Here is a 124,635-nt window from a genome sequence, read left to right on the forward strand (position 1 = left end):
CTAAGTTTATAAATTCCAACAACTTCTATAGTAAACCAGCTAGGGACCTAAAAAATAAGCACTCAATCTATTACTTCTCTATAAACTTCATTATTATTATTTTACATAGTAGATTTAAAAATTAGTTATTTATATAATAGTACACGGTTAATTGTAAAAAAAAAATTGCGCTCATAATGTATACAAATTAAATTCATTACTTGTATGCTATGATTTCATAGCTCTTTGATTAATTTTTGAAGAGAACTCTACTTAAAAGGGTAACTGAAATGTAATTATGTCATATCACAGTAATAAGAAGCAAAATATTGTTTAATGCTGTGAAACTTGCAGTTAGGGTTGGAAGTGAGTTAAGTCAGCTCATGAGCTAGCTTGAACTCGATTCGTTAATAGTTCGATAAGCTGAGCTCGTGAGCTAGTGAGTCAAGTTTGAGTTTGGAATTGAGCTCATAAATTAAATGAGCCGAGCTTGAGCTTGGATAAACTCAGCTCATTAGCTCGTGAGCTGACTCGATTATATATATACACATATTCTATATGCATTTAATCTATATTTTTAATATTATATATATACATATGGAATAGTAATATATAATTATATATATATTAATGATTTTAAGTATTTAAAATTTTATATTTATTTTTTACATATAATTTTGATGTAGGACATAAATAAAAAATTTATAATTTATTGATAGATAGAAATATATAAAATTGATCTTTTTAAATATTTTTTAAAATATATAAGTTATAATTTATTGATATAGAATTATAAATTACGTATTTATGTTTCTATAATTTGAGCCAGCTCGTGAGCTTTCGGTGAGCCGAGCCATGAGCCAAGCTTAATTTTTGTGAGCCGAACTTGAGCTTGGTCTAACTCGACTCAACTCGGCTCACTTCCAGCCCAACTTGCAGTAGAATATTAGATTTTTTTTTGTTGGACGGGAGAATATTGGAATTTACACGGTATAAGATTTTTTTTTTTTGGGACTTGGTATAAGATCTTAAATTATAAGAATATTTGCAAGTCGGGCTGAGGCCCATTAAGTCCATTATACAATATTCATCTAATCCATATTTCTATGATCGTTAGGTCCACGTAGTTGGATTTCTACTGATAAAGGAAAACAGCTTAGCAATACCCAAAAGAAAAAAGAAAGCAGGTTTATTGAGTAAAAGGGGTTTAAAGGCCCCAATTCCAAAAAGAGAAAAACCACATATTAGGTAAATAAAAATGATAACCAGAAACCAACTTGGTTGGTCGAGTAGTCAGCTCACTCGTCCACTTAAACAAGTGTCGGGGGTTCAAATCAGTTGTATTTGTATATAAATATATGTGTTATTTAATTTGTTTTCAATCTAATCAATCATATTGGATATACATCAAAATTAATATTGGTATAAAATACGGCGAAAGCTAGTGCACTCTAGGCAAAGTAGGGAGTGCAGTACTCTTTAAAAGTTAACCTGCTATTAAAAGTAATTAGATAAATTAAATTTATTTATTATTGTTATTTTTTTTGTCATGGGCTGAACAAACAAACCGGCACTAACAAAAAAAAACTAATTCGCTCGTTTAAACACAGGACTATCTTTACACCAGAAAAGTACTAAAAAAAATTGATCGACTTCCTCCGTTATTCTGTTATTGTTGATGTGATGTCTTCAAGCATTTTCACTGTTTTGTTTGCTAGCAGGTGCTTCCACTATTGTTCTGTCTAGCCACATATTTTGACGCTCTTGAACCCACCACATTCCACATCTACCATAAATGGACCTTCAAAGCCCGAAAAATTGCTGCCATAGAAAAGGAAGACGCTGTCTGTCGCCGCTGCTGGTTGGCTAACTCCAAACGTAAAACTGATTCTGTAGAAGAACCGGTCTCCATGAAGGCGCCATGATTCTCAGATGACAACGCAATCAAAGCACAAAATACATAACAGTTACAACAAGTCCATTATCTTTTATTTCAAATTATCCTCAACATGTACGTAATAGAATGAAAAATTAAAATACAATTATATTTAAACAATTATTTGTATTATTTTTATTAATTTATTCAAAAAATAATTAAATTTTGAAGCTAATTGGTATAAAATATTATATATATAAAACTAAGAAAAATTTTTATTTGTATAAGAATGAGCCTAATAAATAATTATTTTATTTAATATATAATTAAGAGTATTTCTTTCTTTGCCAACGAGTTATAGTTCAAATAACATAATCTCTATATTCACCTCAGAATTGGTAAAAAAAAGAATACTTTTTTTATTAACTTTTTTAAACATTAATTATTTATTTTACATACAATATAGAAATAAATGAATATAATATTTATTGAGTAGACGCAGTTACGTAAAAAAAATTTATTGTCATAGTATTTGAACCAAAGAAAAAAAAAAGTATTATTTTAAGAAAAACTAATAATATATTTTTAATAATATTCTTAATACAAAATAATAAATTTTAAATATTTTTTAAATAATATATATTAACTAAAATAATATAATTATCCCAAATAATATATTATAAATATAGTAAAATGACATATTTCAATAAAAAAATTGTTAATAAAAACTTATATGAATTTTTGTTTCGCACAAAATAAAATTATTATATGTTTATTTGCTTTTTACATTGTATATATTTTTTTTAATTAAATTAGTATAATACAAAATCTTTTATCATTCTGTTAATATTTAATGTTTTAATTTTGTTTCTCATAAAATAAAATTATATATATATAACACAAAATTTTTTATTATTGTGTTTATATTTAATATTATAATTTTATTTCACATAAAATAAAATTTATTTAAATTTTAATATTATATATATATATATAACACAAAATTTTTTAGCATTGTGTTTATATTTAATATTATAATTTTATTTCACACAAAACAAAATTTATTTAAATTTTAATATTATATACATAATATATATTTAATATTATTTTTTTTTAAGATTCTAATATATCTTTTTTTCTAGATTTAGTACATGAATTTTTAACTTATTTTTTATGTATTATTTATTTTAATTCTAAAGTCCAATAATTTTTTTTTATAGACATGTTATTTTTAATATTTATATACTATTTTTTTTATTTTGAACTTCAGCCCAATACCTGAGACTTACAAAAAAAATCTAAAACTTATCAAAAATTGATTAACCTGATTAACAGGTTACCTTTTTAAATCTAGACCATTCAAATAAAATATAATAAATGAAAAGTTCAGATTTACGAATTCACACAAGTGTGCAGCAGCAAGGAGCGTTTAAGGATGAGCCATAAAATACATATGTATTAATATATAAATACATATTAACTAATTTAATTATTAATTTTCTGTTTCACCATAACATTTTTTAATACCAAAATGGCAAAATCCATCCCTCGGTGTCACACAAATCCAAACAAACTGTGATAAGTTTGAGAAGTAGGAAGTAGCCAACATTCAGGCGATGGGATTAACCACAATGCATAGAGGTTCATAGATTTTCAGCTTTATAATTTCCTGTTTACATACATAACCTTTCAATCTTTTAATTAATCAAATTTTAAATATATGAGATGAAAACCTATCATATCAACTATTCTAACCCTGCACATCTTCGTGACTAAACTTAGGAGTGAATAAATTCTAACTGATTTGCATCGTTTATATACTGAGAAAGAAAGAAGAAGCGTGATATCAAATGCATTCCTGTTATTCAATCACCCCAAGATATCATAGGGGTAAAGGGTTTTCCAATTTTTGCCTTGATTGGATCGTTCTTATTTTCTAGGAAATGGACAACGAAAAAGACATGGAGGATGTTCAAATTGCATCAACCACCAAGTGGGTCTTTCAATTCCGAATATCAAACATGATTCATGATTATGTATTAATGTTCATATTAACGTGTGGCTATTAGGCCTTATACTTCAAGTTGCAACAAAATGTAAACGTCTTCTAATAAAAAAAGAGTAGGACAAGTAGAAGGAACAAAAACTGAATGAAATGTATTCTATGATATCCCATTAATTAAATAATAAATATAGATAGGAGATAATTACAAACAAATGATAATGGAGTCAACGAAACAGATAATCCTCCGAACTACTCATGAATATTTATTCATAAATACAAAGAAAAAATAACAAAGCAATCAAAGTAGTAACGCAAGTTTCTAAGCCACCAAAATCCACGCTACCGTGGAAAAGAACAAGTGACCTACAAAAAAAAATGCCTAATAATAATAAATAATAATAATACTCCACACAAATCTAAATCTAATAATCTTAACCTAATAATCCAACTCCATTCTTCGTCTTCAGTATCCAGTGGGGAATTCACACTTCCCAAATCCTGCAACACATTCAAAACAAACACATTTTCAATAAACCATGCACTATGAACAAATTCAGTTATTTTCTAACTAGAACACGTGAAAAATGAAGAAGCAAGTACATGCATGCCGTAACAAAGATCATGGTAATTTAGCACTTACTAGGAGGTTGGGTAACAACATAACCAGCACCGCCAAAATTGCACGTGCCAGAGGCACGTGACATCTTCTGATAGTAACTGTTAAAAGCATACGAAGCGTGCGCCTCCAACGTGTTAGGATCGTAACACGTGGCACCCTTCTGAATCGGAGCGCAATCAGCACCACCCTCTCCACAAGCATAATCAAGCGCCGCCTGAAGCTTCTCCGCCCCAGCACCACCGTTCGCCACACACCACGTGCCTCCCTTCGTCGGCACCTGGCTCTTCCCGACCTCAGACGATGGCGCCGCCGCCACCTCCGCCACGGTAAGAGGAATATCATAAACCTTCTGCTCGGTTGGATAAAAAAGCCCGTAATTCCTTTCGGAAGTGGGCCCGGGCTTCTGGTTCTCGTTAAAAAGCGCGAATAGAAAAACGTTAAGTGGGTCATTGGGCCTTAAGGGGGTCCCACTCCCATTTAAAACACGCTTAACGAGATTTCCGTTATACGACGCCGCATTGGCCTCACTCGCTCCAATCTCATTGGAATCCCCTTTGGAAGGCCAACCCGTTTCCGAAACGACAATCTTTATGTCGCCGTATTGGAGTGCTGACGTGGCAGCATTCACCGCATCGACTTGCGCGTCGAACAAACTGTTATACTTGAAACCGTTACCGGAATCAACCACCCCTGGATTGTTCTCGAAGAGCGCGTAACTGAGATTGATTTTATCGCTGTTAGCAGCGTACGCGAAGAAAGGGTACGCGTTCACCATTAAGTAGGATCCGGTTTTTCTGAGAAACTCGAGCATTGGTTTGATGACCGGTTCGACCAGGTCTGATTTGAACGAACCGGAGGAGGTAGGGTATGAGGAGGAGAGAGCGGAGAGTGCGATCGGGGACGAGATTTTGATGTCGTTATGGAGGTTGAGTTTCTTGAGGGAGTTGTAGACGTTGTTCATGGCGGGAACGAGGTAGTTGGTGGTGTTGTTAGGGTCCACGAAGACTTCGTTTCCGACGGCAATGGCTTCGATTTGTGTGGCGGGGTGGTAGGCTGAGATGTTGGCCTTCACCCAGTTATCGGCGAAGGACTGGTCTCCGGCGGCGGAGGAGAGAAGCTCGTTAGGCATGGCTACAACAACCTTGATTCCGGTGTTGGAAAGTGCGGAGAGGACGGTGGCGTCGGTGTCGTAGAGCTTGACATGTGTTATTCCCTGTGACTTGAGAAGCTGCACGACCTTGGAAGGCGGTGGTAGATCATTAGCCACCCTGCCATAGTTGATTCCGATGGAAGGTGCAGCTTCCGAAGTGATTGAAAGAATGAAGATTAATAATGAAAAAAACAATGCAAGAGAATGAGCCATTGTAATTTGTAACTAACAAAAAAGAAGAGTGTGAGAGTAGCGGAAGTTATTATTTCGTAATGTGAGAGAAGCGTGTGTGAATTTATAGAGAGAGAGAGGGGAGGAGAAAAAAGACATTTCACTTTACGCAATGAGGGACACGTGGAGCGTCTTTTACGGGGCACTAGTCTCATCGTGGCTCATACGTCGCTCTTCATGGAGGAACTTCGTGGAGACGCAGACACTAGATCACACCAGTTGAGAGCGCTAAAATATATGTTAAGATCTTATACATTCATATAGTATTTAAGTTTATTTTGTATTTATTTTATCATGATATTTTTCAATACGATTATTTTATATGACAAATTAAAAATATGAATATGAATAGTAATAAAGAAATACTGGTATGTTGGTTGGCTTGACAAAGAAACAATGATGATATTGTAGACCCAATTGGGGCTGTGGTTTCAACAATAATTGTACTCATCACCAAATCTGAACGCTAGACTTTCTTTGTTAATAAAATAAAATAAAATGAAAAATGATTATTTTCTTGAAAACCAATATATATAGTCGGCACCACCATATATGTTGTTGTTTTTTTGTCAAATGACAGTTACTTTAGGCTGGATTTGTTTCCGAGAATAAGATAAGATAAAATATTAGGAATAGAATAACATAAGACACTGAAAGATAGAGACACAAATTTTTGTGTTTTTGTATTTTATTTGGTAAAAAACTAAAATAAATTATAAAAATTCAACTTATTCTCATTTTTTTTTAAGTTTGAGATTAAAAATATAATAATAAAAAATATAATCATAAAAAATTAATAAAAATAATAAAAAAAAATAAAAAATAAGTTGTATCTCTTGTTAGTATTTCTATATTCTTTCTGTTAAGATGAATATAAAATACAGTATTTCTAAACCATTGTCTCTGTCCATATTTCTTATGTCAAACACGATTATGTGTTTCTGTAGGCAGCCTTAGGATTTAGACCTTCGTTCATGAATGTGTTTGCCTATAATCGAATTAGTTCATCAACTGTTTAATTTGTTGAACAAGTTAGAAACCAAAGTACATATTAGCTTGCCAATAAATAACATGCTTAATTAATTAGTATATGTTTGTATGTCCCTTTAATTTGTTATTTCTCTAAGTTTTTAAATTCAATTTCTCTTGTGTTAGAGAAAATAGAAAGCCATGTACGTAACTAAGAAACATTTATCATTTATTATTAAAAGTTTGCTGTGTTACTTCATACATATATACACACATTACTTGATCAGATCAAAACATACATGTGTTCCATATCTGAAAAAGCAAATAGCCCTTAAGAAAAATCAAGCTTGCTGCCCATTTCATTCTTTAATATATAAATCCTAAATTCTAGCATTATTAGGTAGCCTAAAGTGCAACCACTTACTTAATTAACCAATTTTTTGTTCTTCATCGATCAAATGTCTTAAGAACTCTTTGAAATAAATAAAGTTAAATTAGCTTAATGTTTATCACGTATTTCTTTTTCTTTTCACTCAATTTTTTTTGAAAAATTTCTACTCTCTTTTTTGAGAAATGTTAAAATGACACTTCTCTCATTTCTATTTGTAAAATGTACATTCTCCTCCCTTATAACTTATAAAAAACCTCCTCTTTAATCTATTTTAAGTTTTTTGTATTAATTAATGTTAATTTTATCCATTTTTTAAGAAAAAATAAATTATTTTTTACAAAAATACTCTTTAACAAATTTTTTTTTGTCATTAAATTTTATTTACCAAAGTACCCTTTAATAAATTATTTTTTTATTGATTAAATTGTATTTTTACCAAAATATTTTTTAAAAAATTAATAATTAAATTATTTTTTTAAGATACTCTTCAATAATTTTTAATTATTAAATTATAATTTTATCAAAATTTTTGTTAACAATTATTTTTATATTTTATTATTAATTTTTTGATATCAATATATATTATTTTAACATTAAATAAAAAATCTTACCATTATATATTGATATTGGAAAATAATCTTAGTAAGATTTTTTATTTAATGTTAAAATAATATATATTGATATCGAAAAATTAATAGTAAAATATAAAAAATTTGTTAACGAAAATTTTGGTAAAATTATAATTTAATAATTAAAAAATTATTAAAGGGTATCTTAGAAAAAAATAATTTATTAAAGGACATTTTGGTAAGAAAAATTTAATGATAAAAAATAAAATTTTTGCTAAAAAATATTTTTGTAAAAAATAATTTATTTTTTCTTGAAAAATGCATAAAGTTAATGTTAGTTAACACAAAAAATTTTAAATTGATTAAAAAAGAGGTTTTTTAAAAATTATAAAAGATGAAAATATACATTTTATAAATAGAGAAGAGGAGAGTGTTATTTTAGCATCTTACAAAAAAAGAAAATAATTTTTTTTTGGGCAAGTTACTTAAATAAATAAATTGGAGAAAATATTTACCTGAATGTGCAAAACTGTTTCTTGTTACCTGCATGTGCAAAATGCCATTTCTATGTAAACCGTGGCAACCCACTACGATTTCTAAACGTACATAAACCGTGGAGACCCATAGCGGATTAGGGTTTAAAAAAATTGAGTGTAAACCGTGGTAGGTCACCACGGTTTACTAAGGAAAATTTGCATGCATAAACCGTGGAGGGTCACCACGGTTTATGAAGGAATCCTTTTGCACGTAAAATCCTGTGGGTCACCACGGTTTACGTGTGTGTGGCTATATAAGTAATCCGTGGAAGGTTAGGACGGATCATTTGGTAAGGAACAAAAAAAAAAGGAAGTTGTTGTGTTGAGAGGATTTGGCAAAACTTTGGAGGTTTGAAGGAGAAGTGGGTGGTGGAGCCAATGGAGGGTGAGGATCGCTTGTACCGACTAAATGGCGTCGCTCACGTGGCAGGATATATCGACGAAGAGGTTAGTTACTGTTTCTGTCGTTATTATTGTTATTAAAATTCATACTAATGTAGCAATTGATATTATTAGGGATATTGTTAGTAAAAATATTTTATTATGTTTATTTGTATTGTTATTCTGATTAATGTTATTTACATAAATATTGATATTATTATGGTTACTGTCAATCCAAATGTGAGGCATTTATTAATATTGTCTACTGAATAATGCATATTTTATTATGCTTATTTATCTTGTAAGTCTGGTTAATAGTATTTCTCTAAAATATTTTGTTATAAATGTAAATATTTTATTGAATAATATTTTTTTTCTGTATTTATATTGTTATAATGAGTGCATAGTATTCGTAGCTTCACGGTGTATTACACACTAAGAGAATCAATGAATTTAATGTGACGAGTCTAATAATTTTTACGAAAATTATGTTTGGTGTTGTTTGTAATTGTTTTATGTTAAGGGATTTTGTTACCCACGTTTTGCAGCCTAGTAGGGTTATTAGCGCCGTTAGGATGTAGCAGAATATGCCCTTACATGACCGGATTATACCGTATCTGGAGACTGCCGGCTTGTATCATCTGGCTAGGCTAAACAGTCAGTGGTTCTGGGTTGATGAGTCTCTCCTTAACGCATTTATTGAGCAGTGGCGTCCGGAGACCCACACGTTCCATATGCCGTTTGGTGAGTGCACCATTACTTTACAGGATGTTGCGTATCAGCTGGGTTTGTCGATTGATGGTGTGCCCGTTAGTGGGTGCTTGAATGAGTTTGAGAATCTGATGGAACACGGTAGACCGGCATGGGTGTGGTTTCGAGAGTTGTTCGGGGAGTTACCTCCACAGAGTAAAATCAAGCAGATGACAGTGTACTACACATGGTTCCACGAGAGGTTCCGGGTTCTCCCTGCAGATGCTACTGATGAGACCGTGCGTGTATACGCACGCGCTTATATCCTGATGTTGTTGTCGTCTCAGCTGTTTGCGGACAAGAACGCAAACAGGGTTCACCTTCGCTGGTTGCCTTATTTGGCCTCGTTGGACGAGTTGGGCAGATATAGCTGGGGCTCCGCTGCACTGGCCTGGTTGTATAGGTGTCTTTGTCGTGGAACAAACAGGAACGTCGTTAACTTGGCTGGACCGCTACAGCTACTACAGTCTTGGATTTTCTGGAGGTTTCCCACTCTGAGGCCCACTGGTTTTGACCGGTTCGGGTTTCCTCTTGCTTCCAGGTAGGGTTTAGTATTATCCGTTAATAAATATTAAATACATCATGTGTTATGGTTTGTTTTGACATCATTTCAGGACCGTGATTGTTCCAGGCATTGTCGCCTGGATCCCAAGAATCCAACGTGGCAACTCCGCATAAGACTCTTCCCAATCTCCATATATTTCTGCCACTGCCTTCTGCTTAGCCATCCAAACCTTCCTATAACTAGGCCTGAAACCGTAATCAGCTTCTGTCGCTTGTTGAAGTACCTTTACCGTAACCGCAGCATCTGCCCTAACCATAGGAAGAATCCTCGCACAGATAACGTGGTAATCCAGCTGATGGTGATCACTTGAAATAGAAGTTGCGAGGCATGTGTGTGGCCCGTTGTACCTCCTAACCTCCCAAGTCCCCTTTCGTGCACGAAGCGCTACACGAATCAACCAAGTACAACCCTTGCCGAATTCCTTGCATTTTCCATGATACTTCAAATTATCCGATTCGACGACTCTGTACTCAACACCTCGCCAGATGCTATAGTCTTTTACACTCAGCACAGCTTCATCTTTACTCTGGAATGATTGCCCAATCTGAAATTCTGCAGAAGATCCCCCCACTCTATTACCACTGTCTTCCTGTTGACCAAGAGCTTCCAAGTTTAGTGTCGAGAAGTGTGGAGGGTAGTGATGAGAACCAGAACTTGCTGGCCTATGCTGCGCATGTGGATCGCCTCGTCTGTCATCGTCGCTATCACCATCGATATCAACAGGCTCCTGGTCAGACTCTTCGTCACGCATTGCATTCTCTACTTGATCAGGTCCACCAAAGTCTTCGATATAAGGTACGAGGCCACCACCGGTGCCCACAACGTGCGGAGGCTCAATGATTGCTGCATTCTCCAAAGGTATAGAACCAACAACCTCTGTTCGGTCTAAATCAGCCGCAAACGAAGGTGATTGAACCGGCGGAACATACGGTTTGACCGCAGGCATCGAACTAGATGCACCACCCGCGGCAGCTGGGCAGGGAACTGGCGCGGATGCCCCAGAACTATCGACACCAACCTCCAACTTCGTGAACAACTCATGGATTCTGATCTCCGGAAAACTCCGTACACAGTAGAACAGAACCCTAATATCTTCATCAGCCTTAACCGCAAAGGTTTCATACTGAACACCGGTCGATACAACCGCCATGGGAATCTTGTAGAATAGTTTCTTCACCCACTTGCTACCCAACACGCCAACCTTCTCCAAGATGCTGTTCTTCAGATCTGACAAAGTCATCGACGACCTGATAAAAACACTTAGTGGTTCTCTGTCGGTAAACTTCACACCTTTGCTTTTGCTTTTTTTTTATTTTCCCAGAGCAATGCACTAAGGCAAGAAAACTCTCTTCCTCACTAGCCATTGTGAAAATGATCTCTTATGGAGCTTGATTCACCAACATATATATAGACTTCCTGTCAACGTAAACCGTGGTGACCCACAGGGTTTTACGTGCAAAAGGATTCCTTCATAAACCGTGGTGACCCTCCACGGTTTATGCATGCAAATTTTCCTTACTAAACCGTGGTGACCTACCACGGTTTACACTCAATTTTTTTAAACCCTAATCCGCTATGGGTCTTCACGGTTTATGTACGTTTAGAAACCGTGGTGGGTTGCCACGATTTACATAGAAATGGCATTTTGCACATGCAGGTAACAAGAAACAGTTTTGCACATTCAGGTAAATATTTTCTCCAATTTATTTATTTAAGTAACTTGCCCTTTTTTTTTGTACTCTCCTAAAATTATATAATGATTTGGCGAGCATGGTAAATATACCTTACTATAATTGGACTTGATTATTATTATTATTATTATTATTATTATTATTATTATTATTATTATTTGAAGGTTGTTGAGTGATTTGAGGAAGGGATTGAATTAAAGAAATACAAGTAATAGTCAGTTAATCACTTTTTATACTTTATGCAATAAAACTGATAAATCAATATATTATTTTGATCTCTTTTTTCTATCGAGTATCGAAAATGTAGTACAAAGATAAAAGATAAGGTAAGATAAATGATACAGTAAAATATATTTTTATTAATATGATGTGATTTACGTATATTTACTCTCTACCACAAAATTATAGTAGGATTTTTACTATAATACAAATTGATTACAAATAACAATTCTAATAGATTCACTTTTTTTTTTTTTTTTTTTATTCTGTTTTCCAAACTGTTGCAATAATAGTGATGTGACGGTTCGCTATCACTGGAAAAATCCACATCTTGATTTACTTTTCTTGATTTATATTATTTTATTTGATCTCTTGGAATTTTTTTTATTGTCTTCTTATTTTGATAAGAATATATCACATACAATAAATACTTATTTATTTGATATTTATTTACTGAAAATCGGAATATATATATCAAAGCTTTTCTGCAACACTTAGAATATAAAATTAATGCACTCAATCAATTATATTTTAATCAAATATTTTACCATTATTAAGATTGTTCGATATTCTCTTAACTGAATATTATTATTATTATTATTATTATTATTATTATTATTATTATTATTATTATTATTATTATTATTATTATTATTATTATTATTATACGATATAAAAAAATTTAAACGGATATGAAAGCTACTAGCTATCTATAAGTCTTAAGAAAGGGAAATTCAATGATATAGGATCTCTCCTACAAATGTTCTTGCATTATTATCCAGAAATAATTATAAATTAATAAACGAGGAAAAGAATTTAAGTACGTTTCCTTAGCTTTTATGAATTATTATTGGATGGTCCATAAGTCAAATATGAAATGAACCTTAATAATCTGAAACCAAAGGTAGCCGCATAAGACTTATATTAGTAGCTTATAGTTTTATCAATTGGCTGATTAGTTAAACCATGATGAAGACGTGGGAGTGAGGGATGCATATGCAAGATGATATATATATATATATATATATATATATATATATATATATATATATATGTGATGTTGATGCACTAGATTTTTAAGGTGGGTTGGTTCAATTTTCGTTTTTCTCCTCTTGTTTTTTCATATATATGTGTTAAGAAGTATAAAGAACATTAATATTAATTATTTTTTTATTGTAAAATTATTTTAATTTTTTAATCCTATTTTTTGAAAAATTCAGAGTTTAGGGTTAGAACATAGGAGTTTAACTTTAATGTTAAATTTAAAATTTAAACTTTTAAAATTCTAATTATTGTTAGTTTTTTTTTTTTTTTAACCAAAGATAGGAGATTCGAACCCGCAACCTCTTAATTAAGTATGGAGAGATTATGCCATTTGAGCTATAACTCATTGGTTTCTAATTATTGTTAGTTAAAAAAAGAAAGTTTATTAATTGAATTAGGGCAAGGTAAAAGTTATGCATATTGTCTATATAAGAAGAAAATGATCACTACTTTAGACTAATATATCTAAGTTAGATAAAATGAAACTATTTACATTAGTTAGGTTTTTCCAAACGTGGTGAAACAAAGCATGGTGAAAATCACTTTTTCTCTCGTGATCATGGTGGTAATTCCCCTTCCTTACACCAAATTATTTGATCCTATCCAAAAAATTAGGCTAATCTTTATTTAGATAATGGGTAATTCATCATCTAGAAGCAAAGCAATAAAGAAATCACGATATATAATGGTTTACTTCGAAATTGTTTATATATTAAACTTTGCACATTAGAGAAGAACTATTTTATTTATTATTTATCGCTCAAGTTGAAAATTATTCAATGATGGGGAGATTTAATTTTTCCACTATAAGAGACGTATGTCTTATTACACATGATGATATAAGACTGAAAACCCAAGTTGGTCCTATTTGTGTTTCTAAATTATTTCTTTTTGTTCTTTTTCTTTTAATATCAATATATCGTGTAAAGGTTCACATCAGCCAAGCAGATTAAATTAGGGTTAAATATTATCTGATTTAGTCACTATAATTATTCAGTTTCAATTGAAGATCAATTCGAATAAAATTGACTTTATTTAATGATATTATTATTACAGATTAGCGACGGTTTTATAGTTCAAATATTATTGTAAATAATTTAAGGACGAGCTTGTCAGCAGCCGTCTAAAATCGTCACTAAATTTACTGATGACGTTCAAATAATCAGCAACACTTTTTTAATTGCCGTAAAAAAATGTCGCTAAACAGTAAAAATAACCATATCAAAAATGTTGTTTTATTGTAGTGTAAAATATTTACTTAAATTAATTTTGCAGACATTACATTCTATATTATTGATTGCCAAAATATACCTTATTCACAAAAAATATAGCAGGTCTAATTACGACCGAATGAGTTATATGATGAACAACACATAACCACAGAAGAACATTATCATTGTAGCGAAAGAAGCTTGTGCGAGTATTACAAGTTTATGTAGTGTTTAATTAGATATTGTTACGGATTCAGCTCCCGGGTCCCACTCGGTACGGCCTCCCGACCCGGATGTCCGGGGTAGGCTTCCTTCTGATGGCCCAAAACCGGTCCTACAATTTTTAACCACCTCCCTATGTTAACCAAATAAGATAAGATAATTACACCAAACTATATAAAGGAGAGTCAAAGGCCCTCTCAAGTACGTCACTCATTCATTTTATCACCTTGTACCTCTCAGATCCATTCTGACTTGAACGTCGGAATGTCTTTACAGGTATCATCTCCCACTGCTCTAAGAGGACGATCCGATAACCGCCCCAACTTGCAAGTCTTCGATCTATCTCACTACCCGTACCGGAGACTTTTAGTCCAGATACTATTATTTTTAAGAACACATTAATAAAAATGGATCTTATTAATTTTACTTAAGATATATAAATCTGTTTAATAATTTATAACTTTCACAAACTTTATTTCATGTGATTATTTTAAAAAATATGTTGATCTTGGTTACACACACAAAATTATTTTTCCTGTGGTGGACATAATAAAAATTAAATGTTACACTTCCTGCATGCTCCACAAAAAGTAAAACTAAGTAGGCCTCACATCATGACAAAGTGCATGACATTCTTGTATGCCACACAAAGTGATGAAATTAAAATCTTACTTGAAATACAACCAACCAACATTATTACCACTAACAATGCAATCATGCATGTGCATGAGAAAGAGTACTTATACTAGTTTATTTATTTATTAAATAGAAGGGGGGTCCTTTGGCTAATTAAAAATACTTGAGGATGAAGATAGTAATTAATTGTTTATATAAAAATGTACTACTTTTACTACTTGTCTTTTGAAGCCTGTCAAATTTCAAGATATTTAATCTAAGTGTATTGTGAAAGAAAACAACACAATGTAACCAATGGGTTTGAATTAAGTAAAGAAGTGGGTTGGTTGGGAATCATTTTCTTTGGTTTTATTTGTTTGGACTTCATCTGATTTCAATTTCAACGCCACAAATAATGAAAATCTCAATGCATTGGTCGGCAAAGTTTTTATCACCAAACACGTACTACCATTTCAATAGATTTGTTATTGTTAAAGCTGCGCTTATTGAGTAGTGTTGGACAACTATTATTATAGTAGGAATTTGATTTTTTAGAATAAATAATAGACAAAAATACACATAAAAGATTTAAAATAAATAAAATTATATTTTAAAAGTTATAAATATTAAAATATATTTTAAAAATTATTTCTTTTAATAAAAATACATCTCAGATTTTACATATTTACTATTAATATGATATTTTTGTCTATTAAAATTAATTTTTAAATTATATTTTTAGTATTTATAAATTTTAATGTGTATTTTTATTTATAACAAACTTGTTTTACGTGTATTTTTGTCTATTTATTCATCTAAGTTTAATAAGCAGGAGCAGAACTATAGAAGTGAGCTAGAGAGCTAGACTTACTCCAATTAGGTAATATCAATGTTATGTGTGATAATTTATTATTTTCTACTAATATTTAGTACATTTTAAATTATAAATTCTAATAATATAAAATTAAGATGTTAATTTAAAATCTTAATTAATATTAATAAAAATATTAATCCTCTAACGTTTCTGAATGTTAAAATTTGATTTACAAAAATTGAATTTGATTCAGTAGTGAAGTTTACTATTTAATTTATTAATAATTAAATTTAATTGTAAAATTAATTTGACTCATTAACAAAAAAAAAAATTCGAGTAGTGTTAGATTAGTAGTGGTGATTAATTTTCTAGGCTTAATAGATATGTAATAAGACCGCTAAAAGTAATAAGTAGAACTAAAATATTAAATAGATACATATTTTTTGTTTTTTTATATAATAAAAATTTACTTTTCTTTATACAATAAGGTAAACATAAAGAAGTGTACACCCATATTTTTTTCAAAAACATAACAGACTTTCCTTAAGAATATTTTTTAAACACTTTTAATTTATTTAATAATATGTAACAACATATTAAGTATATACTAAAATTAACTATTAAAATTAGCTACTAATATAAAATATATGTTATAAAATATAAAAATATATATTAAAAATAAATTAAATAATACATATATTTATATATAAATACATGATAATCGATTTTAGTTGTTGATTTTAATGCACAAATAATATTTTTGAATATTTAGATATAAAAATTTGGTGGAAACTCGGGTGCAGTCAACTTCATGTGAAGTTTATAACTGAGAGACGTTAGATAATTTGACTTATTTGACTTATTTGACTAAATTTTCACCTAACGACTCTCAACTATCAACTTCACGTGAAGTCGACTGCACCTGAGTTTTCACCTAAAAACTTACTACACTATTTGTGAAACTATTTTAACAACTATATTTTCCAAATTTTAATTAGACCCGTGAAGTCATTGATATTGGGGAACCAAAGCACAATTAAGTTTGATGATAATAATAATAATAGTGCGTTTGGTATCATAGGATGATAGGAACACGCTACCGTGTTTTTGTTAAACGGTGAATACTGAATACTGGTAGGATTTTGATAGAAAATCATCTACTCCTAACGTTATTTGTCACCTAAATATTTCAACTTTTGTTTTGATAGAATTAACTTCGATATAACGTTATTAGAGTATTGACTTTTTTCTTTTTCAAGGCTATTTCCGAACAAATATCAACCTCACCATAGAAAGTTGTAAAGTTCAAAGCATCTTCAAGTGAATAAAAGGTTCTTGCAAATTACAAATCTATCATCACATGTAGGTTCTCGTACATCACAATGCAAACATTTTACTTTAAATCTTTGTAGTTGTAGTTGAAGTGGAAAATGTGGCTCAAGTTTGTTTCTTTATTTTTAGTATTAATTTGGGTCATAGAGTGCCAATTGGGTAGGTCTATCTAGCTATATATACCTCTCAAAATTATATAAAAAAAATCAGTCATTAAATTATTTATCATATATATTTATGTATATTTAATATATATTTAGTATTTTAATATATTTGATAAGAATAACTTATTTAATTACTGATTTTTTAAACAAAAATAACATAATATAGTTGATGCATTTCTGAAGTTGATCGAATGATTAGTTCACTCATCTGTTTAAACTAGCTAGTGTTTTGGGGTTCGAATTCCACGTTGTGCATGCAGCAATTCATTAACTACTGACACACCCTTAAATAGAGTTTAGATAGATCTGCGACGAATTGGTCTTTAGCCTGTTAGACTCGAAAAACCGTAGAAAAAAAAACTTGATGCATCCCTGTTTTTCCAAAGATTTTGACAAAGGAGTATATCTTATTTTGGATATATGATATATCTCTAGTGCCCAAATTGGATGGAAGTGATTATAGCAAGTTGACGTGTTATATTTCATTTTCTCTCTTCTTCCAACTAAGCTTATAGGCTTGTAGTTCGTTATATCTGCAATAATGCCAAACTACAAGCTCAACATAAATGTGGAAACATAACAAGAATGAAACTAACACCACAAGGTTGTTTCTTAAAGAATGAAATCACAACATATTGTTCACCTATATATGTCAAATTAGAAGGAGAATACACAATCTTATAAATATACTAAAACAAGAACATCATATGTGGTAGTTATATGCTTTAGAATAAATTAAACCCTACTAAAGTAACGTTACCTGAGAAGTAAGGATAACAGAGTTAACCTTATAGAGCCTATATGTGCTTAATTAATTGCTATGCCACAAAAATGTGTAAAAATATGTTTGTTATTTTTTGTGTTTTTGGGTTAGGATTGGAGAGAGGCAAAACTGGAAGGGAAAAAAATGGACTAATCATTAACTAACTAAGAATTAACGATTGGGTTAGAATTGGAATGTTTTTAAAATATTAGAGAAAAAATTAAAATAAATTAAAGTATTAAACATTAAGATGTTTCTAAAACTTTTAAAATATTAGAGATAAAAAAAATATTTTATATTTACATTCTTTTTATTTTCGTTAGTTTATTTGTTTATTTTTTGCTTTGATTGAACTTTGATATTCTGGTTCTATTATTAAAAATTTAAAATAACTATATCAGATATATATTAAAACCAGTCATATATTTATAAACAAATTTATGATAACTGATTTTGATATATACATTGTATAAGAATTGTTTCTATTATATAGAATTAGATGTTTGCCTACATTATTTTTGGTCAAGCTAGTTATGGATTGGAACAATCTAAGGTTGGCCAAACAGTTATTGGGCTTATAGGCCCAATATAACAAAGACCTTTCAAAGCAAGAACGAGAAAGTGGTTGAGCTGGCCCAATTAAGCCATAACACTAAAAAAGGTGACGTATTACAAATACAAAATCCATTAACAAAAAAAAAAAAAGAGTTCAAGTATGACCAGGAAATAGAGAAAGATAGAGAGATATTTTGGTCCGTCAGATCCAAGTGGACCAATCGAAATCAGAACCGTCCATTTTCTTCTCTCTTGTGACTCTGACGCCACTTTATTATAACACTATTTATATTTACTTCCACTTTACAATAGTTTTTGGCTCTTATTCTCTGTTTCCATTCACAGTCGCACACGGTGGTTTTGAGTGGTAGTTCACGGCGGAGAAAAATTCAAAAGAGTGAGTTTCTGTTTTCGGTTCGAGAAATTGAGAAGAAGATGTCGGGCGTGACGAACGAGGAAGACAAGAAGCCAACGGAGCAAGGTGGAGCTCACATCAACCTCAAGGTCAAGGGTCAGGTTCGTAATTTTCATTCTCCTCTTCGATTCCAGATCCATTTGTTGTTGTTGCTGTTGCTTTTTCTTTTGCATTATTTCAAAGTTTAGTTTCGGAATTTTTTTTTTGTTGAAACATTGTTTTAGGGTTTTGTGCTCATGGTTTAATTTTAAATTTGTTTAAATTTTCTGGATTTGTTTTGTTGTGAAGTTTATGGCGGCTGATGAGCTGATACGTGATCAAATTTGTGCTGATGTTTTGTTTTATTGTTGTAAATTTGAGATTTTTTAACATGCAAGTGAAAGTAGAGTGAAAGTAGAAGCTGATGAATTTAAAATTTAAAAATTCGTAGACAATGTTTATGAACTGATCAGGTTTTAAATTTAAGTTTTTTATTTTTAAATAGAAGATGTTTGAATTTGTGTGCTTTTTGTGCAACTTCAACTAAATAGTTGTTTCTATGGGTGGTTAACTTTTCTAAGTAACTGCATGTTTGAATTTCTGTGTAGAAAAGCTCTGGATCGTGGTTGTGGCCAAAGCTTTTCTCTATTGCTTTTGCCCAAACCCTATTTTTGGAGTTGCAAACAGAAAATCCAAACATGTTAAGGTAGATAATGGAAAGTTACAGATAGTTAAGATAAGAATTCTCAAATGGAAACTTTGCTAAGCTGCATCAAGGGCTAGGGTTGTTAATAACATTGTTTTAACTTTGAAAAAGATTCATTTAAACCTCTTTGTCTGGTGCAAATTGTGAATATCACAGTTTGGATCTTGTGTACTTCTTTTCGTATGCTTTTGTTGTGGTCTTCAGAATCTAGGTGCTCGATTGCCAAATTGTATAATCATGGCTCATAAGTTTTATCTATATCCAGATTCTGATATCTTATTCTTTGTTATCTATCTTGGCTTGTCGAAATGTTTTCACTATGTGATGACATAATAGAATTAGAGATATGAAACAACTTGAATAACATTGAGATGTTCTTGGATGTTGTAGGATGGGAATGAAGTGTTCTTCAGGATCAAGAGAAGCACTCAACTGAAAAAGCTGATGAACGCATACTGTGACAGACAGTCAGTGGATTTCAACTCCATTGCTTTCCTGTTCGATGGCCGTCGCCTCCGAGCTGATCAGACTCCAGACGAGGTATGTATTTGCTATTATATGTTATATGAATTCAGCTTAGGTTCTGATATGTGTTTAATTGGATCAATCACTTATGGCTCTACATGAATGTTTCTACTGCAGCTCGAAATGGAGGATGGGGACGAAATAGATGCCATGCTTCATCAGACAGGAGGTGCAGCTGTCTGAATGATGCAGCGTGCATGGCAGTCGTGTTTTCGACATCATCGGGAGTAGAATTAGGTTAATTAACTAGTAGTGATGCCTGAGAAGCATCTTCTATATCAGCTACTTATTATACTGCAGTTTCTGGCTGACTTGATATGCTAATCGTTTGCTTTTGTTCAGAAGAGTGAGTATTGCCCTTTACTTATTAAGAAAGCTTATAACCAATATACGAGTGTTTTAAATTCACTATCTTAAATAATCTATGATACCATGTATTATTTTATGATATTGTGGCTGGTTTGCTTGCTTCCCATATCCTCAAGAAAGTGATCTCAAAGGGAACCCAGATGGATATGTGAATGACTTAATGGCCATGTCAATGATAGTGTGATTAAAATAAAAAAAATTAGGGGATGACAACTTCTTACATGACAATATTCAGCGTAGACCTAGAAATGCCCTGTGCGCCACCCGCCGGTATTCAGCTTAGACCTAGAAATGCCCTGTGCCGCCACCTGCCGATATACAGCTTGGACCTAGAAATGCCTTGCGCCGCAGGCGACTGGTGTTGGGGAATAAAGACGGAGGAAAGCCAAGTTCTGCTGCCATGACCTTAGCAGCATCACTTTCTCTGATCCCCATGACATGGCATGGATCACAACTACCTTCCATTTCACACTCCGTGTGTTCGATCAAAAGTTGAAAGAGGAGGTTTCTTTAACTGGGGAGGAATCTGTATCTTTGATTGTGAGTGTGAGCGTAAGGCTGAGAGAAGAAAACAACGTGGATGGGGGCTCTTATGAAAATGGATTAATTTATGTAGTTTTGAAATGGTATGCTTTGCTTTGGATTGTGTATGAAAAATAAAAATTACTTAGAAAGATGAGTAATTCTTTCATTTTAAACAGAGGATATTGATAATTAGTATAGATTATTTGCACATTGGGCTAGTTTTTTTTCCCGCTTTGAACTATATAAGGGCTTTCTTATCTAAAACATGTAGCTTACAAGCATGTTGGTTCTCTGATAGCATTAATACAGTACTTTTTGAAGACCATTATGGACGAATATTAAAAACTCAACATGGTATCCTGTTAAAAAAACTTGACTCGTGAAGGTTCAGAGTCTACAAGCGAGCACTCAATAATATACAAATTTTCTCATATTATATTTTAGAAAAAATTATATTCGGTCCCCTAAATATTCAGATATTGCAAAATAATCTCTCAACTCTCTCGAAATGTATAAAGGGTTAGATTAATACACTATGTTTTTTAGTTTAGCTTTAATGTATTAACTTTATAAAATATTTTATCAAATTGTCTAATCATATCCATTTTTAACCATGTAGTCAAAATAAAGAGTGATTATTTTTGCTAATGCGACACTATATAATTGGATGCAAGTATAAAATTATTTTATAAATTATATCACAGTGCATCAAAATAATTTTTTTTTATATATGCAATGGCAATAATGTTAAGAAAAAATTTCTTCTCCCACAAATCACAACATCCCCATGACCCCTCAACCTTCTTCAAATTCTCTCCCCAATAAATACATAAAATTTACTTAAGACTTTACCGTTTACAATCGCCCATACCAAACACACCGTATATATCCCATATAAAAGAGTAGTAACACAAAACAGGGAGATACATAGAGAGTTAGAGACAGAGAAAAGAAGAAGAAAAAAACATGAAGAAAAAAACATGCTGTCTAAGAAAAGAATGCATTGCTTCGTTCCTAATAATATTAATGAAGACAACATTCTTCTTCCCTTGTGAGGCATTCAACTATGGCGAAGCCTTGTCAAAGAGCCTTCTCTACTTCGAGTCACAGCGTTCAGGTCGCTTACCTTACAATCAAAGGGTCACTTGGCGCCACCATTCTGGTCTCACCGATGGTCTTGAACAAGGGGTATGCATATTAAACATCACATTCAATTCTCATTCTCCGACATGTTCTTATGTTTTTGATTTTGTAGGTGGACTTAGTTGGAGGATACTATGATGCTGGGGACAATGTTAAATTTGGGTTACCCATGGCTTTCACCGTGACAATGCTCTCATGGGGTGCCATGGAATACGGCGAACAGCTCGCCGGTGCCGGCGAGTATGTTCACGCGCTTGAAGCCATCAAGTGGGGGACTGATTATTTCATCAAGGCTCATACTCACCCAAATGTCCTCTGGGTTGAGGTAATATGAATCTTCATCAATCTCAATTCACATGATTCCATTGAAATTAAGGGTGCTTTTAGTTTATATCTTCCAATTTTCATTTTCAGCGTTTTCTAATTTTTTAATTTGGTGAATAACAGTAACCAAAAAAAAAAAAAAAGATTTTATCGTTTGGGAATGTTTCATAAAGACGCGTAAAACGTCTTTTTGTAAAAGACGCCTTATATAAATCGATTATTTTTAAATTTCTTAATAAATTAGAATAAAATCGATTTTTTTATAATAATAACAATAAACTCAATTTTTTTAAGGATTTAATTATATTTTTAAATTTTTAGGGCTTTAAAAATTTGTTTTTTTATTAAAAAATTTAAAGATATTTAATTTAGATTGTGTAATTCGATCGAATTAAACTGGGTCTAATAATTATAATACAGACAATTAAGTTTATTATAGTCCGATTTTGGTCTGATTTATTAAAAAATAAATTATTAATCAGTTTAATAAAGATGTCTAATAATAATATGACACACATAAACATCTTTAAAAATATACATTTTTAGTGTCTTTGTTAAATCGGTCTCCTTATCATTTTTATCGTTTTTATTTTTTTTATAAAATTCAAAAAATAAAAAATTACTGCAAATAAAAACAGAAAATAATAGCGCACTCTAATTTTATCTATTGTAATAAAAATTGGTCATCACACGCGCCGCCGTTGAGAGTGGGATAATTCTTCCAAGTTCACAGTGGGAAATAGATTCAAATATCGGAAGAATCAACGGCTTCATCATGAGCTTGTCTGCAGTGTATTCCTACTCGCCTTGACTGGCGCGTGTCATTAAATTGCTTTCCTTTTTCTATTTTTTTTTCCTTCATTAATATTAATATGATAATAACCGCCGTTAATTTTGAGTTTCATGTAGCTAAGGTGTGAAGCTATATTTAATTGCTGCTGTGAATTATATAAAGTTTCAATTTTTCAGGTGGGTGATGGAGACACCGATCACTATTGTTGGCAGCGGCCGGAGGACATGACAACATCACGGCGAGCTTATAAGGTTGATGCAAACAACCCCGGCTCGGATGTTGCTGGCGAAACGGCGGCGGCATTGGCGGCGGCTTCCATTGTGTTTAGGAGAACAAACCCACACTATTCTCAACTACTTTTGCATCATGCAAAACAGGTATGTTAGTTAGCTATACCAAGTTACAATTATTACATAGTACTACTATTCAAATCCCATAGTAGGATTAGCTAATAGAAAAGTTATTTTAAAAATCTAATCATGGTTAGTTGGTTTTAACATGTCACACACACATTATTATGATGAATAATGATAAATATATTCATTAAGATACATCAATGTATATAAAATAGGAAAAGTATAGGTGGATAATGAAAATACTAAACAATATAAATAATGGATATATTTTATGTTCAATTCACTAGGTATACGGATGATTATCCTAATATTAAGATTTATGTGAGTAATTTGAGGGTGTAGTGTATTTTTACTTTATTAGGCTAATTTTAGAGTCATTGTTCACATTGTTCACAAAAATTATTGTCTACTTAACAAAGTCCAAATAAAATAACAGTTTAAGTTTAATTTTAATACACTACGTATATAATATTATAATTTTACACCATCATCCAACTAAATTTATACATTTAGATGACTTTGTTTTATTAGAAAGAGTAGAGTGACAAATAAACTTCATGAGAACTGTACAGAGTAGTAGTTTAAATTAGGTTTAATTACTCTGTTTGTCTCTATAGTTTCATGAAATTTTCAATTAGGTCCCTATACTTTTTTTTTTTTTAATTGAGTCCCTGTACTAATTTTTTTTTCAATTAAGTCACTCTTAGTAGTAATTGGCTTAATTTTATAGGGACCCAACTAAAAAAAAGATTTGGTATAGGGACCTAAATAAAAGAAAAAAAAGTGTAGAGACCCAATTAAAAAAAATTGTGCAAGGACTCAAATAAAAATAAAAAAAGTATAGGGACCTAATTAAAAATTTTGCGAAATTATAAGGACCAACAGAATAATTAAACCTTTAAATTAAGAGCTTTCACTCTAATTATATGGACTAATTTAAAGATAAAGTGTCTACATTTACTATTTTAAATAATTTTATTATTTAATTTTTTTTTAAGACTAATCTGTCCAACGTGTAAATTCTCATAAATTTATTTGTCACTTTATTCTATTAGAAATATAGGATTGATTGTGTGCAAATAATTAAAATGAAATTCATAAAATAAAATGTAAACTTATCCAAAATGAAAATCAAAGAGTAAGTACAAAAAGTTAGTGAAAGAAATATTTTTGTACTTATATTGAATGGATTGTGTTTTGCAGTTGTTTGAGTTTGGTGAGAAGTACAAGGGGAAATATGATGAGAGTGTTGGAGTGGCAAAAGGGTATTATGCTTCAGTTAGTGGGTACATGGATGAGTTGCTTTGGGCAGCAATTTGGCTATATAGCGCCACACAAAAGGAACAATATTTCATGTATTTCTTGGACAATGCCAAACACTTTGGTGGGACCACTTGGTTCATCACTGAATTCAGCTGGGATGTAAAGTATGCTGGTCTTCAAGCCATTGCTTCCATGGTAACTGCTAACTAACAAACATCTCTTAAAATTTTGAGTTTAATAAAGGTTTAATTACTGTATTGGTTTCTATAGTTTTGCGAAATTTTCAATTAGGTCCCTATACTTTTTTTCCTTTTAATTGAGTCTTTGCACCAATTTTTTTTAATTGGGTCCCTACACTTTTTTTCCTTTTATTTAGGTTTCTATACCAATTCTTTTTTTTTAGTTGGGTCCCTATAAAATTAAGCCAATTACTACTAAGAAAGACTTAATTGAAAAAAAAATTAGTGTAGGGCCTCAATTGAAAAGAAAAAAAGTATAGGAACCTAATTGAAAATTTCACGAAACTATAGGGACCAACAGAATAATTAAACCTTAATAAAACAAGCCACTTGCTATCTTAAATAAGATAGAAACTCAGGTGAAGTCGACTTCACGTGAAGTTGATAGTTGAAAGCTGTTAGATGATTTGACTGATTTGACTAATTTTTCATCTAACAACTCTCAACTACCAACTTCACGTGAAGTCGACTGCACCCGAATTTCCATCCTTAAATAATTGTATTTTTTAATAAAATTTTAAAATAAACTAAACGTACTCTTAGTATTTATTTTTTTTCCTTTATCATACTAACATTTTTTTTTAACAAATTTGGCAGCTCTTAATGGAAGAAAAGCATAAGAAACATGAATTGATACTCGAAGAGTATCGATCAAAGGTAGAGCACTACCTTTGTGCATGTCTTGGCCTCAACCAAGACAACAACACTAACGTAGACCGCACCCCGGGCGGTCTACTATACATCCGCCAATGGAACAACATGCAATACGTATCGACGGCCACATTTCTTCTAACAGTTTACTCTGATCATCTTCTAGCCGTAGATCAAAAGCTGACGTGTCCAAAAGGAGTAGTGGGTCCCAACAATCTCTTAACATTTGCAAAATCACAAGTTGATTACATCTTGGGTTCGAATCCAACGGGTATGAGCTACTTGGTAGGGTACGGTACAAGTTTTCCAGTGAGGGTGCACCATAGGGGTGCATCCATTGAATCATATAGAGGGAACAAGGGTTTTATAGGGTGCACTCAAGGGTATGATAATTGGTATGGAAGGCATGATCCTAACCCTAACATTCTTGTTGGGGCCCTTGTTGGGGGCCCAGATATCAAAGACAATTTCAAAGATGAGAGATCCAATTACATGCAAACTGAGGCATGTACCTATAACACTGCACCACTAGTAGGGGTTTTTGCAAGGTTGCATGGATCACAAACTCATTTTCATCACAATTACAATGATACCTTTCTGGTAGCATCTAGTTAAAATTAGTTATCGTTATATACTCATTTTGTATCGTATACTAGATCGACTTATTCTACCAAATGAGTCTACAAATACGGGTGAAAGTGTAAATTTTTACATTATACTTAGTTTGGCAATTAAAAAATGTTGCTCAAGAATGAGAGTATTTTATACTTAAATTTTTTATGAGTTTAATCTTGATGTACTATCAGTTTAAAATATTCTACAATTATAATTGTTCTTTTGGATGATTATTCAGGTAATCAATATAAAAGGTAGTTAATTTTATTAATGTGATCGTTATGTAATTAAATGCACGTGTAAAATAATTTTACACTAACAGTATATCAAAATTAAATTCATTTTTTAGTTTTCCTTTCTTTGTTCATATTTTAAAAGTTTATACAATGTTCTAAACCACCAATATCATAAACTAATTTTTTTTTAAAAAGTTAAGAGATTTGTAAAGTAATAAAATAAGAATTAATTATTATTAAATTTGTAATTTTTATTATATATAAACATCACTAATTTATTAATATTTTTTTTTAGTTTAGAAAATTTTGATTCATGCTATTAATATGTCAATAATATTTGTTTGAACTCAAAAAATTGGCTCATTTTTTTTGTTATTGGAGGCATGTATGTGATGTGCTGTTTTATGGGGCATAGTGGTGCTAGACCAATTTGTGGGGTAGCCTTTCCTGACTTGTGCTATAGACAAGTCGGACCATACGAGTTATGTTTAAAAGAAAATATCATGGACAAATCGGATAGTCCGATTTGCAGAGGGGAAATTTTGAAATTTGGAAAAAGCAAATCGAACTGTCCGTATTGTATAAAAATTTTTTTTAATAAAACAAAATTCAAATCGGATGGTCCGAATTGATTATTATTATTTTTTTTAAACTGGACCATCTGATTTGTTTGAGAGCACTCGCACTGTCCAATTAATAACTCTTTAACATCATAGGCTTATAAAGTACGCTGCTGCTCCATATCGCTGTCCTACACCATTACCTTCTCTATAATAAAATTAAAAAGCGCAGAAATTTTAGAGTATTTATTTAGACATTCACTTTTGGCGTGGACAAATATTATCAATTACTAATAAATTAATAAAAATGTTGCAACCAATGTGAATGCAATAATTAAAATGGAAGTTCTAATCAAATCAATAGGAAAAGTGACACCTACCAAGACAAAAAGGTGAGTCTGATTTGCAACACTTGGAGAAAGTAAGAATTGAAGATGGAAGATCATATAATGTTTCACGGGATTCATGGGTTTGTCTCCACAATGCTGGTGATTATATGATCCATTTCTTGGTCCCTTTAATTGCGGTTGCAACATAATGAAAAAACAAAAAAGGGTTCAAACCTCAAAGGGCCTAAAAAGCAATCTATTTTTATTTTTCTTTTTAGTGTGTAACTAAATTAGCGGGGGTTAATGGGGAATGGCCTTGAATTGAATGGAATAAGGAAGCAGAACGAAAATCAAGCAAAATTTAGTGGAAGCATGCTTTGCTCGTTTTGTGTCCTAAAAATTCAAGCATTGGTCACAATCACAATTCACAAACAATGTTCAGAGTTGAATTAACTCTGCACGTCAGACCAATGCCATGTTACCTTTTTTTCTTATACTACTTTGAAGGAACTCGCGTTGATGGCGCGTGGCAGTGCTAAATAGGTTAAGTGTGTAACCAATTTAGGTTGATTGAGTAGTTAGTTCATTCGTTCGCTTAAACAAATGTCAGGAGTTCGAATTTCGATTTGTGCATGGAACAATCTATTGACCAGTAATAGACTTTTAAATAAAATTTAGATATGCAACAGAATTATAGATATTCATGTTGCTAGAAGTAAAGTTGAAATGATAAATAACTAGTAACGAAATAGACAATAATGCATTAGGATACTACAACAAGTCTAATTTGCTTATTATTAGTGTACCAAAACAAAACAAAACAAAAATCAATAGGGAATTTATGGTTTGAGTTTTGAGAAATGTTGATGCATTTTTTCTCTAGCTACTATTTAATAACCAATAAAAAGAAAAAATAACAAAAAAAAAAAGATATAACATTGTTAAGGGTAGAAACAGGCTAAGTCATGCCAGATTTTGCTCTTAACAGGTTTGGTCTGTCATGTAGTTAATTGGCCTACAGTCGGCTATAGACTCTTTATAAAGTATTAGGCATGACCTATTATTTAGTCTAGCCTAGCCTGAAACCTGCTAAAAGGCTTGATATTTTTTTCTTATAAAAATAAAAATATTATTTAAAAAAATTATTTTTTAATAAAAATATTTATATATAATATATCATATTTAATATTTATAAGAATTTTATATACAAAAATATTTATAATAAATAATATTATAAATTTAAAATAGTTTATAATTTTGTTAATAATAAAAAATTATTTATATATTTAATTATGTTTTAATAGGTTCAGATAGACCTGACAGACCAATAAAACTAATTAGTGAGTATGGACCTAATCTATTAACATATTAAGACTTTTAAAAGAGCTTAAGTCCGTACCTTTTTTATAACAAGTCAGATCAGATTAGGTCAAACACAGATCAGGCTGCAAACCCTGACAGACGGTCTGGCCTTTTTCTATCCCTAAACATAGTTCAACAAATGGGGTATGTGCTTTCTCATGGTACAAGGGAGTGACTCTTAAATATTGTATTGAATGAAGCAAAATAAATGATCCCGCAAGAAAGTCATGACACTCAAGAAATTCTAAAAAACATGTTATCAAAACCACAGAACTCAAGTACTAATGTACTATATAGTATAAGGCAGTGTGTGTGACAGAACTCAAAAGGTAAATTCAGCTAGAAACAAGGGACTAGGTTAGAGACAATAGTGAAATTGGTAAAATAATTACTCAATGCACCAAACTAGCATTAAAATAACAGTCAAAACTAGAGGGGAGAGGGGAAAAGGTGTAAAATAATAATAAACCAATGTAAGTTTTGTGATTGAAAATCATAAAAAGGGTGAATAAAGTCAATAAACCAATCAGAATAAACCTGTCTTTTTTTTTTTTGAGAGAAACCTTCATACAAGTTTTGGTAAAAATTTTGGTGAGCCCAAGCCCAATGATCAATTCTTTTATCTACCCAAAATAAATGAAAAAGATCCTTCCTAAGTTTCTGATGAAAAAGAGAAAACTAAATCCAACTGTTTTGGGCTCGTACTCAACAGTAGTTAAGATGGATCAATTTACGTAAATGATCTTTCAAAGTGTCTCAAGATAAAAGACAACACATTAAACTGTTTTTTCGGGCCTGAGACCCTGTTCCCAAAAAAAAAGGTTAGTTTGGTAACTAATACAGACTGCTCACTCGTCCGCTTAAACAAGTGTCGGAAATTCGAACACCGTCTTGTGTATGCAGCAACTCATTAGCCAGCGGCAGACCCTTAAATAGAGCTCAGATCTGTAACGGATTAGTCCTTAACCTGTCGGGTTGGGAGATACGGTTTAGGTAAAAAAAAAAATAGACTGCTCTAGTGGTTAGTTTACTAGTTCACTTAGGTATTAGATATTCGAATCTTGTTTTATACACAGAGCAACTCATTGACCAGTGACAAACCCTTAAATAAAGTTCAAATCTGTGACGGATTAGTCTTTAGTCTGCCGAATTAGAGATACCATAGGAAACAAAAAAATATTTAGTTTAGTTAGTTGAGTGGTTAACTTACTTGTTTGTTTAAGCAAGTGTCACATATTCAAATTTTACCTTTTGTATAAAGCAACTAATTAATCAACGACAAATCATTAAATAGAATTTCGATCTACAACGAATAAGACCTACTGTAATGGAAAAAAAGATTCATCAATTGGCATGTGGCACTTGATGATTTGTGCATTTTATGACACATGTAGCATCAAAATACTGGGGAGGCTTTTTAAGCTTTTGGAAATGAACAACTATGGAAGCAAGGAGTGTTGTTGCATTGCTAAATATTGCATAGTATTACTCACTAACTTCCATGGAAGCTTTATTCCTCCCATCAGCTATATTAAACTTATATCCAAGGTTTTGGAAAATTAGATCAATAGTAAAATTTAAATAAGATATAATAAAATAATATATTCATATATAAAATGTGATTTTATTTTATTTTAATTAGTTTTTCTTTTTTTTTGTAAAAATTAATGCCGGTTCAATTGGTTCATCGGTTTTTGACCGGTTCAATGATCAAAAATCAATTTTCTTAGTTCTATACTTCTATGTTGATAACTAAGAAATTTGTTAGTTGCTCCATCATCTATCAAAGCACACACACCACACAAAATAGTAGTGAAGTACAAAATCCTCCATTAAATTCACATTATATTATTTTCATTATTTTCACCTACCATTTTTGCAATCTATATCCTCCTACCAAACTTTCTTATATATAACCAATTATTTCCTTTTCTAGTAATGAAATATTCAAATATTATAGCTTTATTCCCCCCTTTGAATTTGAGTGCTCAAATGTCTGGCTGGCTTCTTGGTCCACTTCTTTATTGTTTGTGTTGCAAAACATCCTCAAAAGGTAGAATCAATAGGAATTGCTCAAAACATTATCTTATTAATTATTATTATTGTTTTCTAATAAAGAGAATATATGTATGTATATGAATATAATGTCTTAATTAATAAATTGAAGTAGTACTTAGTAAACCCTAAACACAAGTTCTAAGGGTCATATCAATCAATTTCAAAATAGATGCTACCTCCCAACTACAAAGGAGTTGGATAAGAACAAATCTTTCATTGGATGGAGGGACCCTTTCACACCCAAATTTCCTTCATAGGAAAAAGCTTTGTGGATGAGGAAGAATTGCTTAAATGGCCACAAATTCTCCTCCCTTTGCATTCAATTAGATTTATGTATTTAGATAATATTTGAAAGAATAAATTTGAAAATTGATTACTTTTGTTCTAAAATCATATTTTTATTTTATTCTGTATTGGATAGGATTTGATACCTATTTCATATAGATTTTCTATGTCCAAAATATTTCTTGTTGCAAATTTATTCTTTCTCATGTGTGATTGTTGTTTTTGGGTGAAAACTCTGGTGCAGTTAACTTCACGTGAAATTGATATCTGAGTGCCGTTAGATAAAAATTTAGTCAAATCAGTCAAATCATCTAACGGCTCTCAAATACCAACTTCACGTGAAGTCGAAGTCGACTGTACCCGAATTTCTACCTTATTTAATGTCTACCAACAATACAACATGAGCACAAGAAGTTTATGAAAAGAAGAGTCTGAAATCTCAATACTCCACTTCTTACATATTCCCCTGTTTTTTTAATATACTATTTGGATTGTTTTTAACACATTGAATCAATATATGTATCAACCAACATCAATGTGGAGTTTAAAATTAGTTGCATATGCATAGACCAAGATAATCATATTATTGATAACAAAGACTTAAGAAGCTTTCAAATGTTAACAATGAAGCCAATGAAAAACAAGACAACCTTATTCTGGCTTCATATACAACAGAAACATATCTGAGAATTGACAAAGCATGTTCCTAAGAACCCCATGTGCTGCAACCTTTGTGACACAGAATCTAGCACTCTTTGTACCTTTTCTTAGAGGAATCAACCTTAGAGTCATCACCATTTGTGGCATGTTTTGCACCACCATTATTATCACCATCATTTCTAGCTCCACCTTCATGGATTTTCTTGCTCTTCTCTTCAGCAACTCTCTCGAATTCTTCAGCTGTTGATGGTGCCCTTTCTTCCGTCAATCGGCCGCGGTTAGCACTGCTTGTTTGTCCATAATTCTGAAACATGCATGACCCAATTCATTCATTCATATGATAAATCAAAATCAAAGAAAAAGTTTATATCTTGGTGGAAACTCAGTAACCCAGTTAACCTCGTGTGAAGTTGATAGTTGAGCTGTTAAATAATAATTTAGTCAAATTTATCAAATTATTTAAAGACTCTTTAACTATCAACCTCACTGCACATAAATTTTCACCTTATATCTTACATTGGTTACTCCAATTTCATTTTTCTTCTAGGATCATTCTTACCCATTAATGAAAAAATAACACAAAATTATTCAAAGCTATAGTAGGTCATGTAAATTACCAAGCAGGCAAGTAATTCAACAACAAAATATCTAGGTACAAAAATTAAATTAAAGGTGAAATTTACAAAATAAAAGGTATACCTTAGTGGAATTGTTGAAGATTGGCCTAGTAGTATTAGGCTTAACCAAGGAGGATCTTGAAGTGGAATTGAGAATGGTAAGGAAATGAGAACCAGCCATGGATGATGATGATGCTTTGAGTTTGATGGAGACTATTTGGTAATTTTATAATTGTAATGAAGAATAAGGTGGAGACTCTAAAGTGATGTGGTGTTGGGTGCTGTATAAATATGCCACTTCATGCAAACCCAAAAAGCAAAAGGACAAAATTGCACATTACCTCCATACACATATCCATGCTTTGCCATTTGTTCCCTCTTCTTTTATATGCTAATCCACTTCTAATTGACTCATCATCTATTTAACTATCAGATATATATTCTATCCGATTTTATAGAGAAACTAAAAAAAAAAATCATTACAAAAATTGTTTTAATAATATATACTACCCTTTTTTTTATTATGTATGTTTAAATATTCTATGGTGATAAATTCATAAATCAATACAATAAATAATTACCTTTTTTAGTTTTCCCTTATCTCAAAGAAAAATTATATTTTTAAAGGTGTTTACGTTACACTAATGGAATCACAATCATTCTACGTATATGTTAAAATTCAATCATCAATTAATTATTAAACATATAAATATATATTTAATATTTTATAAATATTTTTATTTTATTGTTATAAATAAATTTGATTATTTATTTACTATATATTTAATTATTTATTATAATATATTTAATTATTTTAATAATTAATTATTTAACTAAAAAATATATAAATATAAAAAATACATAATAACTAATTTTTTTAGTGTATATATAATATTTTTAATGAGATTAAACCACAAATAGAAAAAAACTTTTGTGGGTTTAGTGTAGGATCACATTAACATTCTAAGATAATATACATATTAAAAATTCAAATTAAATACTAAAATTGAAAAAACAACAAAACAGGTATCAACACCATACACTAATAAAGATGTTAAAGAAATATTTTGCTTTTCTTTGTAGGAATGTAATTGACATCTACTTTGCTTACACCTTTAGCCGTTGAAATAAATGAAGGGTTTATTAAAATTAACAAATGGAATAACACCGATTTATCAAATCTGATGATTTATTCTCACTCCAAACAATTCCTTACTTATATAAAAAAGATTTTAAACAAGTTTTGAATATGATGAGTACTTTTTTATTGATTTTTAAACATCTTATTAGTAGAGAAGACAATTAATTTTTTATTGATTTCTAGGTTAGTTTAAATATAATTTAATTTCTTTTTATATTATAAATCTATTTATAATCAAACCGAGGATTATTCTGTGACAGGACATGTGATTAAGGGTAGATAAACAGTTGATTAATAATTTCTATTTCTAGAACGTGTCATGAGATGAACTAATGGTGTATGCAAATTATTAAAAAGTTTTAGATATTCATAAAAAAATGTAAAAGTAAGTGTAACATATATTTCAGAATTGAAAGTGATGTACTTATCTCAATTAAGTCATTTTATAATATTAATTTATCATATAAGGCGGCATAAGGAAAAAAACAAGTTGAATACTTGATAGATATAATCACTATTTTGAAAAGAATGATTTTTGACTTTTCCTTTCTCTAGATAAAGCTTGACTATCAAATGCTAAAATATAATTAAAAAAGGAAAAATGATTGAGAGATGCGTTCTTTATTCCAATATATCTCTCAAGTTAAATTCATATATTTTGTTAAATTAAATTAAGTTAAATGTTAATTTTCTTCAGATATATATTTATTAGTATTTTAAATTTTATGAATAAAAATATTAATTAATTTATTTATTTATTAGATACAAGATTAATTTTGTTTATTATAAATTTTTTAACATCGTAATCTCTTAAAGGTAGTTAGTTTATTCATTTATTGGTTATTATCTATTATAGGATTAGGGGTGCGCATGGTCCAATTCTTAATCTCTGTTGTTTTAAAATAAGTTAAGTGGGAGTACCTTAGTAGAATAAGCTAAGTGGGAGTACTTTAGTCTCAGTTGTTTTAAAGTAAATTAAGTGGGAATACCCTATTTTGGTTTTATATTATTGTGCTGTTCAAAGTTGGACCAATTTTATTTGTTGTTTAATCTTCTAATTAATAATATTATATTCTATCTTTGAAAAAAAAAAAAATCAGTTCCATGTGCACTCTAAGATCTCAAAAAATAGACTCGATTTTTATTTTCGAGTCGAGTTCGGATCTAAGTCAATTCTATGTGCACTCTAAGAAAACTAATATATACATATATATATATGTATTTTTTTAAATTAATTTTAGTATTATGTTATATTAATTATAAGCTTATTGTTTTATTTTTAATCAAATTAAAAAATAGATCAAAGAAGCATTAAATTAGAATTTATGGATAAATTTAAATTCAAATATGAATATCAATTTTTTTATAACAATTTTTTTTTTATAAATGAGTACATTATAAATAAATTTTTTTATAAATTATTGTTAAAACTTTAATAAACTCATATATATTTAGAGTCAAATTTGAATCAGGATAAATCCAATTTTTACTCCAACCATAAACACCCCTCTCTATAATGCATCAAATTTCCACACAGATACATCACATATATATATATATATATATTAATTTGTAAAATACATGACATATCTATAAAATATAAAAAAAATGAATTAAGTGATAATAATATATCAATATTTTATCCATATTAATGTACAAATTAAGATCTCTAATATTTTCCATTATGTAAATCATTTTTAAGAACTTTTACATTAATATTAATGACGCATATTATTTTAAATTTATTTAAAAAATATATATTAAAAATAAGATTGAATTTATTGACCCATAATTGTATTTGTATATAATAACTTAACCAAGTGAGTGACATAATTTAATATTTAAAAAAAAAAAGAAAACCCTAATTATTAGTTGGGTTTAGGGTTTTGAGCGATTAAGCAGAAAGAACCCTGAATTGAAGGTCACCTGAGTCTTGAAATGTCGTCGGAGACGCAGGAAGCAGAGGCCTCTCGGATTCGGCGGCAGATCAATGAGCTCAAGCAAGAAAGGGACACAATCGACGCCAAAATATCTGAGCTTCAATCTCAGCTGAACCATCTTCATCTCAAAAACGGTGTCGTATCCAATGGTGGTTCTTCGTCGCACTCATCAAACGCTTTGGAGCCTCACATGATCTACAGATACAGTCGTCACCTTCTGCTTCCTTCCTTTGGTGTTCAAGGTCCTCAAAGTTCTCATTTTTCTCACTTTCACTTTCACTTACATATATATTTGATTTTATCATCATCATCATCATCATCATCATCATCATCATCATCATCATCATCATATTACAATTGAGTTGTATTGCAGGTCAGGCAAATCTGTTGAATGCATCAATTTTGGTTGTGGGAGCTGGAGGATTGGGTTCCCCTGCATTGCTATACCTTGCAGCTTGTGGTGTTGGTAAGTTCTTGTGATCATGCTTCAATAAGTGTTACCTTATAGTTTTTGTTTTAGTTCATTTTATACTTCAAAGTTCAAGCTTTTTCCAATAATATGTAGGATTGTGTATATACTCTTTTGAGAGCTTATGTTTCAAAAATTATTCTCAGGTCGGTTGGGTATTGTAGATCATGATGTGGTTGAGCTGAATAATATGCATAGGCAGGTACATGTTTGCACTTTTGCCAGAACAAACTGTTAATGTGTATAGTGTGTTCTTTTGTGTTCCAAGTTCATTTACTGAATTTGTTTATAACCCTGCTGCTATTGGTGAATTTGGCTTGTTCATGCTGTATTTCAGATTATTCACACAGAAGCATATATTGGCCAGCCGAAAGTGAAATCTGCTGCTGCTGCTTGTCGCTCGTATGATACTCTCTTACCTAAAATTCATTGCATTGATTTTCAAGGAGAGACTGAGACGAAATCCCCATATCAAGTTTACTCGAATTGCTTGTAATAGTTGCATCGCTGTTCTTAGAACTGATTTATTTGTTTATTTATTTTTTGTATGGAATATCAGTATCAATTCCACTATTCAGATTGTGGAGCATCAAGAAGCTTTGCGGACCTCCAATGCTTTGGAAATACTAAGCCAGTATCCTTGCTGTAATGGGATTAGTTTTTTCCTTGCTTGGGGATTCTCATCCCTCTGTGATTACCTTTCATTTCATTTGAATATTTTCTTTTAATTTTTTATGTCGGTGAATCCTGGTGGTTTCCATGACTCTCAGCATTTTGTTAGATATGATATAATAGTAGATGCTACAGATAATGCTCCTAGCCGGTACATGATCAATGATTGCTGTGTGGTACTAGGAAAGGTAAATCCTAATGGTTTGTACTGAGTGACTTCATTTGAATTTGGTGTTATCTGTGCTTTTGTGTTGATACTTTAAATTTTTGTATTTCCCCCAACAAATGTCCATTGCATGTCCATATGGTTATTGTTGTTTGGTTTGTTACTTTGTGCAATTACCTGTGTCAATTCAGCAAAGAAGTCGTGTTCAAACTTCAAAATGTGAACTTTCATATTTATCCACGAACAATATTTAGAGTTTGAGTTGGATTATTTATGCTATAGATTATGGGGAATTTCTAAACCTTTTCAAGAAGTATATATGATATTATGAGTTGTTGCCTTTGAAATCTGTGATTTATCTCACTGGGCTTTAAAATTTTAGAACTCATTATAAAATGATACGACATTTAAATATTTTGATGAGTTCTACATGTTTTAAGGTTTCACATATTCATGTGCTTTGGGTGCATACATATATAAATGGTTTAAAGGAAAGCCTATGTTTCTTCAACTTACTTTTTTGTATTTATTGCTTTTGTGTGTTACATGCAGCCTCTTGTATCTGGTGCTGCACTGGGATTGGAAGGGCAGGTATATGTCTTTATTAGCATTTTTTAGTATTTCGAGGAGTATCACACCAAAGTTTTTGATAAATTTCAGAGTTGGTTAATGAAAACTTGTGCTGCAGCTCACTGTTTACAATTATAATGGTGGTCCTTGCTATCGATGTCTCTTTCCAACTCCACCACCTACAACAGCGTGCCAAAGATGTGCTGATAGTGGAGTTCTAGGAGTAGGTAAATTTACCCGTGTATTCATGAGCCAAATCAGTTTTAGTACTCTTTCATTTATGATAGCAAAAAGTTGAATCTACTTTAGTTTAGTCGTTCCATTATTTTCTGACAATCTTTTATTTTATTATTTTTTTTTTATTTTTTCAGTTCCTGGTATAATTGGTTGTCTCCAAGCTCTTGAAGCAATCAAGATTGCAGCATCTGTTGGTGAAACTCTCTCAGGAAGGATGCTTCTCTTTGATGCATTGTCTGCAAGGATTCGAATAGTATGTTAAATAACTCCACCACTCTGCTTATTGTGCACATATTTACTATCTCCTGCAAGATGGAACCTATATAGGCCATAAATAATAAATCATTTTTTTTTTGGGTAACTTTTTGGTTGACATGATACTTCAACAAGAGCTTTTATGGTTACTGATTATGGTTATTTAACAGGTCAAAATTAGAGGAAGATCCATGCAATGCGAAGCTTGCGCAGAAAACACAACCTTTAAGCAACAGCAATTCCAAGAATTTGACTATGAGAATTTCACTCAAACTCCCTTGTCTGTGGTATGACTTCGTTGATGCTCAGCTTATGCTTCCAAATCCTTTATATTTACATTATATCTTTTCCAACTTAGTTGTGTATATACCCAGGGTCCTTTGAGGCTAAACCTACTTGCCACTGAATCAAGGATCAGCAGCAAGGAGTACAGCGACATAGTCCTTAACAAGGAACCGCACGTGCTACTCGACGTTAGACCAGGTCACCATTTCAAGATTGTATCACTCCCCAAATCTCTCAACATTCCTCTGTCAACTCTAGAGACTAGGTTGCCTGAAATATCAACAGCTCTGAAGAAAGAGGAAGAGAAAGGTGTAGCTTCTGGCTCAAGTGCACAATTGTATGTTATATGCAGAAGGGGAAATGATTCTCAAAGGGCTGTTCAGTATCTTCAGAAAATGGGTTACACTTCTGCCAAAGATATTGTTGGGGGATTAGAGTCTTGGGCCCATAATGTGGATCCAAGCTTCCCTACATATTAGCTTACCCTTATGGGCAATGTATACTTTCATCAAAATTACACTTTTGATCCAGATAGCCTTCTCTGTAGGCAGTTATGTACTCTTTTCTATTAAGGATGCCCTTTTAATTTTTCTTTGGCTTATAGTGTATGCATGTTACTTCTTTTGTAGAGTTTGTTTAAATTTGGGTGGTTTTTGAGTATTGGTTGAAATGAGCCCTTCATAATTTCTCTTGCTATTGGAAGTGCTTTTTCTTTTCTGGCTAGGAAAAAGATGGGTTGCATTTCACAAGTTATTTTACTAATGTCTACCAAAACTAGTATTTTATATTTTTATTACTACTACTATAAATATTCCCATGAAGGGAGACAACAGCATAAAATGTACCAATTACACCCAAAACAACTTGAGGTTGGAACATCATTTGGAAAGTAAATGCAACATTTTACCAACCAAGAAGCAAAACCTTTAAAAGGGCCATCCTAATATATAGACCATTCTTTGCTTGCCTAAAGTAAGCAGCTCTTGGATCATCATCAACATCCACAGTAATCTGCATTGAATTTACAGGATCAATTTAGTTCATATAGTATTGAGAAAGGTGACTACTCTCGTGAAGATGATAATTAAGATGTTAAGTAGTTTAGTTAAACATGTCAAACTATCTAATGATTTGTAACTATCATTTTCACATGAAATTTTTCCGTCGGTAGTCACCTAAAAAGAAATTGTTTGGTATACAACTCTAAGCAGTGCAAAACTCTTTCAATGTCAGGCATATATCAATTCAACTCTAAGCTTATGTTCATAAACAAAGTACAATGCATATAAATATGCTTACCTCATCAAGTCTAGGAAGAGGATGCATAACCACAGCATGTTTTTGCATCACATTCAGAACATCTTGATTCACAATGTACTTGCCTCTTGCTTCTTCATAAAGGTCAAATCTCTCTCCAAATCTCTCTTTCTGAATGCGAGTTTGGTAAACCACATCACACTTTGAAGCCACTTCCATCAAGTCACCACTTTCCTCCCACTCCACACCCTTTGATGTCAAATAATATTTTATGTCATCCTATAAAAGAAACACCATAACTCATCATTTTAACTATGGACAACACTATGATACACCAAATTGAACCGGGTGCATTATGCACTATATTTGAACCATTGAATTATCTTAGTGCATGATGTACTGAGTTTAATTAAGTGCCTTTAAGATATTGCTTCTAATGCTGTAACTCATCATTTCAACCATGAGGGAGTAGCACCATGATGCACCAAGTTCAATCTAGTGCATTTAAAAGAAGAATGCCATATCCACCATTTGCAACAGTTACCTTCATTTTAACCACCTCAGGAGAGACAAAATAAATTTTCACATCCTTATACTTGGCAAGTAAGTATGCTAGTGACCGAACCGTCCTTCCATTAGCAAGGTCTCCGACGAGTCCAACTTTAATGCCATCAAGTTTTCCAATCTCTCTTTCAATGGTATAAACATCCAGCAGTGCCTAATCAAGGACCAGGTTTTGAAAATCAAAATTGTAACGAATGCAAAATGGTATATATCATTCTTCTATCATTCAAATTGTTAGAGAATATCGTAAAAGAAAAAAAGTTTGGCTAACTTTTTCTGCTAAAATCCCATTGTCAACAAAATAGTTATCTAAATGTTTATGTGGCAAAAGTAACATATTCAAGTGATTTTGTTCATCAAGAAATTTGATTTCCACCAAACAAAGTCTGGCCAATAATAAACTTGTTCATTGAATCTCATTGTTGTGCTTTCACATAATTTCTCAGCAGCAAAAGCTTATCTATTATATAGAAATACTTTTTCATGGATTAAACAAACATAAATTGTAAAACACATGCCATAAATGAAGATGAATTTATATGGTGAAGCCAGAGACTAGGATCTTGGAACAATGTATCATCTTCCTATCTAACAAACAATGCATCATAGCATGTTGCTGAAGAGTCCATATCTATATAATATACCTGTGTGGGATGCTCTCCTGGTCCATCCCCGGCATTGATCACAGGAATGCCAGCAGTTACTGCTGCTCTTTTGGCAGCTCCGCTTTCAAAATGGCGCATCACGATTATATCAGAGTAACCTTCAACTGTTCTTATGGTATCTGTTCAAGATGTAGAGTGACATTAAAAATAAAAATTTAGATAGAATGATGAACACATAAAGCAACTCTACATTGTTAATTTAAAGGCAGACTCGCCTTCAAGCGTCTCTCCCTTAGCCGCGGAGGAAAACTCCCTTGCATTTTCAGTTGTGAGAACTTCCCCACCTAACCTTTTCATTGCAGATTCAAATGAAAGCCTAGTTCTTGTTGATGGCTCATAGAACAAGGTAGCCATGAGATATCCCTTTAGAATTTGGCTCTTTTCAATATTCTCCATGTTCCTTGCAACTTCAAATATGGCACCAAGTGTATCTCTATCAAATTGCTGAGCTTCAATCACATCATCAAGCTGAAACTTTTGCCCCACAGAGAAGGAAGGCACTCTTTCAACCTGAGCAACCCGGCACAGGAACTCATCACCTTTGTGCAAAAGTTTTAATTTTTCCGATGATTCCGGACCCCCAAATGACCTTAACTTCAGATGATCAAATGGCTGAGCGCTCAAATAATTTGCAGCCATTTTGGGAGGAACCATTCCCATATGCATGCAGCACGAGGATAACAATGAAGTAGCAGCCATTTTTGCTCTATAGAAAGTTTCTTCAATGAACTATAGATCTCTATACAATCAGAACACAAAGACAAAGACAATAACACAAAACAATTAATAGAACACGAAAAAGTTTCCAAATTCCTTATTGTATTCTTGTTAAGTATAGCTAGAAAAAAAGGGTCATGAAAGCAACATGAAGTTCATTAAAAAAAACAGAAGCAAAAGCAAAAGTGAACAAAAGAACCTTTTTTTAATGCAAAAAGTGAGATAAAAGAGGAATCACCTTAGTGTAATAAAGGTATATGCTTACAAACTACGCTTTTGTGGAGACGGCAGAATACAGAACCGAAAGATTACTGAATACTAGAAGCTGAAAACAAAAACAGAGGAAGTGTGGTCAATTAAACATAGATATTGGGGAGATAACAAGAAAAAGCATTGAGAATGAAACAAAGGAGTAAGAGTAGATACTTAGAACTTAGAAGTTGGTTTGAGTGTTAGGACTTAGGAAGGAAGATAACGGCTACGAAGAGCAGCAGTGTTTGCATCTTCCATGAAATGTAGTGTGTAAATATATGTGTATATATATAGTGGGCACTTACACAAAAAGAAACTTTATTAATGGGCCAAAATTTGTTATGTCTTTTCTCTTTCTTTTGGGCCATTCTTCAAATTGTTTTTATAATTGTGATTAGAGTTTCACCGTTCGTTTAAATAAAAATCTAAGATTTAACTAACTTGGGTTGGTCGAGTGATCAGCTCACTCGTCCGCTTAAACAAGTGTCGAGAGTTCGAATCCCGCCTTGTACATGCAGTAACCCATTGGTCAGCGACAGACCCTTAAATAGAACTCAGATCCGCGACGAATTAGTCTTTGACTTATCAGGTTAGGGGATACCGTGGACAAAAAAAAAAAATCTAAGATTTAAATATTATTTTTTATATACAATCATTTAATTTATTGGTAAGTGACAAAATTTTAAATAAAATTAATATTTACCATGGATTAATATTTAATTTATCGGCTTAAAAAATACGTAAAAAACATAAAAATAATTTAATTTTAAAAGATTACTCACATAAAGATATTTTTATATAAAATTAATAATTATTAATTATTAAATAATATAAAATATTTGACTAAATTTATTGATATTATGATATACTAAGTATCCACATCTTAATTATCTTATATCTTCATGTGAGTAGAAACCTTTGTCACTGTCACTACCAACACACACAAATGTTCTTAGGTTTTTTCTTTTGGTGACTTAATATTCGTTATTGTTGATATTATTCATAAGTATATTATTAATAACATTAACTATTACTCCTTTTTTCTTAAAGAGACTCGAATTTGCGACTTTTAGTTGAATATAGAGAGACTATGTCATTTGAGTTATAACTCGTTGACAAATGTTCTTAAGTTTAATATTACGTAATATAAGAGAAAAAATATTTTAAATACAATAATAAGTTGAAAAAGAGAATGCATTTAATATATGCTTATTTTGTGGATTCTACAACTATGACTGGTCATGCTAACTCATCACTAGTCACTAACCTTAATAAGCTTATTACCAAAAAAATAATATGGATTGATACTACATACTACTACTACTACTCACTACTAATGACTCATCAATTTTATGAACTTCACTAATTAATTAAATTTGTCTCTACCTATCTAGAATTTGATGATGTGATGAGCCTAGCTAGCTAGCTATAATAATAACATTAAATTAATTAAATGAAACACTAACAAAATTGAATTAACTTTGTGATGATGATGATCTTCTCAATGTCATCTCATGCATCATTATTGTTACTGCTTTGATGATGATGTGTTGAATTTCCAATGATGGAAGATATGGCAGCAACAAGAGCTGAAGTGAAATTAGGATCAGCAGTGATAGCAGCAGTTGCAGCATTTATTGTATCAGCAAAAGATGAACCTGTTGTTGTTGTGTCAATTGATCCTTGTAATCCTGAAATAATCTTGCTTTGATCACCATTAAGAACATGTCCAAACATGTTTGGAGCTGACATAAATTTCTGAGCCAAAAGGGGTGTTAAGAGACTAAGTTGTTGGCTTTGATTATTAGGCAAATCCCTTAAAGAATTTGGGTTAAAGTTGTTGTTGTTATTATTGTTATTATTATTTGTGGCGGTTTGTGTTAGGTCCAAAGTTATGGTTGGAAATGGAGCTGAAGCTGAGAGTGTAGCCATGTTTTGAGAGCAAGGAAGGGTGGCGCTTTCGAGTATGGTGGGGTTGATTAGGCCGTCGGCGCTTGGCATCGAACCGGAGAGGAGCATGGAGGCGGCGGCAGAGGTGGTTGAGGCCATTGCCTTGGCAGTTGGAGGGAGTGGATGGTTGTGTTGGCCTTCATATGTTGTTATCAACACACTTCTATCTTCAGCACACCTTTGTACCTATCATCAAATCATACTTAGGCTTAGTTTGATAAAGCTTTTACTTTTCAAAAGTAACTTATAAAAGCTAACTTTTAAAAGATAATTTTTTAAAAGTTGTAGTATTTATGTTTGATAAATCAAATTAAAAATTGCTTTTAATAAATACAAGCAACAATAATTGCATTTAGTAAAATAGTTTTTAAAATTTAAAAATACTATAATAGACATAAATGAAAGTATTAAATTTGAAAATTAGTTAATATGTGAGATTATATTAGACTTTTAAATTTTGAAAAGCACAAGCCAACTTTAAAAAGCTCTATCTTAGGTGCTTTCAAAAGTATCCCAATCTTTTAAAAGCTGCAAACACAAGCACATGATTTTTTTATTTACCAAACACAAAATGAGGTGCTTGAACTTTTAAAAAGCACAAGCACCCCTTCAAAAAGCTTTACCAAACCAAACCTTAATTTCTACTATAGTTAATATTTTAAGCAACACTACTTTTGATTATGTATCTCTAGTTTTTATCACGGATAACGTATACTTTTTGTTTCTAACGTTTTATAAAAGTTTTAAAAATATCTTTAAATTTTATTTTATTACAATTTTATCTTAAAATTTTTTTATTTGTATCAAATATACCTATGACAATTAACTTTTTAAAAAATTTAGAACCAATTCAACAACAATTACATAAAAACAACTTTTAACACAAGTAAATCAAATATAATTATCATGTATTATTGTTGAATTGGTCTTAAATATTTTTAAAATTTAGTTATCGGGAATATATTTGTTACAAATTAAAAATTTGTGGAATAAAAACTGAAACAAAATAAAACTTAAAAATATTTTTAAAACTTTTATCAAACTTTAAAAATAAAAAATATACTTTACTTCTTTATTATTTTCTATTTTTTTCATAAAATTTTAAAAGTATGAAAAATAAAAATAAAAATAAAAACCAATTCTAAATATAACTTTTAATTTGTGTTTTTATTTTCTATTTCCATTTTTCGGATTTTGTTAAGAAAGAAACGAAAATAGGGAAGCGAAAAGAGGAAACAATCTTAATATTCTCTTTCACAAAATCTAAAAGTAAAAAACATTGAAAATGATAAAAAAAAAAAATCAAACTAAAAATAGAAGACTTTTGAGATATTTGACCACATTATAAATAAGGAAGTCGGTATATCAGTAATTTTTAACCGTTAATCTTAATTATATATATATATATATTTTATAATTAAAATCAACGATTAAAAATCACTGAAACATTGGTAAAACGGCACACTTGAAATTTTTTTTATAAATAATATATTAATATTTAATATAATAATTGAAAAGAAAGTGTATAGTACTTGTTTGCGAACAGGACAACCAGTACTCATGGTGCAACGATAATAAGCTCGCGGACATGGATTTCCTTTTGCCATTTTCTGTCCATACTTTCGCCATTGGCATCCGTCTGCAATCTGCATCAACAAACAATTAATGTAAATACATAATTAATTAAGAACACTTTGGATTTTGATGGAAACTCATGTGTGGTTATCAATTAATTTCATGTAAAGTCGATAATTGATAGCCGTTAGATAATAATTTAATCAAACGTGTTAGATAATAATTTAATCAAAAGTGTCAAATTATTTAATGATGTGTAGAGGAATAGTGTTATTAAGTATTTATTAAAATAGTATCGATTTCAAGATATGCAAAATAAAATATTAAATCTAAGAATGATTATATATGGTTGGTTATTACCATGGAAGATTCTGATCTTGCTCTCACTGATACACGTGCTTTCTTGATCATAGACATGGTTTCAGAAGCTTGATCAACATCCCTGAAAGAATTCAACCTCGTTGAAACCTTGTTAGAGAGCCAACCTGATAATCCTTCATCAGTAACCATTGTTGTGTTTCTCTCTCTGTTTCCACCATCAACTTTATTATTATTATTGTCTTTCTCCAAAACAATATTATTATTATTATTATCAACCATGCTTTTGCTTTCTCCTCCTGCTCCAAGTTTGATATCTGAAGATTGTTGAGAAGGATCATTATCCTTTTCACCAAAACCAGCAACACCCATGTCTAGGAATGTTCTTCCCACCATATCTTCCTTCTTACTTTTCTCCTCTATGTCTTGCTTCATCTATAACACAATCAAATAAAAACCACATGTTTTAGTTTTTTCTTTTTTCTCAATTAATTTTCTTTCCTATGTTAAAACTTCCAACTACTTTAAAATTCATGTGCAGTTCTCTTTACTTCACTAAAATTACAAGTTTAAATTTAAAAAATAATATTTTTTTCTTTTTATAAATAAATTGCTTAAACATAAAAACATTCATTGAAAAAGTATTAATCAACAATTATATTACATTACAAAAAAAAAAACTACCAAATGAGTTATCTACACAAAATATATTTAAATATAAATTAAAAATAAATTATATAATACATGAGTTTATATATAAATATATAGTAATTGATTTCGTAGCTAATTTTTAGTATGTACATAGTACTTTTATAAAACAATTATTAAAAAAAAAATTAATGTTTGACTTTATATATCATTCGTTAAATAAAATCTGTGAGAGTTTAATGGATTATGCTACGTGTCAGCTACAAAGTCAGTCACTGATATAAAATACATGTTTGAATACAAATACACATTAAAAATAAATTAAATCATACATGTATTTATAGTGGCTGATTTTAGTGTACAAATAGCATTTTTCGAGTTTAATTATTTATGCACTAGTTGTGGCACTTTCATTTTGTGCTTGATAATATACTAATTGCACTACTATATATTGATATTTCTTTTTATTTGATTTTGGATTAAGTAAAAACTAAAAAGTATTAGAGAAATTACAAATTAGTAATTACCGCATGATTTTGATCCCTTTGCTGCATGAGGTTGATAAGTTGCATGTGTAAGGTGTTATAGTTATTGTTAAGTTCTTCAATAAGCTCTCTCAATCTTTGATTTTCAGCATTCACGTGTTGCAATTCTGCTAGCAATCCCAACTACAAGAAAATAACAATAAATTAAATTAGTCTTAAAAATTAGGATAAAGTATCAAATTGGTTCCTTATATTTGAGTGTAATTTTATTTTGGTCCTTAAGGTTTAAAGTGTTCTATTTGAATAAAAAAAAATTTCATTTAGTTTCAATTTAGTCCCACCTGTGGTCAAAGATAAATAATTAACAAAATGTCCTATAGTCACCAAAAAAAACAAAATGTCCTATATGACAGCAGTATAAGAACAAGATCGATAATCTAGAGAATAAGTATAAGCCCCAGAGGCACAAAATCAACCGTTGATGCATCAATACATTTATTTATCATTTTTCTTATAATTAAAATGAAATATTTTCTATAAAACTAAAAAAAAAAATTTAAATACATGTATTGAATACATGCATCCACAGTTGATTTTGTGTCTTTGGAGTTTGTACCTATTCTCTAAATTATCGACCTTATTCTTATACTGCTGTCATGTAGGACATTTCGTTAATTATTTATCTTTGACCTCACGGTGGGACTAAATTGAAGTTAAATAAAACTTTTTTGGATTCAAATAAAAGACCAAAACAAGATTACACCTAAACGTAGGGACTAATTCAGTATTTTACCCTAAAAATGATGTTATTAATTAATATATAATTAAAATTAATAATTAAGAACACACACAAATAACTAATAAACGTACATCATTACTCTTCTTGTCATCCATAGTTTCTGATGGTTCCATTGATGAGCTATTGCCATCTGTGTTCTTCATACGAAGATCTAAGCTAGTCTACACAATTATATATATATATAACAAGAAAAATTAAAACAATATATGGATGATTAATGGAGGAAAAAAAAATTAATTTTCTTACATCTACATGAAGCTCCATAGAACTGTGCACCATTTCATCATGATCATGATCATTATTATCATGATCATCTTGGATATTATCATGGATGTTGTTGTTATCATTTTTGTTCTTGTTCTCAGCGAAGAAATCCATCTCATCAATGACCTGATGATGGTGATGATGATGATGTAGGTCAGTGAAGGAAGAATGTGGATGATCATGATCATGATGATGATGATAATGATGATGATGACTAGACTTATCCATCATGTCAATGCCATCATCATTATCATTATTCCATGCGGTTTCCATGTTGATCATATAAATAGGCTTAGACCCTTTTATTGAATTTTGATGAATCAATAATAATCTATGTGTAAAAGAAGATCATAGAAGAGATGAAATTAAAGAAGAGAGATATGGTGTCAAATGATTTTGAGTATGGTTTTGTGGACAAAGACAGTGGTTGGATGAGTATCAAAGAAGAGTCATGTAGTTGGTTTGTTTTTGTTTTTGTTTTTTTCTAACAAAAGAAGAGAGAATGGAGAAACATTAGAGAGAGAAGGGTGTGATAAGTACAAGTCAGAGACAGAGAGTTTTGCAATGGACTCGGCAACAAAAAGGGTTTTGACTAAGACCAATTTGTTATTTGATCTAAACTTAATTGTATTACTTTTTTTTTTTTTTTCAGATTTGAGAAGTTGAGGTAAGATCGTGCGTAAGTGTCCAAATGGCACTTTTCTATAGGCTTACAAAGGGAAAATAATAATGATAATGATGAATTAATAATAAAACTAATAATGTGTGTAATAATTAGAAAATTGAAGACAGTTGTTTGAGGAAGTCAAATAAGATTACTAGATTAGTATCCACCACACATTCACACACAATAAGGTTTGAAGAAATTTCCCTCATTTTTCTTCTTTTTCACATATTTTATAAGATTTTATTCTATCTTTTATAATTTTATAATGGGTGTGTTGAATTGACTAATCTGAGATTGATAGATCCATGTCCACCATTAGGAAAACAGTATGCATACATCATGGACTACAAACAATACTTGAATTTCTTGGCTTAGTTTTTTGTTGGCTTTGCAGATCATATATGATCCCATTAATTATTTGATGTCCAACCAAGAATGTGATGGTATCTTCACATAAATCTGCTCAACCAAGAATTCCTTATTTACATTATATTGGACGTTTTTTAAGGTTCACAATTGTCACGATTCTATTAAATGAACAACGAGCCACGAAAACAATTATCCTAAGCGCAACTTAGATGTTCAATAATTCACAACTTACTACTAACAACGGAATGATTAAAAAGTAAAAACGAATGATTTCAGCATGAAACAACACAAATATGATGGGCTGATTGTTAAGTATGAATAATATGATACAATATAAATCGTTAAGAGGCGAATTTTACAAGTTGGCCATCAACATGGCTCTTATTTTGGCTCTAAGCTCATCAGAGACCTCAGTTGTTTCTGGAGATTGGGATGGTACCCTTGCAACAGAAGCCTCCCTGCTATCACTTCCAACCTCTTTGGCTTTTGACTTGTCTGATTTCGCTACTATCTCCCCTTCCTCAAGGTCCCTTTCCTTTTCTGCATGATATCTGCTCCTGTGCTTTACATTTCTGCTTCTATGCCTTTGCTCATCATCGTCTGATGAACTGTAATGCTTATTCCGATGCCGAGAACGTCTATGTTCGTTGTCTGACGTGTTATTCTCTTTGTGCCGTTGCCGGGAGGAACGATACTTATCATCATCGGAGCTATCTTTTTTATGATGATGCCTCGAGTGGTGATCCTCTTCGTCGGAGGAGCTGTCATCCTTATGCCTTTTGTGAGAATACCTGTCTTTGGAGGAGGAATGTTTTCTCTTGTGCTTGTGCTTATGCCTGTCGTGGCTGCTGTGTGAAGATCGATGAGATCGGTGTTTTTTTCTCGATTGTTTGTGATCCCTTTTGTCTTCTGTGTTTTCTTCCTCCTCCTCCTCCTCCTCCTCTTCCTCTTCCTGTTTTCCAGATCTCGAACGGTACTTCCGTTTCGATTTCTGCTGCTCGTTATTATCAATGGCGAGTTTTTCCTTGGACTTGTGACTTGTATCAGAATTATCAACGGAATGCTTCTCCTCAGACTTTTGACTTCTATCTGAATTATCAACATCAAATGGAACAGAACTTCCTTCCCTTTCTTTACCCACAAGACTCCCAGCCTCAGCATCAGAACCTGAAAGTCCAGAGCCTGGGGGATCAACTGATAATCCCCGTGTGGTTTCACTTTTAACTGGAGCAACTCCATTTTTTAACATGGCTGCAAACATCTTTGCTCGTTTCAATCTATCAGCCTTCAGCTTCTCCTCTTTGGTCATATGTGCTTCGGAGGAGTCCGCCTCCCGCGCTGCTGCAATAGCTACTGTTTCAGCAATAGCCCGGGCAGAACCACTTATGTCTACCTTCAGATTTGAACTTTCAACCAATCGCTGGAGTTGAGATGAGTACAAGCTCCCAGTGCTGGACAAATGGCCACCATCACTTCCAAGACCTTGGCCATTACTGCTTGATGTCTTGGTGAAGAGTTCTAAATTTGGTTTTTTAATACCCCTAGTGGCAGCCTGAAGAATAGCTGCTGCTGCTGTTGCATTCACGCTTACTACATTTTGAGACTGATTGTCTTGGGGAATCTGATCTTGATCATCCTTCTTTGACTTGCTGCCAACAATCATCTTGAACTTCTCCTTCCGGTCCTTATCACATGGTAGATCAGAACCCAGAGATCCACATGAATGTTTATCACTTTCTTCGCGTACAGTGTTTCTTTCACCTGCACGACCTGCTGAATTCTGCTTTTCGGAGACCTTGCCTGATAACTTAGACTGCATGCAATTAGAAAGCCCAGTAAGCTGAAGCTCAACATTCAAATTAAAAACATCATAAAATAAACTAAATGGAAGCATCCAAAAAAATTAAAGGAATGTACTCACTGCCTGAGTTTCTTCCGAAACCCATTACTAAAAAGTTTTTAATTTAGTGCCCAAGGAAACTCACAAATTACAAACAGAAAAGAAGCCATGACTGTCTCGGAGATTCGTATCACAATGACATGTCATTAGATGAGCCTTGCTCATTCATGTCATAAACATGCAAAAAAACCCAAGTAAAAGGAATATATAATATAAATATAGTATAAAAAGAATAACCGATGTTAGGGCAATGCTGATGATCTTTTGTTCTTATTTTTTTATTTTTATTTCAGTAGGATGCAGGAGGGCTTTTAACATAAAACAGATAAATTAGAGGAAAAACTAACGGATCTGAGAAACACACCTCTTCAGTAGTTTGAAGAACTTTCAAATAGTATGTATGATATCGATTTGATGGCACAAGGAATGGGAACCTTCCATGAGCACGATCCTGTTCAGCAAGAACAGCCTCAAACTGTTTGCCATTATTTACGATGAACTCAGCTATCTTCTCAATAGCTCTCTTTAAGTCAGATGGTGGTTCCACGATAGGGAGACTAATCTTAGTTGTATTGGGAACAGGAGTATGTGACTTGTCCGCTGCATTAGTCACTGAATCTGAGGCATCACTTGTCTTTTCCTTAGATGCAGCTACTGCCTTGACATTGCTGATAGAATGATTGCGCCTTATGACGGGAACTTTTTCTTTCAAAGAGGATACTGGATTTTTAGAGATGCTTCCATCCTTCTTTGCTGCATCTGAAGAAGATTCTGCTTGCTCTGTTTCCGTGGAAGCATTATTAGCAGCACCAACAGAATCCTCACACACCTTTCTCTCTACTTCCTGAGTATTCTCGTTTGTACCCTCCTCATCCTCTCCAGATCCATATACAGATCCAAGCAAGGATAATGCACCACCTGTTTGATCAAGACCCTGACTTCTATTCTTGTCCATAGATGAATTTCCATTATTGTCAATTGTCAGAAGTTCTTGATGATCAACAAGATACCTAAAGTATGAATGAAGACGATGATCAGGCATGAGGAACCCAAATGTAGGATTATCTCCTTGTTTCACTCGAAGAACAATCTCTGACTGGCTTCCATGTTTGCTGACAAACATTGCAGTCCTTGAAATAATCTGATGGACCTTCTCATTTGGAGGCTGGGGGAAAAAAAGAAGAGAAAAAAAGAATATTCATCAATAAATTTTAATTACAGATTAATATAACTCTGGATTTAAAAGGGTCATGCCAAGCAGGAATATTTATAAAGATCTGAGTAAACAGACACAAGATAACCTCACATATACTTGGATAATCATAAAGATCAAGAAACACAACTTTATGTAGAAATGTTTTCATCCCATTGCTCTCAACAGGTAAAGAACCAACGTATTTATATCATCCTAATCCCACCTGCACGACCCCTTGTCATGACATCAAAAGGAATCAAGGTGCCTGTGAATGGCTACCTTGAGTCAAAAGAACTCCATTTATGCTCCAAGCATCTGAAACTTAGACATTGTAAGCCTTAGAATAACATATGTACCCTAGACAGTTATCACCTAATCACATTGGTTAAAAAAAAGAAACAAGAAAGGTCAATTATATGTTAAACATTTGAAAATCACACGAAGAAAATTTTTATGACGAAGGTCACTCACCAGGTTATTGAGCAAGTTCTCTGGCACTGGGAATTGAGGATGAAAACCAGTCTCAGTGTCATCGTCCTTTATCACAGCGGACTCGTTGGGATTCTCATATGAAAATGCAACAGCATGAAAGCCAGCTGAATTCCCAGCTTCTAAATCATCATCTGAACAAATAAAGAAAGATGAAATCCATAATCAGAACTAATATGATTCTCAATTATAACAAAGTCATCCACCTCCAAGAGTAACGGCACTAACACCGAAGAAGCTGAGGGTAAATGGAAGCCAGGTGAAAACATCCTTACTTGTATTCGGACACAGGAACCGTAGCAAATAACATTCCATCCTGCAAATATGGAGACTGTTGTTGCACAAACAAGAAACACTGTACATAGCCTAAAGGTGGAAGTTGCACAAAACAACAACCCACCATCCCCTATTTGCGTGAACTAAATGTCATGTATGTATGAGAAACCCAAATATATCAATCTGTCCAAACATAAGAACAAATTGAACAAACTTCGTTAACCTTATTAGTTTCAAGTTTAAGTCGGAGAGTAATAACAGAAAACTATTCGCGATTCATTAAAACCTTTCACTATATTTTATATTCAACTCGCACAAAAAGAAAATTCCAGTTTCTCTCCAAACACCAACACGAAAATCACGGTTTTAAAATGAAGAGGGAAAAAAACGTATAAGAACAGAAACTCATAGGTGACACATCCCATTCAAGCAATTTCAGCTCAAAGCATAAAATCATCATTAATAAACAGAACTGAATCATGAAATTAAGATAGAAAAAACACTTAAATAAATAAATCAAACAGAGGCATTATTATATGTATGTATGTATATACCTGGCGCTTGATCTTGATCTTCGGAGGAAGACGAAGGGAGATCGAGGTAGCGTTCGTAATCGAGGTCAGCTTCGAGAGACGGCGGAGGAGGGCGGCGCTTGGGGCGTGGCGGAAGAGGACCGGAGAGGAGGTGGCGGACGTCGTAGCGATCGATGGAGAGAGAGTTCCAGTCAACCAGAGCCTCCGGCGAGTTTGCAAACGCCGCCATGGCGTCGTCGTCGAAGAACATGGCGTGGCGACCAACTACTTCCAGATCCATCGATTCTACACCGTAAGATTGGGTTTAATGATGAACTCAGAATAATGGAGATCGAATTGGATTGGAATTTTGAGTTTCGGTGTGTTGCAATGATTATTATGATTGCGAATGCGATGATGAATGAATGAATCCTTTCAATTAATTTTGGTGTGTTTTATTTTGGGAGAAGGGAAAAGGTAAATGAAGTAAAGAATGAGAAATTTTCTTTTTTGTCGTAGTAGTGCCCTAACCTTTATGGGCTAAGCCCAATTCAAGATATGATCATTTTGGGCCTTTACCGATTCAAAATCTATTTCTATCAATTCACAGAAAAGAAATCGTTTAACATTTTACCAAAAAAAAAAAAAAAAAGAAATCGTTTAACCAACTTGGGTTGGTCGAGTGGTCAGCTCATCCGTCCGCTTAAGCAAGTGTCGGGAGTTCAAATTCCGTCTTGTACATGCAGCAACCCATTGGCCAGCGACAGACCCTTAAATGGAGCTCCGTTTCGCGACGGATTAGTCCTTGGTCTATCGAGTTGGGAGATACGGTGGGCAACCAAAAAAAAGAAAAGAAATCGTTTTTTTATTATGGAAAGAAAACATTTTAAATACAGATTTTGTATAGGGAAAAAAAAATACATGACCAAACAAAAAGGAGGGGAAAAATAAAAAACCACGAGTCTATCATGTTATATATCCTTGAAACCAAGAGTGTAAAAGTTAGTAAAAAAATACTGGAAAATACTCTCATGTATCTTCATAATTAAAGTGGGACGCACTTTTATTGTAAATACACCTTAAAATGTGTTTGACTTGAATTTATGTGATTTGCCAAATTATCTTTCATTGTTTATAAAACGTAAATGAGCAAAAGTACATAATGGTTGATACATATATAGTTGTGTCTTGTTTCTTCAAATAGAAAGACAAAAAAATCAGACAAATTTATAATTAATAAGTGTCAAATAGGATAAATTTGAACTATTTTTTATGTCTATATAGTATAGTATTACTGTAATTTAGTTCTGGCTAAAATTTCTTAAGGAAAGCAGCACTCCAATTTGATAATACTAAGGAAACAAAAAAAAACAGTTTAAATTTATCTTGTTGCTGCATACAGAAGACAGGATTCGAACTCCCAACACTTGCTTAAACGGACGAGTGAGCTGACCACTCGACCAACCTAAGTTGGTTAATTAATAAATATTAAATAAGATAAATTTAAGCTATTTTTACTTTTTTTTTTTTTGTCTACCAAACATTTTCAATTAAATTATATGTGTGAATAATAGATGTTGATGAATGTATAGATTAGGAACAAACTCGAATAAAAACAAATAAAAATAATTGGGAGAATGATATCTTTTCTTTATACACGCTCTTTTTTTTATGGACTAAGCCAGGTGAATAATAACTAACAACAAATAATTCCGTCGCCCATAATTTGGAGGGAAAAAGAAAAAAGAATGAGGGTTACAATATGCGAAAGAAATCAAACTATAATGTAAGGAATGAATGACCAAATAATCTGATGACTGCTGATCACCACTGAAGTTGAATAAGTTGATAGATCCATTGCCGAAAAAATGGTGCAGAAAGCAAGGACATCACAAAATGTAGGAGCAACATCAGTTTCCCAAACCAACTGGTGAGAGACAATGCTTGTTATTGAAAGGAGAATTTGTTGTACTCTTCCTCCTTGAAAGCTCCTTCTCTTCTTGTTCATCCTGTCTGAGAGTATCTCTCATACATTCGACCGGTTATAGTGGTTGCGACTTGCGACATCCTTGTGTTCTTCCATCTTTGGGTGTTTCTTTTGTTTCTTAAACCTTAAGCTGCCTACTATACATATCAAGTGTGACATATCAACCTAGGTGAGGATGAAGACAAGTCATACAGAAACAGAAACCGTGGCCGTTGAAGGAGTTTGGGATTTCTTCTTTACAAGTTCAATGGTCGATCGGAGGTATTTATCGTGATCACTCAAACCTGACTTGGCAGTTTCGATCAGGTTAAGGCAAACGGACGATAATTCATCATTTACCTGCCAATGACGAAGAAAGAAACCATTATTAGTAATCCAACCAACCACAATCCATGAATGGGACAGAGAAACTGAATTTCAGAGCCTAGTGTAGCAAACATGTAGGGACAAGGACATTCCATTTTCTAAAGGAGGTACTTTTTTAAAAAGAACAAGCAAATAATATTTGACTTAACAGAGCTGGAGGATTTGTGTGGATTTTTCCTGGTTAGTTATTCCAAATTAGGATATAGGTTGTTAAGAGTTTATAATGCAATCCTCCCTTTTTCTTCTTAATTTTCAGTTTTACAAATGAATAATGATGATATCCAATAGAACTTTAAACACGAAGTTGAGTTAAAATTACAACACGGCCTACCATGAAAGATGATACAATGCAATTGCAAGCTTCAAGTGCCATTGCTCCACGTGCGGCCTTCATTTTCAGCACATAGTAAATCACTACCAATTAACATTAGTCTATAAATCAGAACAAATATCAATTAAGTAAAAATGGTATACCCGTGAAGGTTCTTGTTGAATGGCACGAAGCAGGTTCTCAAGAACAAGCTTAGTCAAAGAAACAAGTTCTTGCTTATAAGAGGAATCCCCATAGAATAACAGGTCATTGCCTGGAATCTGGAAACAATATAAAAATGGATTCACTTTTGCATTTGGAATTAAGATACAGAGCAAAAACGCTACAAACTGGTCAAGAAGACTCTGGACTCCAGTCTATGAAACCATTGATCTTTGCAATGGATATGTCCAGTATAAATAAATATATAAGGAGGGTATGATGTTCTGTCACCTTTTACAGAATAAATGTAAAAATACAAAAGTTTCTTTTAGTCATAAAAACACATGTACTGAATTGAACGGAATGCATACCTGTGTATCTACATGATATGGTAGAGACTTCTGTGCTAAAGATGTCAACAACAATAAGATTGAAGAAAAAATTTGTGTCTTCATTTTTGGTTCAAAGCTGCCAGGTTATTTCAAATAATCCATCAAGAAAAGATAGATGTTATATTCCAAAAGGAAAAAAAAAGGGGGGGATAGAGGTTCCAATAATGATAAATTCCAAAAGAAAACTTACCACGAGTGTGAGCTGATCAATGAAAATAAGTTATTTGGGAAGTGGGTGCCTGCTTTGCTAAGATCACCTTCAATGAAGTTAAGAAAATCATTTTTCAAAACAAATATATGAGGAAGGGATATAAAGAATTTTGGAGTTTCCAGGTAAAACACTGAAAAATAATAATATCAACAACCTGGAACCATAACTAAGAAGCCACAGAGCTTTCTAATTGATGAGACTAGTCCTTCAACTTCAGCTGGGGTTTGCAAGCCTAAAAATCAAGCAAATTAAAAACCAGATGTATTTATTGTGGTGTTGGGAGTACAGAAAATAAATCTTCTAGAGAGACGGTACAGTTAGTGGCACAAGCAATGCAAATTCACCACTTCACTTAAAAACTAAGCAGCCAAACGTAAGATACAGATTCTCAAATCTATCGATCTCAGAAAACAATGATGACTTGGTCTTCATCTATAGCATATTGTGATTTGTAAAATTGTAAGAGTCAATGTTATATTAATTATTCCCAAGAGCTATTGCTTAGGAAATTATATGCAAGAAGAAGCATTTGTTGAATGAGTTGTCTTCCTTATACAAGTTTTAAGCAGTAACATCCACCATTACATACAATAAGGACAATGACCCCAAAATACAACCATAACCAAGGAATGGCTATATTTGCTTTCCATTTCAGTTTATGTACTGATTAACTCTCAAGTAAAATAACTGATAATTATTGATAACTGGGACAAGTAATAAATGAATAGAACATTGTACTACTCTACATGGTTTACAAATAAACTAACCATCCGTGATATTTAAGGTCTGCAAACAGCCAACTGCCGAATCAATCAATCCATCAGAATGAGAAACCAAGCCAACTAAGAATGCAACCTGACAAATTAATAGGATGAGTCCATGACATGTATGGATGTAGCAGAAAAAACACACAATATTGATGTGCCAAAAACTGAATATCAACCTCGGCAGTCTCTAGGAAAAGATCAAATTGCTTTCTTTGAGCAGAAATAGAAGGTATTGTGATTTCACTAAATGTAATGCAGGCTTTGACCAAACTCAAGTGTTTCTTAGCACATTTCAAAGCTTGAATTGCTAAGGAATTGCTGGAATGAACAAGGGTTTCCTGCAAGTAAGAATAATTGCTATGTCATTACAAAGATTAACATGAACGGATAGAGGAATGGAGTGGTCGATTATCCTATGACGTGTAATCTTTTTAATTAAAAAGTATCGGTTTAATCAAACAACTGAGACAAAAACAGGAAACCTTTAGTTCATTAAATCTACCAAAAGCTCCTCGGCAATCAACTAGAAAAGCTAACTGGTGTTCCATCTCTGCCCCATAATCTACCTAGTGGTAGAAAACAATTGCCAACAATTCATAATCATGACAATGCCATTATCACAACTAAATAAAATTAGCATATAGGCAATTGATAAGTAAACGAAAAAAGTTACCATGTGCACAAAGCGGGATATTGAATGTGCCACTTGGCTATCACCATCTTTCACATTCTTTGCTTCAATGTTATCATGTAAAGTTCGAGAAATTTCAAAAAGTAGCTGTATGCACAATGGATCCCTAATATGATCGTTCCTGCTTAACGGATAATGATATATAATTCCCAAGCAAAATGAAGTCTTAAAACATTACACTCCTAAACAGTAGACAGAATCCAGTAAGATGATGCTGCAGCAGCAGCAAGGATGTCAAGAGAGAAAGAGTTTTCTTTTGCTAATACGCATAGAAATGGTACGTACCTTGTTGCCAGATTAAGGATGTGCAGAAAGACAGCATCTTGTGAGCTCCCAAACATTAAATCTAAGATCTCTGGAAAGTAATTCTACAAAATAGTAAACATCATCACATTTCTTTTTGCTCCTAATCTATTGAAGAATAGCATAGATTAACATACAAAGACAAAAAAAAAGGATGATAAGACAAACAACATATGAGTAGGAATTTACCAGACACAATACATCCTCAAGACACTTAAAATGAGACAGAATCTTCCCCAAGAGAGATTGCAAGCTTGGCATTTCAGCTTCTGTCACTCCTTTATTCCGAGCACGCTGCGAAATGCCTTCCAAAATGGTATTCAGAAGATCACCCTGATATTAAGGAATTTATTTTAGATGAAAGCATTAACGTTCTTCTCAGTTATTAGAGACTGGAAAGTATATCAAGGATCAGAATAAACTGTTATCGAACCACAATTTAATCCATCAAAGATCAAAGCATTTAGCTACTCATCTGTTTGAACATGCGACAACAAGCTTCATCTCAAGGAGCAAGTTCAGTCCCTTGAAAATGGAATTAAGTGTCATTGTTTATTTTATTGTTACATATCATTTTTTAAATCAAATTCTAATAATCTATTCAACTGAAATATTTGTTAATACTTCTATAGATACTGTTGAGGAAGACTTGCTCCATTTTTGAAGCAATAACTACTAGCATGCTGATTCTATTGATAATATATTAATTTTGAGACGCAAGTTGACTAAAGATTGACATTAAGATACCAAATAATATTGCTATATCGACTTATTATTAGAAGTATCATCTTCTCAGTAAGTCACTAACTCAAAGAAACCTCTTTTCTTTTTATAAGAAAAAGAGGTTTTGTTAGAAAAGAAGAGAAGAGTGCAAAGGAGGATAAGGCATCCTTACAAAGAATCCATTTACCACATTATATAGAGAATGAACATCCGTCAGACTGTATACACACAAACTTACCAAGTGATTCTGAAGAATAAGATCAGCATAAGCATCTACAACCTTTAGGTACTCATCGAGGCTATCATACTGAGCAACAACCTGACATTGCAGCCAAAATAGATAAAATTAGAAAACTTGGAGTTGGAAGCAATGCCATATTGACCAAAGAATTCAATGCTAAGAAGCCTAATGTTTATAGAGTACAAGGTTAGTTGTTCCATGGTATAATCTACTTCGACCTCCCCAGAGATCTGATGCAATTGCTCATTTTGTCTAGATTAAAAATAAAAATAAGGTTTATGATGGTATGACAAAAAGTTCAAAATTGATCAGATTTATGTAAATATCAGAAACAAGTCAAGAATTGAAAAATCCAGGTTATAGTAGCACATGAATGGTAGGTAAGAATACGTTATTGTTTAGCTTTCAATCTGCCACCTAGCATTGCCCCAACTGATGACCCTAACTTTTGGGGTCAATTCCTGAATGATCAGAGGTCCTTAGCAATATGTTCTCAAAATACAATAACATCTAAGCAAAAACACAATTTACAGTAGTTGGGAAACAGAAGATAAGATAATAACTTGCCAGCCAAGTAGCCTGTTGATGGGATAAGGAATTAAGGATCTTGAATCAAGAGATGGAGATATAAAAATGGAATACATACAATTGCAAAGAAAGTAACAATGCAACTCCAAATAATGGAAGATGGACTAGAAATCTGTAATACCAGAATGATTTTATCTAACACAGCATTGACAAGGTCAACTGAGGTTTTCCTTTCATTTAGCCTGAACCCAAGCAATCTGTAATTCATATGCTGTATCACCAAAAAGAAGAACAATAAAACTGCATTTTGGAAAAAGCAAATCAAAGAAGACAGCTATAATATAGCAAATTACATTTTGATGTGTATCAGAAGTACTCAAGGCATGATAAACACTGCAAAATGTGTCATACCTGATCAAAGGAATAATCCTTGCTAAATTCAATTAGATGAAGCATCTGTAGAGCGTTTGAACTAACTATTTCAATAGGGAGTTCCTTCAGTAAATGATGCAGAACAACTGAAACACATGAAACACTCCCAAAATCCTGTTGATTCTTCATCAATCCCAGCTCTGCAAGAACTTCACTGACTTGTCCCTTTGGCAGAGTAAAGATATATTTAGAAAACCATAAAACACAGGTTGAAGAAGGGAAAAAAGCAGGGCAAACAATCAGCAATTTTTTATTTTCCATTATAATAATGAGAAGAACCCTAATAATGTAGTTAATTTTATTAGCATAGGTAATTTCGGTTTCAAGAAGTTCCAACCAGCATAACCATTATGGGACCATGATCACATATAATATTGTAGAAAATAAGTACACTAATGGAAAGAAACTACATACATACCTGAGATAACCCATTAAATATATACTTCATAATATACTCAATGGTTGGTTCCATCAGACTAACTTGCAATTTTTTGTTGTGTTTAACATTTCCATGAGTGCTTTCATTTGCTGATAAAATTTTCATCAAAATGACTCTGATGTCATTCACACATGTTATAAGATAACCTGTCCCAGTTGGAGAAATAAAGAATTAAGTTTTTTGAAGATAATCACAAGAAAAAATTATATAACAGCAATCAGATGCATTATAGATTAAACAGCAAAATGAGTAAACAAAATGATCCATGCATCCCACTGAGAATCCCACTGAGAACAAGGTATAAGACAGAAAATAAATCTCAAGAAACCAACCAGATAGAGCATAGAATACAAACAACAGTACAGATTGTAAAGTAGAAATTGGTGCACAGCAGTAGAGGAATAATTTGTTAACTTACTCTAGAAATAACTATGAAAATAATGTTTTTACCACCAAACTGTTCACATTCTCTACAGCATTTTGAATGTGCAAATTACAGAAGAATACAAGAACTTTAAAAACAAAACCATTGGTATACTAGAAGCAATAAGCAAAAGGTGTTTGACACTGAGGTTTTGGGTTGCCATGGTAACAGTGTATATGATATACGTAAAAATATGCACCAGCAAACATATTAACCAAAATACCTATATCATGTGAAATAAGCTTCTGAGCACAGTGAGCCATATATAAACGACAATATGCAGATGCTACAGGATCCCCCAATCCTCTTATCATCATTACCAAGCGCCAAAGACTGTCTTCAGGTTGGTCAAGCAGAAATCGCCAGCAAGGCAATATTGCCAACTCCAGGTAACTAAAGTAAAATTCCCAAAACACGGTAAGCACTCAACAAAATTGAGGAGGAAACTTTAAGCCAAAATGTTGAATACAGAAATTTATTTATGCAAAGAAATAGTGCAAAGAAAGAGAATAAGGTTTCTTCACAAGAAAAAGAAAACATGTAGGTCCTATAAGAAAAACTGAAAAAGAAGCATGACTACTGTTTTTTTTTTTTTTTTTGAAACTGGCTTTGATTTAGCTTCCAAGTGTGATGATGAAGACATTAGAATGAATAGATGGAATAAAACATTCAGAAACATACATCAACAAGACCTACAAAAAAAAATTTCACGAAAAGAAACATAGAATACATTAAATACAGAGAAAAGGATAAGGACTTTACATGCGTGGAAGAAGCTCTTGCACAACACCAATTTTGTTGAACCAGTTATTGCAAGTTTCTTTAGCATCACTACAAATATCGCTTGCCTTAAAGTTTTCTGCACCGTCAGTAACAGATTTGGATAAACGATCAGATGCCAATACAAGTTTTGAAGCAACTATCAATTATCAAACACCATCAAGCTTATATGATGTATAAATTAGCTGCAATAAGAAAATAATTTTAACATTTGGAGACTTCTGAGGGCAGTTACTGTAACAACCCATTTATCAAGTTATCGATAATACATGGAGAACTTTTGGCACATTTGGGTGAACTTTTGGCAAACAATTTTTATATAGGGGTTTCTCCTATAAGCAACAATCTTGTAGCAACAATTTTTATTTGCCTTCACTGTGGTTCACCATGAGCTACCCATTTGAGGGGTACAAAAGAGAGACAGATTCCAGATTGAAGATTCTCAACCACTATTGATATTGGAAATGCCTAAGGAAACACTCTGGGTAAAACTAAATTGTGTGAGAGAGAGATTCAAATTAAGAAGAGACCTGCTAAGTTGCAGAGTAAGGCTCCATCTTCAGTAAACTCGGCTTTCCGCTTTATGCGTTGCCAAACCAATTCGCCAAGCATGTCCATGATATCTGTGACAAGGACAAAAAGTGTAGGATAAAACTCAGAAACGGACGTATCCATCAGAAGCTTAGCTGCCTGCAAACAGAACAATCAGTTTCAACTTTCAAGTTCATATAAACAACCCATATCAGGATAAGAAATGAAGAAAAATATTATTTCATCCCAAAATAAGAGAAATTATTTCAAATCCCCTCTTCCCCCAGCGGTCCCTTCTCACCCAAGCAAACTTACTATTATACACGATTTGGATTTTAATTAGGTAGCTTATCTCTGTCTGAGCCTCTTCTATTTATTTAACATATGGTTCAACAAAATCAAACAAGAATTTCCTTCTTATATGTAAACAAAATACTACTAGGTCTATAAAGGAAAAAATAAAACATAAAAACAGTAAGTATATGAATTTTTGAAAAAAATCCTTCTATGCAATGCACAAACCCAGAAACTGTTAAATGTATCAACATCTACCTTTATAGATAACTTTAAGGATGTTACACGATCTTCAGCTAGCCAAGAACGGTTAATTTCATCTTTGAGCTCATGTAACCGAGACACATACTCTTGCCAAGTAATCACCTTGACACCCTCGTCAGCAAATTTTTGTGGATCGTCCAGTTCCTCCAAATGCATAATTGTTGAAGATTTCTCATGTGCTGAAAATCATGACATCACATAAATAAATAGAGACAAATACAATTTTTTTAAAAATAAATAAGTAAATAAAAGAAGGATAAACAATGTAATAGATATGGGCATACATTTTGCACTTCTCATTAGAAGATCAGGCATCTGTAATTAAAAGATAAATAATTAGCCATTATGATTAACTAAAAAAATAAAGGGTTACAGAACAAAAAGGAAACCATTTTGAAAAGCTTACTGAAGACATTGAAACCATTTTGGTGACAGGAAACCTCTGCATTAGTAATCTCCTGAAAGAGGTCCACTCCTTCGTTGGATGATGATCAACCGCATTGCTGAGGTTGTCAGGATCAGGAGATTCGACCTTTGCCTCCTTATCAGTTCCTCTCAGTGGATCAAAGAAATCACTGTTACCACTTTCCACAACATCACCCTAAAAACAAGAAATCAAGAACATCAACACAACAACTAAGTATTGAGACCAATGCAAGTAACGGAAATTCCAAACACAATAAAAAAAATCGAATCAACCTGAAAATCATAACGTAGACAACTACTACTCAGAAATAAAAGTTCACTAAGCATTTCAACAAATATTAACAAGTCCTCAAATGAAGTTACTTAACCAAATCCTCCCTGCATTTTGCTGTGTAGTTAAACATAACAAAAATCTCGATCTATAGAACACTTTCTCTCGCCAGATTTTGTTATGAAACTCACTACGATCATATCACTAAGCTCAACAACATTGAAATCATTAACCTACACTAAACAGAAGCTAACAGAAAATAACTAGCTTAAACTGAAATACTAAGACATAATAATTTGCTTACGACTAAACAAAATCAAATCTATCAGCGTGATTCGTGGTATATCCGAAACAGTGAAGTGCTAGTGAAAGATCAAAAGAGAGAGAGAGAATAATTGAACCTGAGGGAGTGGCGGAGAGAGTGTAGCTGAGAGAGGGTGAGCATCGGCGCGTAGGCGAGGTAGAGCGTGAGATTCACGCTCGGCGGTGTAGTTGCGGGGCCTGAATTCCATCAAACGAAGAAACAAGAACTGAGCTGAGAGGTTTCACAGCGAAGACTGAAGTCGCCACCAAATATCGGCACTTTCTTTCCGGCGTTGCTTCCACAGTTGGTTAAGTCTTTTTCTTATTGTTATTCAAAAATATTATTTATTTATCGATATTAGTAACTAAAATTAGTCACTATTAATTATATATTATTATTAATAGATAATTAATATGCAATAACAATAACAATATAACATGTTTATCAATTTTTAATAATAATAATAATAATAGATAATAAAAATAATTTGGATTAGTACTGAAATTAATAATCTTCACTATTTTTTTTAGAATGCTCAAGTTTTGGACTGGATCAGAGACAACTTAAAGAAGGCTACTCGCTGTTATAATAGAGCATCTTTTTGTGTTATCTTAACAAGTTACAAGTTGTGTCCCAACCCCTTTTCCTTCCCCAATCTTCTCTTTTTCCTTTTTCATCTCCAACCCGTCCCCTTTCCCTCCCTCGGCCCAACCCTTCTCCTTCCCTTTTTGCTTCCCCAACCTGACGCCCTTCTTCTTTTCCTTCCTCTTCTACTTTCCCAATCTGAGGTCTTTTTCCTTCTCCTTCTCCTTTCTATTCTGATGTCCTCCCCCTTCCCAACCATACTCCCACACTCACAAGAGCTCTTTTCAACCTTCGCTGTCGCCGCTTCTCGCCGGCATCTGTTTCAGTCCCGCGCCGCTCATCCCCCACCCCAACCTAGTGTCTCACACTCAAATACAGTAGAGGCAGATGCATAAAGCCTCAACCTTCCGCGCCGCTCGCTAATCTTCGTCCTGTTGCCGCGCCGCTCGCCAGCCTCCTCTCCGCTCGGTCTCCCTCTTCTCTCCTCTGGCACGGTTCTCTCTCTCAGCCACGGTGATTTTTTTAAATTTTTTTAGTTATTCAATCGTTGTTCTTTAATGTTTTGAGTGATTGTTGTTGATTCTATTTTAATATAACAACAATGGTTAATTTTAGTTATTTTCTATTCTGTAATTATTACTGATTTTTTTATTGTTGTTACTTTTTGTGCTCTTTGCTTTTTAGGTTGATTAATGCTTGTTATTTAAGTTTGATTGATCTTTTTTGATTAATACTGATTTTTTAGTGATATTTTGTGTTGTTGGTTTTATTTTTGTGATTTATTGAAGAAGAAGAACAACAACAATGTTGAAGAAGAAGAAGAACAGAGTTGAAGTAGAAGAAGGGGATTGTTGTTTTTATTTTTTTTAATATAAAGACAACGCTTTTCTAAGCTTTTTTTTTTTTTTTTTTGTTCAAAATGATGTCATTTTAAGGTTTCGATGAACGAAAAATGCTTTAGGAACTACTGAGTCCCGGAGTGCAATTTCGAAGATAAATTTGGATAATTATTAACTTCAGAAATTACTTTGAAGCTCGAGTGCAACTTTAGGGACTACTTTGAGACTTAAGTATTCTCTCTTGTCATGACTAGAATAAAGATAAAATGATCTATATTGTTGTCTTTTATTTATTTACGTAAGTAGATGGTCTCATTAATAATTTCATTTTTGAAGCTTTATTTTCTGTAAAAAATGGTAGTTATTTTGATGAAACATTTTTCAATTTCAAGCAAAAATTTCTGATTAATTTTTTATATAAATAATTTGATGATTAATTTTTTATTTACAGTATGTTTGCATTGAAATTTCTGATTTTGTATACAGTATAATATTATGACTGATATGGACTTCCAGTTCTGTGGTCAAGAAATCTATTTTACTTGTTTAACTCTGTTTTAGATATTGACTCATATTTTTCAGTTAGTTATTTCTTCCAAAATTTCAATGGTTTTTATTTTGCATTAAAATCATGCTTTTACGAAATAAAATATAGTAGGAATAATAATTAGTTAACATTATAGTAAAAGTCATTATAATCTTTTCACTAAGAATTCTGAAATGTAAATACAAGGCAGTTAAAAATCAGAATCCGGTTCCTGAGTAATTTCATTTTATATATGTATGTAATATTATTTGGATCCACGTAGGTTAAGAATCAGCAAAACCACTTTTGTGTTATCTTGACTTTTGTGGAAAGAAAGAAAAAATGTTTATGCTTTGACCATAAAGCTAGTACCACAAAACTAGTATATAAAGATTAGAATTATGTCCTTTTCAACCATAATATTTCACAAGTTTTCTAGCTCTGAAATGTTAAGAAAATACTTAAAAAATAAAAATAAAAATATTATATGAATACTAAAAATTAATTATTGAATTAATTTATATATAATATTTATATGTATTTTTATATGACTAATTGATAACTAAGATACTTTTTTATATATACGCATTATTAAATTAAAAATTATGGCCTAACTAATTTAGATTGGCCAAATAATTAATTTATTGGTCTGTTTAAATAACTTTCAGAGGTTCGAATCTTATTTTATATATGCAGCAATTTATTAATCAACGATAAATTTTTAAATAAAGTTCAGATCCGCAACGAATTAATTTTTATCTTGTCAGATTGAAAAATATCGTAAAAAAAAAAAACAAAGCATAACGAATGAAAACGTGGATAGAATATAAGTATAGAACAAAGGTGCATGACTACGTGTCAAGCAAAGAACAATGAATCCAATGCAGTCAAATTTAGAAGAAATAGTTTTAGTTTTATTTGAATATAATGCTTATGGTATTTTATATTAAATGAAATATAAACTCTAATCAATAATAATAAATGATATGAGGATTTGAAATACATTGATAATTATGAAGAAACACTTTTCACAAGTCTTCAGAGTAGTTGATTCCATTGTGATTGTAAGGTTCAAATTCAATAGAGAAATGGCTGCAAAGGGTATAAAAACTTTTGACATTATATCATATTAGCTTCTAAATCAGTTACTAAGATGTAGAACTCTGATTAAAACAACTTTGTAACTTGTTTCATTCACTTTAAAATGTTACATTCTGTTTTCACCATGTATTGGTTCAAATCTTGATTGCATTATTATTCAATTAGTTTAATAAAGCATTAAAATCAATGTTCAATATCTTCAGCTTCTGAAGATGTTTTCAGGGAATTTTGACAAGTCTTCCCAATCCTGAAGGTGGTGAACGTGGAAAATTGTATAGTTTGCCTGCTCTGAATGATCCTAGAATTGGTACCAACTTAAATAAACTGATATTTTTTAGATTATGTTGCTTATGTTGATGAAAATTAACTACATTGTCTCTTTGTAGTTCCCCATATTCTATAAGGATTCTGCTAGATTCCGCAAGTAGAAATTGTGACAACTTTAAAGTGACTAAGAATGACGTCGAATTGATTATGGATTGGAAGAACATTTCTACTAAGCAAACTGAGATTCCTTTCATGCCAGCTCGTGTTCTGCTTCAGGTTTGTTCCATTTTCATGAATCAATGACTAGTTTGAATGTATGAATTTTGTCTTCTTAGCCATTTGATTTTGTTGAAGGGATGCCATCGGGGTTCCGGCTTTGGTTGATCTTGCTTCTATGAGGGATTCCACGAAGAACCTTGGCAATGATCCTAATGAGATTAGTCCTCTGGTATGAAATGAATGTAACATGTTTTTGGATAATTAGGTATATAGATTGATAAAATTGTGAAAGAATAGGAAAAACAAAGAAAAGAACTTTTATTGATTGTTGATTGATTGAATTGAACTGAAGTGTATTGTAAAACTAAATATATATAGAACATTGTCCTATGAAAGATAAAAGCAAATAAAGATAAGATAAGAACAACCAAAGATAAGATAAAGATAAGATAATAAAGACTAAAATTGTAATTGAATTTATGTATTCCGTTGGACTGAATTTGTGGGCCACGAGACTTCTTTATTGTTGTCATGGGCTAAGGTGGAAGAGTAATTTAATACGCCCCCGCAAGCTGGTGGATGGAAGATGTCAATAATCCACAGCTTGGATAAGTTTCGATGAAATTGTTGAGGAAAACGCGTGACGCGGACTAAGATGCGTGCGGCGGAGTTTGAACTGCCGGCGACAAAAATATAAAAGGAGATGCTGTGCTTGAGCAGCAATCTTCAAAAGAAAAATGAAAAAATAAGCGCGTAGAGTGCGATAAGAAAGAGGGCGCATATGGCGCAATAAGAGTGGTCAGAGGGCGCGTAGAGCGCAATAAGAGAGGGCGCATAGAGCGCGATAAGAATGCAGATGGAACTGCTAAAACAGAATGCAGATTAAAACAGAATGCATGACTGTTGAAACAGAATGCAGACTGCCAGAAGAAGGCCCAGATGGAACTGTCGGAAGAAGGCGCAGACAGGCCATAGTGACTTCCATGAATAATAGTTGAGGGATAACCAAGACTGATGTTGGATTTTTACTTAGATAGATGTAATAAAGATTGGTTGAATTCTGAGCTAAATTAGAATATTGATTATTCATTGTGGGAGGAGGTTGAAAAAGAAGTAAGGTGATTTCTCACCGGAAAGAAGATAGCTTATGTATCCTTTTCAAAGAGGATACCAAGGCTCTGATATCATGATAAAATTGTGAAAGAATAGAAAAAGCAAAGAAAAGAACTTTTATTGCTTGTTGATTGAATTGAATTGAATTGAAGTGTATTGTAAACTATGAGGGTAAAACTAAATATATATAGAGCATTGTCCTATGAAAAATAAAAGCAAATAAAGATAAGATAAGAACAACTAAAGATAAAGTAATAAAGACTAAAATTGTAATTGAATTTATGTATTCCTTTGGACAGAATTTGTGGGCCACGAGACTTCTTTATTGTTATCATGGGCTAAGGTGGAAGAGTAATTTAATATAGATTTCATTCAGGTTCCAGTGGAGCTTGTTATAGATCACTCAATTCACGTTGATGTAGCAAGATCAGATGATGCACTACAAGCAAATAGGGAATGTAAGTTCTATAGGAGGAATTGAAGCAGAGGCAAAAATGCTTGGCCAGGTAAAGTATATTTAATAAAAGTTGTTTGTTTCTAGATATAAATCAAGATAAAAATTGCATGTTAGCTTATAGTTTTAGTAGTATGATCTGATTACATATGTTTTCACATATTTCTAGCTTTGATGATCATGATAACTGCATTCAAATTTTTGGTGTGACAGCCAATGAGTATGATCTTGCCTGGTGTTGCGAAAACATGGTGTCCTCAGCTTATTGAAATATACCTTCAGGTGAAGGCATGGGAGAAATGTCATTGGCTGATAGCCTGATAGGGCTACAATTGCAAATATGTGTCCAGAATATGTATTCTCTTAGATTAACAGGAATAAGTGAACAAAAAGTGACACATTCTTTCTGTTATCTATTTTAATTTGCATTGGCCAGTATAAAACTCTATCAAATTGATTATATGACCAAGTTTACTTTACTTGGTTACAGGTTTCAATGATCGAATCATATTTGTGACTGTAAGGAGGCAATATCTTGTCGATAAGATACAAGTCACATTAGTACTTATCGAAAGTTGAAGATTCTAATATCTCAAAATCATGATAAGAGAGTATATACATCTCAATTGCACTTAGACTTGGGAGATGTTGAGTCCTGTGTTTCAGGGCCAAAGAGGTAAATACATAGCTTACAAAATATTTCTATACTTGTAGTACTTTATGTTAAGGCAGATTGGCATGCATGTCTTGGCAACAAAGTTGGATTCAAGGTGGCTAGAGCTTTCATATGACTTTGGTATCCATCACTTCTTTCTTTGGCTAGTTGGTCATTGATGGTGAAATTCTAATTCCTAATATCGACCACACCGGTATACTAAACTACAGTCTTCTCTTTATTGCCTTCATCTCCAGCAGCAAATCTGTCCACCGAGTTAAACAAGTAAATATCAAAGCTCAATCACTGGATAGGGTGAAACAAGTTTAAAGAGAAGCGCATACTCACATACGGTAATGGTAATAAGGACCAACTCTAAGATGACCCTTGGATTCAATCTTGGCAGAAAAAGTTTGGAGTTGGAGCCTGACTCTGGCATAAGAAATAAACTGAGGAAATTCTTCCTCTTCCTCGTGTCCCGTGAATATATAAATCAAACTTTCTTTGCTACTGTGTTGGCAACAAAAAATATTTGATACCCGCACATCCTTCTCCAAACCATCCACGAGCACTTCTTCCACAACCTTCTTCTTAGACAAGTCATAAATATACCACATTGGAGCGAAGTCTACAATCAGAAGATAATGGGTACATCCCAAACGAACTAATTTTCTAGGACAATATCTAGGAACTGGCGGAAAATTGCACACAACTTTTTCCCATCTGTTAGCCTTGACGTCATATGACATGAGCAACTGATGATTATTATGAAAAGAATACAATACAATGAGGGTCTTCTTGGGACTCTTGGTGCTGTCCTCCCACAGAAAGTACGAGCTAGGCAACGGGTGATCTGAGAAGAGAGCACTATCGGGCACTTCCCTTTTTTCCCATAGACCTGATTTTAGGCTATAGATCTCAACCCAATTTGCAATTTGATAGTCACCCCAAAACATGCACAATTTGCCATCGTATGGGACTACTAAGGGACTTAATTGGGAGCAGAACATGGTTCCACATAGACTCCAAACCCAAGTAGAATCCTCATACTTAAGGCACCACAGCTTTGAGTAGTACCGATCGTCACCCACGTTCGGATGTGTTAAAACACTACGCGCATTACCAGCAAAGTAAAAGCAGCGACCAACAGAACAAAATCCTTTAAAATTTGGTAACACACCGTCGTAGATCAATAGATCATCTCTAAGAGGCCATTGGGCAGGTATATGACATACTTCTTCAGGTTCAACAGTGCCATTCTTCATAAAGTTGTCCTCAGGGAGAGTTAACAACCTGTGCCTGGTGGTACTAGAGAAGCTCACACAAGGCTCGGTTTGCTTTGTTACAAAATCCTGATTTTTCACCAATATATATAAACGCTGTGTCATGGATAGCTTTAGATCAGAAGAACCAACATCCTGGAATTAGGGAAACAATCATATTATCTATGACAGAATTAAATCACCATAAGTTTAGAGCAATTAACTATTAAATAGAGAGCTCTGCAGTGTGATGATAATAAATAGAAACGCCATAGTTATCCAGTTAAGTATATAAGGATAAGAGGATGCAGAAACGGACCTCAGGTTCAGATTCCCCGCATATTCCATCAGCAGCATCTCCCAAAACAGCACCTTGCAAAACCGCAACAACACTTCCCCACCAGCTGTCAAAATCCGCATTCGATTCAGCAGTGCGCCCCAAACCCCTAATCTCATTGGCCGCCTTAGCCATCAAATTCTTGCCACCTTCATTAACCTCTCTGCCCACGACAAAGGCACTGAAACTGCAAGCATTCACAACAAACGCTCCAACCTTAAAGGCGTTCGCTTTTTTCTGGATCCAATTGACGAAGAACTTTGCTCCCCAAAGTAGGTGGTGATTGGAGGAGAAATTTCGTGCGGGAGATAGGTTCCAAACTTCCGAAGTTGAAGCAACGAGGAGGACGAGGTTCTCCTTGGGTAGGGCTTCGGGCTCGTAATCCCGGGCATCTACGAGGTCCAAAACGACGCCTTTCGACTCTAACAAATCGCAGAGGCAGGTCGCTAGGGCTTTTGAAGTTCCGATTTGGGAAACGAAGAGCATCTTGCCACGTGGATCGCGTTTGGGTTGTTCGGGATTGCGTTTGGGTTGTTGGCGATGGTGTCTTGTGAGGTTCTTTTCGTAGGGGCTCACGCGCATGAGACGAGAATTGCAGATTAAGAACAAGGCTGTGGCAGTGGCCGTGGCGGCGCTAACGGTGAACAAGAATGCAGGTGCCGACATGTTGCTTTCTGTTTTAGAGGGTTTTCCTTTTCTTTAAGGTGTTGGAGAGAGACTTGGTGTGTGTCTGTCGATATCGCAAAACTGAGGAAGTGGAATGAGAAATCTAATCTAACCTAAGGCCTTGTTTATCTTTTTTTTTTTTTTTTTTAAATCTTATGAAGAAGTAAAATAATTTTATTTTTGAATATCTAATGCAAAAAATTTTTTTATTTATCAATTATATTTGGGTATAATAATATAAAAATATTTTTTTGTTTATTTATTATATAAAAAACATATTTTAAAAAAAAATGTAAATTACAGCTTCTTAAAAAAGATTTTTTTTATTTTTTTAGTATTTTTATTTTTACTACTAGAAATTTATCAAACACGCGAAAAAATAAAAAAAAATCTTTTTCATTAAAAAAAGATCTTTTTTTATCAGAATAATGGTGCCCAATCTATTACTTGTATAATGACTGTGGCTCCTGAAGCCAGCGTCACTCTCACATTAATTTGTAATAAAAAATTAAAAACGGAATAATTTAAAAGCATTTTGTTATGGCCTTCATCTTCTTTTTCCTTTCTCAATCTTTTGTTTGATGTTGTTCCTCTTCTCTCTATCTCTCTCGAAAACTCTAATCCCCTAATTTCTGTCGTTCTCTTTTCGATTGGCTATTCTTTTTTTTTTTTGCCTGAATCATTTCTCTCGGTGTTGTGACCTTGATCCTTCCCTCTTCTCAGTGTGACAATCTCTTTCTCTCTCATTTTCTCAATTTCTCTCTCACGGTGTCGCTCTCACTCTCAAACCGGGTTCTCTATTTGTCGATCATTTTTTGCATTCTACCAGTTTCCGGAGATATTGTGGAGGCCACAGAGGAAACCATTATGGCCAGCTCGCGACTGAAATGGGAGACCTCGGATGAAGGGCTAGAAAAGTAGGCCGAACACAACAGAGGTCCTTTAATTCCAAATGTTCGCTCACTAGAATAGGTTAGATATCGGATGTTTAGCCATCGTATTTTTTAGGAATTTGTTGATATTGTTTCAAATAAATGTTAATTACTATTATGTATACTCTGATATGTTGGTAAATGAAATGAGAATAAATGTTATTATTTGATACCTGTTTGTGCCATTGCTCTACTGTGCTATTAGGTTAGGGTTTAGAGAGATGAGTACCGATTTCTGGAAAAAATTTGTCGGAGTGACCGGAAGATATTTAGCTTTACAAGTTCGATTTCTCTCTTACTTCTGATCCTCAGATCTGATGATGTCGGCCGTGAAGATCTTCGATTAGATCTCGGAGGTTAGTTGGGTTTATCTTGATTTAGGATTTCTCATATATCTTAGGATTTCTCATGTATCCTATAAATTGTAGGCATTAGATTGAATTGGGTTTCTAATATGTAATTCATAACAGTTTTGAATAATTTTAATTAATTTTTGAATTCCATCTTCATGAAAAGAGATTGTTTTTCGATTTTCTATTAGATGGAAAGGAGAAACAAGAGGATAAAGTGAAAAGGTGCAACAACAGGAAGAACGTGTTAAACGTGTTAAGGTAAGAATCATTGTGTTTCTTTCTCAGAGAATATATTCAGTTAAAATTTATTTATCTTCAGAAGATGAGAAGAATTTGATGAATAATATTCTCTTACCATTATAAATAAGATCTTTGGATGATCATGAACCCTGAAACAGCTTTTAGTAAAATTTGTAACTTAAAAGTGTTATAAACTCTGCTCCTAATTGATTAATTTTTTTTTGGAGATTAAAGAAACATACCTTTATTGTACATAGATGCATACTTCATTTAGCTTTGTCAGTTAAAATGTGGCTATTTTTTGGTTCTAGCAGTAACTGAAACAGAAGCATGTGAAAAAATAAACACAATGAAAATGAGACACATAATAAGAACTATATAAAATCCATATGAAAACACTTCAATTGCTCTCCGAATATCCTAAAATTGTACGCATCAGATTGAATTTGATTTTCTAATATGTAATTCATAGTAGCTTTGAATAATTTTGATTCTTTTTCTGAATTCTGTCTTCATGAAGAGAGATTCTTTTTCGATTTTCCGTTAGGTTATTCGTTTTCAGTATGCAGTGATTTTATTAGGGTTTGCAATTGTGTTCCTGATTTCTCACTAGGGTTTGCGTGTTTTAAATCTGATTTTGTAATTTTCCGTTGATTTTAATACTCAATTTTCTATAATGTACACTGAACTATTGAGCTATTAATACTCATACACACTTGATTTAGGGTAGGGTTTAGGGAGAGGGATGATTTGTGGGAGTGATTGCTGATTGGAATATGGGTCAAATTGAAAAGCTGGATTTGTGGTCATGGAGCCGTCTTTTCGCTTTCATGATGGCAATTGTGAGGTGATCCAATAGCTTCGACAGGTTAGTAGGCATTAGATTGATTTAAGTTTTCTAATGATGTATTCATTCATTGGGACCCTTGCTCTATTGGGTCTTCCTTTATTTTTTTCAATTTGTTGTTGGAAAAAGCTACAGCAATAATTGAAGTATAATGTCTAAAATTAGTTTTAGTATTTAAAGTATATAACTATAAGTTCCGGAATCAATTTGGGAATAAGAAAGTTTATTACAGTGCACAAAATGAGTTAAATAAATACTATTATTAGAAAACAGTCTCTTTTATATAGGATTAAAAGTTTTTTTCCTTATTATCTTTGTGTAATTTTTTTTTGTAGTAATCTGATATTGTGAATTATGAGTGTTCTTCTATTGATTTTTTAAAATTTGTACATCATACTTTGCTTGACTTTTTTTTTGTTTATTTATTTTCTTTTAAAAGTTACTGGTATAAGCACATGAGCTCTTGATTTATCAATGTGCTCGAAGCCTACACCCGCCTTGGAAAAAACCCTTTCTTACCTATTTTCTTCATTTATTTATTCTAATACTTATCTCATTGAATTAATTTATTGATATGTGTTTCGGTGCGTTGATATGGGGATTTTGAAATTGGGAATCTGCCTAGGCTATGGATACTTTGTGTGCCATTGTTTAAGAGATACGGTTAGAATCCAGAGAGACAGGAACATTTCACTTGGATGGTTCAAACCTTGCTTTGTTCTTCGGAAGGATCTTGGGATAAATGCTGCTGGTGTAAATTCTTCTTTTGTACGCCTTCTGAAACTCCTTCCATTCTTATCTTTGGTTTGCCTTAGTCACTAAACAAAAAGATGAAGAATATTTTGGAATTCAAAACTTAGTCCATGAAGGTGATATTTTTTTTAAAGGAAAATTTAGCTACTTTGTTTATAATAATAGCATTTTGTGTAAAGAAATTGGAAATAACTTTGCAGTGAATTTCAATTCTGAATTAACAGAGCCTATAATGTTACTTTAGTTATTCCAATCTGAAATTTCTGGTATTATACTATCATATGTGTGTATTTGATTTTCTTGGGCCTGATGAGGGAAAAACGATTCCAAACAAACTCACCGGCAAGTGTACCGGGTCGCATCAAGTAGTAATAACTCACAAGAGTGAGGTCGATCCCACAAGGATTGATGGATTAAGCAACTTTAGTATGGTGATGAATTTAGTTAAGCGAGTATTTGATGATTTGAGTGAATTTGATTAGCAGAAGTGAAATTGCAAGAAAACTAGAGTGCAGAATGAAAATTTGCTGAATCTTAAAGAACAGAAGAAGTAAATTGCAGAAACTTAAAGTGCAAGAAAGTAAAAGAGCTGAAACTTAAAGTGCAAGAAATTTAAATTGCTGAATCTAAATTGCTGGAAAACTTAAATTGCTTGAAGAATAAAAGGAATTGGGTATTGGGATTCAAATTAAGCTAGAAAATGTAAATTGCAATAGATCAGAGAAGTATAAGATGAAGAGATCGAGATGAACCAAGACAGAAATGAAAAATTGCAGAAGAATCAAAACAGCAAGAAAGCTTAGCTCAATTATGAAATCTTAAGAGAGAAATTGACAATCGCAAAAGAGTAACAAGAGCAGAAAGCAAATCTAGATATCAATTACTCTCTTGACCAAACAGTAAAGAAGAGATTGCAGAAGAATTAAAATGAAAATAGAAAAGAAAGTTCAGATCCAATTTTCAATTCTTAGAACTATAAAGAGGAAAAGTAAAAGGTGATTTTCAGATGAAGAATTTCAGTGGAGTTCTTCAATCTGAGTTCCAAAACCCAAAACAGAAAATAGAAATTGTAGAAGAAAGAAAATGAACAAAGAAAACTTAGATATGATCCCAATTCCCAAATTCTCCAAAGGAAAATTAAAAAGAAAACTAAAAGTGAGCTAAAGGTCAGGTCCTTCTCAAATCAAAATTGCTCCTATTTATACACTTTCTATTTCCATCATTAAGCAATTAGAATGGGCTTTTGGGTTGGCCTTGAATGAAATTGGGTTGGGGTGCATTGTAGCTCCTTCTAGTGGAGCACTCCGTTGGCTAAATAAGCGCTACGTTCACTTGTCATGTGTGCTCCCTTGGGTGCGCATGTTGCTTCTCTAGCGTTGCCTTAGTGAACGCTATGTTCACTCTTCAAGCGCTGCCTCCTTGGTTGAGCGCTTCTCCTAGCGCTCCCTTTATGGGCGCTGCGCTCACTCATTGAGCGCTCTCCCTTGGTGCGCTTGTTTCCTTGCCCAGCGCTCCCTTAGTGTGCACTACGTTCATTATTTGAACGCTGCCTGGTACGGATGGCACAAGGCTTGCCTCCAAAGCTGAAAAACACGAAAAAGTTAAGTGAACGTGGCACTCACTTCTAAAGTGAACGCTAGCTGTGTTTGCTTTCGAGCGTGGCGCTTCCTTTTTGAACGCAACGCTTTACTGTTTGCTTCCCCTTTTTCTTCATTTCTTCACTTACAAGCAATCAAAGTCTCACCAAAATCACAAGGTCTTTGCATCATTCATAAAATCAATTAATTCTATCATAAACCTTATGATTTTGTGCAAAATGAATGATGTTTGATTGATTCAAAATAATCATGAAAATCCACTCCAATCACTTACTTATTGTCACTACAAGAAAACACGTCTATTGCCACGCTTTTAAAGCGTGGCGAAAAGCTAAAAAAAGCGTAGCGATAGCTTTTCATCACGCTTTTTGAGCTACCGCCACGCTTTTGAAAGGGTGGCATCTGAAAGGGTGGCGGTTGCTCTATCGCCACGCTTTTGGTGACCTATCGCCACGCTTTTTCTTTTGCCACGCTTTTTACACATGGCCATGCTTTAAAAGCGTGGCCATATGTGGGAGATTTGGCCATGCTTTAAAAGCATTGCCATATGGGAGATACGGCCACACTTTAAAAGCGTGGCGATGGGTAGAGATACGGCCACGCTTTAAAAGCGTGGCGATAGGTAGAGATACGGCCACAGCAAGATATACAACCACGCTTTAAAAGCGTGGCAAAAGCCTTGTTAAATTAAAAAAAAATTCTTTTCCTTACTTGATCTTCATTGCTACACAATATAAATTTTCAATCTTTTTTATTACCAAACCTAAAAATATAGTATGTAATTTTTATTACAAGACAAATCAAACAATAATTAGTGACATATATAATTTACTATAATTGTTTTATACATTAAAAAACTAATACTCAAAACACAAAATAAATCTCAAATTCAAATTCCAAAACTAAAACCTGAAAAAAAATACAGAAACAATACAAGTTAGAACTGCTCATAATATATCAAATTTGGATTGTCAAAGGTTAATAAGAACTTACATACAAAGAAAGAACAGCAACAAATAATACTTGCGATAAGAAAGCTATTACTGAATGGCTCCACTTTGGATTGTCAAATTTTCGCACAATTGATGACATAAATTTATTCCTTGAATTCCTGTTCCCCCGGATGAGCTTGTATATTCTAGAAACACCAAGTCTTGCTTGAGCTAGTGAGACAATTTTGGTTTCCCTTTTCCAGATACAGGGATTTTAGATGGGATTTTCTGATTGCCATTTTCAGAAGCAGTGCTAATTGATTGCATGAAAATAAATGACATTTGAAGTCCATCTGTTCCCATTTTGCTTTCAGCATCAAGGAGATACTCCAACATGTTTTGCAATACTTGAATCTGATATCAGGCTGATTTAGTATCCAAAGAGAGGCACTATATATATCAAGTTGAAATATATTACCTTAAGACAAGTGTCAGCATTTGAAGATAATGTTCCCTCCAGTATCTTTCCAATATCCTTTTCCAACATGTATTCAGGCCTGGCAATTAAGATAAACCCTAGTGCCTACAAGAGATGCAAAAAACCTCAAACTTCATGATTGAACCAACATAAAAAACCCAGATAAAGGCATAGTTCTTACCTGCAATGATCTAGCCTTAACAACAAAATCCTCCTCAAAGAGAAACTTTATACACAAGGTGAGACTCGTTCTGACATCAATAACTTTATTGCTGGAGCTTACCAACAAAGAATTGCCATATCAAATGAGTGATCCAAGACAAAAGAGTGATCACCCAACTTGCTGCAAATGATTGGAGACAGTTAACTTTTATAACACATGCTATATAAAATTAAATCTAACAACCTTTAGGGACTAATTTAATAAAGATTAAGATAATAATCAATGAATAAATCAATGATAAGTATATAGTGCGAACAAGCCATGGCACAAAAACACACCAACTTTAGTGATTATCATATACCCATTCAGGCCAGGAGGAAATAGGAATAGGATCATCTTAACATTACACCTGCAGAGAACGTATCTCAAATGAAGAGCATATGTGTCCAACAGAAATTGTACACTTGAAGCTCGTGAAACTAACCTTCATGAACTTGCATGCCCATAAACCCAATTAACTAAAAGATGATATGTCAATAGAAGCAATTGTTTATTAAACAGCACCAGTAAATAGCATGTTTCCCAGGTTAAAGCAAGCGGCAAACAGAATTCATTTGACTTAACCAGTTCCACAAACTGAAATCATTGCAGTTCATATAATATGGACCAAGCAATAAGCAGAGCAGCACTCAGTAACAACAAACTAAGAAAAATTAATGAAACAGTAACACTTTCACAGCATCTATTTTGGACAATGAACAAAAATACAATAAACAGCAATCACAAGTCCAGAATTCAACACCAAAACAGCACAATAAACAAGTTCATCCAGGGCAACATTCAGAGGAAAGACAAATCCATTCCGAACAGCAGCAGTAAACAAAACAAAACCTACATCCACTAACTAGTCCAATTCTCTAACCAAATTTTGAATTCAATTACCGAGTAAGTCCATAGCAGCATAGAGTGTTCCACCAGTTGCAATCAAATCATCAACCACTATAGCGTGTTCACCAGCTTCAACTGCTCCAACATGCATCTCAAGACAGTCCCTTCCATACTCCAGAATATACTCTTGAGATATCACTTTCCCTGCCATTAAACCAATAATGCAACCTTCTTTTTAGTCCTAACACCCCACAAACACTACTAGTGTTATAAGATAATAATACCATACCAGGTAACTTCTTTAGTTTCCTCAATGGTACCAACTTTGCTCCTATTGCCAATGCTATGGGAGGACCGAATATAAATCCCCGAGCTTCAATTCCTACACAACAACACAGTTACAATCCATTTATCAGTAGTAGAGCACAAGAATCAAATATAGTGCTTGCATTGTGTGCTACTCTACTTGCTAAACATGAAGGAAATTAAGGATCATACGAAATTAACAACTTGCTATTCATTAATAACCAAACAACAAAAGGAATAAGAAAGAGAATGAAGAATTTAATAATTTCACTTTGGGGATAAAAAACATCTCTGCACCTAAGGAATTTTAACTCATTAAAGCATCTGTCATGTTGCGTTTTGCATACTAAATACACACAACAGCCATTCAACAAGCATTAATTAAGATGAGTAGAGACAAAAATGGCGTACAACCAATCTATCAGATTGTGAAATTGAGGGACCATACTATATATACCACAGGCTGCCTCTGATCCATGCACAATGCATGTAACAAATGTTATATCACAAACTTACCATTGACAAACATCAGTAGAATGAGACACGACTAGCGAATCTCCACCTGACACCCCATTTTCATTAACAAACTTACCAGTTCTAGAGCAGACAACTAACAGCTCCTTGCCAACACGAGCACTTTCTAGCTCAAGAGCATGAATAATAGCATCCTCCCTGTGAGCATACTTCACCGCCTTCTTATTCGAATTAGCAGCAGATGCCGTCGCCTTCTCGATGCACTCATCATACTCTCCACAACGAAATGCATTCACCTGCTTTGACTTCTCAAGGTTATACAAGTCCCTAAATCAGAGAGAAAAAAATCACAACTCGAACAATAAACAAACTCAAGGATGACAAGTAACATTTCTTGAAAAGCCAATGAAATTTACATCATTCCTATACATCATTCCTACATCTAGTTCAGGTTTCAGTCACATACTTCCCTGCTAGCAAAATTTCAAATTTCCAATCGAAAAAACATCAAACAAGGGCAGAGGAATACAACAGAGTAGTACCAAAAGGAAGCTAATTTAGTGAAGAAAACAAATAGAAAAGAAAAGAGGAATACAGAACTTAAAAAAAAGAATCACGGGTACAAACATGTAACCATAGGTGCAAACACACAAAACAACAACAAAATATTCTATAAACAAGGTTATCATATTAAAGAACCCCCAAAAATTGGCTCATGAATGCATTTATAAGCAGATGGAATTCAAAATATCCAGAGGCTTGAACTCATAAACAAACCGTCCTTTATTTCATCGTTATTTTTCAATTCTCGTTCCCCACCAAAACCTCCCCCAAATTGTGCACAACACTAAAAAAACCCCTAAAATTAGCAAATGCACTGCTGGCACGAATTGAAACATGAAAGAAAGAGGAGAAGAACCTGAAACAACGCAACGAAGCAACTATTCCTTCAACAAGGGCAAGACTGACATCGACACCGAGCAAGAGACGCAGAAACCAGTTGCCGCCTCCAAGCTCTGACACCGAGTAAGAGACTGGGAAAGCCATTGGCGCTGACGCTGACGGTAAGGATGCTGGTAACGGCGACGAGGAGACGAGGCGGAGAGGGAGCGGAGGCTAACGGCGCAGCGAGGGTGGTGCTGGAGACGGTGGGGATGTAAGCTCGATTAGGGTAGCAAAGGTGAAAGAGTGACCAAGGGATGTGATAAGCTTGATGAGGGTAGCTCGATAAGGGTTGGGGACGGGTTGAAAGAACGTCAATTGGGTTGGGGACTGGGTTGGGGGCGGGGTCTTAGGGTTTTTTTTTAAAAAAGTTTTTGGCCACGCTTTTAAAGCGTGCCAAAAGAGTACTACGATATGGCCACGTTTTGTAAGCGTGGCTGTAATGAAATTCTGTTGCCACGCTTCTAAAATGTCCCTGTTTCTCTCTATGGCCACGCTTTTGAAGCGTGGCAGAAAAAAAACGTGGCCGTTTCTCTAATCAATTGCCACCCTTCCAAAAGTGTGGCCGTTGACCCTTTTCGCCACGTTTTTGAAGCGTGGCAAGAAAAAACGTGGCCAAATCTCTTTTCAATCACCACCCTCACAAAAGCGTGGCCATTGACCACTTTTGGCCACGCTTTTAAAGCGTGGCAAAAAAAAGCGTGGCTATAGGCCTTTTTTCTTGTAGTGTGTACAAGAAAGTGCATAAAACCTAATGAAACTAATGAAAAATGCTTGTAAAACTAGCATAAGATGACTTGTCATCACAACACCAAACTTAAATCTTGCTTGTCCCCAAGCAAGCACTAAACATGAGAAAGAATGAAATAAAATAGAGAAGCATATATGTCCTTATTTAGCAGGTAATAAAATTTGGTTCATGGAGTTTTATGTAGACAAAATGCAGCTCAATTATTCTTAGCTGTCTGATATGAAATGTCCCTTTGAGGATTCACTAGAGTTGCTGCTATAATGACTTGCTCTTTGATTGATCCCTGTTAGATTTTTCCTTCTTTCTTTTGCTTAGATAGCTTATTTCTCAATGGTAGCTCAGTGTCAAGTGTTGCAGCAGCCTTTTGGCTCAATTTTTCTCAACACCTCTTTACTACAAACACTTGGCTCACAATTCTTTTTAGGAACATTGATGCTCAGCATCTCTTCGGATCACTAAATGCTTTGTAGCTAGGTTGCTCTTGATAATGAAGTTTTGGTTGGTAATCCCAGATTAGTTAATCCAAGTTACCAAGTTTTAAAAGACTCCTCAGAACTTAATTGTCCAAGCAGATCCTAGTACAAGAAGCACCACAGACATATGTCCTAAGGTCCAAGCTATTGGTGTCTAGCCTTATTATTTGTTTCTTTCATTTTTGTTGCCAATCCTTGGCTTTTCTTTTCTTTTTTTTTTCTCACTTTTCTTCATTTTTCAGGGGTGTTCATTAATAGAAGCCTTTATAACAGCAAATGAGTTCACACTACAAAGAACATTCTATTCTACACCTTTTATTATTGAGCTTATCATCCAATCAAGCAATCACCACCATTGAACTTCATTCTAATTCCTACCACATTGGATAATTACTTTCTATTTCAAACATTTTCTCTTATTGATGCAGAGGGAAACAAGACAGAATTTAAAGCAGATGAATGATGCAGACATTCTGGCTAGATCACTTATTTTGAATGACACCAGGACAGTAAACTAACAGAGTGCACATAAGGGTAAGCTTATCAGAAAGGAGAATCATTTGACTTCCAACAAAAGCATAGCAGATAGAAACAATTGAGTAACAATACAACCTTTTGGTATCTTCTTGTTTAGTCCTTCATCTTCCTTCTTAGCTTTTGTGTCTTCCTTGCTCATGATGTACAATCCTTCCAAAAAGTTGAGTGGTTCTCTGTACTGATAATGGAAGTTGCTTGTCCCCCAAGTACTTATCGTGCATGAATGTTTGTAGGCTTTTGAAATTTCTTTGGTGTGTGAACATCAAACTTAGTACCTTGCCAACACCTCTTATGCAACACATCATCCATATACATGAAACCTTGTGCCTTTGCTTGAAATTAGTAAAACTAAAAACTAGAAAACAGACAATGATTGAGTAGTTTCCCTGATTACTTGGAGCTAGTAACCATTTATGCAGAGGGTTAAAATGTGTTTTTAAATGAGATTTTTGGTGGAACACCAAACTTAGTGGTGCACAAAATTGTGATCTCTAAAAATGGCGTCAGAAACTTGGTCTGTGCGATCATAATCTTAACACTTCTTCACAACTCCGCACAACTAACCAGCAAGTGCACTGGGTCATCCAAGTAATACCTTACGTGAGTAAGGGTCGAATCCTACGGAGATTGTCGGCTTGAAGCAAGCTATGGTTATCTTGTAAATCTCAGTCAGGCAAATTCAAATCGTTATGGGGTTTTGATAATTGAAAGAGAATTAGAATATAAAATATAAAATAGGATAGAAATACTTATGTAATTCATATGTATGAGTTTCAGATAAACGTATGAAGATGCTTTGATGAGCGGATATTTTATACGCTTTTTGGGGGTAATTCCATGTAGATTTTAGTATGTTTTAATTAGTTTTTAGTATAATTTTATTAGTTTTTAGGCAAAATTTATATTTCTGGACTTTACTACGAGTTTGTGTATTTTTCTGTAATTTCATGTATTTTCTGGCTGAAATTGAGGGTGCTGAGTTAAAATCTGATTTAGGCTGAAAAAGGACCGCTGATGTTGTTGGATTCTAACCTCCCTGCACTCGGAATGGATTTTCTGGAGCTACAAGAGTCCAAATGGTGCGCTCTCAATTGGGTTGGAAAGTAGACATCCAGGGCTTTCCAGCAATATATAATAGTCCATACTTTGCGTGAAGATAGATGACATAAACTGGTGTTTAACGCCAGTTCCATGTTGCAGTCTGGCGTTCAGCGCCAGAAACAGGTTGCAAGTTGGAGTTCAAAGCCAAAAATAGGTTACAACCTGGCGTTCAACTCCAGAAACAGCCCAGGCACATGAGAAGCTTAAGTCTCAGCCCCAACACATACCAAGTGGGCCCCAAAAGTGGATTTCTACACTATTTATCTTAGTTTACTCATTTTTTGTAAACCTAGGTTACTAGTTTAGTATTAAAACAACTTTTAGAGACCTATTTTGGATCTCATGACATTTTAGATCTGAATTTTATACACTTTGACGGCATGAGTCTCTAAACTCCATTGTTGGGGGTGAGGAGCTCTGCAGCGTCTCGATAAATTAATGTAAGTATTTCTGTTTTCCATTCAAACACGCTTATTCCTATCTAAGATGTTCATTCGCGCTTCAATATGAAGAAGGTGATGATCCGTGACACTCATCACCTTTCTCAATCCATGAACGTGTGCCTGACAACCACTTCCGTTCTACATTAGATTGAATGAGTATCTCTTAGATTCCTTAATCAGAATCTTCGTGGTATAAGCTAGAATCCATTGGCAGCATCCTTGAGAATCCGGAAAGTCTAAAACTTGTCTGTGGTATTCCGAGTAGGATTCTAGGATTGGATGATTGTGACGAGCTTCAAACTCACGAGTGTTGGGCGTAGTGACAGACGCAAAAGGATCAATGGATCTTATTCCGACATGATTGAGAACCGACAGATGATTAGCCGTGCTGTGATAGAGCATTTGGACCATTTTCACTGAGAGGATGGGAAGTAGCCATTGACAACGGTGATGCCCTACATACAGCTTGCCATGGAAGGAGCCTTGCATGTATGAAAGTGAGTAAGCATTATGTTGCAGGAATCCAGAGGACAAAGCATCTCTAAAACTCCAACATATTCTCCATTACTGCATAATAAGTATTTATTTCATGCTCTTTTACTCTTTACAATTAAAACTAAAAATTATTATTGATATTATATCCTGACTAAGAGTTACAAGATAACCATAGCTTGCTTCAAGCCAACAATCTCCGTGGGATTCGACCCTTACTCACGTAAGGTATTACTTGGACGACCCAGTGCACTTGCAGGTTAGTTGTGCGAAGTTGTGAAGAAATGTGGTTTCTAATTTCGTGCACCAAGTTTTTGGCGCCGTTGCCGGGGATTGTTTGAGTTTGAACAACTGACGGTGAATCTTGTTGCTTAGATTAGGAAAAATTTGTCTTTTTGGTTTAGAGTTACTAGAATTGCATCCTTTATTATCCCTTTTTAAAAATTTTTCAAAAATATTATTTTTCTTTATTAATTTTTAGTTTTTCTGTGAGTTTAGTGTCATGTTTTAAGTTTGGTGTCAATTGCATGCTTTTTGATGAGCGGATAATTTGTACGCTTTTTGGCATTGTTTTTAGTATGTTTTTAGTATGATCTAGCTAGTTTTTAGTATATTTTTATTACTTTTTAGTTAAAATTCACTTTTCTGGACTTTACTATGAGTTTGTGTGTTTTTCTGTGATTTCAGGTATTTTCTGGCTGAAATTGAGGGACCTGAGCAAAAATCTGATTCAGAGACTGAAAAGGACTGCAGATGCTGTTGGATTCTGACCTCCCTGCACTCGAAGTGGATTTTCTGGAGCTACAGAAGCCCAATTGGCGCGCTCTCAACGGCGTTGGAAAGTAGACATCCTGGGCTTTCCAGCAATATATGATAGCCCATACTTTGCCCAAGATTTGATGGCCCAAACCGGCGTTCAAAGTCACCCTCAGAATTTCCAGCGTTAAACGCCGGAACTGGCACAAGAATGGGAGTTAAACGCCCAAACTGGCACCAAAGCTGGCGTTTAACTCCAAGGGAAGTCTCTACACGAAAATGCTTCAATGCTCAGCCCAAGCACACACCAAGTGGGCCCGGAAGTGGATTTTTATGTCATTTACTCATCTCTGTAGACCTTAGGCTACTAGTTCTCTATAAGTAGGACCTTTTACTATTGTATTTTCATCTTTTGATCACTTTAGATCTTAGGATCGATCTTGGTCCGTCTGGTTCCCTCTCTGGGACCGAAGCCAATGATCACTCTTGTTCTTATGTATTTTCAACGGTGGAGTTTCTACACACCATAGATTAAGGTGTGGAGCTCTGCTGTACCTCGAGTATTAATGCAATTACTATTGTTCTTCTATTCAATTCCGCTTGTTCTTATTCCAAGATATCCATTCGCACTCAAGAACATGATGAATGTGATGATTATGTGACGCTCATCATCATTCTCACTTATGAACGCGTGATTGACAACCATTGTCGTTCTACAAGCAACAAGGCTCTAATGTTTATCTCTTGGATCCCTGATACACGATGCATGGTTGATCGCCTGACAACCGAGCGCTCGCCTGACAACCGAGCCAGCCATTCCGTGAGATCAGAGTCTTCGTGGTATAGGCTAGAACTGATGGTGGCATTCAAGAGAATCCGGAAGGTCTAACCTTGTCTGTGGTATTCTGAGTAGGATTCAATGATTGAATGACTGTGACGTGCTTCAAACTCGCGATTGTGGGGCGTTAGTGACAGACGCAAAAGAATCACTGGATTCTATTCCGACATGATCGAGAACCGACAGCTGGATAGCCGTGCCGTGATAGGGTGCGTTGAACATTTCCACTGAGAGGATGGGAGGTAGCCACTGACAACGGTGAAACCCTTGCATAAGCTTGCCATGGAAAGGAGTAAGAAGGATTGGATGAAGACAGTAGGAAAGCAGAGAGACGGAAGGGACAAAGCATCTCCATTCGCTTATCTGAAGTTCTTACCAATGAATTGCATAAGTATCTCTATCTTTATCTGTTATTCATATTTCATCTATAACCATTTGAGTTTCCCTGACTAAGATTTACAAGGTGACCATAGCTTGCTTCATACCAACAATCTCTGTGGGATCGACCCTTACTCGCGTAAGGTTTATTACTTGGACGACCCAGTACACTTGCTGGTTAGTTGTGCGAAGTTGTAGTGATCACAATTTCGTCCACCAAGTTTTTGGCGCCGTTGCCGGGGATTGTTGAGTTTGGACAACTGACGGTTCATCTTGTTGCTTAGATTAGGTATTTTTCTTCAGAGTTCTTAAGAATGAATTCTAGTGTTTCAAGGTGATGTTCTTATCATCACCAAAGCTGATTGATTATCATCAATTTAGCTCTTGAATGCAATGTCCTGCTGAAGCTTGGCTATTCATGTCTAATTCCTTTAGACTGAAGCTTTAGACTAACATTGCATGATTCCTGGAATTCTCATTAAGAATTTTGATATCTTTATTTTTTCTTCTTCCACTTAATTTTCGAAAAATCCAAAAAAAAAAAAAACCCAAAAAAATTACAAAATCATAAAAAACCAAAAAAGGATTTTATGTTTCTTGTTGAGTCTAGTGTCTTATTTTAAGTTTGGTGTCTTGCATGCATTGTTTATTTGATCTTGGTTCTATTTTCAAGTCAATAGTACAGGGAACTGAAGATTCAGAACATGCAGCAGAGGAATTACACAGAAAAAGCTGGGCGTTCAAAACGCCCAGTGAAGAAGGACAGACTGGCGTTTAAACGCCAGCCAGGGTGCCTGGTTAGGCGTTTAACGCCCAAAAAGGTAGTGCATTGGGCGTTAAACGCCAGGATGGCACAAGAGGGAAGATTTTGTTTTTAATGCAAATTTTTTTTCAAGTTTTCAAAATTTTTCAAAATCAAATCTTTTTCAAATCAAATCTTTTCAATCAAATGTTTTCAAAATCAATTTCTTTCTTTTTTTTTCAAAGATACTTACTAACAATTAATGATTTGATTGAACATTTCAAGTATGTTGCCTTTTCTGTTGAGAAAGGTTTAATGTTTGAATCATATCTTTTCTTGTTAGGCAAGTCATTATTTTTTAAAATCAAATCTTTTTAAATTGTTTTTCAAATCATATCTTTTTAATCACATCTTTTTCAAGATAGTTTTCAATCATATCTTTTTGATTTCTAATTTCAAATCTTTTTTTCAAAAATCACTTGATTTCTTTTCCACTTTTTGTTTTCGAAAATTATCAATTAAAGTTTTTCAAAATGTTTTTAAAATCTTTCACTTAATTTTCGAAAATTTCTTCCTCTCTTCTCACATCCTTCTATTTATGGAGTACCACTCCTTCTCAATGCACAATTCGAACTCTGTCTGACTAAGTTCTAATTCTTCTACCTCTTCCCTCTAATTTTCTTTTTCTCTGACACCTCAAGGAATCTCTATACTGTGACATAGAGGATTCCATATTTTCTTGTTCTCTTCTCTTTCATATGAGCAGGAGCAAAGACAAAAGCATTCTTGTTGAGGCTGATCCGGAACCTGAAAGGACCTTGAAGCGAAAGCTAAGAGAAGCTAAGGCACAACTCTCTATAGAGGACCTGACAGAAATCTTCAAAGAAGAAGAACCCATGGCAGCCGAAAACAATAACAATGCCAACAATGCAAGGAAGGTGCTGGGTGACTTTACTGCACCTACTCCCGACTTCTATGGGAGAAGCATCTCTATCCCTGCCATTGGAGCAAACAACTTTGAGCTTAAGCCTCAATTAGTTTCTCTAATGCAACAGAATTGCAAGTTCCATGGACTTCCATTGGAAGATCCTCATCAGTTTTTAGCTGAATTCTTGCAAATCTGTGACACTGTCAAGACTAATGGGGTTGACCCTGAGGTCTACAGACTTATGCTATTCCCTTTTGCTGTAAGAGACAGAGCTAGGACATGGTTGGACTCACAAACTAAAGAAAGCCTAAACTCTTGGGAAAAGCTAGTCAATGCCTTCTTGGCAAAGTTCTTTCCACCTCAAAAATTGAGTAAGCTTAGAGTGGAAGTCCAAACCTTCAGACAGAAGGAAGGAGAATCCCTCTATGAAGCTTAGGAAAGATACAAACAATTAATCAGAAAGTGTCCCTCTAACATGCTTTCTGAATGGAGCATCATAGGTATTTTCTATGATGGTCTCTCTGAACTATCCAAGATGTCTTTGGATAGCTCTGCTGGAGGATCTCTTCATCTGAAGAAGACGCCTACAGAAGCTCAAGAGCTCATTGAAATGGTTGCAAATAACCAATTCATGTACACTTCTGAAAGGAATCCTGTAAACAATGGGACTAATCAGAAGAAAGGAGTTCTTGAGATTGATACTTTGAATGCCATACTGGCTCAGAACAAAATATTGACTCAGCAAGTCAATATGATTTCTTAAAGTCTGTCTGGAATGCAAAATGCACCAGGCAGTACTAAGGATGCTTCATCTGAAGAAGAAGCTTATGATCCTGAGAACCCTTCAATGGAAGAGGTGAATTACATGGGAGAACCCTATGGAAACACCTATAATTCTTCATGGAGAAATCACCCAAATCTCTCATGGAAGGATCAACAGAGACCTCAACAAGGTTTCAACAACAATAATGGTGGAAGAAACAGGTTTAGCAATAGCAAGCCTTTTCCATTATCTTCTCAGCAACAGACAGAGAATTCTAAGCAGAACCACTCTGACTTAGCAACCATGGTCTCTGATCTAATCAAAACCACTCAAAGTTTCATGAATGAAACAAGGTCCTCCATTAGGAATTTGGAGGCACAAGTGGGACAGCTGAGCAAGAAAATTACTGAACTCCCTCCTAGTACTCTTCCAAGCAATACAGAAGAAAATCCAAAAGGAGAGTGCAAGGCCATCAACATGGCTGAATGTGGAGAGGAGGAAGAGGCAGAGAACGCCACTGAGGAAGACCTCAATGGACGTCCACTGGCCTCCACTGAGTTCCCCAATGAGGAACCATGGGAATCTGAGGCTCAGAATGAGACCATAGAGATTCCATTGGACTTACTTCTGCCTTTCATGAGCTCTGATGAGTATTCTTCCTCTGAAGAGGATGAGTATGTCACTGAAGAGAAAGTTGCTAAATACCTTGGAGCAATCATGAAGCTAAATGACAAGTTATTTAGTAATGAGACTTGGGAGGATGAACCCCCTTTGCTCACCAAAGAACTGGATGACTTGTCTAGGCAGAAATTACCTCAAAAGAGACAGGATCCTGGGAAGTTTTCAATACCTTGTACCATAGGCACCATGACCTTCAAAAAGGCCTTGTGTGACTTAGGGTCAAGTGTAAATCTCATGCCTCTCTCTGTAATGGAGAAGCTAGGGATCTTTGAGGTGCAAGCTGCAAAAATCTCACTAAAGATGGCAGACAATTCAAGAAAACAAGCTTATGGACTTGTAGAGGATGTTCTGGTAAAGGTTGAAGACCATTACATCCCTGCTGATTTCATAGTCCTAGAGACTGGAAAGTGCATGGATGAATCCATCATCCTTGGCAGACCCTTCCTAGCCACAGCAAAGGCTGTGATTGATGTTGATAGAGGAGAATTGATCATTCAAGTGAATGAAGAATCCTTTGTGTTTAAGGCTCAAGGATATCCCTCTGTCACCATGGAGAGGAAGCATGAAGAGCTTCTCCCAAAACAAAGCCAAACAGAGCCCCCACAGTCAAACTATAAGTTTGGTGTTGGGAGGCCACAACCAACTTCTAAGTTTGGTGTTGAACCCCCACATTCAAACTCTAAGTTTGGTGTTGGGAGGTTCCAACATTGCTCTGAGCATCTGTGAGGCTCCATGAGAGCCCTCTGTCAAGCTAGTGACATTAAAGAAGCGCTTGTTGGGAGGCAACCCAATGTTATATTTTATCTATTTTCCTTTGTTATTTTATGTTTTCTGTAGGTTGATGATCATGAGAAGTCACAAAATCAATTGAAAAAGCAAAAACAAAATGAAAAACAGGAAGAAAAACAGCACACCCTGGAGGAAGATCCTGCTGGCGTTTAAACGCCAGTAAGGTTAGCAGTTGGGCGTTTAACGCCCAGTCTGGCACCATTCTGGGCGTTTAACGCCAGAAAGGGGCACCAGACTGGCGTTAAACGCCAGAAAAGGGCAAGCACTTGGCGTTAAACGCCAGAAATGGGCACCAGCCCGGCGTTTAACGCCAGAATTGGCTCAAAACGCATTTTTGCATGCCATTTGGTGCAGGGATGACTTTTCCTTGACACCTCAGGATCTGTGGACCCCACAGGATCCCCACCAGCCCCACCACCTTCTTTCTTCTTTACCCATTCACCAATCACCTCAATACCTCTTTCCCAAAAACCCTTCACCTATCAAATCCCATCCTTCTCTTCACCACTCACCTCCATCCTTCATAAAACCCCACCTACCTCACCATTCAAATTCAAACCACTTTCCCTCCCAAACCCACCCATAATGGCCGAACCCTACCCCTCTCTCCACCCCTATATAACCCATCTTCACTCCTTCATTTTCACACACCCTAAACACTACTTCTTCCCCCTTTGGCCGAACCACAAAGCCATTTCCTTCTCCTTCATTTCTTCTTCTTCTACTCTCTTCTTTCTTCTTTTGCTCGAGGACGAGCAAACCTTTTAAGTTTGGTGTGGTAAAAGCATTGCTTTTTGTTTTTCCATAACCATTTATGGCATCCAAGGCCGGAGAAACCTCTAGAAAGAGGAAAGGGAAGGCAAAAGCTTCCACCTCCGAGTCATGGGAGATGGAGAGATTCATCTCAATGGTGCATCAAGACCACTTCTATGAAGTTGTGGCCTTGAAGAAGGTGATCCCCGAGGTCCCCTTTTCACTCAAAAAGGGTGAATATCCGGAGATCCGACATGAGATCCGAAGAAGAGGTTGGGAAGTTCTTACCAACCCCATTCAACAAGTCGGAATCTTAATGGTTCAAGAGTTCTATGCCAATGCATGGATCACCAAGAACCATGATCAAAGTGTGAACCCGGATCCAAAGAATTGGCTTACTATGGTTCGGCGGAAATACTTGGATTTTAGTCCGGAAAATGTAAGGTTGGCATTCAACTTGCCCATGATGCAAGGAGATGAACATCCTTACACTAGAAGGGTCAACTTTGATCAAAGGTTGGACCAAGTCCTCACAGACATTTGTGAAGAGGGCGCCCAATGGAAGAGAGATTCAAGAGGAAAGCCGGTTCAATTGAGAAGGCATGACCTCAAACACGTGGCTAGAGGATGGTTGGAGTTTTTCCAACGCTCAATCATTCCCACTAGCAACCGGTCCGAAGTTACTATAGACCGGGCTATCATGATTCATAGCATCATGATTGGAGAAGAAATAGAAGTTCATGAGGTTATAGCTCAAGAACTTTATAAGGTGGCGGACAAGTCCTCTACCTTGGCAAGATTAGCCTTTTCTCATCTCATTTGTCACCTCTGTTATTCAGTTAGAGTTGACATAGAGGGAGACATCCCCATTGATGAGGACAAGCCCATTACTAAGAAGAGGATGGAGCAAACAAGAGACCCCACTCATCATGAGATCCCTAAGATTCCTCAAGGGATGCACTTTCCTCCACAAAACTATTGGGAGCAACTAAACACCTCCCTAGGAGAATTGAGTTCCAACATGGGACAACTAAGGGTGGAGCACCAAGAACATTCCATTCTCCTCCATGAAATTAGAGAAGACCAAAGAATCATGAGAGAGGAGCAACAAAGACAAGGAAGAGACATTGAGGAGCTCAAGCACTCCATAGGATCTTCAAGAGGAAGAACAAGCCGCCATCACTAAGGTGGACCCGTTCTTTAATTTCCTTGTTCTTTATTTTCCTGTTTTTCGAATTTTAGTGCTTATGTTTATCTATGTTTGTGTCTTGTGATCATTAGTGTCTATGCCTAAAAGTTATGAATGTCCTATGAATCCATCACCTCTCTTAAATGAAAAAGATAAGAATTGCATGAATTTTAAATTTTATAACAGTTTAATTATTTTGATGTGGTGGCAGTACTTTTGTTTTCTAAATGTATGCTTAAACAGTGCATATGTCTTTTGAATTTGTGGTTCATGAATGTTGGCTCTTGAAAGAATGATGAAAAAGGAGACATGTTACTGAGGATCTGAAAAATCATTAAAATGATTCTTGAAGCAAGAAAAAGTAGTGATTCAAAAAAAAAAAAAAGCAAAAAGAAAGAGAAAAAGAAAGAAATAAAGTTGTGATCCAAGGCAAAAAGAGTGTGCTTAAGAACCCTGGACACCTCTAGTTGGGGACTCTAGCAAAGCTGAGTCACAATCTGAAAAGGTTCACCCAATTATGTGTCTGTGGCATGTATGTATCCGGTGGTAATACTGGAAGACAGAGTGCTTTGGGCCACAGCCAAGACTCAATAAGTAGCTGTGTTCAAGAATCATCATACTTAGCTAGGAGAATCAATAACACTATCTGGATTCTGAGTTCCTAAAGAAGCCAATCATTCTGAATTTCAAAGGATAGAGTGAGATGCCAAAACTATTCAGAGGCAAAAAGCTAAAAGCCCCGCTCATCTAATTAATACTGATCTTCATAGATGTTTTTGGAATTCATTGCATATTCTCTTCTTTTTATCTTATTTGATTTTCAGTTGCTTGAGGACAAGCAACAATTTAAGTTTGGTGTTGTGATGAGCGGATAATTTGTACGCTTTTTGGCATTGTTTTTAGTATGTTTTTAGTATGATCTAGCTAGTTTTTAGTATATTTTTATTAGTTTTTAGTTAAAATTCACTTTTCTGGACTTTACTATGAGTTTGTGTGTTTTTCTGTGATTTCAGGTATTTTCTGGCTGAAATTGAGGGACCTGAGCAAAAATCTTATTCAGAGACTGAAAAGGACTGCAGATGCTGTTGGATTCTGACCTCCCTGCACTCGAAGTGGATTTTCTGGAGCTAAAGAAGTCCAATTAGCGCGCTCTCAACGGCGTTGGAAAGTAGACATCCTGGGCTTTCCAGCAATATATGATAGTCCATACTTTGCCCAAGATTTGATGGCCCAAACCGGCGTTCAAAGTCACCCTCAGAATTTCCAGCGTTAAACGCCGGAACTGGCACAAGAATGGGAGTTAAACGCCCAAACTGGCACCAAAGCTGGCGTTTAACTCCAAGGGAAGTCTCTACACGAAAATGCTTCAATGCTCAGCCCAAGCATACACCAAGTGGGCCCGGAAGTGGATTTTTATGTCATTTACTCATCTCTGTAGACCTTAGGCTACTAGTTCTCTATAAGTAGGACCTTTTACTATTGTATTTTCATCTTTTGATCACTTTAGATCCTAGGATCGATCTTGGTCCGTCTGGTTCCCTCTCTGGGACCGAAGCCAATGATCACTCTTGTTCTTATGTATTTTCAACGGTGGAGTTTCTACACACCATAGATTAAGGTGTGGAGCTCTGCTGTACCTCGAGTATTAATGCAATTACTATTGTTCTTCTATTCAATTCCGCTTGTTCTTATTCCAAGATATCCATTCGCACTCAAGAACATGATGAATGTGATGATTATGTGACGCTCATCATCATTCTCACTTATGAACGCGTGATTGACAACCATTGTCGTTCTACAAGCAACAAGGCTCTAATGTTTATCTCTTGGATCCCTGATACACGATGCATGGTTGATCGCCTGACAACCGAGCGCTCGCCTGACAACCGAGCTAGCCATTCCGTGAGATCAGAGTCTTCGTGGTATAGGCTAGAACTGATGGCGGCATTCAAGAGAATCCGGAAGGTCTAACCTTGTCTGTGGTATTCTGAGTAGGATTCAATGATTGAATGACTGTGACGTGCTTCAAACTCGCGATTGTGGGGCGTTAGTGACAGACGCAAAAGAATCACTGGATTCTATTCCGACATGATCGAGAACCGACAGCTGGATAGCCGTGCCGTGACAGGGTGCGTTGAACATTTCCACTGAGAGGATGGGAGGTAGCCACTGACAACGGTGAAACCCTTGCATAAGCTTGCCATGGAAAGGAGTAAGAAGGATTGGATGAAGACAGTAGGAAAGCAGAGAGACGGAAGGGACAAAGCATCTCCATTCGCTTATCTGAAGTTCTTACCAATGAATTGCATAAGTATCTCTATCTTTATCTGTTATTCATATTTCATCTATAACCATTTGAGTTTTCCTGACTAAGATTTACAAGGTGACCATAGCTTGCTTCATACCAACAATCTCTGTGGGATCGACCCTTACTCGCGTAAGGTTTATTACTTGGACGACCCAGTACACTTGCTGGTTAGTTGTGCGAAGTTGTAGTGATCACAATTTCGTCCACCACTTTTCTTTGTCTTTCAATTTTCGACTTGCATGTTCTTTATTTTTCCTTGATCTTCAAATTGTTCTTGTCAATTTTTCTTGTTTGATCTTTGGTTTTTCCTATTCTGTGTGTTTTCGTGTTTTCCTTGTGCATTTTCAAAATATTAGTTTTCAAAAAAAAATTATTTTTATTTATTAAAGGTTAAATTACACAGTTGGTCCCTACACTTTCAGTGAAATTGCAAATTAGTCCCTACACTTTAAAAGTTTATAATTGGGTCCCTAAAGAGAATTAAAATTTGCAATTTAGTCCCTGCCGTTCAAAAAGTGTTTGATTTAACAGAATATTCTCAGAATATTCTTTATTTTGAACATGTGAGCTGCACATGTTTGACAACAGGGACCAATTTACAATTTTAGTGAAAGTATGGGGACCAACTGTGTAATTTAATCATTTGGAGTGACCAAAAACTCTCTAGGCTATCTGAACCTACCCCGTCTCTCCCCAACTCTCTCACTCTCACTTTCTCACTTTCTAAAACGACACCTGAACCCCACCGCTCTCTATATCTCACCTCGGTTCACCATCGTTACGCCGGATCCACCGCATTTGTGCTCACGAGTCGGGTCTCGCCTCCTTTCTCCATCTCGCCTTTCTCATCCGACAACTTTTTCTTCTCTTCCAATCCCAATACTGAACACCGACGATAAATGAAAGAGAACAATTCCAATTCCAAGCATGCTCAAAGCGAACAATTTAATGTCTAAGAAAAAAATAGCAACAAATCAACACAAAAATAGCAACTCAATTTATTAGTGAATTCGGCGTGGTGACAGAGGCGAGAGGCACGATGATGGTGAACCGAGGTGAGAGACAGAGAGCGTTGGGGTTGGGGTGCCATTTTGGAAAGTGAGAAAGTGAGAGTGAGAGAGCTGGGGAGGGGTAGGGTGGATTCAGATAGTCTAGGGAGTTTTTGGTCATTTTTAAATGGTTAAATTACACAGTTGGTCCTCATACTTTCACTAAAGTTGCAAATTGGTCCCTATTGCAAACATGTGCAGGTCACATGTTCAAAATAGAGAATATTCTGAGAATATTCTGTTAAATCAAACACTTTTTGAACGACGGGGACTAAATTACGAATTTTAATTATCTTTAGGGACCCAATTACAAACTTTTAAAGTGTAAGGACCAATTTGTAATTTCACCAAAAGTATAGGGACCAACTGTGTAATTTAACCTTTATTAAAAATACCTCTTTAAAACACGTTAGATTTATAGCTCAATTAGCTAGAGCGTTGGTTTGTGTTCTTGGTAATTGGGTATCTTTTTTTAAAATCTTTTTCAAAAATAATTTTTTTTATTAAATCTTGTGCCAAACTTTAAGTTTGGTGTTCTCTTGTTAATTTTCTTTAATTTTCGAAAATTTATTTTGGTTTTTAAAAAAATTTAAGTTTGGTGTTCTATCTTTTGTTCTTGTTGTTCTTGTGAATCTTCAAAGTGTTCTTGAGTCTTTCTTGTGTTTTGATCTTAAAATTTTTAAGTTTGGTATTCCTTGGTGTTTTCCCTCCAAAATTTTCGAAAATAAGGAACACTAGATTTAAAAATTTTTAAGTCTCGTGTCTTTTGTGTGTTTTTCTCTTTCATCATAAAATTCAAAATTCAAAAAAAAAAATATTTTATCTTTTCTAACCATTTTTAAGCAATTATTTCAATTTTTTTTTTATAAAAATTCATATTTCAAATTAAATTTTTTTTTCAAATCTTATCCTTTTAAGATTTTAAAAATTATATATTTTTCAAAAATATCTTAACCACTTTCTTTCTCCTCACTTTTTCGAAAATTTTCATAAAATATTTTTAAATTCTTTTTTTATTTATTTTATTTATTTTTATTTTTATTGTCGTCTTTATTTTATTTTATTTTATTTTATTATTTCAAAATTCTTATATATAATAAAATAAATTCACATCATCTCCCTTTCTCCATCATGGACTTAAGTGGAAATGAACAGTCCAGAAGGACTCTGGGGTCATATGCTAACCCCACTACTGCTTTATATGGGAGTAGTATCTGTATACCCTCCATTGGAGTTAGTAGTTTTGAGTTGAATCCTCAGCTCATTATCATGGTGCAGCAAAATTGCCAGTATTCCGGTCTTCCACAGGAAGAACCTACAGAGTTTCTGGCATAGTTTTTACAAATTGCTGACATAGTACATGATAAGGAAGTAGATCAGGATGTCTATAGATTGTTACTGTTTCCATTTGCTGTAAAAGACCAAGCTAAGAGGTGGTTAAATAACCAACCTAAGGACAACATAAAGACATGGAAACAGCTGTCAGAAAAATTCCTGAATCACTATTTTCCTCCAAAACGGATGACACAGCTAAGGCTGAGCATCCAAGGCTTCAAACAAGGAGATAATGAATCCCTTTATGATGCCTGAGAGAGATACAGAGAGATGCTAAGAAAATGTCCCTCTGAAATATTTTTAGAGTGGGTGCAGTTAGACATCTTCTATTATGGGCTTACAGAGAAAGCTCAGATTTCTCTAGACCACTCAACTGGTGGATCTATACACATAAGAAAGACAATTGAAGAAGCTCAAGAGCTTATTGATACAGTTGCCAGAAATCAGCATCTGTACCTAAGCAGTGAATCTTCCATCAACGAAGAGGCTAAAACAGTAACTGCTGAACTCAGTCCTGCAGATCAAGCTACTGAATTCAATCAGCAATTAGATTTTTTAACAAAACAGTTAGCCGAATTCAAGGAAGGGTAGTGAAAATCAAGTTGCTGACCATTTATCAAGATTGCCACAAGATACAATTCAAGAAGCCTCACATCCAGTGAATGAAAGCTTTCCAGATGAGCACCTCTTGCAGATTCAACAAGTCCCTTGGTTTGCAAACATTGCAAACTACAAGGTTGGAAGAAAGATTCCCAAGGAATTCACCAAGCAACAACAAAGAAGTTACTCAATAAAGCAAAGAAATTCTTATGGGATGAACCATTCTTATTCAGAAGGTGTTCAGATGGAATGATAAGGAAGTGTGTCCCTGAGAGTGAAATGAGCAATATTTTATGGCACTATCGCGGCTCAGCCTATGGAGGACATTTTGGACCTGACAGAACAGTAGCCAAGGTACTTCAAAGTGGATTTTATTGGCCAACCATCTTTAAGGATGCCAGGGAGTTTGTTCATCAATGTAATGAGTGTCAAAAGGCTGGAGGGTTGACAAGAAGGAATGAGATGCCTCAAAACTACATCCTAGAAGTGGAGCTATTTGACCTTTGGGGCATTGATTTTATGGGTCCATTTCCTCCCTCTTATTCATTTAAATACATCTTGGTAGCCGTGGAGTATGTCTCAAAGTGGGTAGAAGCTATAGCCACAACCACATGTGATGCACAAATCGTCCTTCAATTTCTAAAGAAGCATATATTCACCAGGTATGGAGTGCCTAAAGGTTTGGTGAGTGATGGTGGTGGTCATTTTTGCAACAAACAGATGGAGAAGCTACTCCATAAGTATGGGGTGATACATAAAGTAGCCACACCTTATCACCCACAGACCAATGGTTAGGCAGGACTTGCCAATAGAGAATTGAAGAGGATTTTGGAGAAGACAGTGGGAGCTACTAGAAAGGATTGGGCCAGAAAGCTAGAAGATGCACTCTGGGCATATAGGACAGCATTCAAAACACCTATTGGAAAGTTCCCCTTCCAGTTATTGTATGGAAAATTTTGTCACCTCCCTGTAGAACTTGAACACAAAGCTTTTTGGGCTACTAAGCTTCTCAACCTTGATTCCCAAGCTGCAGGAGAGAAAAGGTTACTACAACTAAATGAATTGGATGAATTTAGGCTAGAAGCTTATGAAAATGCTAAGATATACAAGGAGAAAGCTTAGAGGTGGCATGACAAGAGGATTTTGAACAAGGAGTTCAAACCAGGACAGCAAGTGCTCTTGTATAACTCAAGGCTTAAGATTTTCCCTGGCAAGCTTAAATCTAAGTGGACTGGCCCATATTTGGTGACAAAGGTTTTTCCTTATGGAAGCCTTGAATTGCTAGATGAGGCAACAAAGAGTCATTTCACAGCAAACGGTCACAGAGCAAAGCTTTACTTAGGAGGCCAATGGGACAAGGAAAAAAGGGTTCAGGATCTAAACTAATCAAAGAATGGAGGATGTCAAGCTAATGACAATAAAGAAGTGCTTGTTGGGAGGCAACCCAACCTGAGGTAGTTTTCTTTCCCTAGCTATTTCAATAAAAAGGTTGAATAATTGGCCTGCATTGCAAGAAGCTAAGTTTGGTGTTTCACACCAAAACAAATGAAGGGAGAATGAAGGATTCTAAGTTTGGTGTTCCACCAAAAATCTCATCTAAAAGCACATTCTCACCTTATGCATAATACTAGCTCCAAGCAATCAGACAAATCATTTAACCATTTGACTATTTTCTAGTTTTTAGCTCCATTAACTTTAGCAAGATCAAAAGAATTCATAAGTGGATAGTCTGTTGCATCAGAGACAGTGGCAAGGAATTAAGTTTGGTGTTCCCACACCAAAATAAGTCCAAAAACCATACTCAATTCATGCATACTAACCATTCACTTAAGGGCTTGAGAAGCAAGCAACTTTTGAGAATTATACAGGAAATTAGCCAACATTTGAAAACATTGTGCATGATGACTCAAAAGGAACACAACAGAAGGAAGAACCAAAGGGCTGCAACTTAAAAGGTTGTATTTATACTTGATTCTTGTTGTTGTGATATGTTTGATTTAGAAACTCTTGTAAGTCTTGCTAAAAGTGTTCATCTGTTTGCAAGTGAAGTTGTTTGATTAAGTGTGGTTATCTGCATAATAGTTGTCATCTTTCACTAAGCTTGAATTTTGTTCTGTTTTACCTTATGTTTGAATAAAAGAGAATTGTTTGAATTAGGAAGTGAATATCCAATGCTGCATAAGTTAGAATGGAAGCTAGTGGTGGTATGTGTTTGATTAAATGCATAGCTCATGAAATAAATGCTGCATAATGACTTTTTCATTGAAGTGTGAACTAGCTTGTTGTCATAAAGGCTTACATCAGTAAAGATCCCTTGAGAACAAAATAAAATAGAAAGAAAAAAAAGAAGAAAAAGCCAAATGTGGCAAGAAAAACAAAGAATAAAGCTAGGCACCAATAGATTGGACCTTAGGACACATGCCTGTGGTGTTCTTGTACTAGGATATGCTTGGACAAGTAAGTTCTAAAGAGTATTTTAAAACTTGGCCACTTAGATCAACTGATGTAGGATGGCCAATTGAAAGTCCACAATAAAGAGCAACCTAGCTACAAAACACTTAGTTATCCAAAGAGATGCTGGGCATCAATGATCCTAGGAAGAAAAGGGTGAGCCATGTGTCTGTGGTGAAGGAATGTTGAGCAAAAATAAAGTCAAAGGCTGCTGCAACATTTGCCACCAAGCCTTCAATGAATAATAAGTTCTTTAAGCAAAACAAAGAAAGAAAAGTTAGCAAGGGAACAAGCAAAAGTGAAGCCTTATAGCAGCAAGCTTAGTAAACCTTTGAGGAAACATCTCTTATGTAACAGCAAGCAATAAGTAAGTTATCATTGTCTGCATAAAAAACTCCATGAACCAAGTTCAACTATATGCTCAATAAGGATATACATGCCTCTCTTTTCATTTCCTCTTATGTTTGATGCTTGCTTGGGGACAAGCAAGGTTTAAGTTTGGTGTTGTGATGACAAGTCATCATATGCCTACTTTTCAAGCTAATTTCACTTGTTTCATTAGTTTTTATGCACTTTCTTGCATTGTAAGTTAGTAATTTGGAGTGGAATTGTATGGTTTCTTTGAATCAATCAACCACCCTTTAATTGGCACAAAATCATGAGGTTTAAGCTTGAATTAATTGAATTTTATATGAATTTTAAACCTTGTGAATTTGTTGATACTTTGATAGGTTGTTTTGATTACTTGCAGGTGAAGAAATTGAAGAAATAAAGAAAAGCGTGGCTTAAGGAATGAAAAGCGTAGCAACACTCAAGAACAAGAGCCCAAAGCTCTTGCCAAGAGCTTGGAGCTCTTGCCAAGAGCACTACATTGAAGACAAAGGAAATGGGAAAGCCAAAGCTAGGCTCTCCACCAAGAACCGAGCGCTACACTTGAAGGGGAGACAAGGCAAAATTTTCAAAGCTAGGCTCTTGCCCAAGAGCTTTATCGGGCTCTCCTGGGAGGAAATTCAAGGAAAATGCTTTGCCAAATGCCTTCACCAAGTGTTGAACCCAAGACCAAGGGGAGGGGGCAGCGCTACTTCACCAAGGAAAAGCAAGCAAAATTTGCTTGTTTTCCTTCATCAAGGATCGAACATGGGACCTCAAGGAAGCAAGATCTTGTGCGCCTCTCTTGTGCCAAGGAAATTGGCCAGCAAACTCCTTCACCAAGGTTCGAACCTTGGCCCCCATATGAGACAAACACCAAGCTCAGTTCTTGGCAAGAGCTGAGCACTACTTCCCCCTTTGCAAGGCATCACGCACGCACACAATTTGGCAAGGCAGCACGCACAAGGCTGTGCTCTTGGCACCACCCGAGCCTAGCCCTGGGAGTGGCACCCATGGGCTAGGAAATTGAAAAAAAATCCAAATCAACCCAATTCTTCATCAAATTTTAGAGCCCACCCAAATTCTTAGATCCACATTAGAAGTGTATAAATAGATGGTAGTTAGATGTAGAAGGGAGCTTTTGGAATTTTCTTTTGAATTCTTTAGATTTTGGGATTCCATTGCTTCTGTTTTGAATTTTCATCCTCTTTAGATTTTAGTTTGAATTGGGAAGGAGAATTGAATTCTCTTCCTCTGGTTTTCTTGTTTTCTTTTTTGGACACTTGCTTGAATCTTGGGTGTGAAGAATTGAGAAATTTCTGTCTCAATCTCACATTGAGATCTCTTGGTTTCTGTTTCTGCATAGTTCAATTAAATTCAAGTTTCTTTACTGCTTTGATCTTCAATTTCTCTTCATTTGCTTTTTGAATTGGATCAGGGAAGATAGTGAGATCTAGACTTGGTTTTCTAGTCTCTAGACCCCTGAGATCTACATTTTCTTTTAGTTCATATGCTGAATGATGCTGCAAGCAATTTTTGCTTTTTGTTTCAGATTTACTTCAAGTTAATTCATCTTTTACTTTTCTGCTTGCTACAATTTACTTTCTCTTGTTTAATTTCTGCAATCCCAGTTCCTTAACCCCTTTTATCATTCTAGCAATTTACATTTATTGCACTCTAAGCTTCTGTAATTTACATTTCTTACACTCTAAGTTTCTGTCATTTACTTACTTGTCCTTTAAGATTCAGCACTTTTCCTTTCCTTTGCTCTTTAATTACTGCAATTCACCCCTCTCCTTTTACATTTCATGTTATTTAGTTACTTGATAAATTCCGATTTTGTGGTTTATCTTGTGCTTATTTTGGGGGATTTTATCAACTTTTCTCACATTTATTCAATGAAATAGCATGGTTTTGTAATTCTCCCTGAATTTGTGCTTAAGTGTGAAAACATACTTTTTAGGCCCTAAAATAGATAAATTTAACTCACTTTAATTTCATTCGATGCCTTGATATGTTTGTTGAGTGATTTCAGGTTCATAAGGCAAGTATTGGATGGAAGAAGTGAGGAGAAAAGCATGCAAAGTGGGAGAACTCATGAAGAAATGAAGGAACCGTAAAGCTGTCAAGCCTGACCTCTTCGCACTCAAATGACCATAACTTGAGCTACAAAGGTTCAAATGAGGTGGTTTCAGTTGCGTTGGAAATCTAACATCTGGGGCTTCGAAATGATATAAAATTCGCCATGTTTGCCTGACGTATAGGGGCGCGCACGCGCGATGTACGCGTGCGCGCTGATGGAGCAGCGTGGATCCATTTTGGGCAACTCGTTGGGGGCAATTTCTAGCTCATTTTGGGCCCAATCCAACTCAATTCTGATGCTATTCAAGCCAAGGATTGAAATGGGATCAACACACTTAGTCATAGTTTTAGTTTTCACCATGTTTTAGGGTAGAATTCTAGAGAGAGAAGCGCTCTCTTCTCTCTAGAATTTAGGGTAGTTTAGGTTTAATTTGCTCAATTTCATCTTTCAATTCTTGTTTTGATTTCTATTCTCTTTATACTTTAGTATTTTATTGTCTTAATCTTCTTAGTTTCTCTTGTTAGTTTCTTATTTTACTCTCTTTTATGTTCATGGATGTTCATGTTGAATTTGATTTTCTTTTAATGAAATTTATGTTTGATGTTTCTTTTATTGATGATTTGAGTTATGATCTTATTTTCCTTGCTATTGATAGTTGTTAGACTTTACTATTTCTTGTCATTTATTATGCTTTCCTCTTATGCCTTCCAAGTGTTTGATGAAATGCTTGGTTGGATTTTAGAATAGAATTTTATGTTCTTGGCTTGGGAAGGTAACTTAGGAACTCTTGAGTTACTAATGTCCAAGTGATTGATGATTGGGAGCCATTAACTCTAGATCCCGCTAATTGAATTGGTGGAGAACTAGGACTTATGGACTTGGATTGACATAGCTCACTTGACTTTCCTCTACTATTAATTAGGGGTTAACTTAGTGAGGTTGGTCCTTGCCAATTCTCATGTTTTGGTTAGTAATTAGGATAGAGATCCTTGACCACCAACCTTTGCCAAGACCTTTTTAGTTGTTAGTTTATTTCCATTGTCATTTACTTTTCATGTTTCTTATCAAAAACCCTAAACATACCTCATAACCAATAACAAGGCACTTTATTGCAATTTCTTGTGAGACGACCCGGAGTTTAAATACTCCGGTTAACTTTCATTTGGGGTTTGTTACATGTGACAACCTAAATTTTCGCATGAAAGGGTTATTGATTGGTTTGGAAACTATACTTTACAACGAGACTCCATTAGATAAAATTCTAAACTGACAAAAATCCCATTCATCAAAATGGCGCCGTTGCCAGAGAGTTGCAATGGTGTTATGTTATTGGTTATTGTACATATGTGAATAGTGTGAATATTTTGCTTTTTGCTTTATTTGCTAGTTGTAGAATTTTGTTTCTCTTATTTTCTATTAGTTTTTGTTTTTATTTTCTCTTTCTACTATGAATTCTCACTTTGGCTATGAGTTTGGTTCTAACTATGTTGTAGGAGATGGAAGCTATAATGGGGACATGCATCAAGGATTTGGAAATCAAGGATGGGAGGAATCTCAAGCTTATGAACAATCTTCATGGCAACAACCTCCTCCGAACTCTTATGGGTATAATCCTGATCTTAATGCATATCAATCTAATGTATGTGATGACCCTCATTGTGGTTGTCAACCACAATCATCATACGCATATGAACCCCCTTCTCAACATAGCCTTCCACCATACTCACAAGCCCTTCCATACCAAGCACCTCCCTATGATCCATACCCACTATATGACCAATCATCCATACCATATTCTTATGACCATTATGAGCAAGAACCTATAGAACCACCACAACCCTATCATGATTATTACCAAGAACCACCCCAATACTCGCCTCAATACTCACCATCTCCATACCCTTACCAAGAAGAACCACCTTCATATCATGAATCCTCTCTCCAAGATAATGAACCTTCCTATTCACCCCAAGCCCCAATAGATGATTCTCTTACTTTGATACTTCAAGGACAAGAGGCCATGAAGTGGAATACACTTGAGTTTGTGACCAACTTGACCAAGGTGGTGCACGCTTTAGCCCACCAATGTTTGAATACTCAAGTTGTTTCCATAAACCCATGTGAAAAGTCAAAAGAAGAGCAAAGCATGAAGGAGAAGTTAGAAAAGGCAGTGGAGAAGGAAGAGTCGAATTTTGTGTTGGAACAATTGGAGGAGCCTATGATCATTGAAGAAAAGGAAGAAGTGGTTGAAGATTTAGGAGATGTTGAAAGTCTATGGGAGTGTAGCATCATGGAGCACTCTTCCAAGAAGCTTGAAATTGATGTTGAGGAGGGTGCGCAACCTCCAAGGCTTGTCATAGTTGGAGACTTGAAAGAGGCCTATCAAGAGATGGATTCAATCATGGATGAATTTTTATCTATAATTGAATCTTCCCCCATTGGACATGAAGTTGAAGTTATAGAAGAGTGTGCACAACCTTCCATACCCTTGGTGAGCAATAAGAAAGAGAGTGAATCGAAAGAAAGCTACCAAGAGGAAAAAGTTGGCGTGGTGTATATCGAAATTGAAGAGTATGAAGAGGTTGATCAAGAGATGGATTCACTCATGAATGAATTCCTATCCAAAATGGAATCACCTCTCATTGGGCAAGAAATCAAAGTTCTTGAAGACAACACCAAGCCAAGTGATAAAGGGGAAACGGTTGAGATTGAAGAAGCTAGCGAAGAGGTGGAGATAGTCAAGAAAGAGCACAAGGGAGTGGAGCTTGCAAGATCATTGGGACCACCCCTCCCTAAGTCACCATCCTACACAACATTCAAGTGGGTAAAATTATTATCCCTAAGCTTTACTTTCTCACTTGAATATGGTTTGATTGAAAATAATGGTCAACTTAGAGCTCTTTGTGGAGTTAAGAGTAGGAAAAAGTTGTGTAATGGTTGAAAACGTCATTCTAAACTCATGATGGTTGCAAGCTCAAATTTTAAGAGCAATGGTTGGTGTGGAACCAAAGTGTATGGGTCTAGGAATTTGTTTGGAAGCTTCTTTGAGAATTCCAAGGCCATGCCACCCGGATGGAATAATGATGACCAACTCAAGGACGGGTGTCAAAACAAAGTGTGGGATCCCGGATCGCACAATGAAAATTAAATTTGGGAGCCCATGGTTTGTGAAGAACTCCATCAAAGCTTGGAGCTATTAATTTTGAATGATGGAGCTTATTGGAGAACCAAGCATTGGTGGGAGTTCCAAGATGAGTTCAAGCACAAGCCACCTTGATGAGGAGCTCCCCATAACTCCAACTTAAGGACAATAAATAAAAGTGCTAGGTGGGAGACACCCCACCATGGTAAACTCTTTCCACTCTCTTCTAGATTTGATTAATAAGTGATTTGAGTTGCCATTATAGGTAGTTTTTCCTCTTCATATAGTTGTCTTAATAATTTGGTTGTTGGTTGCTTGTGAAGCAAGTTTCCCTTGTTTATATTTGCAAACTCTTCAATAACCAAAAAGAATTTTATAATTTTGTATTTGTAGTTGATTTTTGAGTTGTAGGTAGTGTTAGGGAGATTTTTAGCCATTTTTAGTATTTCTTAATAAAAAAAAAGAGAAGGAGGGCATCTGCGCGCAAGCGCGCTGTGCGCGCGCGCGCCGGTGGTGCATATCACACTCCTGGTACAAAAACCAGAGAGTTGTGCCAAAGTTGTGCCTATTCTGTGCCGCGACCTGACGCGCAAGCGTACATGACGCGTCCGCATCGGTTGCCATCTTCACATCCGCGCGTATGCGTGCTATGCGCGTACGCGTCGCTTGTCCCGCCTGCCCACCCGTGCGCACGTGTGCGTGACGCGTACGCGTCGCCTTCCGTGCCCTATTTCTCCCCTGTTTTCCTTCCTTCCTTCTTTCTTCTTCTTTCTTCCTTTCTTACTTTCTTTTCAAAATTTTCACTCTTTATTTTTCTTATTTTCATCATCTTTTATATGTTGCATTTGCATATTATCATTCATTACATTTTAATTTTGTTTTTATAGTTTGTTCTTATTTTATTTTCTAAGTTTCTTCTTTCAATAATGGTGTTGAAGTTTCTTACTCAATTGTTGAGAATTTCTTGGTTAATTTTTGTGCGGAGTTGTGACAAAGTGTGATTCACGTTTCGAGCACCAAGTCTTTGGTGCCATTGTTGAGGATCACAATTCCGTGCACCAACACGCAAGGCACGCGTACGCGTGGGTAGAAGAACGTTGGCATTCCAACGTTGGGTCAAATGCCAATGACAGCAAGCAGAACTGAATTTTCAGAAAATATTTGGCTCAACGTTTAACCTCAAACGTGGACTCAAACATGGACACCAGAATTCTTCAATTAAGCACTCCTCTCTTCTCAACAGCAAGGGAAACCAATTGGAGCAACTTCAACCCAATTGAATTAAGGCCAAACGCCCAATTTAGATATTGAAGATCAATGGAAGAAAGTGTATAAATAGCTTTGAATTTAAGTTTGAAGGGGACTTTTGGAACTTTTACTTTCCAGTCTTTGTTTTTCGGAATTTTTACTTCTTTGTAATTTGAATTGAGCTATGATGAACTAAACCCATCTTCATTGGGTTAGGGAGCTTTGTGTAATTCAATGGATCAATATTAGTTTTCATTCTTCTTCTTCTTTCTTTTCTCTTGATTTTGCTAGAAAGCTTTTGTTCTTCATCAAATTGGATAGTTATCTTGGGAAAGAAGCTATTCATAATTGGATCTCCTCTAAGCTTTAGAAGAGGAATGAGGAGATCATGCTAGAGTTGCTTTCTCACATTGAATTAGATTGGGGTTTGGATGGATATAGTGACATGTAATCCTACCAATACTTTGATCTATGAATTTGTGTGGTAGAATCAGCAACCGATCTTCATCTCTCCCATGAGCACTTAAATCAAGGAATTGGGCAATTGTTCATGCTTATAGCCATTAGATTGCCAAGGAATTGGAATCAAGTCACCTAAGATTGCCAAGGAGATCAATGAATGCATTGATTGAGGAACAGATGAAAATGAATTTGATCCAGAGGATTATCACATCTCCTGACCCCAATGAGCTTTCCCTTTTCTGATCTACCCATTCTCTTTTACATTCTGCAATTTACTTTGATGCTTAACAACCCCATTCCCTTTTAATTTCTTGCAATTTAAGCTTCTGCACTTTAATCCATTGCAATTCCCCTTCTCCCCTTTTAATTTCAGTTATTTACCTCCAGTTATTTACATATCTTGCACTTTAAGTTTCCCGTCAATTTAAATTCTGCAAATCCCAATTTCCATTGTGACTTAGCTTAACTAGAACAATTCTCCAATTAACGATTGATCAACCAACCAAAATTCCCAACTCCTGTTTTGAAAGCTTTTCAAAGACGTTGGCATAAGCGTTGGACTGGCAATGTTTCCTCCAACGTTGGCTTATCCACGCGTGTGCGTCACGTACGCGTACTCGTAGATTCTCAAAGTGAAGCTCGCGCGTACACGTTGTATACGCGTACGCGTCGTTGCACGTTTTCAAATTCAGGATTTTGGAATTAGGATCGCGCACGTTAGCCACCAACATTTGAGGCAACGTTGTTGGTCCAACGTTACCCATCTACGCGTACGCGTTACCTACGCCTACGCGTGGATTGTCAGAATTTCCAATCCACGCGTGCGCGTATAGCATGCGTGCGCGTCACTACAACTTTTCCAAATCTCCAGAAAGCACATTTTAGCACAACATTGGGGTAACGTTGGCTTGCCAACGTTCCCACCAACGTGGGCACTAGCAAGTTATGCAGAAAATTGCCCTGCCTCCCTCTCAACGTTTGAGGCAACGTTGGTGGTCCAACTTTGGCCACCAACGTTGCTTCTCCTTCTTCTTTCCATGCCATTCTTCAACCTCCTTTCATGCATTTCTTCACCTGTCATCAACCAATACATGCATCAAAGCCTTGATAAAGTCATGAGAAATCTCATCATTCTTAGTACACAAGTAATTACTGCATAATTCTCATGAAAAAGCATCAATTTAACTATGTTTGCATGAATCAAGGTATGCATGAACTTTCAATCCAAGTGCTTACTTGTTGCCTAAGAAAGTGCATAAAACCTACTGAAAACAAAGGAAAAGGCTAGTGAAACTAGCCTAAGATACCCTGGCATCACAACACCAAACTTAAATCTTGCTTGTCCCTAAGCAAGCACTGAATTATTGAGAAGAATGAATGAAACAGAAAGTACTGTCCATATCAGCAAGTCATTATTAGTAATTCATGGGGTTTTATGCAGAGAATGTTGCAGCTCACTTTGTATTGATCCTTAGGTAGGGAATGTCTCCTTTAAGCATCAACTAACATACTGCTATGACCTCTTATTATTCACTCATCTTTGGTAATTGCTTTTCTTTATTTTTCTTTTTCTGTGAACTTATTCTTTGATTCTAGCAGCTCAGTGTCATGTGGTGTAGCAGCTTCTTAGCTTATTTGCACTCAACACATTTTCACCACAGACACTTGGCTCACAATTCTCCTTAAGACATTGGTGTCCAGCACCTCTTTGGGTTACTAAATGCCTTGTGACTTGGTTGCTCTTGATAATGGACTTTTGGTTGATAATCCCGGGTTAGTTAACCCAAGTTACTAAGTGTTAAGGCACTCCATAGAACCTAATCATCCAACCAGATCCTAGTACAAAGACACCACACGCATATGTCTTAAGGTCCAAGCTATTGGTGTCTGGCCTTGTTCTTTGTTTCTTCCATTTTTGTAGCCACTTTTGGCTTCTCTTTTTCTTTCTTTCATATTTGTTCTTTCTTTCATCCAAGGAATTTTGTTTGGTAAGATTCATAGACAGCATCCTAGTTTACACTAAAGAGGGACACTCTACCTTTTATTAGTTATTGGTGAGCTAGCTACACTATCAGACATACATATCACCACTCAATCCTTATTTTATTTCTTACCAAATGGAACTAATTCACTTCTGTTCAAACATTTTTTTTATTCAAATTGAAAAGGGCAGGGGACAAGACAAACATTTAAGCAAGTGAAAGTGAAACACTCACACCTAGTCTAGCACATTTATGGCTAAATTAAGCACAACATAATGCAAGATGACTTTAGCTAAAAGTTAACTATCAACTAAAATAGACATGTTTTTTCTTTATTGAATATGATAAACAAGGAGCAAGTCCACCTTTCATTCTTTATCCTGCTTGTCTTTCTTCTTTTTCTCTCCTGCTTGGTTGCTAGTTTCTCCCTTGCCTTTTTGTTTTCCCTTTAACTTAGTCTAGAATCCAGATTTTTCATTGTCCTTTCCACTGTGTCTTCATGGCGTATTACTCTGTCTATTTCCAACTCACTTTGCTCCTTAAAGTATTGATCATACCTCGGAAATGTTGGGTTCAAGCCAGGTAGATGTTCCACCACATAATTGAGCTTGGTTTGAGCATTCATGTTATAATCAAATTGAACTTCATATCTTGCATTCTGAAGAGTAGTGAACTCCTTGAAATTTTTTTATATCTTTAGACTCCCTGCAAAGATTTCCAAGCATATCTTCGATCTTAGAAAACCTGTCCTCAGAAGGTGGGTTAGAAGTGGGGTGATGAGGCTGATTGTTTTGATTTTGATATGGTGGTTGGGAATAACTGTTTTGTGTGGTCTGATATGGTCTTTGGTTGGAGTGTTGGTGAGTGGAGTTGTTATAATGGTTTGGATTGTGAGGTATGTGATTTTGGTTTTGATTTTGTTGGTTTTTCCACTCAAAGTTTGGGTGGTTGTTCCAACCAGGATTGTAGGTCTTGGAATAAGGGTCATGCTCTTGTCTTGCAGAATTTTCAATGTAGTTGACTACTTCTTCCTCTGTATTTGACTCTTCTTGTGCTGATGATTGGGTATGGATTGCTGCTACTTGGCTTGCCTCCATCTTCTTTGTGAGATCCGTCAATTGCTTGGCAATCAACTTGTTCTGAGCCAAAATTACATCCATGTTGTTCAGCTCCATGACTCCTCTGTTGTTGCTTCTCTCAGAGGTATAAAAATACTCATTGTCAACCACTATTTCTATGACATCAATGGCTTCTTCAATGGTCTTCTTCTTGTTAAGGGAGCCTCCAGAAGAGTGGTCTATAGCTTTCTTGGATTCATATGACAGTCCTTCATAAAAGATATGCAATTGTACCCATTCATTGAACATATCAGGGGAGCATTTCCTTGTCAAATCTTTGAATCTCTCCCAGGCTTCATATAAGGTTTCACCATCCTGCTGTCTGAATGTCTGAACCTCTGCTCTCAGCCTATTGACTCTTTGTGGAGGATAGAACCTTGCCAAGAATTTGTTGACTACATCTTCCCAAGTTGTGAGGCTCTCCTTCGGAAATGATTCTAGCCACTTGGATGCTTTCTCCCTTAGGGAGAAGGGGAACAAAAGCAACCTATAGGCATCAGGGTGAACTCCATTTGACTTTACTGTGTCACAGATCCTTAAGAATGTAGTGAGATGCTGATTAGGATCTTCCTGGGCACTTCCTCCAAAAGAATAATTGTTTTGAACCAGTGTGATAAGCTGTGGCTTTAATTCAAAATTGTTAACATGGATGGTTGGCTTTTGAATGCTGCTACCACAGTTTCCTAGGTTTGGATTGATGTAAGATCCTAGAACTCTCCTCTCTTGTCCAGCAGGGTTGGCTGCACCTCCTCTGGCATGATTGTTCACCTTGATGCCATGGCATCTTAGCCTAGTTTTACTAGTCTATTTCTTTGTTTTCATTGGGTTTTATGCACTTTCTTGAGTTACAAGTAAGCCATTTGGGTAAAAATTCATGTGTACTTGGATTCAGTCAACCATGAGTGAATTGATGTATTTTCATGAGGTTTTATGCTATAATTGCTTATATGTCAAGGATAAGAAGAAGTCTCATAATTTTAGCATAGCTTTGATACATTTGTTGATTGATGATAGGTGAACAAAAGGCATGGAGGAAGGTTGAAGAAAGGGGATGGCAGGAATGGAAATAAAGGCAGCATTGAGAAGATCACGTTTGAGTTCATGTTTGCCTCAAACGTGAACTCAAACGTGAATGACAGTATAGCCACCCTGGAGGAGCTCAACGTTTGCGCCAACGTTTGCCTCAAACGTGAGGTCAAACGTTGGCTTAAGAATACCCTGGAGGAGGAGCCACGTTTGCGCCAACGTTTTCCTCAAACGTGAGGTCAAACGTTAGCTGATGATTGCCTTGGGGAGGATCACGCTTGAGCTCACGTTTGACCTCAAACGTAAACTTAAACGTGAGTGACAGCAACCACCCGTTCTGCATAACGCCATCACACGAAGACGTTTGAGTCAACGTTTGCCTCAAACGTTGACTCAAACGTGAATGATCCCAAAGTCCAAAGTGCAAACGGATTTCTTCTCAAGACAAAAAGCAATCAACAGAGACTATCTTCAACCCAATTCCATCAAGGCCAAAGGCCCAAATTCAAGGCTTAATGATCATTAGAAGAGAGTGTATAAATAGCTTAGTATTTAAGTTTTAGGAGAGCTTTTCTTTTAGAATTTTTACTTGACTTACAGAGGGGAGCTTTTCTTTAGAATTTTTCACTGGACTTTTGGTGGAGAGCTCACTTTGATTTTTCATTGTTGCTATTGAGATTTAGAGTTTTCTGGAGAATTGGGAAGGAGATTGAATTCTCTTCCTCTGGGTTTTCTTGTTTTCTTTTCTACATACTTTGCTTGAGTCTTGGGTGTTGAAAATTGAGGAAATTTTGTCTCAATCTCACCTTGAGATCTCTCTCTGTTTTCATTTTACTGCACCATTTGAGAAATTGAGATTTGAGTTTACTTCTTCTACTGTTTGATCTTTAATTCTCATGCAATTGATTTTTGAATTAGATCAAAGAAGGCAGTGAGATCTAGACTTGGTTTTCTAGTCTCTTGACCCCTGAGATATGCATTTTCTCTTTAGTTCATTTGCTGAATGCTTCTTCAAGCTGATTTACTTTTCTGTTTGAGATCTACTTCAACTCAATTCATCTTTTACTCCTCTGCTTGTTGCAATTTACTTTCCCTTGTTTAATTTCTGCAATCCCTGCTCCCTGACCCATTTACGATTCAAGCAATTTACCTTTCTTGCACTCTAAGCTTCTGCAATTTACATTTCTTGCGTTCTAAGTTTCTGCTATTTACTTTACTTGTTCTTTAAGATTCAGCCCATTTACTTATTATGCACTTTAAATTCTTGTCAATTCCCCTTTCCTTTTAAATTTCATGCAATTTAATTCTTGTCAGACACAAATCACTCAAATCAACTTCTGTTTGCTTGACTAAATCAACCACTAAACTAAAATTGCTCAATCCTTCAATCCCTGTGGGATCGACCTCACTCCCGTGAGTATTATTACTTGATGCGACCCGGTGCACTTACCGGTGAGTTTTGTGTTGGATCGTTTTCCACACATCAAGTTTTTGGCGCCGTTGCCGGAGATTGAAATTGATTGACAATGATTAAGTAAGCTGGTGGTCTAGATTAAGCTTTTTCTTTTTATTTTTACTAAGCACATTAATTGTTTGACACATTGTGTCACCTAACCCTCTAACAACATTCTAGCATTAGAATGTCCATGTTTCATTTGGTTTGTTTGTGCTTTTTGCAAGTCATGGAGGCTGAGGTGTTTGAAGAGGGAGTGAGCAACAATGCCCAACCTGCAAGGAGGGTGTTGGCCTCTTCACACTTAGGAGTGGAAAGGTGGTAGAAGAGGCAACCCCAAGCCAGGAGAACCACGAAGAAGAGGCTGCAGAAAAGCCTGAAAGTAAGAAGAAAGAAGACAATCCTAGTCCATCCTCACCAAAGCCAGTCTTGAAGCCTTACGTGGCAAAGGCACCATATCCACAAAGGTTAAGGAAGGATGGGAAGGATAGCCAGTTTTTCAGATTCTTGGAGATCTTCAAAAAGCTCCAAATCAATATACCATTTGCTGAAGCGTTGGAACAAATGCCCCTCTACGCCAAATTCTTGAAGGAACTCATGATAAGAAAAGAAACTGGAGAGAAAAAGAAACTGTTGTGCTAACAGAGGAGTGTAGTGCTATCATACAAAAGAAACTCCCCCAGAAAATGAAAGACCCAGGGAGTTTTCAAATCCCCTGCATCATAGGGGACATCAACATTGAGAAGGCCCTGTGCGACTTGGAAGCTAGCATCAATCTCATGTCCTTGAACATGATGAGGAGAATGAGGATTGAGGAAGCCAAACCAACAAGAATGGCACTCCAACTGGCTGACAGAACATTCAAGTTCCCACATGGAGTAGTGGAGGACTTATTAATAAAGGTGGGGGAATTCATTTTCCCAGCTGACTTTGTAGTGATGGATATAGAAGAAGAAGCTAACACTTCAATCATCCTAGGAAGGCCATTCTTAGCTACTGCTGGAGCCATTATTGATGTGCAAAAAGGGGAACTAGTCTTGAGATTACATAAGGAGAAGATGGTCTTCAATGTCTTCAAGGCAATGAGCTACCCCAAGGAATCAATAGGAGAATGTATGATGGTGGACACCATAGAACAGATAGTTCAAGGGGTTTTGGAAAAGAGCAATGTGGGGGAACTATGGAATTGGAACAACAAATACCACATGGAGAACTACCACAAGAAACCATGGAGAGTTCAATCATGACAAACCACAAGGACAGTAATCAAAGAGAGATACCTAAACTGGAGCTGAAGACCCTACCTCCAAGCTTGAAATATGCATATTTGGGTGAGAACAACACTTACCCTGTGATCATCAACTCAAGCTTGAGCGAGCAGCAAGAAGAAGAACTTATCCAAGTGCTGAAACAACACAAAGATGCCATAGGCTAGACGCTCACAGACACATTTTCCTTGAATTTCCTCCCAGGAGAGCCCGATAAAGCTCTTGGGCAAGAGCCTAGCTTTGAAAATTTGCCTTGTCTCCCTTCAAGTGTAGTGCTCGGTTCTTGGTGGAGAGCCTAGCTTTGGCTTTCCGATTTCCTTTGTCTTTAATGTAGCGCTCTTGCAAGAGCTTTGGGCTCTTGTTCTTGAGTGTTGCTACGCTTTTCATTCCTTAGGCCATGCTTTTCTTTATTTCTTCAATTTCTTCACCTACAAGTAATCAAAACAACCTATCAAAGTATCAACAAATTCACAAGGTTTAAAATTCATATAAAATTCAATTAATTCAAGCTTAAACCTCATGATTTTATGCCAATTAAAGGGTGGTTGATTGATTCAAATAAACCATGCAATTCCACTCCAAATTACTAACTTACAATGTAAGAAAGTGCATAAAAACTAATGAAACAAGTGAAATTAGCTTGAAAAGTAGGCATATAATGACTTGTCATCAATTCTCCATGTAATTCACCTCTTCCATTGCAGGATTCTCAGGGTTATAATTTTCTCCTTCAGATGAGGCTTCTTTAGTATTGCCGGATGCAGCTTGCAATCCAGTTAGATTCTGAGAAATCATATTGACTTGTTGAGTCAATATTTTGTTCTGAGCCAATATGGCATTCAGAGTATCAATCTCAAGAACTCTTTTCTTTTGAGTCATCCCATTATTCACAGGATTTCTTTCAGAAGTGTACATGAATTGGTTATTTGCAACCATCTCAATGAGTTCCTGGGCTTCTGTAGGGGTTTTCTTCAGATGAAGAGATCCACCAGCAGAGCGGTCCAATGACATCTTGGACAATTCAGACAGACCATCATAGAATATACATAAGATGCTCCATTCTGAAAGCATGTCAGAAGGACACCTTCTGATCAATTGCTTGTATCTTTCCCAAGCTTCATAGAAGGATTCACCTTCCTTCTGTCTGAAGGTTTGGACTTCCACTCTGAGCTTGCTCATCTTTTGAGGTGGAAAGAATTTGGCCAAGAAAGCATTGACCAACTTTTTCCAAGAGTTCAGGCTTTCCCTAGGTTGTGAGTCCAACCATATCCTAGCTCTGTCTCTTACAGCAAAGGGGAAAGCATAAGTTTGTAGACCTCGGGATCAACCCCATTGGTCTTAACAGTGTCACAGATTTGCAAGAATTCAGCTAAGAACTGATGAGGATCTTCCAATGGAAGTCCATGAAACTTGCAATTCTGCTGCATTAGAGAAACTAATTGAGGCTTAAGCTCAAAGTTGTTTGCTCCAATTGCAGGAATTGAGATGCTTCTTCCATAGAAGTTGGAAGTTAGTGCAGTAAAGTCACCAAGCATCTTCCTTGCATCTCCACCATTGTTGACAGGTTCGGCTGCCATGTCTGTTTTCTCTGCTTCTTTTTCGAAAATTTGTGTTAGGTCCTCTTCGGAGTGTTGTGCTTTGTTTTCTCTTAGCTTCTTCTTTAGAGTCCTTTCAGGTTCAGGATCAACTTCAACAAGAACGTCTTTATTCCTGTTCCTGCTCATACGAAAAAGAAGAGAAAAGAAAAGAAGAGGAATCCTCTATGTCACAGTATAGAGATTCCTTTATGTGAGTAGATGAATAAAAGAATAAGAATGAAGAAAGAAGAAGAAGAATTCGAACACAGAGAGAGGGGGGTTCGAATTATGAGAAGAGAAGTGTTAGTAAATAAATGAAATAAATAGAAAGAGAGAGGAGAGAGAGAATTCGAATAATAGAAGAAAAAAGGGAAAATATTTTGTTTTTATTTTGTTTATTAAGTTAGTTTCGAAAATTTGAAAAAGAAATATAAGAAAATTAAAAACTAAAACAATTAGTTAATTAAAAAGATTTTTAAAAAAGTGGTTAGTGATTTTCGAAATGAGAAGTGGAAAAGTAGTTAGGTGGTTTTGAAAAGATAAGAAATAGTAAACTTTTTAAAATTAAAACAAACAAGTCAAGTAGTTAGTTGAAAAGATTTGAAAATAAATTTTGAAAAAATAAGAAGTTAGAAAAGATTTGAAATTAAATTTAAAAAGATATGATTGAAACTTATTTTGAAAAAGAATTGAAAAAGAAATTAAAAGGATTTGCTTTTAAAATTAAAGTTGATGACTTGACTAACAAGAAACTAAAAGATATGATTCTAGAACTTAAAGATTGAACCTTTCTTAACAAGAAAGTAACAAACTTGAAATTTTTGAATCAAAACATTAATTGTTAGTAAAGTTTTCGAAAATATGAAATAAAATAAGAAAAAGATTTTTGAAAAATTAGTTTTAAAATTTTCGAAAATATTAAAAGAAAATGAAAAAGATTTTGAAAAATTTTAAGAATGAAATTCGAAAATCATAAAAAAAAATGAAAAAGAATTGTTTTTGAAAAAGATTTGAAAGATAAAGTTTTTAAATTGAAATTTTGACTTGACTAACAGGAAACAACTAAATTTTAAAAATTTTTGACCAAGTCAACTCAAATTTCGAAAATTTTGAAAAGAATAAGGAAACGATATTTTTTTTTTTTTACTTTTGAATTTTTAATGAGGAGAGAGAAAAACAACAAATGAAACAATGCATAAAAATTTAAGATCAAATAAATAATGCATACACTTTGAATATCAAGATGAACACCAAGAACACTTTGAAGATCATGATGAACATTAAGAACATATTTTGATTGTGTGCGTTTCTTTATAGAATAGATTTCCTATTGTAATTTGGGTTGCTACTTGCTAATATATTCATCATGAATGTACACATAGAAGAAAGAAGATAACATATTAACGAAGAATATAGTAGAGACTATAAAGTAAATACCAGAGATGCTGGAATGATTAACATTTTTTCCTATTTATATTTTACATATTTAAATTAATACTAGAAAATCCATTTTTTATGCTAAAAGTATTATTTCCTAACATTTTCTATGGCAAGCTGCCAACTCATATGTAATAATGCAAATTAGTAGCTTTTCAAATTGATTGTTGGCCAAAATGTCTCTAAATTCAAAAGAAGAGTTAATCATAGGAAAATAAAATAAGTTTAATTTTGTACAGAAAAAAGAATAATGATTAGAGAATGAATATTATGATTTATTTTGATAATATCATTTTTTTATATAAATTATACAAATATACAATGCAAAAAAATCATGTGGCATCATGTGTGAAATGACATCACTAAAAATAGGAGTGGCAATATCATTTTTCTAATTACAATTATAATATCCTATATAATCACCATTGTCAACTTTCTATCACAGCATTCATCCATTATTGGCTGCTTTTATGTTAACATTATCAACCCGAGTACTGATTGATTAATATTTTAATTTAATTTCTAATCCAAATAATAACAACAATAAATATAAACTCGTAATTTAAAATTCAGAAACGATTGTTCATGAATAATAAACACAATCTGCTTAAAAATTAAAGGAGTTCACTGCTATTAAAACTTCAAAACAGGTCACTAAGTGCAAATTAATAATAAGTACTAGGCACTCTGCAGATCTTAATTGGAGTTTGGGTTTTTGGAACTTGTCCCAGATGAGATTCCCAAGAACAAACTAGAAATTCTAAGGTTTTTCTTTTAAAAATCCTCTTGGATTTTCCTTTGCAACAACTTCTTCGGCAAGCACATTTGCATAAATCTGCATAAGTTCGCAGGAGACACAAATTTAAAGGAAAGTTATGGAAATTTCAGAATTACGAACTCAAATAGTTGGTCACTTCGTTTTGTTTATTTAGAAATTAAAACAACAAAATCATGGCTACTCTAATGTCAAATAATACTATGTCCATGACAGATTGATCACTTGAAAGCTATTACGGCATAATTGCACCAAGGTTTACGTTAATGTTATTGCAACTTTTGTTTCAGATTTCATTCATCAGCCTTAAAAATAACTCTGTTAGTTTGCATTTGTAGAGTTGAGATGGAAAGACTTAGGCATTTATTGATACAACTTGGATAAATGTTTCCATGCATTTTATAATTAAAATGGGACACTGACCTTTCACTCCATATCCAGTGATTCTTCTACAGTAAGCTCAATCTTGGTAGTATAATTTCAGGCGGATATAGATGATATTTTTTTATGTTGCAATTATAATAAATCAGATCAATGAATATAGAGTGAACAAATGCATTCTTGTCTTTATGAAATGGAGAAGTAGCTCATCAATTAGCAAAACTAAACACACAAGTAGACATGAATCTAACCTTTTTCACATATCCTCTATGTGACTAAGTCGATTTGATATGCTAATGACCACACTAAGACTTTCATCCTGAAAAATAATAATTAAAAATAAGCAAAAAAAAAAAAAAAGAGAGAAGTACAAATTGAACAGCATTTAGATTACTAACCTTCCAGAGGGATTTTCAAGCGCTAAAATAGCATCTGTCTCTATACTTGGAAGTAAAGATTATATATCTCATAAATTTCGTGAAGTTCTCAGGAGAATTCGCCTGCAAAAGAATTAATCAATATGAAAAAAGTAACCTACATAGAGAAACATATTCAAAATTTTAATTACCTCTTCCTTTATTAAAGTTCCATGCTGGATGCAGTTCCGATAAATGTGAGTACACTATAGTCGTCGTCAAAAATCTTAGCTTTGCTGCGTATGCTCTTCTTGTAGACTTCAGTTAAACATCATCGTTATGATTATAATCCCATTTCCGAATTGAGAACAAAGTATAATCTCGTCATTCGGTGTGTTGTTCCGTGAGGATAAAACAGCCATTGGAGTGCTTCCAAAAAGTTTATTCTTCTGTTTACATTCCAGAAGAGAACCGGATCCAGAGCCCATTCGATTCTTAGGGCGTATTGCCTACATGGAAGTTATTTCAAGTTAAGGGTTTCTCTCATAATAAGGGAATTAAGAACGAAGGAACGAAAATGCCCTCCTAAACACGGTATCACATCATTTAAACTTATTAGAGGAAAAAAAAAAAGAAAATACCTCGTATGGAGCTCGAGTTGACGGAAGCATAACTCGTCAACCTCTGCAGGTATACAATAATTGTTGTTTGGGAATTTCACAACTTGCTCTATGATGAGCTGCAACATTTGGACATCAGTAGATAGCATCCTATCCAAATCAGCACGTCATCTTGCTCCACCATATCGGTGAGAATACACATACTTGTGTATCGCACTTTTTAACTTTGATGCCATATGTCAAAGTTAAATTCCCATGATATTGTCTCTGGAGATGCAATTTCTTTAAACCTTCAAAAATAGGTTTAAAGATCAACATGAAATCTTCTTTTGATTGTTTTCCACCAACTACTTGCATCCCCAATTATCCTTCAGAATTGATTTGGTCTTTAGCCAAGAAGCTAAATTCAATTCGTAGCAATCTGAAATGATCCTTTTTTGTGAGGAATCTAGGAAATTCAATTCTCAAGAAAATATTCTTGTCGTAAATAGTACATTCTAGTTGTCTTTCCAAACCAACGCCTTAATTATCATGGTCATTGTTTTCAGAAAATTGACGGACCCGTCACCCGGTATGGAAGAAAGGAAGGCAGATCTGAAAATCCACTTCTCCTAATGTGGTATCACTAGACCCTTGCTCGTAATTGTAATAAAAGTCACCATTTTCAAGTGTTAAAGACATGGCGTGCTCTTTCTACCTAAGTTAAAAAAAACATGACATCAAAAGAAAATTATAATCATTAAGACTCAAGCAATTTTTTAATTTGTAACTTAACTACTTCGCAAACAAGCATCTAATAGCTTCGGATGATAAATCATAGTTTTTTATTGTTGATGGCGAGTCATCACTGAGAGCCAAAATATGCCGGATTATGGCGTATTGCATTGCAGGAAATGGCAGATGGCCTAAAAAATACATGTATGCACAAAAAAGAAGAAAAACTGCACATGTAATAATTATAGAAACTAATTAATATACAAATTATCTACTGACAAGACATGGCAATTAATTCAGCAAATTTAACAATAAACATAACATCAAGTCATAACACACCAAAAAATATTAGACATAGAACTTAAAATGCCAATTATGGCACAAGTCAAATACTAAAACTCACAAAAAATATTGGTTGTCTTGAAGTAGACATAATGAACCTAATGTAAATTGAAGAAAAGAACAAAAAAGAAAGGAACGAACAAACTCAAGCATATCGCCATGCGCTGTTGTACCCCATTTTAAAACACAGATAAATACCCTACAGTGATGGATATATAGGCGCAAAAGGTCGGGACAATTTTGGAAATTAGAAGAAATCAGAGGTGGAAAATTGGGAAAATTGAGTGGGTCTCGAGTATTGATACTTGGGTCTTGGGAGACATTGAGAGAAGGGGAATCCTGCTAACCTGGGTGTTGGCATGGCGTGTAATTGCTATCGGGAAAGAGGGTGTAAGGTAGGAAGGAGGCGACTGAATTTGGAATTGGCTGGAGAGTGGGTTGCTATAGCTATAGGGCCTATTCTGTGGATTGTTGCTGAATCTAGACTCATCAGGGTGAATCCTAATTTATCTACTCTTCTAGTTTCTATTTTGGTTCTTACAATTTGGCACAGAGCCTTGTTCTAAGCTTTTGAGCTTTCTTTTTAGCGCTGCCTTGGAGGAAAGGATGAATACGTTAAAGACGGAGTTCGATGAGATGATGTGACTCTTGAAGGGTCAGAGGGCGACTAAAAGGGTAAACTTGAAGGACCGATTGAATTGGGTCCAAGGCATTCAAAGGAGGGGCATGACTCCCCACATCGCTACAAAGCTCATCCCAACTCTCACTCCCATCTCTGAAAGTAGTGATATTACCCCATTCCCGCGGAGTGCCTTTCACAGGGTTATTCTCGGGGAAGCCAAATGTCACACTCGTCGCTCCAGCAGCTTTTTTGTTAAGGCCCCAGCTCTTAGCCCAGCTCTTCTCCACCAGCTACCTTTATCAGCTGCTATGGTTCCCTTTCCGAATGCAAATGTCTATCTCTTTGCGGCCACAACCTATTCTAATAGGACCCATATTCAATTTCTTAAGGTAGCGTTTGGTAAGGAGTATTGGGACTGAGATATTAATGACGTCAGAACTTTAAAAATATTCTACAAAATTTCACAGAATAAACAATGAGCTAATAATCTACTGCACATCACCTTATTAGAGGCAAATCGTGACGGCGAACTAGACGCGAGCAGAGGCAGACGACAAACAAGAGGGGAACAGAGGTCAGGACAAACAAGAGGCAAGCAGAGGCAGACACGAACAAGAGGCGAACCACCAGCGGCGACGACGAGGGTGGAAGGCTCGAGGCTGCGTCTTTGAGGAGTGCGTGAGCCAGCTTGCGGCGTTGATACTACAGGAAAACGCTAGTTACTGTCGGATATTATCCGACAAAGAAAATCTCTTTTTATTATTATTAGGAAATCTTTTTAGAAACTGTTTATTTATTAAACAACTACAGATTTTGCAATTGAAAAAAAAAACTAGTATTGAATTTTAAAAAATATTATTTTTATGAAAAATTTTGTAATTCAATTGATCGACCACTAATATATAAATATTATTAAAAAATTTTAAATAAAACAAATTCAAAATCATTGAAAAAAAATTAGTCTATCCATAATAGAAGAAGAGATGAGATTATACGAAAAATGTAATTAATTCTTTCTTTTGTACGAGTTATTGCTTATTGCTTATCTGTCAAAAGTTTTGAGTTTAATATTGATATTTTAGCAACAAATCCAATAAATCTAAGTGTAGTGCTTGGGGTATTGGTTTTTTTTTTTTTTTAAAGGGTGTGTGCGAGTTGTTTATTTTAACGGAAAAAATTGGTTCCGACACCAACAAAAAATTTATTTGATGAATTTAGGTTTTTTAAATAAAAAAAAATTTACTATCAAATAATCCCATGCTAAATCCAACGATATATAATTAAAATTTCATTTTTCTAAAGTTGATATCTGTTTAGATATATTAGTATAAAATTCGGGCTATGCCCAGACTAAATACTATTCCTTTATAAATTTATTGATACTTATTTATTAATATTAATAATTATTATTTTTAAGTATATCATATCTTTCATTGTAATATGTCTTTTATCATCAAAAATTTGAATAAAATAAAAAAATATTTAATCTATTATTTGTCATGATAATAAATAAGATAGTAAATTTTATTTATTTGTTTAATTATTCAGTAGAGGATTTTTATATATATCTAAAAATAGAAAAATAAAAACACTACCTATTTTAATAGTAATAATATAAATCATCGTCATCACATACACAAATCTTAAAATTAAAAAAGTTAAAAACAATAAACAATTAGATATGAGATCAAATATCATTTTTTTTATTATATAAGAAGGATTATATTATTAACAACAAAAAACTAATAACTATAAAAAAAATAGTGGAGCAGCGAAAAGCAAATAATTTTAATGCGATTCAATCTTTATATGTTCTTCGAGTCTCTGCCTATTTGATAATTCATAATTTTTATTAACATTTAAATTTAACTTATTATATATATAAATAATTTGTTACAATTTTTCGTATTCATGAGTTACAATTATTTCATAAGTATATTGTGAGTTAAATGACATTTAATTATTTATTTTACCAACCTAAACGAGTAGTTATTTCTTTTATAAATAAAATCTTAAAATTCTATCTTTGAAAATTAATTTATACTACATCGAAAAACTTTTACAATTTGTACCATCTTAAATAAAATATTTATATTAAAAATTATTTGATTAAATGTTGTTTAGACTAAAAAACATTTTTAAAAAAAATATTTGTTAAAATCCGTTTCGTTGAATTTTTCTTATTTTTTAGATGAATTAGACATTATTATTATTATGCATTAATATATTCTATTTAATTATCGTAAACTTAAATCCAATCTGAATGATCTTTGTTATTTAGGCATATTCTTGTACATAAGTTAAATATGATATCAATATTGTCACTTACACACAAAATTTTAACACTAAATATTCTTAAAATCTGAAAAATTATAAATTATATTTTTTAAATATATCATCTTATTGTAAAAAATAAATTTAAAAGGTAATAATATATATATATATATATATATATATATATATATATTATATATTATATCCTATTAATAAATTACACTTCATTGTGATTTTAAATAACATTATTTAAAAAATATTTACTTTTTCAATGTCCTATAAAAAAAATATTCCAACACAAATTATATGACAATAAATTTTTTAATCATAATTGATTTTCTAAAATTACATTTATACCAACATGTGTTGCTATCTTAAAATACTTTTACATATGAATTGTTGCATAAGTTTATTGACCTCTCTGCAAAGTAATTAGAGAATGAAATTTAAATAAATATAAATACCAACTCAAAAGAAAAGAATTATTTCTAATAATTAAATTTCAATTCAATTTGCATTTAAAAGTTGAAATAAAAAACCATATCGAAAAATAAAAACACTATCATAAAACTATTTTCTTTAATAACTTGCACAATATGGTACAATTTTACAAATTTACGTATATTTTTTTTAAGATAAAAAACTCTTTAATTAAATAAAATTAACAGAGTTGTCATTTACACAAAATGTTTATTGGTGTACTTTTGCTGGCAGTTAGCATCAAATGCAGATTTATTATTTTGATTGGCTACCTTTAGCTAGCCAAGATGCCAAATAATCATAATTCAAATCGTTATCTATTAAGTAAATGAGATGAGAAGTAGACTATAAAAAATAACAAATGGATAACAATTAAAAGCAGAAGACAAATACAAATGTTTGTATCTAAGAACACGGTCTCTTATTACATATCTTAACACAAATATATGCTTTCAAATTATTTTCTTGCTTTTTT

The 124,635-nt window shown here is 34.4% G+C and overlaps 12 protein-coding genes, 3 long non-coding RNA genes and 2 other non-coding genes across 38 annotated transcripts; 8 read left to right on the top strand and 9 right to left on the bottom strand.

Moving 5' to 3' along the window:
• Nucleotides 1–4,002: 4,002 nt before the first annotated feature.
• LOC112764890 (glucan endo-1,3-beta-glucosidase 7) lies at nt 4,003–6,050 on the bottom strand. Its single transcript, XM_025810702.3, has 2 exons — nt 4,501–6,050; nt 4,003–4,358 (listed from the first exon to the last, which is right to left on the bottom strand). Exons 1-2 carry the CDS (start codon nt 5,840–5,842, stop codon nt 4,324–4,326), a joined length of 1,377 nt encoding a protein of 458 aa, XP_025666487.1. The 5' UTR covers nt 5,843–6,050; the 3' UTR covers nt 4,003–4,323.
• A 3,243-nt stretch (nt 6,051–9,293) lies between these two features.
• LOC140181012 (protein MAIN-LIKE 1-like) lies at nt 9,294–10,001 on the top strand. Its single transcript, XM_072223234.1, has one exon. It carries the CDS (start codon nt 9,294–9,296, stop codon nt 9,999–10,001), a length of 708 nt encoding a protein of 235 aa, XP_072079335.1.
• Nucleotides 10,002–18,788: 8,787 nt separating this feature from the next.
• On the top strand, nt 18,789–20,721 carry LOC112764346 (small ubiquitin-related modifier 2). Its single transcript, XM_025809903.2, has 3 exons — nt 18,789–19,167; nt 20,142–20,291; nt 20,394–20,721. Exons 1-3 carry the CDS (start codon nt 19,087–19,089, stop codon nt 20,457–20,459), a joined length of 297 nt encoding a protein of 98 aa, XP_025665688.1. The 5' UTR covers nt 18,789–19,086; the 3' UTR covers nt 20,460–20,721.
• Nucleotides 20,722–22,020: 1,299 nt separating this feature from the next.
• LOC112764344 (endoglucanase 11) lies at nt 22,021–26,754 on the top strand. The gene is made up of 5 exons (XM_025809901.3): nt 22,021–22,358; nt 22,426–22,638; nt 23,607–23,807; nt 24,990–25,244; nt 25,886–26,754. The coding sequence occupies exons 1-5, from the start codon at nt 22,137–22,139 to the stop codon at nt 26,552–26,554; spliced, it is 1,560 nt and encodes a 519-aa protein (XP_025665686.1). The 5' UTR covers nt 22,021–22,136; the 3' UTR covers nt 26,555–26,754.
• Nucleotides 26,755–31,949: 5,195 nt separating this feature from the next.
• LOC112764345 (uncharacterized) lies at nt 31,950–33,304 on the bottom strand. The gene is made up of 2 exons (XM_025809902.2): nt 32,744–33,304; nt 31,950–32,348 (listed from the first exon to the last, which is right to left on the bottom strand). Exons 1-2 carry the CDS (start codon nt 32,840–32,842, stop codon nt 32,130–32,132), a joined length of 318 nt encoding a protein of 105 aa, XP_025665687.1. The 5' UTR covers nt 32,843–33,304; the 3' UTR covers nt 31,950–32,129.
• A 1,690-nt stretch (nt 33,305–34,994) lies between these two features.
• LOC112764540 (adenylyltransferase and sulfurtransferase MOCS3) lies at nt 34,995–38,986 on the top strand. The gene is made up of 11 exons (XM_025810199.3): nt 34,995–35,984; nt 36,116–36,208; nt 36,358–36,413; nt 36,549–36,613; nt 36,771–36,845; nt 36,993–37,071; nt 37,602–37,640; nt 37,738–37,846; nt 37,991–38,109; nt 38,282–38,398; nt 38,486–38,986. Exons 1-11 carry the CDS (start codon nt 35,741–35,743, stop codon nt 38,873–38,875), a joined length of 1,386 nt encoding a protein of 461 aa, XP_025665984.1. The 5' UTR covers nt 34,995–35,740; the 3' UTR covers nt 38,876–38,986.
• Nucleotides 38,987–39,149: 163 nt separating this feature from the next.
• Nucleotides 39,150–42,204, bottom strand: LOC112764541 (aspartate carbamoyltransferase 1, chloroplastic). Its single transcript, XM_025810200.3, has 7 exons — nt 42,026–42,204; nt 41,838–41,924; nt 41,098–41,621; nt 40,862–41,001; nt 40,198–40,371; nt 39,696–39,932; nt 39,150–39,407 (listed from the first exon to the last, which is right to left on the bottom strand). Exons 3-7 carry the CDS (start codon nt 41,579–41,581, stop codon nt 39,300–39,302), a joined length of 1,143 nt encoding a protein of 380 aa, XP_025665985.1. The 5' UTR covers nt 41,582–41,621; nt 41,838–41,924; nt 42,026–42,204; the 3' UTR covers nt 39,150–39,299.
• An 827-nt stretch (nt 42,205–43,031) lies between these two features.
• On the bottom strand, nt 43,032–48,394 carry LOC112767464 (probable WRKY transcription factor 31). The gene is made up of 6 exons (XM_025813319.3): nt 47,873–48,394; nt 47,698–47,787; nt 46,870–47,010; nt 45,737–46,129; nt 45,334–45,447; nt 43,032–43,987 (listed from the first exon to the last, which is right to left on the bottom strand). Exons 1-6 carry the CDS (start codon nt 48,170–48,172, stop codon nt 43,364–43,366), a joined length of 1,662 nt encoding a protein of 553 aa, XP_025669104.1. The 5' UTR covers nt 48,173–48,394; the 3' UTR covers nt 43,032–43,363.
• Nucleotides 48,395–49,196: 802 nt separating this feature from the next.
• LOC112764922 (uncharacterized) lies at nt 49,197–53,804 on the bottom strand. 21 transcript variants are annotated; one of them, XM_072223156.1, is made up of 6 exons: nt 53,341–53,750; nt 52,786–52,826; nt 52,493–52,644; nt 52,245–52,342; nt 51,191–51,991; nt 49,197–50,739 (listed from the first exon to the last, which is right to left on the bottom strand). In XM_072223156.1, exons 5-6 carry the CDS (start codon nt 51,947–51,949, stop codon nt 49,282–49,284), a joined length of 2,217 nt encoding a protein of 738 aa, XP_072079257.1. In that variant the 5' UTR covers nt 51,950–51,991; nt 52,245–52,342; nt 52,493–52,644; nt 52,786–52,826; nt 53,341–53,750; the 3' UTR covers nt 49,197–49,281. The 21 variants fall into 21 exon arrangements, with proteins under 21 accessions (XP_072079257.1, XP_072079259.1, XP_072079255.1 ...); XM_072223158.1 differs by having other exon boundaries at nt 52,301–52,342; nt 52,786–52,969; XM_072223154.1 differs by having other exon boundaries at nt 52,739–52,826; nt 53,341–53,725.
• A 1,099-nt stretch (nt 53,805–54,903) lies between these two features.
• Nucleotides 54,904–64,661, bottom strand: LOC112764626 (uncharacterized). The gene is made up of 23 exons (XM_025810318.2): nt 64,242–64,661; nt 63,550–63,744; nt 63,428–63,458; nt 63,138–63,322; nt 62,585–62,744; nt 62,037–62,133; nt 61,498–61,667; nt 60,830–60,996; nt 60,391–60,576; nt 60,161–60,250; nt 59,449–59,529; nt 58,677–58,820; nt 58,470–58,552; nt 58,167–58,305; nt 57,976–58,059; nt 57,670–57,831; nt 57,494–57,581; nt 56,881–56,958; nt 56,706–56,772; nt 56,495–56,591; nt 56,126–56,242; nt 55,983–56,039; nt 54,904–55,624 (listed from the first exon to the last, which is right to left on the bottom strand). Exons 1-23 carry the CDS (start codon nt 64,350–64,352, stop codon nt 55,472–55,474), a joined length of 2,742 nt encoding a protein of 913 aa, XP_025666103.1. The 5' UTR covers nt 64,353–64,661; the 3' UTR covers nt 54,904–55,471.
• Nucleotides 64,662–64,675: 14 nt separating this feature from the next.
• LOC140172978 (uncharacterized) lies at nt 64,676–65,842 on the top strand. Its single transcript, XR_003183264.2, has 2 exons — nt 64,676–65,242; nt 65,518–65,842. It is a non-coding gene; the product is annotated as an uncharacterized lncRNA (long non-coding RNA).
• Nucleotides 65,843–67,593: 1,751 nt separating this feature from the next.
• On the top strand, nt 67,594–69,876 carry LOC112764628 (uncharacterized). The gene is made up of 4 exons (XR_011875483.1): nt 67,594–67,738; nt 67,817–67,910; nt 69,171–69,300; nt 69,739–69,876. It is a non-coding gene; the product is annotated as an uncharacterized lncRNA (long non-coding RNA).
• LOC112764627 (uncharacterized) lies at nt 69,784–72,290 on the bottom strand. Its single transcript, XM_025810319.3, has 3 exons — nt 71,485–72,290; nt 70,252–71,321; nt 69,784–70,168 (listed from the first exon to the last, which is right to left on the bottom strand). Exons 1-3 carry the CDS (start codon nt 72,166–72,168, stop codon nt 70,123–70,125), a joined length of 1,800 nt encoding a protein of 599 aa, XP_025666104.1. The 5' UTR covers nt 72,169–72,290; the 3' UTR covers nt 69,784–70,122.
• Nucleotides 72,291–77,628: 5,338 nt separating this feature from the next.
• On the bottom strand, nt 77,629–81,434 carry LOC112766408 (uncharacterized). Of its 2 annotated transcripts, XM_029294710.2 has the most exons (8): nt 81,052–81,434; nt 80,251–80,459; nt 79,642–79,734; nt 79,407–79,556; nt 78,483–78,644; nt 78,302–78,406; nt 77,885–78,237; nt 77,629–77,800 (listed from the first exon to the last, which is right to left on the bottom strand). In XM_029294710.2, the coding sequence occupies exons 1-5, from the start codon at nt 81,177–81,179 to the stop codon at nt 78,568–78,570; spliced, it is 657 nt and encodes a 218-aa protein (XP_029150543.1). In that variant the 5' UTR covers nt 81,180–81,434; the 3' UTR covers nt 77,629–77,800; nt 77,885–78,237; nt 78,302–78,406; nt 78,483–78,567. The 2 variants fall into 2 exon arrangements, with proteins under 2 accessions (XP_029150543.1, XP_025668083.1); XM_025812298.3 differs by lacking the exon at nt 77,629–77,800 and having other exon boundaries at nt 77,827–78,237.
• A 29,645-nt stretch (nt 81,435–111,079) lies between these two features.
• LOC112768766 (small nucleolar RNA R71) lies at nt 111,080–111,186 on the top strand. Its single transcript, XR_003186157.1, has one exon. It is a non-coding gene; the product is annotated as a small nucleolar RNA R71 (small nucleolar RNA).
• A 4,465-nt stretch (nt 111,187–115,651) lies between these two features.
• LOC112768673 (small nucleolar RNA R71) lies at nt 115,652–115,755 on the top strand. Its single transcript, XR_003186074.1, has one exon. It is a non-coding gene; the product is annotated as a small nucleolar RNA R71 (small nucleolar RNA).
• Nucleotides 115,756–118,285: 2,530 nt separating this feature from the next.
• LOC112766483 (uncharacterized) lies at nt 118,286–119,184 on the bottom strand. The gene is made up of 3 exons (XR_003184395.3): nt 119,151–119,184; nt 119,004–119,071; nt 118,286–118,431 (listed from the first exon to the last, which is right to left on the bottom strand). It is a non-coding gene; the product is annotated as an uncharacterized lncRNA (long non-coding RNA).
• Nucleotides 119,185–124,635: the final 5,451 nt, after the last annotated feature.

Source organism: Arachis hypogaea, chromosome 17 (assembly GCF_003086295.3).
Source record: "Arachis hypogaea cultivar Tifrunner chromosome 17, arahy.Tifrunner.gnm2.J5K5, whole genome shotgun sequence".
Classification (NCBI taxonomy): Eukaryota; Viridiplantae; Streptophyta; class Magnoliopsida; order Fabales; family Fabaceae; genus Arachis; species Arachis hypogaea.

What these genes read in the sequence shown, in the direction of transcription:
- LOC112764627 (XM_025810319.3), bottom strand. Translation starts at nt 72,168, where the DNA reads ATGTCGGCACCTGCATTCTTGTTCACCGTTAGCGCCGCCACGGCCACT. An exon ending in GCGGGGAATCTGAACCTGAG is followed by an intron (nt 71,322 to 71,484) that starts GTCCGTTTCTGC and finishes CCCTAATTCCAG; the next exon opens with GATGTTGGTTCTTCTGATCT. An exon ending in CCTTATTACCATTACCGTAT is followed by an intron (nt 70,169 to 70,251) that starts GTGAGTATGCGC and finishes CTCGGTGGACAG; the next exon opens with ATTTGCTGCTGGAGATGAAG.
- LOC112764540 (XM_025810199.3), top strand. Translation starts at nt 35,741, where the DNA reads ATGTCGTCGGAGACGCAGGAAGCAGAGGCCTCTCGGATTCGGCGGCAG. An exon ending in GCTGCTGCTGCTTGTCGCTC is followed by an intron (nt 36,614 to 36,770) that starts GTATGATACTCT and finishes ATGGAATATCAG; the next exon opens with TATCAATTCCACTATTCAGA. An exon ending in CACTGGGATTGGAAGGGCAG is followed by an intron (nt 37,641 to 37,737) that starts GTATATGTCTTT and finishes CTTGTGCTGCAG; the next exon opens with CTCACTGTTTACAATTATAA.
- LOC112764922 (XM_025810751.3), bottom strand. Translation starts at nt 53,599, where the DNA reads ATGGATCTGGAAGTAGTTGGTCGCCACGCCATGTTCTTCGACGACGAC. An exon ending in AGATCAAGATCAAGCGCCAG is followed by an intron (nt 52,645 to 53,340) that starts GTATATACATAC and finishes TTATTTGTTCAG; the next exon opens with ATGATGATTTAGAAGCTGGG. An exon ending in AGAACTTGCTCAATAACCTG is followed by an intron (nt 51,992 to 52,492) that starts GTGAGTGACCTT and finishes TTTTTCCCCCAG; the next exon opens with CCTCCAAATGAGAAGGTCCA.
- LOC112764345 (XM_025809902.2), bottom strand. Translation starts at nt 32,842, where the DNA reads ATGGCTGGTTCTCATTTCCTTACCATTCTCAATTCCACTTCAAGATCC. An exon ending in TCTTCAACAATTCCACTAAG is followed by an intron (nt 32,349 to 32,743) that starts GTATACCTTTTA and finishes TGCATGTTTCAG; the next exon opens with AATTATGGACAAACAAGCAG.
- LOC140181012 (XM_072223234.1), top strand. Translation starts at nt 9,294, where the DNA reads ATGCCCTTACATGACCGGATTATACCGTATCTGGAGACTGCCGGCTTG.
- LOC112764346 (XM_025809903.2), top strand. Translation starts at nt 19,087, where the DNA reads ATGTCGGGCGTGACGAACGAGGAAGACAAGAAGCCAACGGAGCAAGGT. An exon ending in ACCTCAAGGTCAAGGGTCAG is followed by an intron (nt 19,168 to 20,141) that starts GTTCGTAATTTT and finishes TGGATGTTGTAG; the next exon opens with GATGGGAATGAAGTGTTCTT. An exon ending in CTGATCAGACTCCAGACGAG is followed by an intron (nt 20,292 to 20,393) that starts GTATGTATTTGC and finishes TTTCTACTGCAG; the next exon opens with CTCGAAATGGAGGATGGGGA.
- LOC112766408 (XM_029294710.2), bottom strand. Translation starts at nt 81,179, where the DNA reads ATGGCTTTCCCAGTCTCTTACTCGGTGTCAGAGCTTGGAGGCGGCAAC. An exon ending in GCTTCGTTGCGTTGTTTCAG is followed by an intron (nt 80,460 to 81,051) that starts GTTCTTCTCCTC and finishes TCTCTGATTTAG; the next exon opens with GGACTTGTATAACCTTGAGA. An exon ending in AGTTGTCTGCTCTAGAACTG is followed by an intron (nt 79,735 to 80,250) that starts GTAAGTTTGTTA and finishes GTTGTTGTGTAG; the next exon opens with GAATTGAAGCTCGGGGATTT.
- LOC112764344 (XM_025809901.3), top strand. Translation starts at nt 22,137, where the DNA reads ATGAAGAAAAAAACATGCTGTCTAAGAAAAGAATGCATTGCTTCGTTC. An exon ending in CCGATGGTCTTGAACAAGGG is followed by an intron (nt 22,359 to 22,425) that starts GTATGCATATTA and finishes TTGATTTTGTAG; the next exon opens with GTGGACTTAGTTGGAGGATA. An exon ending in TTCAAGCCATTGCTTCCATG is followed by an intron (nt 25,245 to 25,885) that starts GTAACTGCTAAC and finishes CAAATTTGGCAG; the next exon opens with CTCTTAATGGAAGAAAAGCA.
- LOC112764541 (XM_025810200.3), bottom strand. Translation starts at nt 41,581, where the DNA reads ATGGCTGCTACTTCATTGTTATCCTCGTGCTGCATGCATATGGGAATG. An exon ending in TAAGGGAGAGACGCTTGAAG is followed by an intron (nt 41,002 to 41,097) that starts GCGAGTCTGCCT and finishes CATCTTGAACAG; the next exon opens with ATACCATAAGAACAGTTGAA. An exon ending in CTCTTCCTAGACTTGATGAG is followed by an intron (nt 39,408 to 39,695) that starts GTAAGCATATTT and finishes AATTCAATGCAG; the next exon opens with ATTACTGTGGATGTTGATGA.
- LOC112767464 (XM_025813319.3), bottom strand. Translation starts at nt 48,172, where the DNA reads ATGATCAACATGGAAACCGCATGGAATAATGATAATGATGATGGCATT. An exon ending in CTATGGAGCTTCATGTAGAT is followed by an intron (nt 47,788 to 47,872) that starts GTAAGAAAATTA and finishes ATAATTGTGTAG; the next exon opens with ACTAGCTTAGATCTTCGTAT. An exon ending in ATGACAAGAAGAGTAATGAT is followed by an intron (nt 47,011 to 47,697) that starts GTACGTTTATTA and finishes ATTTTCTTGTAG; the next exon opens with TTGGGATTGCTAGCAGAATT.
- LOC112764890 (XM_025810702.3), bottom strand. Translation starts at nt 5,842, where the DNA reads ATGGCTCATTCTCTTGCATTGTTTTTTTCATTATTAATCTTCATTCTT. An exon ending in TGTTGTTACCCAACCTCCTA is followed by an intron (nt 4,359 to 4,500) that starts GTAAGTGCTAAA and finishes AATGTGTTGCAG; the next exon opens with GATTTGGGAAGTGTGAATTC.
- LOC112764626 (XM_025810318.2), bottom strand. Translation starts at nt 64,352, where the DNA reads ATGGAATTCAGGCCCCGCAACTACACCGCCGAGCGTGAATCTCACGCT. An exon ending in TCTAATGAGAAGTGCAAAAT is followed by an intron (nt 63,323 to 63,427) that starts GTATGCCCATAT and finishes CATGATTTTCAG; the next exon opens with CACATGAGAAATCTTCAACA. An exon ending in CCTTAAAGTTATCTATAAAG is followed by an intron (nt 62,745 to 63,137) that starts GTAGATGTTGAT and finishes TTCTGTTTGCAG; the next exon opens with GCAGCTAAGCTTCTGATGGA.